The 144,179-nt window shown below is 38.3% G+C and overlaps 1 protein-coding gene and 1 pseudogene across 5 annotated transcripts; one reads left to right on the forward strand and one right to left on the reverse strand.

Annotated features, from left to right (window-relative positions):
* The first annotated feature begins 6,862 nt into the window (after nt 1-6,862).
* Nucleotides 6,863-119,112, forward strand: LOC148067008 (adhesion G protein-coupled receptor B1-like). Of its 5 annotated transcripts, none has more exons than XM_087805457.1 (32): nt 6,863-7,229; nt 28,046-28,882; nt 51,860-52,012; nt 54,547-54,654; nt 55,340-55,507; nt 55,759-55,923; nt 56,202-56,366; nt 58,510-58,674; nt 58,741-58,842; nt 58,926-59,032; nt 59,411-59,605; nt 60,782-60,850; nt 61,983-62,091; nt 65,800-65,940; nt 70,897-70,972; nt 73,176-73,278; nt 73,459-73,508; nt 80,754-80,880; nt 85,740-85,843; nt 88,507-88,609; nt 88,921-89,071; nt 90,713-90,782; nt 90,888-90,954; nt 95,572-95,657; nt 106,855-106,953; nt 109,480-109,651; nt 109,864-109,959; nt 110,036-110,075; nt 111,459-112,108; nt 113,716-113,751; nt 113,916-114,074; nt 118,013-119,112. In XM_087805457.1, exons 2-32 carry the CDS (start codon nt 28,162-28,164, stop codon nt 118,205-118,207), a joined length of 4,752 nt encoding a protein of 1,583 aa, XP_087661583.1. In that variant the 5' UTR covers nt 6,863-7,229; nt 28,046-28,161; the 3' UTR covers nt 118,208-119,112. The 5 variants fall into 5 exon arrangements, with proteins under 5 accessions (XP_087661583.1, XP_087661584.1, XP_087661585.1 ...); XM_087805458.1 differs by having other exon boundaries at nt 55,343-55,507; XM_087805459.1 differs by lacking the exon at nt 106,855-106,953.
* On the reverse strand, nt 47,886-48,572 carry LOC148067009 (uncharacterized; annotated as a pseudogene).
* Nucleotides 119,113-144,179: the final 25,067 nt, after the last annotated feature.

Below are 144,179 nucleotides of genomic sequence, written 5' to 3' on the forward strand. Positions count from 1 at the left end.
TGCATTCTTCAGGTTAAATAAATTGAAATGTCACGTAGATCGCTCATAATCGCAGCCATATGTCCATAAACACACTCTCAATGAAAGGGTATATTTTCATACTAAAGCGCACCGGATTATAAAGAGGATCAAGTGAAATAGCACATCCAGACTTTATTCAACTCATTCATAAAGAATTCTCAACATTGTCGAGTTGTAACACATACAAATATTCAATATAGTCTCTTTTACAGGACCATTTAAGGGTCAAATTAAGCATTTTTATCGTGTCGCCGTGTACCACCTAGAACAGGGGTCGGCAACCTTTTGCACTCAAAGAGCAATTTGGACCCATTTCAGTTAAGAATCAGAATCAGAATCCTCTATTTGTCCCGCGAGGGGAAATTCGGTTTAAACAGCAATATACAAAAAATAAAAACACCCAGAAATAAAAATAAAATGAAAAAAAATCTAAATAGAATAGAATAAAAATCTGCCCTATATTATATATATACACTAACATATTTACAAAAATAACAAGAAGAAAAGGTGCTGTTAAATATTATCTGGCTGTGTTCTTGTTGTGGAGTCTGATGGCAGCAGGGAGGAAGGACCTGCGGTACCTCTCCCTCACACACCTGGGATGGAGCATCCTATCACTGATGGAGCTCCTCAATGCCCTCAGTGTGTGCTGGAGAGGGTGAGATAAGTTCTTCCTCATGGAGGCCAGCTTGCTCTGTATCCTCCTCCCAGACACTTCCTCCACAGGATCCAGGGGGCGCCCTAGGACGTAACCGGCCTTCTTAATAAGGCTGTCCAGTTTAGCCCTATCCTTTGCTGTCATGCTGCTCCCCCAGCAGACCACATTGTTGAAGATGATGTTGATCTGGAGGTGGTTTCCCAGGCACCAGTCAACAAAGTCCTGGACAAGTCCCCGGTACGACCCATCATCCCCGTCCTTAATAAGGAAACAGTTTGAGCCGCTAAACTGTTTTGACTTCAAAAATAAAATATGATGCCATATAAGGATTACTTACTTTGTTTAGCTTTATGCTGCTACTATATAAACTATAAACAAACCTTAATTTTGTACTCAACCTCATGTCGACTCAGGGTTTGGATTATTTAGAGTAATCTGTTTCTTTTTAGAGTTATAGACACAAATGTAATTTCAAGTCAAGTTGTTTTTATTGTCAAATATACATCTATTAATACATACAGCATAAATGAAATTGTGGTCCTTACTGACCCACAATGCAAAACTTGAATACAGTTGAGAGGACATTAAGACATTCAAGAAAAAAAAAGAACCAACAAAATGAAATAAATTTCAACAAACCTAAATAATCAACTAATAAACAGAATATAAACAAAAAACAAAGTTAATGCAAAGGTATTGCAAGCAGAGGTGAGATTGATGGTAGGACAGGGAGGAAGTTGAGTCTCCTGACAGCCTGGTGGAAAAGCTGTCCTTTAATCTGCTAGTTCTGGCCTGAAGACTGTCTCCTCCCTGACGGCAGCAGCTGAAGGAGCTGTGGGATGGGTGAGTAGGGTCACCAGTGGTCCTGATGGTCTTGCTGGAGATGGGGTAGTTATAAATGTCCAGAAGGGGGGAGAGAGACACCAATGATCCTTTCAGCTACTCTCATGATGTGCTGCAGCGTCTTGCGGCAGGAAACTGTGCAGGCGCCGTACCACATGGTGACACAGAGGAACTTGATGCTGCTCACCCTCTCCACTGCAGCTCCGTCGATGGTTAGTTGAAGATGCTGGGTTTGCACTCTCCTGAAGTCTACAATGACCTCCTTAGAATATTGTTTTTGCACCACGTGGTCAGCCTGTTGACCTCACTCCTGTAGACCGTCTCATCGCTGTTGTTGATGAGACCCACCACAGTTGTGTCATCCGCAAATTTGATTAACCGGTTAGAGCTGGATGATGTGGTGCAGTCATGGGTCAGCAGAGTGAAGAAGAAGGGACTCAGCACACATGGGGGGGGGGGGGGGTGGTGTTTTAAGTGTGATGGTGCTGGAGGTGTTACTGCCGACCCTCACTGTCTGTGGTCTCCCTGTCAGGAAGTCCAACGGCCAGTTGAAGAGGATGATGTTGAGTCCAAACTGGTCCAGTTTGAGGATGAGCTGCTGGGGGATGGTGTTGAATGCTGAGCCGAAGTCGATTACACGATTCAGTATTCTGACATATAGTCACTGGTCTTTGGTCTCCAGGTGGGCGAGAGTGAGATCGGGCAGTAATCGTTGTGGCTGGAGGCGGACAACTTCTTCGGGAGTGGTATGATGGTGGTGGTTTGAGGCATGTGGGGACAACAGCTTGTCTCAGTGAGGAATTGAAGATATCGGCGACAACATCTGAGAGCTCCTCGGCACAGTCTCTCTGGACACGACCAGGAACGTTATCAGGACCCTGGGCTTACCATGGGTTTGTGCGTCTGTTGCATCGCCTCACACTCTCTGGGGATAGCTTGAGCACCTGGTCCTCAGGAGGTGGTGTTGTCTTCTGTGCCTGGTTGCTGTTGTTTGCCTCAAAGCGAGCAAAGAAGTCATTCAGCTGGTTCAGCAGAGAGGTGGAGCTGTCGCAGGTCTCAGGAGGGGGCTTATATTCTGTTATAGTCTGCATCCCTCGCCACAAGTTCCTTGTGTCTCTGATGTCGCTGAAGCGATCAGCAATTCTCTTGGAGTACTCCCTCTTGGCTATTCTGATGCCTCGTGACAGGTTAGCCCTGGCCGTCCTCAGAACCATCTTGTGGCCAGCTTTGAAGACTGCATTCCGAGTTCTCAAGAGTCTGTAGACTTCACTTGAAGCCATGGATTCTGGTTGGCCCGAATGGAGATGGTTCTGGTGACTGTGACATCGTCTATGCACTTCCAAATTAATGAACAGACTCTGTGTACTCTTGGAGGTCTGTTGTGTCGTTTTAGGTGGCTGCTTCTCTGAATATGCTCCAGTCTGTGGTGGAGAAGCAGTCCTCGAGTGCTTCTGTAGAACCCTCAGACCACACGCGAATTTGCCTTTTCTCTAGTTAGTTTACTTTAATCAGCGGCCTGTACGCATAACATAACATTGGTGTGGTCTGAGGCTCCAAGATGGGGGAGGTGACAAATTTGTAGGCACATTTGTGTGTGGAGTAAACATTGTCCATGATATTGTTACCTACTTGGGAAGTTCATGTGTTTGTGGAGTTGTGGAAACACGTTCTTTGGGTTGGCGTGGTTGAAATCCCTAGCCAGGATGAGGTAGGCATCTGTGTGGGCTGTCTGCTGCTCACTGATGTGCTAGTGGAGTTCATGTAGTGCCTCGCTCCTGTTGTTACTGCAACCAGGGGGATGTATATTGCCACCAGTAATAAGGCACTAAATTCCCTTGGCAGGTAGAAAGGCTGGCATTTAATAATCATAAACTCCACCAGAGATGGGCAGTGTTTTTAGACAATGACAGTGTTGCGTCACTGATGTAAACACAGAGTCCACCACCACGTGTCTCCCCCCCCTCGACAAGCTCTCTGTCCGCCCGATAACAGTTGTTCCCGATGATTTGATGGCACAGTCCGGGTCGCTGTCGTTAAGCCATGTTTCCACAAACACAGAAACACAACACTCACTCATTGTCTTTGAAGTAGTCCAGTTTATTTTCCAACAAACGGACTTTCGCCAGTATGATGGTGGGGAGAGCCGGCCGATGAGGGCCGTTAGCCTAGCCAGGATACCTCCGCACTTTCCCAGACCACAGCTGCGCAGCTCTTCCGAGATGTTTAAGTCCGTTGCTATGGTTCCACTGACGCCGAGCAGAAACTGACTGGAGTATGTGCGCCTCGCCTTCAAAGAACTTGACGAAGACGAACATATGCAAAAATGTGAGCATTAAGCCGTTAAACACGACTTGAACCAGGAAATCACAGAGCAACAAACATTTTATTGATCACATGCCTCGTTGTAGCTTAACTTTTAGAAAAAATTACAATATTTAACGGGATGCGGACAATCCAGCGCTGCGCTTCAACATTTATTCTTTCTCGTGGATAAGTTGTTTTATCAAGATACAACTGACATGCACCTATATATGTAGTTTTAATGATAGCTACGGCTTCACATTAATGTTGGCGATCTTAATGGCCGTGTTATTATGTGATTTCCGCAGAATATGTCCGTAATTCTTTCATTGTTACAGGTTATGTGGTTGAATATATACTTAAAATAGACATAAGCTAAAGAAAGGAACCCAATAACGGAGGCATTGCCCACAAGCAAGCTCCAAACGACTTTACATTTTGGCTTGTCAACTGTTCATATTACGAAGATACTCTATCCCAGTGAGCATTTGTTTTGTTTTCTGAACATATTATTCTACTTTCTGCTTTAAATTATTTCATATTTGTTATACAGGCAGTTTATCAAAGAGATTGACCAGGGAGAAAAAGCGGACACCAGGCTGACAAAAAGTGGAAAAATCTTAAAATAATGGTCAAGGTAAAATGAAATTCACTTATTATTATCCTGTGAAATTACATAATGTAAGTAAGTAAGTAATTTTTATTTGTATAGCGTTAATGTAATTAGCGTAACTAGTGTATAATGTTAATATTTGACATCTATTTAATGTGTTTCTTCATTCCTTCTACTGCAATATCTTTATTTTTCTACTCTACTTGACATCCAAAACTCTTCTCTGATAAACATTTCTGCGTCTGCCATTGTTTCAGGTCATATTGCGTTGACGATGTATGATGAAATATCTGCTTTTAAGGCGTGTTCTGTTTCTAAATGGGCAAATTAGCCTCATTCCTTAGTTATGAGGACCAGCTTTGAGTATTGACCTTGAGGAATAAGGAAAGCCGTTGAGAGAACTGGGATTGGGCCTTAATCTCACTATTTGGGTTCCACCTTTAATCACTTCTTGGCACAATCAGGAGATTGAATTATTAACACATTTCGATGAATAAAACATCATCACTAATCAGCCATTTATTAAGTTATTTTCTCAGTGTTTTCTCTGAATATACATAAGTTGGTGGTTTTTTGCCTCAGATAAAAGAACATAGAACAGAATATTAGTTCAGCTGAATATGAATATTGGCCAAACAAAACATTTAAAGAAAATAGATGGGTTTGTATTACAATATTTAACATGCAAAATTTCCTAAATAACTACACTTATGTACAATTACAAATGTAATCAAACTCTTCACAATCTTGATATCTTAAATCTCTGCTGCTAAAATGAAATCATTTGAGCAGCATCACACTGCAAAAAAACCAGGACATTACATTATAAATGCCAGAGCACATATACAGTACATATATATATATATATATATATATATATACACAAGCAATGGTATGTTGACAAGCTAATGAATTGGTTCCAATTAACTGTAGCTAACCACACATTACACTTTATATATTCTAGTTACACTGAAAAGTGTTACGTGTGGTTAGCTACAGTGAGTTGGAACCAAAATGTTTTGGCCTTCATTAATAACAGCCAATTTAAGTCGTGTTGCAAGGAAAGCTTTCAATTTAAAACATTAGTTGACTTTGATATAGTGCACATGAATAAAATAAACTTAATTAATTCAGGAAATTCTAAAAAAAATAAAAAATGTTTCAATAATAAAATAATAGAAATAATAATAATAATACATTTTATTTAAAGTAAGTAATTCTTATTTGTATAGGCCCCTTTCTTGGAACTCAAGGTCACCATACATGGGCTACATATGTAAAACATTTAAAACATAACAATAAAATATGTATAAATAAAAAGTAGCAGAAAGGAGTAGAGGAATAGCATCAAATGGAATAAGCAGTTTTAAACAGATGTGTTTTGAGTTGTTTATATATATATATATATATATATTATATTTAAATTCTGCTAATGGGGGCTCACACGAAAATGTTAAATCAAGAATAAAACGTTTTTTTTGTTGTTTTTTTTAAATAAAAAAAGAATGTAAACGTTGTTTTTTTATTTAATAAATTTTCTTTATAATGTTGTAACATATTATGGATCATCATCAGTACGACTTCAATAAATAAAAGACTTTAATATTTATAAAAATGGGTTGATTTATTTACTGAATGATCGGTTGAAAAATGAACTCGGCATCCACTGAAAACATGGAACACAATAAACATTTAAATATATATATATATATTTAAATTCTGCTAATGGGGGCTCACGCTAAAATGTTAAATGAAGAATACAATTTTTGTTGTTTTTTTTTAAATAAAAAAAAATGTAAACGCTGTTTTCTATTTAATACATTTTCTTTATTATGTTGTACCATATTATGGATAGGACATCAGTACTACTTCAATAAATAAAATACTTCAATATTTATAAAAATGGGTTGATTTATTTGAAAAATGAACTCGATATTGAAAACATGGAAGACAATAAACATTAGAAAGCGTCTGACTCCAGAAGAGGGGGCTCACGTCTTGATTTTAAAGTGGACACCTTTGCCTTCCAGAAACAGTCCGGCAGAAAACCTAGTAATTGGACTTCAAAGTAAATGATTTCCTGTGGGAATAACACGCAGTCAGTATAGACGGAGCACAGCAGTAAAGACAGACGCAATAACAAGTCATGTCGTGTTGTTATGATCATAAACGAGAAACACCAAAAACAACATGACCACACATGAAGATGGACTGTCATTGAACGCGTCTGTTCACCGGCAACAGATCCACTGCAGGCAGTTAAACGCGTAAAGACGCACGTTTGTCGATCCCTGGCGATTTATTTTGAAGGGTGTGTCAGGAAGTGCTGTGACAATGTTGCTGCTTTGACTGTCGCGTGACTCCCAGACCAAATAAGGAAGATTCTGTTGACGCGCGTGAACAGAGAGGACGCGTCCGTGCTCCACGCGCACGACCACTGGAAAGCGTCGGTGCTGGTCTGGGGTGAGATCTGGGATCCGAACCCGAGGACAACTGTGGAATAACTTGTACTTTTTATTTCCATCAACCTGCAGTTATCACAGAGGGACGTGATCCGGACTCATGCCGTGAAAGGACGTATTTACAACATTTATACCAGAGTATTTTTGGGGTGAAATTTAGGAAATGACCAAAAAAAAACTGAGTTACCAGAAGCATGAGACGTTGTTTCGTTTGATGGACTTATTGTGAGACAGTAACACGTGTTTTGAGGTGATTTCATCAAACCCGAGCTGCACGCGCCGAACTTTGGAATTTGACATATTTCATCAAGTGGACAATAACTCATGCCAGGTAAATTAATATTTATTTATTTATATTTGTATTGCACACCATTGGCGTGCACGGACACGCCGCTGCGGGTTGTTGTTGTGGGTATTTTTGAGTGACTTAACTTGAATTATAAAATGTGCGTCAACATGCGAGGGGAATAAAGGGCTTCGGTGTCTGGAGGTGCTGGTGGTGCTGATGGTGCTGAGCTCTGGAGGATGCTCGGTCAGGGTGTGGTGAGGCTCGGGAGGACCGCGCTCTGTGGACACTCTCCGTCTGCAAGGATCACCCTCAACGCAACACTTCCGTTCCCCCGGGAACCGAATCATTCTGGTAGTTTATTAAAGACAATTGTGCTTAAAATGTCTTATTGATAATCATAATAAAATCAAATAATAAATTAACAATAATGCTCACATCTTTACAGAGCGCAGACGGTCATTGACGCAATTGGGGCTTTGTATGTTGAAAGCCCTTAATTGTGTTCTTTTATTTATTTGATAATAATATTAATAATAAAATTAATATTAATAACAAAGTTTCAAATTGAGCAGAAGTAGGATAAAGCTGCTGTTGTGTACATGTATTTATATATAATATATATATATATATATATATATATATATATATACGCCATGAAATTATGTTCTTTAGTTCATAATTCAGCCAATCGTGTAAAAAATTAGTACAAGTATCACAAGTATTGTGAGCTCAGCATATATATTTTTAGTAAATATTTATTTTGTATTACATGTTCTCTCTATTCCCAGTCACGTAGTTAAAATCAAGCTAATTATGTAAAAAGAATATATACGTATATATATACATATACGTATATATATATATATATATATATATGTTGTCAGTGGCAGTGTCTTCATGTAGAAGCTTGTTCGCAGTATCAGGGCTAAGCCGAGCCAGGAGCACTATACATACCTTTTGAGAGTTATTCATGCATGTTTTTTTTAACCCAGATGCACCCTTTTGTTTATGCATCCTGTGTCCTGCTGCCTCCCAAAACAAAGATGTCACAGACGCACACCCACTGGTCATTCAATTTCCATACGACAGTTTGTGCCAACAAGGCCGTGGTTCACGCCGTCGTCGGGGATCTGAACGTGGGTTTGTGACATCAGACGCCGGAATCATCAGGCTGCACCGAGGAGGACGTTGAAGGAGAGAGAGATGAATGGATGGGAAATGAGACGGCAGTCAGCTGGGTGATGGGAGACGGATTAAAAGCTACGAGTCCGGGGCTGTTGACACACTGGTCCGGCTGCTGAGCTCACAACAATCAGTTCACACACCAGCTGAAGGTCACACACAGTCACTTTATGCAGTCCTGACATTCATACGGATGTTCATAATGTCAACTAAATGATACTCTGGGGAGAACATCTCTGCTTGGATTTACTTCCAGGTGTAATCAGAGTAGGAATTAGGTACTTTGGAAGGATGCGTGACGAGCTCATGTACAGGAAACGTAGCCGTCCTTAAATCCGACGCTGACTTTGCGATGATGTCTGACCTCTGCACTTTTTACCTCGGTGAAAAGTTTGGTCTTTCTAAATAATTAAACCTGATATCACTCTTCCGGGGCTTAATAAAGCTGTAGTTGGATGTCAAGTGGTATCGCAGCGAGAGAGGCATTTTGCATATTGATGGTGAGAAGCTTTCTTATGCCTATTGTGTGTGTGTGTGTGTGTGTGTGTGTGTGTGTGTGTGTGTGTGTGAGAAGTGCTTAATTCCAGTAGTAATTTTATGGCAAAATAATTTGTAATAATTTTCAAGGAAAAAAAAAAAAAAAAAAATTAAAAATATGTAATTGTACACAGATCACTAATGGAAAATGTTGCTTATTGTGTTATCAGTGTTATCTTGACCTTTAAAGTATATACTTTATTGAATATTGTTTTGATTGTTTAAGCGCTTTGTGACCCTGGTCTGGAAAAGCGCTATATAAATAAAAATGACTTACTTACTTACTTACTTACTTAATTGAACTTACCTGCAAAATGATTGCTTTTGATCAACACATCAGAACATCTATGTGGTCACTTGTGTAGGGAACTTTATATATATATGTTAAAAACATAACTAAGAGTGATATAATGCAAAGTGCACCATCTTCAAATTCTTTTAAGTAATAATTAAAAGGAAACAACCAAATGGACTCACACAATAATGATCTCAGAAACACTAGATCAGACCTTAGGGTTGAGATTTGCAGAAAAAGAAAGTGGACTTCTTAATTTTGTGTGGGACGTTGATGCTAGGAAACTCCCTGATGTCTGAGATAGATAAGACAGGTGGGAGAAGAGAGAAGTTCAGGTGGATCACTTGCTGATAGGACTTGAAGTTGTTGTAATATTTCTCCTTTATATGTATTAAATATGCTATGGATTTTCATTTCTTAGGGGGATTCCTCGCTCCCTTTGTGCCATTTTCAAGGTGAATTGATCACATACCACACTTTTTTTTTATATTGTGAAAGCATAATAGTGCACCTTTTTATAGTTATTAATGAGACTCTAGTATATTTTGTGTTTCATTAAAATAGTGCGCCTTGTTTATGCTGTTGGTCTCGGAGGACAGCAATGCCATGCGCATTAATGCTCCTAAAACTGAAGCTATAAACTTATTTTGCAGGAGGGACTTCGTTGGAATTCATTCCTGAGATTGATGGTTATTACAGATATTCATTGTCTCCGGTCAGAGAACATGAGTCAATTCAGAGGTTTAATCCAGTATTGCAGAAACAATAATACCATAATAGTGACGTTGTTTAAACGAACACAACATAATTTCTGTAATAAATAAGAAAAAACAAATAAATAGGTCTACTAATCAAACATATCAAACTAAGCACATAAACTTTAACATGGAAAGGAGCAGATAGACAGTGTCAGTGAAGCCACGTAACAACTGGTTCCCAACACTTCAATACACACATTTTCAACAGGCTCTCTTTGTCGGATTGCATCTATATCAATTTAAATAATTATTTCAGGCCTAACGTAAACACCAAAAATAACAAGTATAGATTGTACATACCAGCAAATGCGTTTTCGGTTATGATGTCTCAGTTTGCTAGTATTGAGACTCAGACTCGTTCAACAATAGTCTGATGTGTTTTCTCTTCAAATTTTGCTCCTTAAATTTTGTCCATCGCAGAAGTGCTGACATGATATGCAAAGTCTGCTTAATCCTTCTGTTTGACATCTTTGGAATGCTCCAAAATCTATGAACACCTTGCTGTGTCCATGACAAATGAACATCAAAAATGGTTTGTTCCTCCTCTTTAGCCTGACCGTCCTTTTGAATGGAAATTAAAATAATCCCATATATAGTTATCTAAATCACATGCTTGATAATCTCAGCAGGTTGTTACCTTCATGAGATTTTTTTTCTCAATCAGCAGTACAACCTTTGAAATAAAGTACATATGATTGTACATCTTCACTCCTGATAACTACATAAACAGCCCAAACCACTGCAACTAAACTGCATGAATTTCTGCGACCCGCTGTTTCGTAAGCAGACACTAATGCTGACGACCTAAGCCACCGCGAGAGTCGTCGTGAAACCAATGATCTCCTCGCGTAGAGCTACAAACACAAGCGTCTTGACTTCCTTCACCCTCCTCAGACAGCAGGCAAGTGCTCGTGTCGTAGAAGCAGGTAAAGAAGCGTCTGTGACCCCCCGGAGGTGACCACTTAAGCTAGGTACTAAAGGAAGAGGTAAGAACCTAGACCGGTATCTAGAAGTCGCGTGACTAGAGATTCCTCGACAACAAAATGAATCAGGATTGATGGAGAAAACACACACAGTTCTCTTGCTGGTCAGCTGACACCGAAACATGCCGCAGAGTCCAGACAGTCTGTCTACTCTAGGGATGATCTGACTCTAATGGTCACGATACCGATACCCGGGCTTTGAGTATCGGCCAATATGGACACGGATCCTATTCCAGTGTTCAAATGTGAACATCCCTGCCCTGCTGTGAAATAACATTGGTCATCCTTTTTAATCAATAGCAAAAATGACTACATATGTAATTTCAAAATTTGTATTTATTTAAGTAAAGTTTTTAAATTGGTACCAGCATTTTGAAAACTAAAATGTAGTTAATTCTTAATCTCTGTTTACCATATAACCAAAAAGAAAAGAGGCTTTTTGTACGAATAAACATGTAATTAGATGCACATTTAAGTCTTCCCTGCTTAAATATGAATTAGTTGTTAGGTGTGCAAATTAAGAGTAGTACTGGAGGAATGTTTTTAATTATTGTTGTTTTAAACACAATTTTAATACATCAAATGTTCAGACATGATGTCAGTCGGGACAGAAGCTGATTGTGTTGGTTTTATTTAATGCTGAGCATTTCTTTGTCACGATCCTTACGCTTTGATTACATCTCTATGCGATGGACACAATTTAAAGGTAGTTTGTAAAGTGTTAAGTGGTTATGCCTAAACTGAATGTTTGTCATGTATTTCGTGTAATATTCATCATTGATCGCCCTGAAGTCACTTCATTAAGCGTAAAGCCTGCTGAAATCACACCCATGGAACTGAGCTCTGTCGGCTTTTATCTCGAACAATTTTAAATACAAACTCATTATTTGTTGAATTGAGGCAGATTCCGATGATGAAGTCATTAACATTAACAAGGCTACCAAAAATCTTCTCTCGCCGCGGCAGAGCATCTAGCAAAGTTAACTGCAATGTTTCGTCGGTTTTGCAGTGTAAGCTCACGTTGTCAATGATCGTGTACAGCTGTGTCAGAAAAAGGAACAGGTTTTGTTGTTCACTCCAAAGAGTCAGTTGTTTCATTTATATATCGGTGTATGGCGTTATTATTTTATGCATGAGACAAAACACGTGTGCCGGCTGATCATGTAAAATGATCCAAATTTGACGGTCAAACTTATACTGATGGCGTTTTTTGGCAAAGTTGTTTATTTTTTTGGGTAGAAACCAGACTGAAGTTCTTAACAAGCAAATGTTTGATTCTGAAGGAAACTTAAATATATTTACCGTATTTTCCGGACTATAAGTGGCTCCGGAGTACAAGTCGCTCCAGCCATAAAATGCATAATAAAGAAGGAAAAAACATATATAAGTCGCACTGGAGTATAAGTCGCATTTTGGGGGAAATTTATTTGATAAAATCCAACACCAAGAACAGACATGTCATCTTGAAAGACAATTTAAAATAAAACTAGAGGCAACAACAGAATAATTGTACGCTACGTTACATGAACTGAGAACCTGGTATGTTAACATAACATATGAAGAGTTATTCAGAGAACTATAGCATAAATAACTAACAAGTTTACCAAACCATCCGTGTAACTCCAAATAACTCTTCATCCTCGTGTCACTTTTAAACAACTAACTAACTCCGGAGGTAGAAGATGCTTCCTCTTCTACGTGGAAATGATCAACACAGGCCTAGAGCGCCCTCTTGTGGTTTAGTGTGAAAATAACATGTGAAATGATATACCGCTAATAATGTGGTAATAATTTCACACATAAGTCGCTCCAGAGTATAAGTCGCACCCCCGGACAAACTATGAAAAATTCTGCGACTTATAGTCCGGAGGATTCGGTAAACACCCACTATCAACTTAACTAAAAATACCCCTTCATAAAAATGAGAAAGTTCTAAAGAAATCTACAGGAAGCAGCAATCAATGTTCGAATCACATAAATCCAAAAGAAAATAAACCCACATGGTAGAGGGACAGAGACGCTGGTCGCTCAGCAGTGAAGTCGCATCTTCAAGCATACAATCACGACATAAACGACGGACTAAGATAAAATAACTGTACATATCCTAGGTCCTGTGTACCCCATGTTCTTTGGAAATAAAGAACAATCCACACTTTTCAGGACCTCAGCCAGTTGCTCATCTCAATTGCCATTCTTTATGAATCTTCCAGGTGTCTCTCCCCCCAGGTATCCCCTCCCATCAACATATTTATAAAATTCCCGCCATAGTTTCCAACGATACAAAAGACACATAAACATATAAAGAATCCAACTGTTCCAGAGCATCAATATGAAAGTAAAAATATACTTCTTGATGCCATAAACCACATATGCTCATGTGACATTGTATGTTTTTGAAGTGTTTGTTAGGACTGTGTAAAGAAATCAGCCTTGATAAAATGATGAAAATACCAATTATTATAAATAGCTTGCTCCGAAAAATTTGGGGGTTTATTTTTTGAACATCCCACCATTTTCAATCTCTGTACCAGAGGTGGCTTCTGGGGCTGAGCTTTGGATGATTTCTTCAAAGCCCTGAATCTTTTGAAGTCACAAAAAGCTCAAAATTATAAAAGTTCCCCTCAGTCTGTGAGACTGCATCAAGACTTAAATGAATGGTGAAATACAAACTCAACACTGCCCATCTCACAGGTTCTGAACTGCTGTGCACAGAAAAAAGTGTCAGCATCAACTCTGACTGTTAGAGGGTAGAAGCAACAGTCGCTCCTGTGTGAGGACAGAAATATCGGATGTACAAACTTTCCGAGAAAAAATGGAAACCATGGTCAATGACATAAAGGACTAAATTATATTTTCCATGCCTACCTCTACTTACCAAACACACAGTTACAGTTTCAGTAAGCGTTCTAACTCGATATTCATGAACCGTGAGGTATTTTGCTCTACTCCTGTTTGTTTGTACTACTAATGCTTTGTTTTGTAATATTTTTATTGTTATCATTTTCTATTTGCAGCGTTTGTTTTGTATTAGTGTTATAAATATTGTAATTTGTCTTCTTTTTATTTCATTTTTTCTTTATATGTGCCCAGTATGTTTAACCTTTTCCTACTGTGAACCTACCTTTCTTACAACACACACTTCCCCTACTGTGGGATAAATTAAGAATTCATTTAACCTTAAATAGTGACTTTCTAGTTCTTAAATATAAATATATATATATATATATATATATATATATATATATACGGACGCCGCTCCTGAAGCAGCATCGCTAGGGCCCCACCGGCCCAGGATCCAAGTCCACTGGAGCCGTGGGCCTCGAGGGGGGGCACAGCAGCGCTCAAAACCGTATGAGCTACTGATCCCGCCGTCACGTCGAAGAGATAGGCTTTAGCAAGGTAGACGTGAACGCCCAAGAAGCAGCTGAGCAGATACCCTCTGCTGCCACATCCCGCAAAAGAGCCACTAGCGAAGCCGTTAGAGGGCGGAGCACCAATGACGTGGAACCCCTGAGTTATCTATCATAACCTCAGGTTCTACGAGTTGGTGCGAAGCCCTCTAACCTCGTCGCCCAGCGGCCGCCCTTCTCGCTGAGTTTCCAGTTGGAGAAAGTGCGGCGGGTGCTTCCCGCCTTTATAGGAAGTGGACTGCCCCCTGCTGGGTGGCGAGTTCATTAAGCTTTCTCAGAGACGAGGCGGTGCCTCATATATATATATATATGGTGAAGGCCAAGGGATGAAAGTTATTATCGTACTTTGAGTTTGAGGTATCTCAATAATCTTGACATTCTTGATAGGCCGGTCTGTTTGGGCCATTTCTAGACAGTACACAAACATGGTAAATGGCTGGTATTTTACTTTCATGAGGTTGAGACAGTGGTAGCATCTTGGTCAAATAGTTGCCTTCCTGCTCCTCTTTGGCAGCTTCTAAGGTAATATATATTATACTACAAAAGCAATTACTCACTCAGCCCAAAATGAGATTGGGGGTGGCAATATTGCCAAGGAGGATAGCTCTTACCAATTGTAAAAAAAACTATATTTTTTCAGGGATGAGGAACTATACATTAATAATGCAAAGGTGTTTGGAGTGAGCAGTGCTGACATTAACTTCAGGCAGGCTGTGATGATTCACAGGTATGTTATTTTATTCTTTAAGTTTTTCCTTTTTTTAATGTCTCTTCTTTAACAACAACTGACAACAACCACACACATTGGTAAGGTACATCTGAAGTGTCGTTATTTCATCTAAAAGGCTGTATGGATGGTGGGTCGACAAAAACAAACCAAACTTAGTCGCAAAAAACTGCGATAAATTTCCTATAAGGAATGAATGGGACGAGGTCAAAAAAGTGGCAAATCTGCGAGGTTTTTCAAACGTCTCCTGCTCTGGCATATCTTCACTTAGAAACAGCATTCAAACTATAAAATGTAGATAAAGGTCAATTTTAAAGCTTGTTTTTAGTGGAAGCTATGTACCAATCAGTGTTAATCTTGTCATATGTGCACTGACACATGCAATGTGTTTCAATTATGAAAGACCGCGAACAAAAACCAACCGTATACAGACTTATATACAGACCAGCTTGCTCTGTGGTCACAAAGCAAGAGTAACCTACTTTACCAATGAAAGTACTATTTCTTATACTATGAATAGAAAAAAAAGGCACAATGTCAAAGTTAACTTCCATAAAGTAATTTATATTAATAGAGCACTTTTCCAGACCAGATTCACAAAGCAATAAAACAATCAAAACAAAACACAGTTAAAATAAATACTTTAAAGATCAAGACAACACTGAGAACAACACAGCAGTTCCAGAAAATCAAGGAAAAGCCTGCAAGAATAAAAATGTCTTAAGATGTTCTTGGAGGAATCAGTAGATCATCAAACACAGAGAGAGAGAGAAGATCGTTCCAAAGCTTAGGAGCAACAGTCTGGAAGGATTTCTCTCCTCTGGTCTGGATCAGATCACTGATGGAAGGTCTGACCATGAATAGATCTGAAAGTAAGAACCAGAATTTGAAAATGATCCTGAAAGAAACTGGAAGCCAGTGAAGAGTTTTAAGGATCGGATAAATGTGAGTTCTTCTACTAGAGCGGGTCAGAATTCTGGCTGCAGAGTTCTGAATCAACTGCAGGCGAGACACATCCTTCTTGTTGAGACATGAAAACTAACTGTTACAATAGTCCAGACGAGAAGACACTAACACATGGATTACAAACTCAAGATTATCTTGTGACAACATTTTCCTAAGTTTAGAGATTTTTCTCAGTTAAAGGAAACAGTTTCTGGTCAGTTTTCTGGAGTGATATAATTACATTTTTGGCCCATCACGTAGTCATGTGACTGACTAGCGCCTCCGACCCGAGCTGAGCAGAACAAGTGGAGAGAGGTGTAAACATCCCGCTTTAACCTGTTAATCAATGGCGTTGTATGAAGGACACTAAATTACTTATGTAGAAATAAAGGTAGAAATGTATAAATAAATGTATAAATACGTAAAAAAAAAAGCATAAATGTATAAATAAATGTTTGGATTAATATCAATGTCAAAATTTCAACATAAATAAATGACTTCTGAATTAATTTTTGTAAAGAGCTGTTTCACGTATAAATACAAATTTTGTCATTTATACATTTTGACATTTATTTATACATTTATACAAGTGGCGGGCCGTGCATCTCAATAAATACTTTAAGGTTCTTTATACACCACAGGGATCTGACCGTGTACTGTTTTAGGTCAATAAGACGTTTATCATCAAATGAACATCGGTGCATTATATCAAAATATCACTCCCACTACAGTCTGTGTGGTTTCCATGGCCATGACACACACGCTCTGCATCGCCTCCCCCCAAAAAACACACACACACACTACGCACTTCAGCGACAAACACACACACACTAAAGCAACATACACACACCACACACACAAGCACCACTATTGATCTCGTAAAGCGCAACATTATTAAGAAAACAATGCATTTACTCATTTAGTTCATGGAGGAAATAAATCCTTTGAAGCTCGTAAAAGACTTGTCTTGGAGTTAGCATAACTTTCTTAAAAACGTCCAGCTTTTCTTAAAAGATCCTTCTAGAAAATGGCTTTGCAAGTACATCCGCGACCAGATCAAGCTCTTCAGCCATTGTGTTGAAAAACAAACAGTTCAATTAACTCAAATCATCGTTTCAGCTCCCTGTGACGAGTCTCAGTGCTGTCCAATCAGAGGACGTGATCGTGTCACGTGTTCAACGCGTTCAGCGTCACGGAAGCTGTGAGGAGGGTAGCTTCCAAAGCGCTGACGCTGTGTCTCCAACTCGAATCTGATTGGTTAACACAATCCTTCGGCTGCCGTTGATTTCAATGGACATGGGCCACCTCTGAAATGAGTGAAGGCCTCGGGTAACAAATGACCGGCTGCTCAAATATGATTGGATGAAAGCTCTAACATGAAGTACAATCCTAGAAGCAGTGCACAGTCTAAAGCAGTGATTGGTTACAGCTTTGGATCAGCTGCCTTGAGAGCATCACACGTTAGCTTCACGGCTAACTTTGGATAATCCTGGGAAGATTGACTGTGTCCATGCTAATGCTAATAATGTATGTGATCTGATAAAGATGTGAATGAGATAAGATCACAGTCCAGTGTGGAATGTATTTAGTTGTGCTGCGTTTATGTTCGTGAGTACGTTTTGTGTCCAGTTACCTGCGTCGTTCTCGTGATCAGAGAACCCGAGTTATTCATTTCCTGCACAGCTGGGTAAGAAGATCACAATGAAATATCTCTCAAGTCTAACAACTCGTTTAAATACTCAAGTGTCAAGTATGCTGGAGCTGTAACTGTTACATTCACAGACTTCATACATCAGGGTCATGGTTGTTGAAAAAAAAATCAGTCTCATGCATATGAACAACAGCGACAACTTATCAAGTTTGTTTGCTAAGTTTTCAGTGAAGATTCTTCCTCTCTTCGTGCAGCGTTGATGCTTTAGACCAGTCGCTGCAGGAGCGAAAGTTTTGAGATCGACATCGATGGCTTCAGTTTGTTTCACCTGTTTAACCAATCACTGCTGTAGACTGATGTTCGACCCGCCCACTTCATTTACATACAGACAACCAAATGTCAAAATGTATAAATGACAAAATGCGTATTTATACGTAACATAGCTCCATTCTTTAAATCAGAAGTCATTTATTTATTTTGACATTTTGATATTTATCCAAACATTTATTTATACATTTTGTTACGTATTTATACATTTATAAATGTATTTATACATTTATAAATTATACATTTATAAATGTATACATTTATAAATGTATTTATAAATGTATTTATACATTTATTTATACATTTATAAATGTATTTATAAATGTATTTATACATTTATTTATACATTTATTTATACATTTTGACATTTATTTATACATTAGTCATATATCGTCTTTCATAGCGTTGTGCCTCAATATCTGATCGGAACAGTAAACGACAGCTTTATTGCTAAAATGTAACCATTGCCTCAACTTCTTAAACGCAGAGTATTAACCAGCACAACTCTTGGAAACCTCTGTATGAGTGTAACTCGAGAAATCCCACTGAAATAGCGAAGAGAAGGTTCATTGCACACGAACAGTCACACAATCTTCTAATATGATGATGGCAAAGCAGATGAGTGAAATTTCAAATTGTATCAATTTCACAGTATTATCTTATTTTCATATTACAGGGGCTGCACTAAAAGGTGACACAATGACAAGGGGAACTGTGGGAAAAAAGTGGAAGCTGGAAAGAAAGAGAACCATGACTGACGCAGTAGTTGCTCTTATGTTTACTCTGCACTAAGGTTGTTTTTAAAAAAATAAATAGATTCTTTCACTTTTATTTACAACACAATTGAAGATTTTTAAGTTTTATGTTTTTTTATAACTGTAATTGTAGTAACCAAATAAAGCTTCTTCATTCTATTTCAATAAATGCCTTTTTCTTAATAATTGCTTTAACACTTATCTTAACATCTTAACAATCAATTGATAGCAATATCGAGGAAAATATTCACAATTAGATTAATATTATTAATTGTTCCTGTGACATTTTGACACGCCATGGGAGCAAATATCATTAAAATTGGACAGGATTAAAACATCTATTATTATTTAAGTAGTATCACCATCAGCCAACACAGAGAATAGGTTCATAAAAGGTTCCTAGCAGCAAATAATAAGTATGAAAGGAGGCATATGAAGTGGGTGTGTCAGGATGTCCATAATGTGTGTTTGTCATTGTGCACCGCAATGAATGACGAGGAAAGTAAGACACACACACACACACACACACACATACAAATTAGCTCATTTGGGACGAGAGAACAGTGCAGGTCTGTCTCCAAGTGCTTTGTATTCTCACAGCTATTGCCGCCTGAGCGAATCAATGTAGAAATATATAAAGTTAATTTTGTTTTAACATTTCAATTGTAAGGCTTCCGTACTCATTAAGAATTGTATTGTTTTTTCAAATGCTAAAAAGGCTGAATTAAACTCAATTTATAAGGTGCGTATCCCAACGGGGCGAATAAATAAATGAGTGGGACACACTAATAAATATGCCTCGTACACGTCTCAGTTTTAAAGATAGAGAACCCTCAGACACCGCTTATTTTGCTTCGCTTTTATAAAGTACTTCCAGCACGCAATTTTGTCAATGGTTTTTAATAATAAACAAATATAATATTTGCGATGCACAAATATTCAAACAGAGGAAGGCAAAGGTCCTAGTCATCCCACGACAATTGTGCATCAAAATGCTGAATTAAATAAGTAAGTATAGGTAAGTAATATTTATTTATATAGCGCTTTTCTAGACCAGGGTCACAAAGCGCTTAAACAATCAAAACAATACTCAAAAAAGTATATACTTTAAAGATCAAGATAATACTGAGAACAAATAGAAACGTCTTAAGATGTTTCTTAAAGGAGTCAGTAGACTCCATCAAATAAATAAATAAATGAACTGAAATGAAGATAATGTCAATAACAGACAATAAACTCAGCAAGAAGGGAGGGGCAGAAGGTGGGACTCATATTGGGACATATTGTGCAAATTAAGCACATATTGAAATAAAATGGTTAATAAAAGGTTTATTGAGTTACTTCAATTACAGTTCTTAACAAAACATTGAGCCTTAACAAACAGAAAACGTGCAAATTGTGGTGTAGAGAGTTTTTCTATCACTAATACAATCACACAAATCTTATGCCGGACTTTCTCTTTCAGCCTTCACCTTTTTGCACAGTTGCTCCGGTCATTTTGTCGTCTTTAAGTTTATTTCTTGTAATACAAAATAATAGATTGTAATTCATACAATTTGACTTGAGCACAAGCTGATACACATTGGAATACATACATGAATACAGCTTGCACTTTAATTTTGAACCTATTCAGCGTCCATTTGATTTACAGCAACATGTGCGGCTGATCACGTCACACGAGACAATCAGATGTGTACAGTTTGTTTGTTGTATTAAAAACAATAGCCTATACTTATGGCACTTTTTCAAAATTGTGTACAATAGCTGATAAAAAAATTCCGTCTTAGTCAACTTGTCATATGAAATCAACAAGAATCAATGGCCACAAGGCTCCTAGCAGCCAATCAGTACGTACAGTAGCTCGACCGGAAGCATCATTCTGATACATGTGAACTTTTTTGTGCAAACATAATCTTCACTTACATGAGGCTACGGGAGCCTCATTTAATAAGGGGTCGTACGTACAAAAAAACACAGACCTACTTTCCCACGTCCATATGTATCAATAAGGAAACGAGTGTTAGTTTAAGTCGGACTTCCCGACACGTTTGTAAGTGGCCTATGACCTCAGCCTCACTAGCCATGGTCAGATGTTCACAGCAGAGTTACATTAATGATCAATATTGATGAAAAATTGCCACACACACACACACACACACACACACACAAGTGGTTGTAGTTATGAGTGGATATTAAATTATTCACAAACTTATGATAAAAGTAAGAAATATACCTTAAAGTATGTTCTCATTCACCAAACTGATGATCTGTATTTATTGAATTAAATTTGTCAATCCAGTTAAAATTAATCTTTTCATTTGATTTTTTTCCTCGATCACAGAGAGAGAAATCACGCACTCTGGTTCATTTAAATATGATTTGAATATGTAAATTAGGGCATGGAACTGGACGAACAAGGCTGCGATTAATTATACGTTGATTGGGATGTACAAAGGAAGTGTTTTATTTGTGTGCACATGCAGATTCATACATCTGAATATTTTTTTACGTGCCCCATTTTCAGGATTTGAGTCTCCGACCGTACTTAGAAGATCCACAAACTTCTTTGTACATGAGGCCCCAGGTCTCTATCCTTCAGATGTTATGATTCAAACTTCATAACAAGCTTGGATACTGTGGGATTAGGTTATTTCCGATAAAGAGCTTTAAACTAAAAAGCGCTCCATCCACCACTGTGATGCTGAAAGACTTTATCGAGTTCATCCGTCAATCTGACATGGACCACCCTACATCATCATCCATCATTTTGTTGGGTCGCATGTGTCTTCATGTGGCTGTAGAGTCCAATTTGAGCGTTGAACCTCAGACCACAGTGTTCACATTGGATCAGGGTCGTTCTCCGTGATGCCATCTCGGCTGCATGTCGCCTCAGTAGTCAAGCGTTTGGAACTTCTTCCCAGGTGTCAGTTTTGATTGGATTGGCCAATTCTACACCAAAGGGGCCCGGCCAGGCACAGCCCGAACCGGAATAGTGTAAACCCCTTCCCATCGGCTCACCCCCTATGAGAGGGGCCAATGGGATTTGGTGCATTGACAGCTGGGTGGCAGCCTAAATGGGGACCTTGGCGAGCTGATCCTCAGCTAGAGAAACTAGCTCTAGGGAGATGCAATATCACCCATCGGGCAGAGAAGAAGCCTGAGCTTGTGCCTGAAGTCGAGAGGTTCCGGCTAGATTTGGGCCCAATCCCATTTATCAACACTGCGCTCCTGCGAAGAGCGAGTGTTCTCCCAACAGTATCGCATGGTCATTGGGGGTCCTACCTCTGGATGGGCAGACTGAGTAAAAAGGGAGATCGGAGGGTTAGGCTAGGTTAGGTAGAACATTATTGAAATAGTTTTTTTCCAATTATCCACAGCAAATACAGCAATGTTTCATAAAAAATCAATAAAAAATTAAATAAGAACAAGAACAAACAGAAATAAATAGAAAGAACAAGATGATACAATCTAAGTCTAAAGATAAAGATAAAGAACATAGATCAAAGAAAAATAACAAAGACAAAGGATACAAAGACTAACATAGAACAGAACATCCAGATACGTTTACTCCACTCCTGCCCCCGAACTCAGAATTGTACAATTTAATAGCCCGAGGAATGAATGAGTCCCTGAGTCTATTTGTTTTGCACCTGGGTAGGAGCATTCGTGCACTCATTCTGCTTCTCTGTTCACTGATGACAGTGTTCAGAGGATGACTGTCATCATCCATGATGGACAGTAGTTTGTTCAGTGATCGACAGTAGTCCTGCCCCCGAACTCAGAATTGTACAATTTAATATTTAAATTGGGTGTGTTCCAACTAGGGCTGAACGATAAATTGCATTTGTCATAAAATCAGGAATTTAAAAAATCCGATTTTTATATCGCAAAGGTTTTCATTTTACATTTGTTTGATTTGTGACTTATAACTTCTGAGCAGCGCCAAGCGCAGCCAAGCGGAGAGAGATGTTGTCGAGTGCTTTGGTTTTTTAGATGTGCAAATTTCCCCACTTGAAAGGACTGCTTGTTTCACAGGGTCTTCACTAAGATTCACTCAGTGAACACACTTTTTTTTCTCTTTTCTTTGTTCCTTTATTTAACTTGAATTTTGTGTTTCAACAGGTCAGGTTAAAACCTTTCAACACAAATATAATTGCTTTAGTACATGTAAAATACACATTTTCAGCTTAAAAAGCTAAATGGCAACAACATAAGCAAAATACCATCTCCGCTCTTGAAATCATGCAACTCTCACCAGCTGCTTTTTCCTTAGTTTGGATCTTCTGGCATTGCCATTTCTCAGTCATTTTGCTGCTCTGCAGCGAATGTGGCTGCGTGACTCTCAGACAAGGCGATTACCAAATCACCGTCAGCTGGTGGACTCAGCTCCATGCACTCAGGCTGGAAGTTTAACTCAACAGACGTAAAGGCTCCACTGAAGCTGCGAATGAGCAGTAGTGATGTGTTGATGAAGCTTCATGAAACAGTGTCATTATCTTCAAAGTCCACTAGATGGTAGTGATGTGTTGATGAAGCTTCATGAAACAGTGTCATTATCTTCAGAGTCCACTAGATGGTAGTGATGGTCTGATGAAGCTTCATGAAGCGGTGTCATTATTTTCAGAGTCCACTAGATGGTAGTGATGTGTTGATGAAGCTTCATGAAACAGTGTCATTATCTTCAGAGTCCACTAGATGGTAGTGATGTGTTGATGAAGCTTCATGAAACAGTGTCATTATTTTCAGAGTCCACTAGATGGTAGTGATGTGTTGATGAAGCTTCATGAAACAGTGTCATTATCTTCAGAGTCCACTAGATGGTAGTGATGTGTTGATGAAGCTTCATGAAACAGTGTCATTATCTTCAGAGTCCACTAGATGGTAGTGATGTGTTGATGAAGCTTCATGAAACAGTGTCATTATCTTCAGAGTCCACTAGATGGTAGTGATGTGTAAATGAAGCTTCATGAAACAGTTTCATTATTTTCAGAGTCCGCTAGATGGTAGTGATGTGTTGATGAAGCTTCATGAAACAGTGTCAATATTTTCAGAGTCCACTAGATGGCGTTCTCTGGCTTCCTTTGTTTTTAATAGCTTTTCAACTGAAACATCACATCATTTTAAACTGATTGCATCAACTACAACCTCTCAACAACATGACACTGCTTCATGAAGATTCATCAACCCATCTAAGCAGCAGCATGTGTGACAACTGTATAGCTAAATTGTGTCACTGCTTTTTGCCGATGATGTGCCGGGAGCCTTCCACAGGCTGGCGATGAGATCTGCCCAAAGTGGAGGAGTTTAAGTACCTTGGGGTCTTGTTCACAAGTGAGGGAAGTATGCATGACATTGACAGGATGATTGGCACGGCACCTGCATTTATGCAGATGGTGCACCAATCTAATCCATTATGCAAAGCTCTCTGTATACCAGTCGTTCTAGGTCCCTCGGAGTAGATGACGAGCATCAGATTACGATGCCTCCAGGGCGCCTTCTTGTGAGGCGTTGAGGGCAAGTGACCATGGGGTAGACCCAAGACATGCTGGAGAGACTATGTCTCTCAGCTGGTCTGTAAAGGCCCTGGAGTCCTCTTGTAAGTAAGTAAGTAAGTATTTTGTATTTATATAGCGCTTTTCTAGACCAGGGTCACAAAGCGCTTAAACAATCAAAACAATATTCAATAAAGTATATACTTTTAAGATCAAGATAATACTGAGAACAACACAGGAGTTCCAGAAAATCAAGGAAAAGCCTGAACAAAATTAAAGTGTCTTAAGATGTTTCTTAAAGGAGTCAGTAGCTCATCAAACACAGGTTTCTTTCTCTCCTCTGGTCCTGAACCGTGTGCGAGGAACCATCAGTAGATTCTGGACCTCAGAGCCTGAGCTGTGGTGTAAGTCTGGATCAGATCACTGATGTAAGGAGGAGCTTGACCATGAATAGATCTGAAAGTAAGAACCAGAATTTTAAAGTTGATCCTGACAGATTGAAGATTAATTACTAGAAGAATCCCTAGGAAGAGCTAGATGAAGTAAATGGGTCGAGGAAATTCTTTGCCTCCCTGCTGAAGGTGCTGCGTCCGCGATCTGAACTTGGATAAGCGGATATCGACGAGAGATGAGAAAAAACATACAAAAACAGAAAATGTTCCAGTTGACGAGATTTTTGTATCCGGGACCTTCAGCCATCAGACGTCCTGGATCTTGTGCACCTGGTGATTGTCAATGATGAGATGAGGAAGTGGGGGTTCCCCTTGGTGGTCATGAAGTGATGGAGAGATTATTGACCTTGCATGGACCATCAAACCTCAGCATTAGCTTGCGGGTCTCAACCTATAGAGGTAGATAACAGTTGGAAAAATTGGAGTTCAAATTTTCAAAACAGAATTAATTGCAAATAATTCATTTTAATCGAGTAATTTCTTATCGACGATTAATCAATTAGAGATTAATTGTTTGCCTCCCCAAGGCTTCTAACTGCAAGACAAATAACGGTAAGGAGTGCTGAATAGGGCAGCCCGAGTGTTGGATCAGACAGAGCAATAATGATAGATGTGGGCCCTGACAGAAGGCACAGCAGTCTCTCTTGAAAGAGATAAAGTGGAGGTTCGTAGCCAAAAGCCATTGCCGACTAAGGAGGGGGGTGCATGCGTTCAGTCTTCCCGTCTCAGTCGGACTCAATGGTCAATCTGATTGGTCGAGTGCTAGGTTTAGCTAGCGATACAGTGCAGGACAATGAAACGGAAGTGACAGTTGTAAACACTAGATAAGCAGCGGTGGCATGGATGAAACCCCATTTTAATCGAAAACTTCACACCAATATTATCATGTGAATGAAGCAGCTCAATGCAGTCTAGACATGGTAATCTGGTCCTTTCAAATGCATTTACCGCACATTATCATAACATTGGAACACATCTCATCACCTCCGGCTCCATGTACTCATTCATTTACATTAATGTATTTAATTTTTGTTCACATGCAACCGTTCATGTGAGTCACCTTCATCTCAACATTTGTACATTCCATTATCACCGTGTCTGATTCTAACCTGTTGTGGTAATAATGATACAGAAGGACAATATTATTGACGTGACTTTCCCTTTCACACAACATACTAATAAAAAGTATCACCACAATAATAAAACAAATACAATTACAAAGTTGGTATTAATTCAAATAAATAGTTTATTGTTTATTTGCATTTTGAAAAAAATATATATAAGAAAAAGATTGAAGGAAAATTGTAAACTTTGTTTGCCTATAACCTGAAAAATACGACGGTCTGTGAAGTTAACAAGTTGGTGAAATGAAATGCTAGGTGTGACAATGTGGAACAAAGGGAAACAACCCTGCAAGTGTCAAAATTATTAAGTGAGCAAAAAAAGTCCAGAACTAAATAATAACACTTGTAATAACAGAATAAACTAGTCAAATAAAAGTAGTCTTACAGTCGTCCCTGCTTTAAAAACAAGGTTTTGAGAATACATGTAAATAAAAGAAGCAAACTCAGTATAATCATATATTAGAACAACACAATTTATGTAAACAAATCCAATAAACTCGTCTGGATGACTTTTCTTCATGATCACGGTTTTAAATACAAATTTAATACAAGAAAAACTCAATAATCACATAAGTATTGAAAGACACTGCGTTGTGCAGGATTGAATAATTATGAGAGTTTTCTGTCGCAATCTTCAAACTTGGATCATCATTTGATCTGTGATCAACACGATTTAATGGTTAGTTATTAACGCGTTTAACAGTGTTATGACTAAACTAAACTAGTTAAACGTATTTGTCATCATTGATCGTCCTGAAGCTTGTGAAAAAAAAATTGAATGGACCATCTGCGTCGATGTCACAAACACAGAACTTTGTGGTGTCAGCCTTTATTCAACCATTAAACACAAATTCGCTGGAATGAGGAAGATTCAACATTAACACTCACAAGAACATTTGTTAGCGTTGACTGAAAGTTACTCTGGGCTGTACAGCACAGCGAAGTTAACTGCTTCGTTTTGTTTCGTCTTTCCTTTTTCTTTTTTTCTTTCTGTTCAGTTAGTGGTGTTGAATCTTCTGAAGCGATTTTTCCTCTCCAAAACATCCGCCGTCGTCTTCTCTGAGGCTCATTGTGACATCAGCACAAATATAGTTATTAAACCGCTTTTATCAGATGCGTGGATCGCAGATTTTTCACCGTAACCGATCCGAGTTTTAGCCGATTTCTTTTCAATCCGCAAAATTGCTGGTTGTTTAACTTTTCTTCTGAAATCTTGGAAATTGATCTGCAAATTGAAGACTGCGGATGGTTGTTACGAACACAGACCCTGGGAGTCCTCATTTCGGAATTGAAGTGTACAGGCGTTTTTACTAGGAAATCCACACGATTTTTAATAAATGAGGCCACAAAATGACACTTATTTCACTTTGTCCACCCTTTATCTACTTTATACAATGATCTCCAATGTGTAAGCCTGTAAAATACCCTTTGATCAATTGACTGGTCATCTCTTAAATACACATCTGTGTCACTGTTGGTTTACTTGAGTTATTGAGTTGTTTTTGATGACCAGGTTTCCTTTTAGATGTCACAGAGATGACAACACTGTGCTAATGATTGCTGGCTCTCTGCTAGTAATTCAAACATTTCAATCAATACAATTTAATTGTGTGCCTGGGTTAAGGGTTGACTTAAGGTCACGATGATGAAGTGAAGTGCATCATAGACAACAGGGAGCTTGGACGGGTGAGTGAAGGGATGTGTTGAGACGAGACAAATCCCGGATGAAACGTACAATAATATTTTCATAAACAACATATAAGTAATTAAGTAATGGTTATTAGTAAAGATGTTTCTACACCAGGGTCACAAAGTGCTTTAACAAACAAAAACAATACGCAGGTAAAATATATACTACAAAAGGCCAAGACACATAAGACAAACACAGGAGTCACAGAAAATCAGGGAAAAACCTGCACAAATAAAAATGTCTTAAGATGTTTCTTGAAGGATAAGGATAAGCAATCCATGTAGTGCGTATTTCGTTGGATTATTTAATAAGGGAATATCAATTAGAATAAATACATCCAGTGTTTTTTTCTTTGAAATTTGGAAACATCTTAATTGTTCTGTTGTTATAAGCAGAAAATAATATCATCTCAACTAAATCAGCAAATGTGATTTGGCATAAATGTTGCAATTTTGGAAATTATAAGTTATAAAAAATGAATACTTGAATAAGCATTAAATATATGTCTAATGAATCTTCTTTCTTTACAGGTTCCTGGGCTCCACGAAAGCAGCTATTTTACAACCGTGGCTTCTCTAAGAGTATTTTTTTTTCGTCTCCACATCCTCCGCTTCTTACCTAAGGCAGCTGACATTTTCCAAAAGCCATGAATACGAAGGTTTTTTTCCCCCATGAAAATAAAAGGTGGCCACTTAGAAGTCCACGTTTCTATTTCATCCTTCTGCTGCTCACGCTCTGGCCAAGCCTGGCAACCTCATCTGGCTCTGCGTCTGATTCCTGTTCTACTTTAATCCAAAACCGCTTCTTCGGCTTCTTCCTGTCATCATCAGTATTCCCCACTGTGCCTTGTTCCTGGACTTTGCAGAACCCTGATCCAAGGATTTACACAATTTTTATAAAAATAACGAAACTGAAAAAAATCTCTACACCGTCAGAGGTGCGTACCTTTCAGTATGAGTCGTTTCTAGAGAGCACACACACCTACCTTGGTATGGAGAGCTTTGATGAAGTCGTCAAACTGTGGGATACTACGACTCCAGTGACTTTTCTAGAGGCTGGAAAGCAATTTGTCCAGATGCGAAAAAGTCTTCCAACAGCTGCTACAGCTGCAGCCATGGATGGAGAATTCAAGTCTGAGTTCCTGGTTGTCAGAAAGCGTAACCCCAGCATGGCAGCCTGCCAGATGCTGTGCCAGTGGCTAGAGGACTGCTTGACCTTAAGCACATCCAACAGACCCTGTGGAATCATGCACACTCCGTGTATGTGTTGGCAGTCCTCACCCTTGCTCATGGAAGGCTGTTACCACAATGGAGCATATTTGGAAAATTGTTTACCAAACAAGAGCGAGAGCAGGACATATACAGATGGTAAGTTTATAATCTGTTTTTCTCCTGATACTGCTTCACTGCGTGTGTTTTGTGTTGGGTGTCCATGTTTGTGATGAACAGTATTGGCCTTTTAGTAGGGTCACAAACTAAAACAACATGTCATGAGTTCCAGTATCATCTGGACATTATGGATACTTAATACTATTTAAAAAGAAATGAAGCATTTATGGATTATGTAACTGTTACTAAAGCAACACACAAAATAAATAAAAATTCACACCTCTACACTACATCATATATAATCTAAATCAATATTTTTCTCATACCATGAGCTCAGGGGTAGAAGCAATGAAAACCACAGCAGTCCTGACATTGATTCCTAATTATTGTGAGATGATTTTCCTAATAACAGAACAGTTGTGTTCTTTGTAATTTTGAGATACGTATTCATCATTCGCTGTTATCCCCTGAAAGGGGTGTTCAGGAGACAACACATTTCTTTTTGGTGCATGACTGGAAACTAAGATTGCCTCAGTCAAGTCTGAAACACTCGAGAATGTCGAGCAAAATTCAGGTCAAGTCAAGACCAAGTATGACACCAAAAATGAACAGATGATAAAAACATAATGAGAATAATCATACTGGAGTACACCTGTGCTACAAAAATATAATTTTGTATTATTGAAAATACAGTAAAGAAAACATAGACAGTGTAAATGTTTTCAGTTACGTGAGACTTAAGTTGCTCGGAAAATACATGATGGCTAGAGCTTTATTAAGTGAAACTATATATATTTATATTCAAGTGAAACTAATTTCTACAGTAATGCTTGATTCCCATTTTGTGCTGTTTTGCAACTTGAAAGCCTTGTATCTCGAATGAAGATGTGGTGGAAAATTGAACGTCTTTCTACCTTTCTGATGAAAAGGTCTAGGTTAAGGTGGCCAAATACTCTAACGGATGGCAAGCTTACGTTGGATACTGTTAATGTTGACAATATCAAATCTATGATGTAATAATAATAACAAAAAAAACAATTCAGTGCTGTGCCTGATACTCCATTTTGTTTTAGTTTTAAATAGCCTTCTTGTTTTCAAATTTTGTCTAATGGCTGAAATTGTGACCTTCCAATATCCTCCTTCCTGAGTTCAGATCGAGATATTTGATCAGCTTCTGGGAATTGCTTGGTGTCTGACTGGTAGTCAAGCACTGATATTGGATAGCTTTGGGGGTTCTCAGAGTGAGAGAGGGATCGATGAGGTAGAGTTGCTACAATTCGTCAATGCAATGGGATGACTGCCTTTGATGTCCCTCAATTCCCTCCGTTTCTTTTAATATTAATTTTATTTAGCTTGAGTTTGCTATACTAATGTGCAAATAGTAATAAACATTGGTGTTGACTGGCTGCCTTATATAAAAAGTAAACCTCTCTCCTTTTTAAAGAGGATTTGGGCCGAGGGAGGAGATAGCAGATAACAGTGAACTGCTGCCCAGATAGCACAGAGGCCGTTCAGATCTTGGATGTACCCTGCTATCAAAGAGTGCCAACATGTACCATTGATCAATCAATCAACACAAGCTGATCGATAACATCCAGTGGCTAACTTTAGCATCAGCAAACACTTGCAACTCTAGCACTGTCATGTTCAGCAGCTCAATAGAACTTAAGTGTCACCGCTCCAGCAAAAATCTGCACATAAACCTCAACCTCCCTTTTCAGCCTTGTTACATCCACCACACGTCCAATCTCTCCTCGCCTGGCCACCACAGCACCATTAAGTCCGTATGGTCAGCTGAACTTCATCAAGGTGTACATCACAGAAGGTGTTGAGAGCCATACCACTGGCACACCTAGGCCAGTCTGATCACCTATCCACACACAACAGTATGCACCAGAAAAAAAGCTCAACCCACCACCAGGACTTCTAAAACTTGGCCTGTAGGAGCTTCCTTGCAGCTGCAGCTACACCTTTTTAACCCTTCTCTTATATTTTTTAATTGAAATATGTTTCGTAACTTGCACCGTCTGGATGATGCACTTTACATTTTGATGTACTAGGTGCTATAACAATAAAGAGATTCTGAGCCTGAGAAACATGGCAGCAGCCTGAGGTTTATTAAACTCTAAATGAACTTGCTCCCCTGGGTATAATTACCCAAGTAAATACTTTACAATCGCTTGTAGTACTGGACTGGACTGCCTCAACCTAAGTTAGAAAGTAATTAAGTAATAGTTATTTGTAAGCGCCTTTCTAGACACCAACCTAACCTATGTCAATGTCTCCGTCCACTATAAAGGCGATCACAGACACCTTCACAGTCACTGAGCTTCATGTATACGACATGTCTTAAATATCTGGCAGTCAACATGAATTTCACACTCCCATCTTCCAAATCGTACAATAACTTTTAGGGACTTAAACCATCATTTTCAGCCCACCTACATCCTACTCGGTCTTCAACCTTCTATCCTCTATCCTGGACTCATGCACCATTGAAAAAACAAACATCTCCTTATTGTACAGGAAGGAACTGAGGCAAATGAAAAGGTCAGGTTCTGTAATGGAGCTAGCTAGCATTACATCCAGCCTTAAGATGCATAAGTTGGCTTACCGTGTTTAGGTCAAAACAGTATTTTACAATAATCAACAATTACCTGGCTGTGTTGCTGCTCCTGACAGTAGCGATTGCAAGGAGCCCATAAGCCAAGGACTGAGGCAGGGTTCCTAAGGCTGGAAGTCAGAACCCAGTCGGAGAGCACTTACCCCATCACCAGACAAAAATCAAGTTAGAGACTCAGGAACACCGGAAGCCTTGAACCAATCACCCTTAAACTTAGCCTCAGCCTCCTAACAGGGGTGAGGAGGGAAGACAAGTAAGTAAGTTAGTTATTAGTTTGTAAAGGTTATTTGTAAAGAGCATCCATGTCCCTCAGGGGCTATTCTAAAGCCCTGATAAAGAACCAAATAGAAACTTTGAAATTATTGTCTCCCGTCATCGTCTTGGACAGGCCCCTGATCTGTCTGGCAGCAAGTCCATAGTACCATCGTAGAATTCTGACCTGCTCAAGTAGAAGAACTCGGATCCTTAAAACTCTTCACTGGCTTCCCCTCAGGTCAAGAGTCTGGGTGTCATCCTCAACAGTATACTTTCATTTCAATCCTGCATTAACAACATCCCCCGGTCTGCATATTTTCACCTCCAAAACATCAACAGACTTTGCCTCTTGCTCTTCCCCCACAACGCTGCTATCCTTGTCCACAGCCTCGTCACCTCCTGCCTCGACTATTGTAAGTCCTTTCTCTTCTGTCTCCCTCAAAAATCCCTCCACAAACTCCAACTGGTTAAAAGCTCTGCTGCCTGCATAATCACTAAAACCCCCACATCCCACCACAACGTCCAGCAGCTTCACTGGCTCCCCATTAACCAAATAGTAATTTACAAACTCCTCCTGTACACCTTCAAGTCCATCCACAACCTCACCTCTCCCTACCTGTCTGGCCTCATACCCATCAAAACCCTGCTACAGTCACTCTGTTCCCAAACTCTGGAACTCTCTAACCACATGATGCAACAGTGACCGTCTCCCCCTCTTCCAATCCCAACTCAAAACTCACCTGTTCCGCACTGCTAAGTCCTCATAACCCCTTTCATGTACAGCTAGCACTTCGTTCTATAATGTTGTTTTTATCCTTCACCATTTGGCTATTATTGTACTGTGTGCTTCTTATTGTGCAGCGACCCTGAGTCTCATGATAAGCGCTTTTAAATAAAATGTATTATTTTTATTATTATTATTATTTATGGTCAGGCTCCAACTTACATCAGTGATCTGATCCAACCTTACACCCCAGCTCAGGCTCTGAGGTCTGTGGATCAGAATCTACTGATGGTTCCTGAACACGGTTCAGGACCAGAGGAGATAAATCCTTCCAGACTGTTGCTCCTAAGCTTTGGAACGATCTTCTCTCTCTTTGTGTTTGATGATCTACTGACTCCTTCAAGAAACATCTGTGTTTGATGATCTACTGACTCCTTCAAGAAACATCTTAAGACATTTTTATTTGTTCAGGCTTTTTCCTTGATTTTCTGAAACTGCTGTGTTGTTCTCAGTGTTATCTTGATCTTTTAAGTATATATTTTATTGAGTTTTGTTTTTGATTGTTTAAGCGCTTTGTGACCCTGGTCTGGAAAAGCGCTCTATAAATATACTTACTTACTAACTTACCTCGTGCATGACAGTCTATAAAAAAACAGTATCGTGGCATTGAGCTTATTGCCTACTGACCCAGTCAATGGACAACTCGGCATAGACAACCACATAATCCAGTCAAAATGGCTGCCTGAGAAAAAATGGATAATCTGCAAAGGCTTAGATGGAATACACCCTTGGAAAATGTAAAAAACTATTTATATTACTAATTAATTGCCGGAAGGTGCCTATGACTTTGTCTTGCCATTAGTCTTTAAAGAGAACCATCTTATTCACAACCCAACACCATTTTCTGGTGAAATGCATTTGGAGTAAATCAATTTATCTATGGTTTCTATAAAAGTTGATATTTTTGTCTTTTCATAACTAGACAAGCTTGTTCATCTTCAGCCATGTCCGCCACTGGTCTGATTCCTGAGTGCCACTTAGTTGCATGACAACAACTGCTTCTTCAAACAGGCTTTGTGTGATAGTGACATGAGAACAGTTGAGTGAAGACGCAGCGAGAGCGCCAATTAAACTTTGCAAATATAAAGAGAAACTACACTGAACAAAAATATTACACAAAACGTTTGTTTTTGCTCCCAATTTTTTTTTAGAGATAATCTAAAACATTTTCTACATACACAAAATAACCATTTCTCTCAAATATTGTACAAAAATCTGTCTAAATCTGTGATGGTGAGCAATCCTCCTTTGCTGAAATAATCATGGCACCTTAGAGGTATCAATATTTCACAGGTGTGCCTTAGACTTCCCACAATAAAAGGCCTCTCTGAAACATGCAGTTTTGTTTTATTGGGGGGTTTGGGGCCTCCCGAGTTATTGGCTTCAGGTTCTATGATTGGTGCGAAGCCCTCAAACCGCTTCGCTATTTATCCTCGAGGCCCTGCCTCGTTTCTCAGAAAGCTAAATGAACTCGCCACAAAGTTAGGCGTAGCTCACTTCCTATAAGAGGTGAATCTCAGCTGAGAAAGAGGGAGCAGCTGGGCAACGTGGTTAGAGGGCTGAAGTTATGAAGTTCTACTTCTTGGTGCTCGTCCTTTAACCGCTTTGCTTTTGGTTTAAAAAGCGAATTTTGACGGGATCGATGTACCCTAGCTGGACGCCGCTCCTAACAGCAGAATCATAAGGGCCCTGCCGGCCCAGAATCCACTTCAACTGGAGCCTCAGGGGAAGGGGGAACAGCAGCACACAAAACGGTGTCACCTACTGACCCTGTCGCCACGTTGAGGAGATAAGATCTGGCAAATGTTGAGGTGGATGCCCAAGAAGCGGCTAAGAAGATGTCCTCTGCTGCACCACCCTATAAAAAAAACACTGGAGCTGCCACACCGTGGGTGGAATGTGCCCCAATCAGCTAGGAGCAGATCCACCTGCCTGGTAGATGAATAAGGCATCAGAGCGCCTGCGCCATGCGCAGCAAATAACAGGCCAACGCGTTTACAGGACACAGGTGAAAGCGTGCTTGACCCAGGTCCAAGTAAGGCTGCAGATGGAAGGCCCACAGCCTGAGATTCATCGGCCGGAAGGAGGAGTTGAGAACCTTCGGGCGGGAAGCTGGATTCGAACGCAGTGATACTGATGACTCCTCAACTCCAAAAGAAAAGACACTTAGGGCTAATGAAGAGAGCACGAAGCTCGCTCGCTATCTTCTCTCTGTCAGCGCCAGAAGGAGCGAGACCCTTAAATACAAGATATTCAGTGGGACTTGGTCAAGAGGGTCAAAGGTCGGCCCTGCGAGAGAATCCAGCACATGCTGGAGATCCCACTGAGGGCAGGAAGGCCTCACAGGAGGTCGAAGCCTGCAGGGCCCCCGCAAGAACCGCATCACCACAGGGTAAGTACGAGCCGAATATCCCTCGAAACCCGACGTGCCTCCTTGTTATGACTGATGCAAAAACTCTCAATTGCCACAGTCCGTTTGACTTACCCAAATAAATATGAATTTGATTTTGTCAATTTTTAAATTACAATCACTTTCACAAACATTTTTTATGTCAAAAAAGTAATAAAAAAAAAAAAGTATTGACATTTACTATTTCAAACATTTTATGAAAAAATAAGCACCATACAGACAAGGTACAAAAGAGAGAGATAATTAAAAAAAATAAACAGCTTTGACGTACACAACTAGTCAGAATGGATGGTGGAAAATTAATCTTTGGTTAGAGCAAACAAATTTAGTTTTTGTTACATACCAATTTAATCTAAATTTGTATTATATGTTTAATATCAGGGACCACTGAAAATTGTCAAATTAACTAGTTGATTCTCAACTGCTGAGCCAGGACCAAAAAAGTGCGAAGCAAGGTGGATTTTAGTTGGGCATTTTCCTAGTTATCATCATTATAGTTTCAACAATGCAGAACACTAAATAAAATGAAATGAAATTATACCTGCACATATATACAATTATTTATTATGTAAACATTTTTTTTTGCTGTTTATAAATTCATAAATCAATATAAATTTATAAAACTCAAACTAGGTTTCCATGCAAAGTCATTCACCAAGACGTCTCGTTCAGTCCTAGTAAGAAGTCAAGTAAGTAAAGGTTATTTGTAAAGCGCCTTTCTAGACCAGTCAAAAAGCGCTTTAACAACCAAAAACGATACACAGTTAAAGATATACTTTAAATGACACATGAGACAAACACAGGTGTCCCAGAAAATCAGGAAAAAGCCTGCACAAATAAAAACATCTTAAGATGTTTCTTGAAGGAGTCAGTAGATCCATCAATCGCAAAGAGCCTCAGAGCCCGAGCAGGGGTGTAATCTGGATCAGATCACTGATGGAAGGTGGAGCCTGACCATAAATAATAATAATAATAATAATAATAATAAATGTTATTTAAAAGCGCCTTTAAGAAGCACACAGTACACAGGCGGCAGAGTTTGTGGTGGGATTTTTGAGGGAGACCAAAGAGAAAGGAGTTACAATAGTCGAGTCAGGAGGTGACGAGGTTGTGGCTGTCAATATTGCTGAGGTCAAAATATGCTGATCGGGTGATGCTGTTAATGCAGGATTGAAATGAAAGTTTACTGTCGAGGATGACACCCAGACTCTTGACCTGAGGGGAGGGGGGAACTTAGGATCTGTCAACAGTCAGGGAGAAGTTGTCAACTTTGGAGAGGGTGGATTTGTGGCGATGAGGAGGATTTCTCTTTTGTCGGAATTTAATTTGAGGAAGTTTGAGGTGAACCATAATTTGATTTTATGTAGACAGGAAGTGGGGGGGTGGGGTGCGGAAGTGAGTTGGGTTTACATGAAAGGTAGAGGTGTCATCCACGAAGCAGTGGAAACTGATGTTGAATTGATGGAAGATGTGGCCAAGGGGGAGGAGGTAAGTGATGAAGATTTGAGCTGGAGGAACTGGGTGGTGAGGTGAGGTCAGTGAGGTAGGAGTGGAACCATTTGAGGGGAGTTGGGGAGATGCCGAGTGAGGAGAGTCTACTGAAAAGGATGGGGTGTGAGATGGTATCAAAGGAGGAGGATGAGGATGGAGAGTGAACCAGAGTGCAGTGAGGAGGTTGTCAGTAACTGTTTTGTTGTTTTGTGAGAGGTGGGAGCGAAGTTGGGAGGCGACAGTTTTTTCAGGTATTTTAGAGATAAATGGCAGGTTTGAGATGGAGCTGAGATTATTGTAAATGTTTGGGTCAAGACCAGGTTATTTCAAAATTGGGGGGACAGCTGAATTTTTGAAGGGTGAGGGGACAGAACCGGAGAAGGGAGAGGAGTGAATGATGGGGGTTATGAGGGAGGGCAGGCATGATTTGACCAGGTTTGTGGGCAGGTGGTGGGCTTGGATTTTTGGATCATGTTTGGATCAGGGCAGTGGATTACAGGTGGGAGGGAGGAGAATTTGGTGAATCGATTTTTTGGTTTAGGAGGGAGAAGAGAGGCTTGGAGATGCTGTTGTCAAAGAGGATGAGACCGGAGTAGTAGTCAGATTTAGTCTTTGTCTTTGAAAATTGTTGATGGCAGAGCATAGGGTGTCAATACTGACGTTTTTGATATTGCGGGATGTGATGAGGCGTGGGTGCTTGATAGAAGAGAGGCGGCGTACAGTGGTGAAAGTCAGAAGGAAATGGTCAGTTATGGGGAGTTCGTTGGCAGTGAGTTTAGAAGGGGTGAGACCAGAGCAGTAAGTCAAGAGTGTGTCCTTTAATGTGAGTCGGGAAGTCAATGAATTCCAAAACCGTCGAGGCAGGATGAAAAGTCTCTGGTGAGAAGGTTGTTATTGTCCATGTAAATATTAAAGTCGCCCAGTAGAATGATATTTGGAGAGAGGGATGAAAGATTGGTGAGGAAGGTGGAGAAGCTCATCATGAAATCACTTTGAGGCTTCGGGTGGGGGGGCAGTAGAATGAGGCTATGATAGTTGGGTCCGGGCAACTTTTAAACAAGGCTTTCGAAGGATTCATACAGTGTGTTTTAGACGGGCAGAACTTTCCACTCCTCGCTCCGATCATGTGATAACACGGCTTCAGGTGCTTTCATTCTGCATCTTCACTTTTATCAAACGTTGTTTCACAAAAATCATTATGTTCATCTTCACTTTTGTTTGACTTGAAGCATCATACGTGAATCATTTTCTTTGTTATATTATTATAACAAGCTCATAATTCCTTTTTTTTTTTGAATAGTGTAAAATAGCGGATTAAAATATTTATTATAAAAATGATCGATGTTGTCTAAATAAATACAGATAATCAATTTGGTGAATCGGAACATATAAACTTGTGTAACTACAACTACTGTGTGTTAATTTATGATCAATATTAATGGTTAATGTAACTCTGGTGTGAACATCTCAACATGACTAGTGAGGCTGACATGAATCTGCTGATCCGGACGTACGCCACCTGCAGACCTTACGGGAATTATGTACTTTTTACCGCTTTTCAGTATTAATACATATGGACTTTGACGTAAAAAGTGGCTAAGCACGTCTTTGTCAAATACAACACTCAGGTTTCTCAGGCTCAGTTTGACAGACTGATCTAAGTCACCCAAGTACTGACTCAACCCTGGAATCTTATCATCAGGAGCAATAACCAGAGTTTCAGTTTTGTCCACATTTAGCTGCAAAGTGTTTTCACTCATTGTTTGATTTCTAGCAAACAATTGACTAAGTTCAGCCTCTGGGGCTCAGTTGGATCAAAAGAGCAGTAGAGCTGGATGTCATCAGCAAAAATGTGAGAAGAAGAAACATCAGGAAATCTCCGAATGATTTTACCGAGGGGAATCAAGTACAGCAAAAACAATAAAGGACCCAAAACAGGACCTTGAAAGACTCCACACAACAGATCCGCTGATATTTAGACCTCATTTGATTGGCAGATACACTAAAACTGTGCCCAGAAATGTATGACAAGAACCACTGTAGCACAGACCCAGACAGTCCCACTTCATCCCTCAGTCTTCTCAGCAGGATCTGGTGATCAACTGTGTCAAAGACTGAGGACAGATCCAAGAGAACCAGAACAGTGAATTTACCAGAGTCAGCCGACATCATGATGTCACTGGACACTTTCAATAAAGCTGTCTCCGTAGAGTGATGTTTACGGAAGCCAGACTGAAAATTGTCATGGATGTCGCTCTGATCCAGGAACAAAGACAGCTGCTCAGACACCACCTTCTATAGGATCTTGGACAAGAAGGGAAGCTTAGAAATAGGCCTGAAATAGCTGAGGTTTGTCTGGCTTTTGGAGTAAAGGCTCAACAATGGCATGCTTAAATCCATCGGTAAAAACCCCTGTGGAAAGGGAGAGGTTTACCGTATTTGTCATTTTAAAGACTCGTTCAAATCTAATCGTTCATGAATGACAAGATCGTGAAATAGGAACTGATGTTCTTCTTATGGTCTTGTTTGTTGAAGTTAACTTCCATAGTAACTTTTTAGAACAAAAATGGCACATAAAAGCTGCTCGTTTTCATGCATCTTCGGAAAAACGATACATTTTAATTGAATATCCACATTTATGCCAATACTTGTTTTCAAAAACGTCAGTGAGTCGCACCAGGGCTAAAAGACCTGCTGACTCCAATATATGTTACGTAAACTTAAAACAAACAAACTATTATTTGAGCGAGAGTAACTGTAGATACAGTTATGTAACTTAACATTATGAGATGATTTCTGAGGGTTGCTAAAATCATGTTTTTTTTTAAAAAAAATCAATTTTACTTTAAAAAGTGGGATGACACTGACCAGAAGCAAGATAAACTACACCAAATAGTCATAAATATGAGTAAAGCAAAGGTAATTTGTTTTATTTTAATACTTTAAGGCTGATCATCATCACCGTTTGAATAAATAATAGTTGAAGGTTTTATTTACACAATTAAACAAAATAAAAATTCTCTTTAGCATCTCTTCTCATCACCACTGTTTGAATGTATACATTTTTTGATTTTCTTATTTATTTGCACATTCATAATACAAATGTTTCAGTTTTCATGCTTGAAGGCTGCTCAACTCTGTTTGAATGTAGAATAGTTGTTTTAAATACCATCATCGCTCGTTGAATGTAAAATGATTGATGGTTGCTTTTCTTTATATACAAACTATATAAACATGAAAAGATAAAAATGTCAAAATAAAGGTGGGGTTTTGTGTTTTGAATTGAGTTAGAGAATCTGTAAAATGTTAACTTATGTACCATGCACTAAGTGCTAAATGATTTGCCAGTAAATGACACATCAGATTCAGAAACTTTTATTGCCAGTGTTGTTAACACAACATGTTTTTTTATGTTCACAGTACAGTATAAAAGAATGAAAATAGATAACATACAAAATAAGCAATAGAAAAACAGAACCAAGCACCAAGGCAGCCATTCTGCATCCCACAATGCTTTATGTCACAATCTATATGAGGCGGAACCGAATTGCAGGTGAGAGTAACCAACAGACACAATATAAAGCAGAATAATACACAATTTATTATTATATTATAAGTCCAAATGAAGAAAACCAGGGTCCTATAGCTATAAAAGTCCACAAAGTGTTTCCCAAAAAACAGAAAAGAAAACACAGGTCAAAATAGTCAAGAATAAATGAGAAAGAACAAAAGCACTCAGGCGGACAGGGGAAGAAATACAATAAGTTCAACCAGGATAAGCCAAGGTCAAGAAAAAGGAGAAACGACTACAAACCAGCGCAGGTTATCATTTGATCTGGCACAGATCTGGATGTAGGTGAGGTTCTGGATTGCTGTGTCACAATAGTCACATTGGGAAAATTGGAAAGGACAGAAAAGGAAGTGAGAGTACAAATTAAACCTATAAAAGTGACAACATGAAACTTTCTGTGACAGAATACCGAATACAGAATAGAGCTAAAGTGCCACAAAACCCCAAACAATTAACTTCAGTAATTTCTTCTTCACAGATCGACCGGCCGAGATCAACTAGCACTCCCTGGGTTATAGGGGACGAAAACTGTGCTGGTGCCCGAGCAAATATAAAATCTGAACCCTCTACTTAAAATAATATAATATTTAGAGGCCTTTTCTTGGAACTCAAGATCCCAGATTAAAACATCAAAATGCAGTCTGTATTATACTCTATTCAAAAGTAACAAATTTAAATAATAATATGAAAACCTACATTTCAACATTTTGCTTTTATAATAAATATAAAGTCTTGAAATTTGTAAATGATAAATAGTGAATTTAAACATATTAAAAATGTATGATAAAGCACATCAACATACTTTATGTTTAACCCTTGTGTTATCTCAGGGTCAAGGTGACCCGAAAGTCTGAAAAACGACCTCCCTGGGTTCCATAAATACATATGCAGTAGTGGAGGACGCTCACCTTGACCCACAGGCAACACAAAGGATAAAACACTTACATTTGTTTCCTGGCCTTCGGGTCACCTTAGCCCTCAGATAACACAAGGGGTAATAAACCTTGCTTTTTCATTAACAGTATTTGTTGACAAAAATTAAATACAAATACATTTTAAATGTTAATTATTTAATTTTATTTATTTGTTTTTTCTTACAACAAAATGTATTAAGACATGCTAATTGACTTCTTGGTTGCCTATATACTGGACATGTAGTCTCGTTTTGACATGAAGTAAATGAAGTAAATGAAGTAAATGAAGCTAAAGATGCCGATGAAGTCTGCCTGTCAGTGAAAAGTCTGTCTCAGGTCCTAAAGCACGCCCACCCAGGCCATATTAAATATTCATTCTTTAATTAACCAATTTCTCTCGGCTACTTACCAGACAATGATAAAAGCACTGCTCCAAGATGGGCGAGACCTGAGAGATGACTGTGTGTGTGTGTGTGTGTGTGTGTGTGTGTGTGTGTGTGTGTGTGTGTGTGTGTGTGTGTGTGTGTGTGTGTGTGTGTGTGTGTGTGTGTGTGTGTGTGTGCCCGCATGTGCATGTTAATATATGAGCGGTCATTAATTCCACCGCTTAAAGAAAAGTGTTGATTGTTTTTTCCTCCTTCATCAGTCATGTTTGACTGCAGTAGAATGGCTGTCGAATGGTATTAAGCCACGATAAGTATGCCTTTGTTTTTCAGACACAAGGCTACGTTTCAACTACTCACCCCTATTTCTCCTTTCTTAAGATGTTTTAAAACTGTTTGTGTGTCTTTGTTTTGGACAGAGATACAGTATATAAATTGTATAAAAAAGGCAATGTTACAGTGGTTTTGGTGTCTCGTTTTACTTTTAATAACTAGCATTTCCTCATTTCTTTTTTCGCCTTATATCCATGTGAATAATACCATTGTTATGTATTACACATTACTGTGAAGGTTTGGCTGTAAACAATGAATCATTCAGTCATAACGCATTGGTTGGTTGAACATAACTATCATAAGAGCCCATGCAATTTTTTCATCCAAGGAGGTCCGTGAAACGGGGGTTCTCACATCTGACCATTCAAAGTATATGAAGAAAAAGAAACTTTAACCAGAAAGAACATTTACGTTTAGACTTTAGACTTTCTTTTAATGTCATTGCACAGAAAACACAGCAGTGAAACTGGCAACAAAATTTCGTTGCTTGGCAACCGTTAGAAAACACAGCAGAGAGACGTATATATAAAATGAATAAATATAAATATATATTTTAAATATATAGGCTTTTTTAAATGACTATGTCTGACTATGACTATGTCCTCTAAGACCGAGCATTACCTGGCGGTCATAAATGTTCCTTGTGATGTTTCGCTGAGCCGATGCTTTTAAAAATACTAATGTAGATGGAGAAATTAATAATAATGTCTATTTATAGCGCCTTTCTAGACCAGGGTCACAAAGCGCTTTGACAGTCATGCATTCCCCCCTTCATACATACTGATGGGAGTAGGCTGCAACACATGGCGCCCGCTCTGCCATCAGGAGCAATCAGGGTAAAGTGTCTTGCTCAGGGATACATCGAAACAAGCTTTTCTGGGATTTAACCTGCAACCTCTTGGACTGCAGGCGACCACTCTACCATCTGAGCTATGACGCTGTTGGCTGTGTTACAGGGAACCTAAGCAGTCGCTGCCGTACAGGGTGCCGCCATCTTGAAATTTACAAAGCTAGAAAGGTCAGGTTGTATTGCTGTTGGCAGAAAAAGTAATTATAGCTATTCCGTGGTGATCTTTTTGATCTGATACATCAGTAAAGTTCCTATTCATACCTGCACAGATAAAGCCATCTCATTGCTTCAGCCTTGACCCACCTAGAGGACAAAACTCCAATGTTTGCCGCTCTTTTTGGACTTTTTCTATTTGCTTTGAAATTGATGATCTCAAATACCATGGTGCAGAAACTACCCTTTGACTGGAGCTCCCTTTAATGAGTGCCCAACTTCCCAAATTAATATACCAGACTGTCTAGAGCCAACCAAATAACCTCCTTCATCACACCTAGTGCTGGTTCTCCTGAGGTGAGCCCCCTCCTGTTCACCCTGCTCACTGCCTTTCCAGGAACTCTAGCTGAAGTAGGTGGGGTGTATTAATAATAAATAAATAAATAAAACTAAGTACAGACAGATCAATGATGGATAGATAGATGGGTGGATGGATGGATGGATTGATGGATGGATGGATGGATGGATGGATGGATGGATGGATGGATGGATGGATGGATGGATGGATGGATGGATGGATGGATGGATGGATGGATGGATGGATGGATGGATGGATGGATGGATGGATGGATGGATGGATGGATGGATGGATGGATGGATGGATGGACAGGGAATTAGATTAGAAATTATATTCAACCCTATGTTACTGTATATCATCGTCACAGTTTTTGCACTACACACTAGCCATGAACCTTTTCTCTTGTAACAACATCAAATAAACTTGCTTTAAAACATTTTCCTCAGGATTTATTTGAATTAATTTAAAATCATTATCCAATAAAATCAAATACATTTTTAATTAAAAAAAAAAAAAAAAATCAAATAGTTTTTAAAGTAATGTAATTACAATTATCCTGCTTCCAGCATGCATCAGAGCAGGTGATTTACTTCATCACTAGAGGTGTAATGAGTTGTAACATGAGATCAAGGTAAGCCAATACTCTCTAAATTACCTGCACTTAAAAGTTATTTTACAGGCATTTTTATTGTTCTGTGTGCTTTTTTTGTAACTCACAGCTATGTCCCCTTTTGCTTCTCCTGTGGTTATTCTGTTTTTGTTACAGTTGTCTTCTTCACCATCTGCAGCCTACACCTAATTTCCCCTTATTTATGGGATAGTGGCCCCACAAACAAAACAGGAGAGATTAAGTACTGACGGTGACAACAGGGGGGTTAATATGTCAGTTGTAGTAATATATCGATATTGGCCCTCAGTGTATTGATTATTTATTGCAAGAGAGCTCAACAATATATTCCAATTGCGATGGAGAAAAGGGGAGCATGTGGGATACAGTGAAAGAAGAGGTGGGAGTGTAGAGTAGAGCAGCAGCGTCCAGAGAGAAGCATGAAGAGAAATCTTGTTGGCATGGTCATGGAGGAGATCCTTGATCCAGCGGCTTGCTTAAGAGGTTCTTTGAGAGGACGTGCAGGCCTCGTCTTTCTTGTTTCTTCGATCTGCTCATATTCTTTGTCGTGATGCGTCTCTATATACTTGATATATTCAGTGCTGTTAAATCTTATAGCTTGATTTATGCGAGCCGCTGATTCTCCGACACATGACGTCGGTGTAAATAGACAGTTCTATTGACTATCGATACAGTATTGTGAATAAAAATAATTGTGATACATCATTATATTGATATTTTCTTACACCCCTGAATGGAATTCAATTGTTTTCTTCATCCAAAATGACTCCTTGGTGCGCGTCTGTTACGCCCATCCTGTATTTAATCCTTGACTTTAGGAACTGAATCAAACAAGTATATATTTTAAACTTGTTTAGATAGACAAAAGTTTATTTATCCATGAAAGGTAATTAGGTAGACTCGTTTCTGTTAAAACATAGCTTATTATAATGAATCAATTTACTGCATGGGATTGGTGGCCAATTTTTTTCATTTATTCCATTGTACATGTTTAAAAGCAAAGCACTGCAAAAGATACTACAATAAAACCTAGCCTTGTGGGCTTAAGCGTCCACATCACCCACACCACTCATTAAGCCTGAGCCTTCATATTTATCTCTGTTTTTGTCTCTAACTCTGAGTCACACTGCAGCTATAGCCCACATTGCACGAAGAGACAGCAGCTTGTAATGTATATGTGGGAAGAGAACAGTGCATTGTTCTCTTCTGTGAGTGGATGTGTTGCTTTTTTGTATTCCTTTTGAGTTCATGACTGTATGTTACTGATCCCTGGATGGTCCTAAATATATTTCACAGACTGAACCATCATGAAATAATGGTCTTAAACTTAAACTAAGCTGTTAAATCTACTGCCAAAGTAACTTTGCCAAAGAAAATATATTACTCAGTTAGGTATTGAGGCAGTGAAGAGGCTGTCGAGAGTGATGCGCACACAAATGAAAAGCTGGCGTAGGCCAATTATGGTCCAATGAAAATACATGATGCCACGCTAATGTAGGCACTGAGCCAATACAACTGAAGTTAGAATGTATGTGGTCGTCTATAGCAAGAAAGGTGGATCGTCATATTACACATATGATTACAAGGCCAGAAGGCACAAAATGTTAAACATACTGGGGTCAAGGTCGACACCATCTATCAAAGCCTACTATTTATGTGTTGCTGTCTGTCAGGCTGGGGAAAAGTAAAAAGAAAACATCTAATCCCTTTAGTAGGAGACCTTTTGTGCCATTCCTTATCATTCCCACTGGAATGGGACATCCATCTTCAAAATTGAAACGTCTGGTTGGCTGACCTGCACCTGAATCCAAGGAAAAGCTGGCATGATATGCAATTATAGACAATATCTTTCAACAGAGAACACTGGAGGTGCTTGAACTTTGAATGGTTAAGTTTTCATCTCCATTGTGATTTATTCAAGTGAATCCCTCTGATCTTGTTTTGGTCTTTTAGGTGCCACTGTGTTACTATTGCAATACTTGCCTTTAGATTAGCCATTGTATTTACTCTTCAATGTTTAATTATGTTCCTGCCTGCTATGTCAGCTGTGATTGTATTACTTCCCTGCCTGGAGGCTTAGTGAAAGCCACATTAAGTGTGTTGCATTACTTTTCCCAGAAACATGCTTTAAAAAATATTATTATAACTATAGGCACATTTTCGAAAACAGTGCTATTACTGAGTTGAGATTAGGGAGACTCAACAAAGAAAGATTATATATACACTCACAAATACAATACAAAACTAAATATAAAGATCACAAGAATTACTCCAATGAAAACCAAGGACAAAAATATGAAAAAAAGTAAAAGCCAGAACAATAATGGAAAAAACATTTATGTAGAAAAACATAAATAAATATGCAAAGAAAAACTAAATAATAACTTAAATAACAAAAGACAAAGAAAAATATATATTTATGAGTAGAATGCATGCACTCTGGAAGCGCTGGCAATATTTACCTGGAGTACTTCCTGTGTCGGACGGTGTTCTTTAAACTTTTGCTACAAACATGCTTAAAACATAGACTTGTTTATGTTTTTCTGGAACAATTCCTCTTCTCAAGGCTTCTATACAAGACGGATACTGTCTGGGTTGGGTAAGTTACTCTGAAAAAGTAACTTGGTTACTTCTTTCAAAGGTAACTCAAGTAACTTGAGTAACTTATTACTTTCAAAGTAACTAGTTGATAGGAAAGTAACTTTTTTTGTAAGAGACAGATTACAGCAAATTTGCCAAGTCTACGGGTAGAGTAAGGTTGGACGCTGTGATTAATCAATTCAGACAAAAGTTACGAACAATATGTGAAATAACTTTTTTTTTTAATATGCTGCGACACTTTTATATTGAGTTTTTTTCAAAAAGCAAACATAACCTTTTAGAATTTAAATCAAATATTCAACAACAGGTGCCGGTGAACAAACCCCAGCTTTTTTCTATTATATAAATGGGCTAAATGTTTTTTTTTCTTTTGGAAGAATGCATTGGCTTAATCATGTGCAATGTAATTATTGTAAAGTGTATCATAGGAAAGGTATGTTGTAGTCTTAACTTATATGTTGGTCATCTGTGTGGTACTCACAGCTTTTCTCTTCACAATATTATAATTCATACTCAAATAATTTGCATTCAGGGCCAGGAGTCTTTTATTGTGTGCCCTTGTGTCCGACACATTGATTATGTGATCTTGTCAGGTTCACTTTTCTCCACCCATTCCACTCCAGCATGAACACAGTTCTTCATCTCTTTTTTCACAATCTCCACTCTGCTCTGGACTGTTGACCCTAAATACTTCCCTCCACCTTCTTTACTCCGTGTAGCCTCCTGGTTCAACTTGGGTTCCTCTCATTCACATGCATATTTTCAGTCTTGCTGCGTCTAACCTTCATTCCTTTCCTTTCTATAGAATATTTCCACCTCTCTATCTTTTCCTCCACCTGGTCTCTGCTCTCACCACAGATCACAATGTCATCTGAAAACATCATAACATCATAGTCCATAGAGATTCATGTCTAACCTAATCTGTCAGTCAATCTACAAACGCACAATGCAACTCCCTCTGACCTTCTCTGTATTTCCCTACCAACATTCTTAAAGCAAATATTGCATCATTAGTGCTCTTTCTAGGCATGACACCATACTGTTGCTCACAAATGCTGACTTCTGCTCTCAATCTAGTTTCCACTACTCTTTCCCATAACTGCATTGAATGGCTCATCAACTTTAGTCCTCTAGCTCCTCCTTACATCACTGATCTGATCCAGACTTACACCCCAGCTCTGGCTCTGAGGTCTGTGGATCAGAATCTACTGATGGTTCCTGAACACAGTTCATCACCAGGGGAGATAAATCCTTCCAGACTGTTGCTCCTAAGCTTTGGAATGATCTTCTTCTCTCTTTGTGTTTGGTGATCTACTGACTCCTTCAAGAAACATCTTAAGACGTTTTTATTTGTTCAGGCTTTTCCTTGATTTTCTGGAACTCCTGTTGTGTTATCAGTTTCATCTTGACCTTTAAAATATATACTTTATTGAATATTGTTTTGTTGTTTAAGCGCTTTGTGACCCTGGTCTGGAAACGCTATACAAATAAAAATTACTTACTTACTTACTCTATAGTTACTGCAATTCTGACCATCTTCCTTATTCTTTAAAAAAGGGGCACCGTCACACTTCTCTGTTCCTCAGGCATCTCCTCACGCTGTAAGATCTGGTTGAATAGTCTAACCAGAAACTCTACTGCCTCCTCTCCTAGACACTTCCATACCGCCACCGGTGTATCAACTCATCTCAATCATCTGCCTTTATATTCCTCATCCTCTTCAATGCCTCCGTCACTTCACCTTTACTAATCTCTGCTACTTCAAGGTTCACAGTAGTCCCTTGTCCTACCCTTTGCTCTCTTTCATTTCTCTCATTCATTAGCTCTTATTCTTTCCATCTTCCTATTACTTCTGTGGCACCTGCCAACACATGTCCCTCTCTATCCTTTATCACCGGCACCTTCTGGTCGCTTTCCTATCTCTATCTCTCTGTTTTGCCAACCTGCATAAATCGTTCTCTTCCTCTTTACTTCCTAACCTAGCATAAAAGTCATTATACGCCATTTCTTTGGCCTTTTCCAACTCTACCTTTACCTTGTGCTTGTACTTCCGTCTGCTCTCTTTAGTTTTCTCAGTGTCCAACTTTTTCTTAGCTAACCTCTTCCTTTTGATATAGTACTGCACTTCCCCATTCCACCACCAAGTCTCCTTATCTACTTTCCTTCCAGGCGACACACTAAGTACTCTCCTACCTGTCTCCCTGATTACATTATCTGTAGTTGTTTCAGTCATCTAGGAGCTCTCCGGAGAGATTCTTTCTCAACTCCTCACTGAAAACCATAGAACAATTCTGTCTTTTCGGCTTCCACCACTTTGTCCTTTGTTCTGCCTTTGTCCTCTTCGTCTTCCTTGTCACCAGATTCATCCTGCAAACCACAATCCTATGCTGACTTGCTACACTCTCACCCACCACTACTTTGCAGTCACTGATCTCCTTCATATTACATCGTCTATACAAGATGTAGTCTACCTGTGTGCTCTTACCTCCACTCTTATAAGTTACCCTATGCTCATGCCTCTTCTGGAAAAAAAAGTATTCACTATAGCCATTTCTATCCTTTTTGCAAAGTCTACCACCATCTGTCCCTCTGTGTTCCTGTCCTGGATACCAAACCTGCCCATCACTTCTTCATCACCTCTATTTCCTGCACCAACATGTCCATTGAAGTCTGCACCAATTACTGCTCCCTCACCTCTGGGGATATTCTGCATCACTTCATCTACCTCACTCCAGAATGTTTCCTTTTCCTCTAATTCACATCCCACCTGTGGGGCATAGCCACTTATAACATTTAACATCACTCCTTGAATTTCAAAATTCAGACTAATCAATCAATCTGACACTCTTTTCACTTCCAGGACATCCCTGGAAACACTTCTCTTTTAGGATGACCCTTAAATAGTCCTCTAGTGTAAAAACTGTAAAAACCTCATGCGTTGTGTAAGATTACCTCTAGTTCACCTAAATTCATTTTTGTGTGGTTAAGTAGCATGTTTACTCAACGATATATGATTGATAATCTGTGCTTTTGTATTGCTTTATTTCTATACAGTATCCCATCACATTGTGAATTGATCGATGAATTAGATCTTAAATTTAACTGTACATTTTTTTTCCGTTGCGGGTCTCATGTGTAAGATCTGATATAACAATGTCAGTTTCACTTGTGTGTTTTTGTTATTAATGAGCATTTTAATCAATGTACAAGTCTACCTCTGGTCAACCGAAAGAACATAATCACGTAAGGGTAGCTTAAGTCTCACTTAGATGTAAGATGAGGAGCACAGAGATTCAGAAGAATTGCTTCTCCTTTACAATAAGATAAACCAGTCAAGGTTGCTCCGTAGCTTTTTAGGATGCACACTGGACACCTCCCTATGGAAGTGTTCCAAGTATGTCCAACTGAAAGAACACCTATGGGCAGAGCAAGGCAACATTGTGAAGACAACCATTGAGGATGGAACGATTTTTTTTTAACATTCATAGTTTTTTGTTTTTTTCCTAGTATCAGACCAAGTATTAGACAAATGCAACAATAACGTGTCAAAATAACAGAAAAGTAGAATACACTTTTCCACAATTTACCTGTTTTTGAAATTAATGAATGGGTTACTAGCTAGTTATCTTTTTAACTTGTATTGTATGATAGCACTAGACAAAGGGATGCGTTTACAACAAGGACTATTGCCTCAAACTACATATAAACAATACAATTCTCCTCAGTATGATGAGCCTTTTCTCTTGTATCTAGAAACCCAATGCTAATAAGTATCCCTTCCCTCTTGTCTTATCTATCCAAACAATACCACCTCCTCCCCCTTCCTTTCATAATCTGTTATCGGCAGCTTGCAGTTGACTACATCTTTCCTCTGGGTGTCAGCACTGGCCTGATGCCTTATTCAGCCTAACAGCTCCTGCTTTATACTGCAGTTAAAATGATCACCCTCCTTCCTCTATTCTTCTAGTCTCATCTTTGCCTGTTTTTTTTTTAATAACAGAGTTTAAAAGGTCACCCCTTGTCTTTGGTGTTACAGGAAGGTGTCCCTTTTGCAAATGAGCAGCAGACTAGTGAGTACACACCCACATAATTACAGCGTTATTTTACGTCCATTTAAGTCCATTAAAAATATGTGTAAAGTAAATGCATCCAACTTACTATGCAAACATGATTTGCAATGTTGAAATTTTAAAAGGCAATGTCTAGTAAATGTTTTACTTGCCATTGCCTTCTGGTGAGGCCTAGAGGTACTTCTGAGAAGCTTCTGAAAGTCACCTAGGAATCAAGAGCATGGTCTTTGTCCTGGTTGTGGAATAACGGATCAGCAACTAATCCGCAGAAGGGCCCTTCATATGTGTTTTCGATCACTTTTTTTTAGAAGGATTCTCCCAGAATCTGGGGTACCGAACTTAATCTATTATACACAAGCTATTGAATAGATATAGGGCTGGGGTCAGAGTCAGGTCCACATTTCTGGTAACATGTTTTATCCAATTCAGTGAGGTTTGGAAACTGTACGCCCCTCATCACCAGGGTGGAGATGGTTTTCTCTCATTTGTCTCGCATCATATATAACTATTACCCTTGTAACCTGTGATGAAATGTACAAACGTTCATTCATAACCTGGAATTTGCATCCATTAAAATGACGTTTTTGTACTGTTGTTTGTTAACTTAGCAAGAATAATATAGAGAACATTAAGGAAGCTATGCATCGCGAGAAGTTGTTTTAACACCAAAGTAAAATTTGTCACAGATAAAGATTTCTGATCACTTGAATTGGTTTCTGTGATCAGAATATTCATGCTTCTGCTTAGATGTATGCTTGTTTAATAACCTGTATTTTAGAAAATGAAGGTGGGGGGTTTTTGTTCGTTTTTTTCAGTTTAACATCTTTATTTTCTGTATTAAAATTCCTACTTTGTGCGATAAATAATGTTTTTTATGATTGACCTTTTCACTGTATATGTTTAACTATTGACCGACTGAACCTGCTGTGATTCCATGAGTGAATATATTTGTTTCAATCCAATTCAAATACACAGAATCAACCAGTCATGCGGTAGTCATTGATTTGCTATCTGTCTACACGTTGGATACTTTGCCAGATATTATGCTACAGAAAATAATGAAATATAGCTTGATATAGACTATATGTTGCCTTGTGTGTTGAAGGTCACAATTGAGGTTGATTGGACATTGGCTGGTTGTAAGGACAAATAGTCTGATCATTATAAACTTTATATGCTCCAAATTGATTCTTTTATTGATTTTCTGAACCATTTTAAAATCAACTTCTGTTTTCATTTAATTGAAATCCTGTCTTTTTCAGTGCTTAAGCCTTTAATGTCTTTTTTATTCCAAGATAATTAAATACACAAAACATTACAACAAACGTCATACCTGTGACGTTCTGTGTTAATCTAATGTTGTTTATAGTAGTAGTTTTCTGTTCTACATAACATTGTAAATAACATTTATAGTGTAAACTAACGTAAACTGACTCATGTTCTCTATCTAACGTTTCAAAAACATGAGAATGTTTGTATTGTGAAGGAGGAAAATAAAAGAAAAAACCTGTTGAAAATGATCAAATATGTTTGCTAATTGTTGTAAGTATTAGTATCGAGTTGTACTATAGCAGTAATGATGTGTTTGTCAGTAGGTGGCTGGAGCACATGGGGAGAGTGGACACAGTGCAGCAACGACTGTGTTCAAACAAGGACTCGGACGTGCCAGTCAACCTCGGAGGAATCTTACCTGTGTGAAGGTGTACTGGAGGAGGGCAGACCATGTGCCTCTGAAGCCTGCTCCAGTGAGTTTATCATTGTAATGTTTCTAATGTGTTGAAATGTTGTTGTTTTTTAACTATATACAGTAAACTGTAAATGTAATATCTACCATTTTTATTACTCAATGTTTGCTATTTTCTAAATAATTGTTAATTGTTTTAAATAATCAATTTTGTTATCACTCTCTTCAATCAATATAAACTATGATTCATATGATAATATACTTAATTCAGTTCATTCATTTTTTTAATAAAGGGCTATCTTCTTTCATGGTGAATTAGTGGCTTAGTGAATGACACATAAAGGGTTAATCTTATAAAAACATAATAAACTATAAGCAGTGAAGAAAATATAACTAATAAGTAAGTAAGTAAGTAAGTAATTAGTATTTATTGAGCGCTTTTCTTGACCAGGGTCACAAAGCGCTTAAACAATCAAAAAATACCCAATACAATAATGTGGCCAAAATCTAAAGAAAAATATTATAAAGTGCAGTATTTCCTTTTCCACATTTTATGTTACAGCCTTATTCCATAATAAATTGAAAATAAATAATATCTCAAAATACTAGACAGAACACCCAAATAAAGTATGCACAGCCTCTACCTTGAAGCTCAAAGTTGAGTTCAGGTGCATTCTTTTTTCCACTGATCAACCTTGAGATATTTTTGCACCTTAGTCAAAGTATGGACCTTTGGTAAATTCAGATTGGAAAGACATACACCTGTCTTTATATCCCACAGTTGACACTAGGTGTTAAAGAATAAACTAAGTATTAAGCGAAGAGATTTATGTAGACCTCAGAGACCGGATTAATTGGAGGCAGAAGGCTCTTCCACAGCCTACAGAAAAAAATATACCGCTTTGAAGGTACAAAAGAGTTCAGTGGCCCCAATCTTTAGTAAGTGGAAAAACTTGGAACCACCAGTAGTCTTCCTAGAGCTGGCTGTCCATCTAAGCTAAGTGACCACTGCTTAGTAAAAGTCATCTAAAGGACTGTAGGGATAGTATTGGCCTGGTAACCTGAATCCAATTGGACTTTATCAGAGAGATCTGAAAATGGATTAACACCGACTAGGGATGCCCTATTCTATCCAGCCTCTTAAAAATGGATCGGGTAGGTCCGATCTATTGATCCAATCCATGTAGTGTAGATCTTTGTTTGCGCTGATGACATGCGATAGCACATGTCATGGTTCATCAACATTTGAGCAAATGTAAATAACTATGTTCTTGTTATTTTTCATTCATTTATTTGAACCAAACTAAATAAAAACGTATTTCACATTGTGACTATGGGATCTTAAGTTTTGAATTTTTTGTGGGGTGGGTGGATTGAATTCATTTTGGAAAATGTGGGTAAAGTTGTGTACACAAGGATGCACGCTCATGTATGGCTTCATGACAATGGCGAGTATAAAATCATTCTGGATTTCTTTGCCTTTAAATTAATTTCTAAAGTACAGTTAATAAGTAAAATAAATGTAGAAAATGAATAATAATAACGATAAAATAACAAATAAAATATCCCCAGAACAATTTCCAAAACCTTACCCTTTTTCACATATCATTGAAGCTCAATGCAGATGATCATATTAAGAGCTGTAGGTCAGGCTTTTCAACATATATACTATAGATAAATGTCATTAAGATGTACCCGTCGGTTAATGTGTGGGCAGCCAAAAAAGATAAATAATATAGGGATCATGAGATATTATCTTTTTTAATTCGTTTAAGAGATATTTTCGTGACAAAACATCCCTTAGTAGTCTTTTAAAAGCCAATTTCCTATTTATCTGTTCAAGTACATACTTTTTATTCAATTTTTCATGGCTGCTGTTGGCAAATCTTGTTCAGTGTCGGATTCTCACCGCAAGTGAAGCTAAGCATCCTCCAAAAAGTAAAAATAAACAAGAAGTAAAATATGTACCGTTGTGTGTTCATCTCATTGACTAAATATGTGAAAGAAGGTAAGGTAAGGTAAGGTAAGGCAAGGCATTCATCTTTGTTTAGAATCAGCTACTTATCACAGATAAAATTGCCACAATTTCCTTCAAATTCTTTTTCATCCTGCAGTGTCACAGTGGTTAGAGGGCACAGAATCTGAGCGTCAATTGACTTAAATGGGGAATCATAGTGGGTTGTTCCACTGCAGCAACACAAGACAGACATTGGATAAATGCTGGGCTTTAGACGCCCATTAGATGCTTAGTGTCCCTGGGGTTGTATAGAGCTGTGGGCTGACCTCGGCTTGCCCCCCGGATGTTTCGCTTTAGCGTGATGATTTATCGATCTGTCTCCGGCTGAATCTCTTTTTGATTGACGGGGAAATGATTGACTCAGCATTCAGCGGTCGCAACTAGTCCAGTGGCCATAATTTCCAAAATTTCCCTTTAAAGGAAAAGACTACTCATGTTATTAATTCTTAAGAGTTGTAAAAGTTTAGCTATGTTGGATATCAATAGAATTGCATTTGTTTACCCTGATATGAGCTACATTTTAAGAGCTATTGCCACTAACCCACACCTTCCAACTGGTGTTGCCTCTCCCTCTATAGGCAAAGGGCAACATCTTTCTCGCAGCCAATCTCTTCGCTCAGTAGACAGTCGAAAGCGTGATGATGTAGACAAGCAGAACCGGAGTGGACAACAGATCCCACAGACAGGTAGGACAACAGGATACCGAGGAATCCTATGAATTGTGGCAGGTTGAATGGATAGTTTATGCTCTTTTTTACATATTTTACACTTACTACATATCTTATACTTTTCAACATAGGATTCAATTATTAGGAGTCTTACACGAATGTACGAGGTAATACAAAATCCCATAAACAGTAACTAATATGAAACATCAATGAATTAATACATTTTTGCAATTAATTGGTTTTTTTTTTAGTATTATTTACTATAGCTCTCAAAACCGCTATAAAAAAAGAATGCAGTCTTTGTGCATTATCTCTGATAATTGTTGGCAAATGTTTCTGCTTGGAGGTGGATCCGCCTAGTGAGTTTACATACTTCAAATGATTGCCAAATACATAACAATAAATATTTACTTTTTTCAGAAGTCAATGCAAAACATTTGAATATATTTGTTGGCAACAAAGTGTTATTGCTTGAGGACATCAAGTCATGGCTGCATTAATCTGTTGCTGTTTTTTAAGCCACATTCATAGACTAGAAATGATTTGTAATGAGGCTGTTCTTGAATTGAGATCAGGCTAGATCAGGCTCCAGCCCTTACATCACAGCCTGGACCTCATCCTGCATGCTAATTAGTTATGGCCCTTTCCTTTTCCTTTTCTTTCTGCTGCCCCTTCTGTCCTTTCCCACCCCATCCCTCCTCAGTAGACTCAGCTTCAGGTGAGGAGTGGTCAGCGTGGAGTGTGTGTTCTGCCACATGTGGGGAGGGCTGGCAGAGCCGCACTCGTTTCTGTGTGTCCTCCTCCTACAGCACCCAGTGTAGTGGGCCACTGCGAGAGCAGAGACCTTGCAACAACTCTGCCATTTGTCCAGGTAAGTTCCCCTTGACGTGCCACCTCCCTGCGCTCACCCAGCCCTCACCTGGACCCTGCCTCACCCTGCTTCACCCTGCCCGCACCTTCTCTACTGGCACTTGGATATTCCATTGTTTGTTGTCTTTATGCATCGCTAAAGGGGTTTCATTGCTTTCACAATACAACAAAGTATAAACCTGGAATTATAAATGTGTATTCAATACTGACTCACTTTGTCCATAAATTATATTATTGCTGCTCTACTTGCAGTGCATGGTGCGTGGGATGAGTGGTCACCATGGAGTTTATGTTCGTCAACCTGTGGTCGAGGTTACAGATCTCGTACCCGGACCTGCACACCTCCCCAGTCTGGTGGTGATCCTTGTGATGGACCAGAAAAACAGACCAAATTTTGCAATATAGCTGTATGTCCAGGTGGGAACTTGTCTTGTTCATGGAACTAGTGTCAAGTCAAGTGTCAATGATAAAAGCTGATTGTATGCAATCTAACTTGCACAGAACATGTTTTAAGAATCATGAATTAAATTGCACATCAAATATTAAATTCTGCATATGAAAATAGTGTCTGTTAACATAAGTAGATCATGTTATTTAAGGTAACAGGAAGAGAATATTTATGTCCCCTCACTTACTATTCGTTGTACTGAAGCAAACAAATGATATTTTCATACATTTCCTATTCTCATTTACAGTTGATGGAGTGTGGAACGAGTGGTCTAGTTGGAGCTCGTGCTCAGCCTCCTGTGCAAACGGTACCATGCAGCGGACCAGAGAGTGTAACGGTCCATCATATGGGGGGTCGGAGTGCAGGGGGGATTGGATGGAGACGGTTGACTGCTTCCTAGGAGTGTGTCCAGGTATAAACTGATAGTACAGACTTGTTTTTTCTTCTTTAAATACTTATGTCCTGGAAAGTTTGTTAGGCTGTTTTAGGTCTGGTTGGACATTTATTGTTATATTATTGTGATATGAAGACGGAATTCCCAACAACAAAACTGGCCATTTTTATGTTACCAACGTTTCTATAAGTATCTTACTTCGTTCCTTTCATGTAAGTCTGATGCAAAGAAAATTGGGGTGTACTCTCAAAATAAAGGGTGACGTAAGGGGTAAGCGTAAGCTACTGGAAAAAAACAATCAATAAAGTTTTACCTTACCTTACCTTACCTTAATTATTATTAGTCATTGGCTCTTCCACATGATTGTCTTTATTGTTTAATAATAATAGCAACATCACATTTTAGTACTTAGTTACAGCCAAAGACAGGGGAACGTGGATGGATCAAGGCTTTTAAATATGGTGACCATTTTTCAAAATGGCTGTCAGTAATAACGTTTTTTAGAATTAATTCCACCTTAAAAATAGATATAATATGATAGAAGGATCACATTTGGCGAATATCACCCAGAGATACAGCACTAAAGGAAGACCAAGGGGAGGAGACAGGCTCAGAGACGACAGGGGGTCCACACAAAGGGGGATAGATTTTCTCTTCAACCCTGCCATCAATTTAAATTTGTTTTCGGATGAAATCAGATCTGGCAGTTTCCACCATCGCATTGTATGAAGACATCAGATCCCTGAGGTGAAGTATGTGCACCTCAAGTTTAGTGGACTTCCAGAGACGCTCAGATGATTTAACAGGTGCCACTTGATCCAGTATTTCGACACAACGAGTAGTGAAACAGTGAATCAAACTGTCCACGTACAGGCAGTGATCAAAGGAAAGAGGGTCAAACATAGCAGAAAAACTGTCTGCAGTATCGGCTGAGATAACATGCATCTGAGACCTAACTTTCAAAGGCTTAGGTTCAGGGATGAAGTCCAGGTTAAAAAAGACAAGAGGGGGCTTGTAGAATCAACCAAGATCATCTGAGACTCAAAAGAAGTGAATTCCTGTGTCTGAATCACTTTACAAGAACAGCTCTCCCTATAAATTGAGAGGCGATGCTTCCCCAAGACAGCGCTTCCTACTGGACAGAGTTCATTCAGATGAATAAACTCTTCCTCTCTCTGCCAAGTCTCAGACAGACATAATAAATCCAAATTTACTCTTGTAAAAAGATCATTAAGAGTAAAGGATTTATAAGTAATGGAGTGAACATTCAAAAGTCCCACGTTCACCACCGATGAGGTCAACTGGTCACTGACAGGCGCTCAGAGCGGGGTCTGGGCAGACGGCAGTGCTGACGTGTCGTCACACTCTTCTTTGTCTCATCCTGACCTGTACTCCGGTTCTCCTTCTCGGTTTCTTGTGAAAATCGCCTGGTACCCAAGAGATCAACAGATATACTCTAAGTCGATAAGAAGCGGAGGAGGAAACAAACTCACGGGACGTTGGTAACTGTCGCGAGTGAAGTCCTCCATCGACTCTCTGATGTTGAAAAGAGCATCACGATCCAAGATGCTTGAGACATATCTTTGGTGATATGAGCATAATATCCGGACAAGTATTTGTTAAAACGACTGTTTTTGGCAATTATTGCAGGGGCTCTAACAGCCGCTCAAAGGCTTACCGGAAGTGTAAGGAAAATAATAAAGGAAAAATAGAAAATAATAAAAAAGAATAAAGGAAAGAAAGAAATGAGAAATAAAAAAGGAAAATGTAACATTAGTAAGACTTTCAGGGTCAAGAAGTGGACACCATTACAACAAATGTGTATTGGGGTAGAGTTTGTAGAGGAGGTGGAGCTCTCTTAATACCTGGGTGTCATAATGGACAAATGGAAACTCTGTCCATATATATAACTGTTTGTGACTCTAACGTATTAGTGCCTTGGTTTGAGTTTTCATTTACTTATGTATTTTTTTGGTATGTTTTAACATTTCAAATACACTTGCCATGCAAGATATCCGTGCTAGCAAAAGTCCATTACGATAAAAAACATACATACACTTACTAATAAGTTCAAAACAAAATAAACAGTTATTAGAGGCACTAGTACTAGGATTTACTATACAAAGTATAATAAATTGCATTGTCTATATGTCTTCCTCAGTGGATGGAAGGTGGCAGTCCTGGTCTTTGTGGTCAGGGTGTTCGCAGACATGTGGTGGAGGAACGGAGAAGAGATCTAGGACTTGTTATGGGCCATTTTTTGGTGGGAGTCAGTGTCCTGGCGATCAAGAAGAGGCTCGCAGCTGTAATGAAAACAAATGCCCAGGTCAGTTACATTCCAATATATCAATAAATCTATATCTTTAGCCCACGTGATCCTTTCTTGGAGCAGAACCACATGAGATTTGTCGAGAAGACAACTATTCAAATGTTGCCTGGAAAACCACTCCGGCAGGGGATACTGCAGCGGTGCGATGCCCTCCTAATGCAATAGGTACATATCTATGGTTCTCAATCAACCGTTGATCACCTTTTCACCAGCTCTTTACTTACTAAGTTATTACTGGCTCCTTTCAGGTCTCATTCTTCGCCGCTGCGTCCTGAACGAGGAGGGTAATGCGTACTGGGAGAATCCCACTTATATGAAGTGTGTTTCCAATGATTATCGCAGCATACAGACATCGGTAGGTGCCAACTTTTCATTACTTTATTTGAGTTCATCCAAATTTTGTTGTCTTTATGTTATCTTACTGTCTTCACAGACCTCATTTGGTGAACATTAGAGCATGTTTATGTGTAATGGGAAGTCCTATTTTAGTAAGGATCTGACAGCCTGACGACAATATTAGAGCATTGTATGGGAAAATGGGAATTATATATAAACTAAAACATTATAGACCATTATGGAAATAAGTTATCTCGACACTGGTAGGGACAATGTATTTATGGAGTTGTTCTTAAATTGCTGCCTTTTCAAGCGCAAAGTCATTTGTATTTATTCTGGTCAACAAACATAAATGGTCGCTAAGAATGTTATAACATATTTTTTTTCTTTCCGATAGACACGAGAACATCTGTCTAAAGCACAACGTGGCCTTGTTGGAGATGGAGTTTCTGAAGTCATGGCAAAGTTGAAGGACACCTCAAGTGATGGGACCAGCTACAGCGGCGACTTAATTGCCAGCCTGGATGTACTGAAGAACATGACAGAGATCTTCCGAAGGGTCTACTACAGTCCAAGTGGGGTAGACATCAGGGTAAAAGACTATTTAATGTATCAGAAATCTACCCTTATTAGTCAGTTTTTTGCATTGTTATCTGGAAGTTTTTTGTTGTGCTTGTCACCAGGTAAGTCTCTACCTTCTGTGATTGATTGACTGTGTTAGTGTTTACCAAGCTTATCATTGGTTTAGTAATAACCTCATTAATAACCTTTAATACACCTCTGGCAGGTTGTCATGTTGAATGTGAATATGTTCAGAGCTAATGCACTAAGACACACAAAGCTTATACGTCTTTAAAATTATTTTCCATCAATGGCATAAGACATAAATTATCAAAAAGGGAAGGAGACAACATCAGTTGGTTGAAAAGCCCATGGACAAAAAAGCTTATCAACAATGTTGAAATGTGTTTGTAAATACCATTGTGACATTACGTACAATAAGTGAATATTAAATGTTTTATCTTCGTATGATTGGGAAAATGTTAAATGTGACATTTTTTTTTAATGCAATTATGTTTTGATTTTTAATATATAAAGACTAATCTGATACCTTTTTTTCAGTTGTTATTTTAACAATAATGTTTAAAACAGCAAATATGAATTCATTTTAAACAAAAATTATAATATTTATAGACCTTCTAAAAGTCCTGATGGCTACAATGTTCTCCACACAAAAATGAATGTAGTCATTGACCATGTTTCAATATCCTCTCCATGAGCATCACTTTATAATTATGTCCCATTACAGTCATTGGCTGGGATTAATTACAATTATGCCCAATATTAATATACTTATACACATATAAACACAAATACAGTTTTGAAATAAATACGTGCTCAATAAACAGAAACACTAAATGCATCAAATCTTTCTGCTATGTTTGTAAAACCCTCAGGGTTATTAAAAAACACCAAAGTGCTACAATTCAATGCCACAGAGAGGAATTGTAGCAAGGTTAGCACCTCCAGAATTGACGATAGTGTTTGTCACGACCATTTTAAAACCATTATGTATTATTGTTTACTCAACTTCAAAGAAAGTAAAAAATAAAAACTTTTTTCTTTTTTTAGTTGTATGTAATTTTTGTATGTATGTATATGAGACACATTTAAATGAAAATATGCTTTCATTTTTTGTCTTTTATTTGTAAAACACACGTTATTTTGGTTGTTTTTGGATAAACATTGTATTTTTTTTCTTCAACAGAACTTTGTCCAGTCAGTCAGTAATCTATTAATGGAGGAGAACAGGGTGAGATGGAAGGAGGCACAGCTGGTAAGTATCTGCTATTGGATAAAATATAATATAAATAACACATCATTGCTATTGTGTAATGTATGCAATGTATTGCTACGACAATCAATCACCATCTGTTGGAGTGGAATCAAATAATGAAGTTAGAAACTGCATTTCCAGCAGAAGAAGTGGGATTAACAGTGGTGTAGCGGTGTGGTTAGACCTAGTGCTTCACATCGTGACGGTTGCAGGATTACTTACTGCTTGACACAACCCACATCCTTTATGTGTAGAGTTTGTGTGTTTGTCCCATCCTTGTGTGGGTTTGCTGCAGGCGCTCCAATCTTCTCCCACAGTTAAAAAACATACAGAGGTTGATTGAGTAATCTAAATTGTCCTAAGGTCACTATGGAATGATGGTTTGTCTAAGTTTGCCTTGTAATATCCTACAAGTACAAACCTAAGAGAAGCCAAGCAACAGAAAAAGCGCATCATGGCACTGTTTGCAGGCGGCAAATAGAGGCTTTCAACAAAAAAAAACCAGTCTTTTCAATTAAATATGGGGGTGGGGTGATGTTGTTTGGCTGCATCTGGCACTTTATTGTTTGAATGTATCTATGGCATCATGCTATACGACTTGTAAAGGTTAAATATATAGTAAAACAACAGTTCTGAGATGGCATCCTTGAAATCTGAAAGCCCTGAAGCAGTTTTTGAAAGTACAAGTCTTATGTGTTCTGTGCTAAAATTGTAGTAGAGATTTCGAAGAAAAACATTTATGATTACCGGAAGCCATTTAATTAAATGATTGTTTTCAAAAGATGTGCTACCAGAAGCCACCAAATAGTTTTGTCGACTAAAAATTTTTAAATCATGTTGTATGTTTTGTATAAAGTTGAAATGTATGTCGCTCCAATGTAAAAGTAAATTGTGTTTTGGGTGATTTCTACCCAGAGTCCGAAGACATACAGAAGTTGATTAAAAACTTGGGGATATTTTCAGTAGATTAGTGCGTCAAGAAGAAGTCTTTCTGTGGTCTTTCTGCAGTTCCCATAGTGCAGAGAAAGACAAAGAGACGACAAACTGCTGGTTCAGCAGCACTCGATGTCTTTGTGTTGTGTATTCAGGTTAATCATTATTAACATTACTAATAATATCATTTCTTTCTTAGCTAGGGCCGAATGTCAAAGAGTTGTTTCGGCTGGTGGAAGAATTTGTTGACGTCATCGGACTACGGCTGAAGGACTTCCAGGACATGTACGAGGTCACGGATAACTTAAGTAAGTTAACACCTACAGTGCCTTGCGAAAGTATTCGGCCCCCTTGAACCTTTCAACATTTCGCCACATTTCAGGCTTCAAACATAAAGATATAAAATTTTAATTTTTTGTCATGAATCAACAACAAGTGGGACACAATCCAGAAGTGGAACGAAATTTATTGGATAATTTAAACTTTTTTAACAAATAAAAAACTGAAAAGTGGGGCGTGCAATATTATTCGGCCCCCTTGCGCTAATACTTTGTAGCGCCACCTTTTGCTGCAATTACAGCTGCAAGTCGCTTGGGGTATGTCTATCAGTTTTGCACATCGAGAGACTGGAATTCTTGCCCATTCTTCCTTGCAAAACAGCTGGAGCTCAGTGAGGTTGGATGGAGAGCGTTTGTGAACAGCAGTCTTCAGCTCTTTCCACAGATTCTCGATTGGATTCAGGTCTGGACTTTGACTTGGCCATTCTAACACCTGGATACGTCTATTTGTGAACCATTCCATTGTAGATTTGGCTTTATGTTTTGGATCATTGTCCTGTTGGAAGATAAATCTCCGTCCCAGTCTCAGGTCTTTTGCAGACTCCAACAGGTTTTCTTCCAGAATGGTCCTGTATTTGGCTCCATCCATCTTCCCATCAATTTTAGCCATCTTCCCTGTCCCTGCTGAAGAAAAGCAGGCCCAAACCATGATGCTGCCACCACCATGTTTGACAGTGGGGATGGTGTGTTCAGGGTGATGAGCTGTGTTGCTTTTACGCCAAACATATTGTTTTGCATTGTGGCCAAAAAGTTTGATTTTGGTTTCATCTGACCAGAGCACCTTCTTCCACATGTTTGGTGTGTCTCCCAGGTGGCTTGTGGCAAACTTTAAACAAGACTTTTTATGGATCTTTGAGAAAAGGCTTTCTTCTTGCCACTCTTCCATAAAGGCCAGATTTGTGCAGTGCACGACTGATTGTTGTCCTATGGACAGACTCTCCCACCTCAGCTGTAGTTATCTGCAGTTCATCCAGAGTGATCATGGGCCTCTTGGCTGCATCTCTGATCAGTCTTCTCCTTGTTTGAGATGAAAGTTTGGAGGGACGGCCGGGTCTTGGTAGATTTGCAGTGGTCTGATACTCCTTCCATTTCAATATAATTGCTTGCACAGTGCTCCTTGAGATGTTTAAAGCTTGGGAAATCTTTTTGTATCCAAATCCGGCTTTAAACTTCTCCACAACAGTATTTCGGACCTGCCTGGTGTGTTCCTTTGTCTTCATGGTTCTCTCTGCGCTTTAAACAGAACCCTGAGACTATCAAAGAGCAGGTGCATTTATACGGAGACTTGATTACACACAGGTGCATTCTATTTATCATCATCAGTCATTTAGGACAACATTGGATCATTCAAAGATCCTCACTGAACTTCTGGAGCGAGTTTGCTGCACTGAAAGTAAAGGGGCCGAATAATATAATATTGCACGCCCCACTTTCCAGTTTTTTATTTGTTAAAAAAGTTTAAATTATCCAATAAATTTCGTTCCACTTCACGATTGTGTCCCACTTGTTGTTGATTCATGACAAAAAATTAGTTTATTAAAAGTTTATATCTTTATGTTTGAAGCCTGAAATGTGGCAAAATGTTGAAAGGTTCAAGGGGGCCGAATACTTTCGCAAGGCACTGTAAGTGTAGATTGTCCTATTCTTAGCTGTCATCAACAGTGTTTTCACTCTCACAACAGGAATTACCAATTAGTTAAGTTTAAGTCAGTGAACTGATAAGTCAATTTTACTCAGTGTGAGAGAAAACACAGATAACACTAATTAACGAGGTGAACCTAAGTGCCTCTCTTTTGTGGAGACAGAAACAACCGAAAAAAAAAAAGTGGAATGTTTTGTCTTTTAATTGTTTGAGCAGACCTAATATGAACAAAACAAATGATACAGTGAGCATAGTCCAGTGACGTGCAGTGAGGTTCATGGTTAGTTTCAGTTTTACAAGTATATTAATCCAGAATGGTAACTTATTCAATCGGCTCCTGGTTATTTCATATCGCAACAGCATTCTTCACACACACATGCGCACAGGTTTAAAAATATATGATATAATTATTCAGTTCTCCAAAAGCTTTATTGTGGTGATATTTTGTGATATATTAGTCTACATCCCTAGTGTTCGATTGTGGATAAATATTGATTTATACCATTATAAACTTCATATTTGACATTGACATAAGAGTCATAGATGAAATATTATGTTTTAATTATCAATTTATTTAAAATTGTATATTAAAAATCTTTCACCTGCCATATTTAATGAACAGATTATATAGATATAGAAAAAATGAATGAACTGATTAATCATTTAAAATAAGGATCAGGAAACGTAGATTTTAAACGGTATAGAATACGACCGTGATATTAATTTGGTTAATATATCATGGTTCCTTTCATGATAGACCAGCCTTTGGTTGATATTGATTGGTTAATATGTCATGGGGCCTTCTGTGATTGGGATTGAGATTCAAGCAAAAAGGAATAGAGTTTATTATCATAAAAATATAAATATTGACTATTAAATGGGTCAATATAAGTGTGAGAAAAACAAAGAACATTTTATTTAGGGCCAAAATTTAGTTTTTAAATAAGTTCTATTGTACTTTTCTTAGTCTTATCTCTTTTTATACGATTGAAATCAAAATTGTTTCTGGTCTTACCTTTGTCAGTAGATAAAATCGAAGCTTCTGTCCTTAGCCACACAAACCTCCGTTACTTTGATGTAAAAGTACACCTTATTTACTTCAGTTTTAAAAGTCCCTCCGCCTAAGTGGAGATGTGACGTAGTTTGATGAGACGCAGTAGTGTTTGCCTCAAAGTAGCCTTTTCACTGCGGTTTTATTTCCGATCAGTGAAACTAAATAAGACCCTAACAAACAGTAAACTTTAATGGTTAAAAACATCAGCCACACTGTTGAAAATCAAGGCAAATAAATGTATCTGTGAGCATCATATTGGCGACATTCAGATATATGGCCACCGGTATGCGCCAAGTGCATGTATCAACACAGTTTGTGATGGATTGCACATTTAGAGGTGAGGCATTGCCTCCCCTGACCGCACGTCCCTGATGGAAAATAAAAATGTAGTCAAAACAGTAGGTATTGTATAAGGACAAGCAACAGTGATTTTGCTTAGCAAACAGTCAAAACAATATACATACAATCGTGAATTAAAATAGAATCAAATCCTTTAACACCAAAAGCTATCACACACTAGCTATTATATGAAGAGCTTTATATGAAAATATGTACAATATTTAGAATGTTGTCTATGTATTATGTATTTTTAACTACACATATTTTGTAACTATTTAAAAAATATTCTTAAACATTAAAATAACTCATTTTTCATTTAAATATTTTTTCCAAAGCCTTTGGAAAGAATATTTTCTACTGCAAAACTCATAAAAACAAACATACAACCACGAGAAAAACATTTCAGCAGGGTATGCAATCAGAATCGGGCATCAACGAGGTATTACGACGATGGATTGCCAGTTTAAAACCAATATAGGTATGCTAGTGAGAGAATACATTCACATATTGTTTTGATGGAAATGCCATGTTTGTGGGTGACTTCATCAATCACAACCCAAGCACACCCCGTCTTCAATGACGGGGGTGCAAATAAGAGCAACAATACATAAATTGTGTCTGTCTTTGTGTACGTGATCTGCAGTGCTGAGCATCCACAAGCGTCCAGTGGTGGGTCACACAGACATCAGCTTCCCCATGAAAGGATGGAGGGGTATGGCAGACTGGGCCAGGACCTCGAAGGACAGAGTTCATATTCCCAAAAACATTATGACAACAAAGACAGGTAAGAGTAGTGTTTCAAATGTATTATGTAAAAAAAAATGTTCTAGCTAATCAGATTTGCATGACTTGATAAGATGATGTGATACTGAAAATAAACTGAAGGGTTTCTTTCTACGACTACAAATAGGTTACCTCAGAACCAACTAAGGCTGATAACCAATGGAAAAAAGTATTTGACTCCTCTCCGGCAGCTAACAAATTAGGTTTTTAAAATCACTAAGATATGCCTCTATTCCTACAAAATTAAAATCAACACCCTTTTAAAAGGGTCAGTCTCTCTCTGCAAACACTGGTTCCCTTTGTCAACCAATTACTTAAATATATTAAAGACAAAAAAAGTAGTCTTGGGTTCATTCATGGGCAAATGAACACTCTAATAGCAACACAAATGAAATGTGGAAAAAGAATGACTGTATCGTTTGATGGGCAGTAATACTGAAATGAAGTTATAACCTCCTAGTTTGTGTCTGTAACATGAATACTGTGAACGTTATAATTGAACGGGTCATTACACAAACAAACTCACACACATACACACATTAACGAACCAATATTGACTATTAAATGGGTCAATATAAGTGTGAGAAAAACATTAAGGCTAAAATTTAGTTTTACAATAAATTCTATTGTATTTTTCTTAGTCTTATCTCTTTTTATCTCAGTAGATAACATCTAAGCTCCTGTCCTTAGCCACACAAACCTCCGTTACTTTGATGTAAAAGTACATGTTTTTAACATGAATACTGTGAACTGTAACATGAATGTCTGTAACATGAATACTGTGAACGTTATAATTGAATGGTATACGTCGGGTCATTACACAAACAAAGTCACACATACACACAATAACAAACCATTAGCTTCACTTCTTAAACGACGCAAGTGCATCACACTGCATGTTTGTTTTCACTCACTTGAAGTTAAAACTGTTTTTTAATGCATTATACTTTTTCTTGGAGGATTGAGGAGGCCTACCAGTGTTCCCAAATTATATTCACCCAGTACAGACTTGTTTTGGAATTTTATTGATTTAAAATGTGATGTTAGCAGTTAGCAACTTAAATGCCAGTAGGTAAGGTTAGGTAGAACTTTATTGATCACTCAGGAGGTCTCCTTCGGAAAATGGCTTTTTTTCTAATTAGCCAGAGCAATACAGAAATTTTTCATAAAAAATAAATAAAAATAAAATAAGAACAAGAACAAAGACAAATAAAGAGAAAGAACAAGATGATACAATCTAAGTCTAAGATAAAGAACATAGAATTAATGAGTTGACACTGGTGTTGGTAAGCTGCGGCTTCAAATATCATAACAAAGTAAACTCGAAGGTAATTTGAGGTTTAACCTACATTAAGTATAAGGTAGAGAAAAACCAGTCCCAGCGAATCATGAGAACAATAGTGGCCAGGAAAGAAAAATGTGTGAACATTCTTCTGCTGCGAGCGGCTGAGATGGAACGAGAGACGAGGGGAAGGAGAGCTAATGGTGCCGGTAAAATGAAGAAAGAGGGAGATAACAAAATTTGAGAACAATGGGAGCAGAGTATCTGTCTAGACAGTTTGAAGAGAGATCTTGGATCCGCTGACACCTTTGAGCGACTTGAAGGTGACTGCAGCGATGAGGATCAGGAGCTTCAACCCTAACTTGAGATGTATGGGGAGGAAGAGGGATGTGTGCATGCAGTAGATATAGATTTAAACTTGAAAGCGAGTGATGATTGGTTCACAGAGGAGATGTTATATTTGATTGGTCAGCTGTTTGAGAAGCGAGAAGAGTGGTGAAAGAGTATGAATGGAGAGAAAGTGAAAGTGATACTCCCTGCTGAGTGTGTTAGAGTTAAGAAGAAAAATGTCAACTGGATTGAACTTTGGCTAAGCTTTATATGTTTTTATTTTTACGTAGGACGGAGCTGTTATTGGCCAAGTATGTTTGATGATTTATATTTATACTTTTATATACATTTATTATATGCAATATTTAAAACATTATTTATTCAGTTTATATTATATTGCTCTATATAAGTTATTAATATTTATATTTATACAATCACCCTATGCTGTGTTTTTTAAACGGTTGCCAAGCAACGAAATTTAGTTTCCAGATTTTCACTGCTGTATTCTTTTGTGCAATGACAATAAAGAAAGTCTAAAGTCCATCAAGATTCAACATTCAAGACCAGCTTTATTCGCCAGAACATATTGGTTTACATACAATGATTTTTTTGTGGTTGTGGACCACTCCGGAATTTGTAACAAAAATTAGAATAGGTATAAACAATATGTACAAAATAAACAAGATATATAAGAGAAATAATTATAATACTAATAAACACAATGAATGAGTATAAATGGCATGGTGGGGGTTAACTGTTCATGAGTGAGATGGCGGAGGGGAAGTAAGTGTTCTTGTGGCGGGTGGTTCTTGTCCGCAGGGCTCTGTAGCACCTGCCCGAGGGTAGGTGGCAGAAAAGGGAGGATCCAGGGTGAGTCGGGTCTTTGATGATGTTCCCTGCTCCCTTTTTGGTCCTTCCTGGTCCTTGACTTGTACAGTTACTAGAAGTCTCCTCCTGTCCTGCTGTCTGGCCGCTGCGAACCACACAGTGATGGAGGAGAAAAGCACCGACTGGATGATTGCACTGTAGAAATGAATCAACAGATGCTTCAACATGCTGTTTCTCCTCAGCTGAGTCAGGAAGTACATCCTCTGCTGTGCCTTCTTCAGGATGCACGTTATGTTAGCCTTCCACTTCAGGTCCCGGTAGATTGTTGTTCCCAGGAACTTGAAGGAGTCCACGGCTGCCACAGGGCTGCTGTTGAAGGTGAGGGGGCATAGGGTTGAGGGGTGCCCCCTGAAGTCCACTGTCATCTCCACAGTCCTGAGCATGTTCAGCTATAGATTGTTCGTGCTGCACCAGGCAGATGACAGTTGTGTCGTCTGCAAACTTCAGGAGTTTGATGGCAAGGTGTTCAGAGGTGCAGACGTTGGGGTAGAGGGAGAAGAGCAGTGGAGAGAGGACGCATCCCTGTGCACCGGTGCTGATTGTCAGTGTGGTGGAGGAGACCTCTCATAGTCTCACCTGCTGGCTCCTGCCTGTCAGGAAGTTGGTGAGCCACTTACAGATGGAGTCGGTCACGTTCAATTGGGAAAGTTTGCGGGAGAGGGTGCCAGGTATGATGGTGTTGAATGCCGAGCCAAAGGATCCTGGCGTAGTTCCATGGGCTGTCTAGGTCATCCACTGACCTGCTCACACTATAGGCGAACTGCAGGGGGTCCAGCAGGGGTCCTTTTGCTGTCCTCGGATGGTTCAACACAAGTCTCTTGAAGGACTTCATGACCACAGACGTCAGGACCACTGGTCTGTAGTCATTAAGTTAAGTGATGAAGGGTTTATTGGGAACCGGGATGATGGCGGAGCGCTTGAAGATGGAGGGGACTTCACACTCCTCCAGGGAGCTGTTGAAAATCCTGGTGAAGACTCGAGCCAGCTCAGAAGCACAGGTTTTGAGGCAGGAGGGTGACACTCTGTCTGGGCCCGGTGCTTCTGGTCTTCTGTCTATGAGTCACCTCCTATACATTCACTGTCAGTCAACGTACTGGGCTGAGGTGGGGGGAAGCCTGAAGTGTGACGGGGGATGGTGGTGGGGTAGTGTGGGCTGTTTGAGGTGTGCTATTGTCCTTTCCAAAACAGCATCCGATCCATATCCAAACGTTTTCTGCACAACAAGAGTTATGCTTCACAGTTAAATGCTGACTAATCCAATCTGTAAACAATAGATATAAATTGCTAGGCGTACCCAGGACACCAAGACACCCTGTCTATGTCCAGAAATCGAACCCCTCACTGAAAACGAGTGTGACTAACTACTGGCTATGTAAGCCCTGCAACTGCTTGAATGGGGATCAGACGGCCCCAATCTCCTGATTCCGATTGCTTCTAGAGTTACCCCCACAGGTCAACAGGCCAATACCTCTTCCAGATCCACAAAACACATGTGAACAGGTTTGGTCAAACTACGATGTACCCTCAAGGATCTTGCCGAAAGTATAGAATATATATATTCCACGACCCAGAAGAAAAACCATTGCTCCTCCTGAATCTGGGATTAGTTTGGACTCTCGTTTCCACGACCCTGAATAGCCCTTCCTTATTAAATATAGCAAACACCATTATGGCCTTTCAATCCAAAGGCATTGCCACCAATGTCCATGCAATGCTGCAGTGGTGTGTCATTCACAAACCCACACCATCCACACCTGCCTCCAAGAGCTTTTAAACTGCCCTAAGCAACCTCATCCCTAAAGATGGAGAAGCAAAAATGAAAGTTCCCTGAACCAATCATAGTCATATTAATGTGAACACAAAAAGATTAGTAGAATGACATTAAAATGAAGAATGTAATTGTTGGTTGCTTTGGTTCAGAAAACAGTAATAGTTTAAATGGTTTAAAAATAAATAAATAAATAAACAAACATGAAAAAACAAGTTATCTTTCAAAATGTCAATAGTAAGAAGATAAAATAGATTAAATTGTGTCTCACCTCCATGCTAAACCTCTTCTCTGACTCCATTCCTGAAAGCGACCTCCTCCTCTCGCCTCACTTGTCTCCGCCTGGAAGGGAACCAGAGCTTGTCATTATTTTAACTCACCCTGGTGTGTGATGTGTTGCAGCTGTCCTCATAGAAGCTGGTGTATGACATCACCACGTCGCTGTTCTTGTCCAAATTGTTCGTCACGGCTCTAAACACACCCCAGCCTGTGCAATCCAAACAGGCTTGAAAGTTCACCACTGCGTCATTACTCCATACCTCAGATGTTTTCACTGCAGGCTTGCAAACCTGGAGCGAACTTACAGCAATGGACAAGAGGTGGCTGCATGGCTGACCTGTCTTCTATGTGTTCTACTGTGCTAACAAAATCTGCATTCAATTCCACACTCTGATTCTTTTCTATTTCAGACTCTGGTGATTCATCTACCTTTGTGACTGGGATTATTCTGTACAGAAATGTGGGCAGCATCATGACAATACAAAGGTAAGAGATCCCAACAATCAACTTAATTGTTGTTTCCACAATATTAACACTATTGCCCCAGAAATACTCCTGCTGATCATTTCCACTATAAAATGTATTTAGTTTATGTTATTGTACGTGTTATTGGAAGAGAGTTTAAAATAAAATGTATTTAAATGAAATAAAACAGGACAAAATATAGAAACTCTTGCTTTGTTAACATGGACCACCAAAATCTGAATCAATGCTAAGTCTGAATAAAGTGCTTTAAGCACAAGTTATTCTAAATAAAAATGACCTGATCCAGCACGTTTTAAATGAAATGGGAAGAAGGGGAATAATAAATGCTTCCTTGCAGAATGGGACACATCCTATGACCCTGGTGAGCAGGTAACATACAAAGCAAAGGGATGACAATCAAATGTGCGACTTTACTTAGCTTGCCGGAAGATTTAATAAAAGTATAATACCTTAAAAAAAATAGTATGCGGGTAGGAGTGTGTTGATGATGATGATGGATGTCATACATGTATTCATTTTTATATGTGCAATTATTTGAAGCAGTGCCTTACATAATTATCAAGGTAACAAGTATAATAAATAATTGTATTTGATAAGCAGAATAGTTTTAATCTATTTAATGCCTAATCTACGTTACATCCAGGGATGCCTGAAGTTTTTTTGTCTTTCTCTGACGCTCTTTGATTTTGTTCCATGTTTGATTCCATTCCAGCAATCAGATTTTTCTCCAAGAATATACCAATCATTCCCCTTAATAAAGATCAAAATGTCCATCGATCAATCTTGTAGCCAGGAACTGCCAAAGTACAAACAGATTGTAAAATGTCCACCAGAGTGCAGAACACGTCGGATCATTGTTACACGTCTGTAAACGATGCATACCGCCCCCCCTCCCCTGCGCAGCACCCGGCTTCTCAGATCATGTGATGGTCCATCTTATCCCCACTTAAAGACAGAGACTTCAGCTCTTCGAGCCTGTGGTGATGAAAACTAAGATCTTGTCTAATGGAGCTCAGGAGAAGCTTCGCACTTGTTTGGAGACCAAGGACGGGGAGGTTCACGGACACAGTGACATGTGAGGTCACCAGGGTGTGTTATCACAACGACAAACCCTGGTTCACACCTAAACTCAGCCGGGTTTTGACGTGAGATGGAAGGAGCTCACCGGAATTGAGACAAGATATCTTACGAGGAGCTGAATTACTGCTTTAGAAGGTAGTTGAAGGGACATTCACAAGCCTCAAGCAGCCCCAGCTCTGAACAAGCTCGCCCTTGCTCAGAGCTTCAATGTCGGTTTGACTGTCCATCTGCACTCAACACCTCCGAAACCTCTGTGAGCTGAACGCCCAGAAAACAGTTGAGATGATTGTCGACTTCAGGAAATTCACAGCCCCACCATCAGCCCTCACCCTGGCCGACTCCCCCACGCCCTTCTCCATCGTTGACTCCTTCCGCTTCCTGGGCACCACCGTCATGCTGGACCTCAAGTGGGAGCAGACCATCAGCTCCCTCACCAAGAAGACCCCGCAGAGGTTTTTTTCTTGTAGCAGCTCAGGAAACATCGTCTGCCCACTGAGATGCTGGTGCAGTTTTTACACTGCCATCATGGAGTCCATCTTGACCACTTCCATCTCCGTCTGGTAAGCCAGCGCCGCCACAAGGGTCAAGAACCGACTGCAGCGCCTTGTACACGAAGCTGAGAAGTGATTGGCTTGGAACTACCATCCCTTCAAGACCTGTATGTCTCCAGGTCCCGGGGACATGTAGGTCGGATCACAGCTTAACCTTTTCACCCTGGTCACGGTCTATTCACACCTGTGCCATCAGGCAGGAGACTGTGTTCCATCAGGATCAGAACCTCCAGCCGCAACAATTCTTTCTTCCCCTCAGCAATAAGACTTAGTAATACCAACATGTTTTAAACGTCCACTCTTCAAGAACTGCACTTTGTAAAGAGCCAAATTGTGAATGTTATTTAATGTATTTAAGTTTAATATTTTGTTCTGTAACATTTCATGTTTGTTGATGCATGTTGCACAGTTGACCAGAACAAATTAGTGGACCATCTCCACTAATAATGGCACAAATAAAGAATTCTGATGTCATTTATCAAACTTTTGTCATTTCACATCCATTAGCAAGTCCTTCACCTTAGCCTCCTAATATACTCAGTGATTGTATCCTTGTCATTTGTTTTGTACAGAAATGGTACTGTTCTCAACTCAAAAGTTGTATCAGTGACCATCAGGCCATCACCCGCTGTACTCACCGTGCCAGTGGTTGTGGAATTATCCCACTTGTACAATGTAAGTACAATGTATATCTTTAAATATAATATATACTGTGTGTATTATATATACTTTTTTTTTTTTTTTTTTTAGAATCCCTTATTAGTATATATATTAATATATTAATCCCTGTATTTTGTTCATTTTATATATATATATATATATACATTTATAATCCCTGTGTTGTGCTTTTTGTAGGGAACCACCAACCGAACATGTATATCCTTGGATGAAGGTGAAAGTGACAGGTGAGATATGTGTGAATTTCGTTGAAATAGTGATAATGCCTTTATTGTCACTGCATGCTGTATTTTTGGGACATCTGCTGGAACACTTTTGGTATCACAGGCCTGGCCCCGAGCCCGGGGAAGTAGATGCTTTATGTCGGACCGTGATCATCCACAATATTGTCGTCTGCAAACTTATTGCTATTCTTGTACATTGAATCAAAGTCATGGGTGTGTATCCTGTACTCAAAGCTCTTGTGGGTTAGCTCTCATTTAGTCCCTTAGATATGTGTATGCCCCTATGCAGCAAATAAAGGAACAACATATTTTTGTCAATTATAATGGAAAGAACATTGCTCGTAGTGGTAGCAGTAATGCAACATTTCAACTCGAGGAAGTCTGTAGTAAATGTATTCGACAAAAAGGGTTTTACAGTCACTTTTTCAAGTTGTAGCACCATTGCTAGCAAGTGTAACCCTGATTAAAGTATTCGATTATGTTTCATAGAAACGCTTTATTATATATTTTAAAATAATATAAACAGCAAGTATATTTTTAAATCAACATCAAGTATATTTTAATATCTGCTTTTGTTTTAACATCTACCACGTCACTCAGCTCGACCAATCGCTGAGCTTTAACACAAGCTCCACACAGAGCAGGAAGAAACGCAGATCGATCTTTAACGGCTGTTAAAGCCGTTAAATCCAAATCGCGAGTGATGGAGATGCAAACGGAACGGAAAAACTCACACCTGTAACGTCAGACCAAGATCCATCTCATCTTGTACCTGTTAATTGATAAGGGGATTGGCCAGGTTTTCCTTGTACCCTGGAAGACGAGCTAATCCCCCGGACTTGGAGCTGAAGAACCTCAACCACACTTGGTCTGGCTGTTGTGCCCTCCACCAACGGTGCACACCCACACACACACACACATCCAAACTCTTTAAATAAGTGTGTGTGTGCAAGCGATCCCTGGTTATCCCAAACGTGGGTTCTTGGTTCATTTTGTTTTGTTGTATTCTTATTTGTTTCTTGTTTGTTTCTTTCTGTAAATATATCAAGTGCACTTTAAAATCAGCAGATTTAGGTAAATATCAGGGTTTCTTTTGGTATATGGTTGACAATATAATATATTATACTGTATATGTGTTTTTGATCGCTGCACCCACACCTGAACACCTGAGAGCTGAACCTTCTATCTGAGTCTGGCCCAATAGTATAATTTTAATGTTGCCATACTAAAATAGGTTACGCAAGTAAAAGAGTTTTGTAGCATTTAACAAAACGATCCCATGATGATACAAAAGTAATACTACTAGATGATATTTGGGGTATATATTAGGGATGTCATATATATCCTTTTGCAATAATAAATAATTTAAATTATTATTTTGTGTTAAAGTAATTTATACTTTAACATTACAAATAACAGGGGATTTTAATTTCTTAAACAACCCTTATTGGAGTTCCAAGTGTTTCATTCAACTCACATACTGCTTGAAAATATTGTATGATATTGCAATAATGTGCTGTTAAAGGAGGCAGATGAGTCTGTGTAGAAAAGTGTGATGCTCCTTAATCGCCTGAAGAAGAAGAATCACTGTATATATTTCCTCAATAAGAATTAGATTAATCACACATGTCTCATTTGAAAAATAATTATAACACAGCTTATGAAAACAGTACAAAATAAACATTTCCTGCAGTTAAATTTACTTAAAAATAGAGTAATTAGCAACAATGAAATCTGTGTGTTTTGATAAACATGCCGTATCATTAAACTGTTATTCATTGATTTGTATATACTTTTATTATAGTCATTAGGCCAGCTCTATTTATCTAGCTGGCTCTGGTGTGACATCATAATCATGGCACTGGCAGTGCAGTTTGTGAACATTCTTGAATTCCTGTACAACTTCATTAATTATTGTTCCAGGCACAAACAATGGGAAATTAGGAATTTGTTTCAAGTATTTAATACACTTGGTTTAATCATAAATGCACATGTGTGAATTTTCATGGGGCTCCCTTGTAACCCCCTTTCTCTGATCGAATTGCCCTCCCTCCTAAAATATGAGAGGCCAGACATGTAAATGCAAGTTTTCAAACAATTTTGTCTTTAGTTTTGTTTTCAACCCTCTCAACCAAAGGATAAACTGTTGAAATCTCCCTTATTTAGGATCTAGTACACATTTATATGTACTAAAAATTGGAGTAATTTTAATTTTCCTATGGTTATTTTATCCAAGATTGTATGGAATGATAATGTCTTTATCATTCCTTTAAAACATATTCCATAAAACAAACCAATTTTTTGTTTCCCTTGCATTTATTCCATGTGAAAAACAAAACAGTTAAGAATATAATATTGTTTCCAGGTGCTAATGAAGTTAACCAAAAGTACAAGCTGTAACATGGATCATGCAACACAAAATGAAGAACTGGCCTCCGCTCTCTGCCAAAAAACCCTTAAAGTGCTAGTCAGCCTGCTCTCAGTTGACATCCTCTACTAAGACTCAAGGCTTGACTTTGCTCTTTTTTTTTTTTTTACATATTATATATCTGATTCTGTGCTCAGAAGTTTAGGGTTTCAGTAACTCTTTAAATTCACAACAAAGGGCCACTGATTCATGTAAATTCAACTGTCCTTAAAGCAAATATTTACATAAAATCTCTCAGGTTCAATTAAACTTCATTTATAATGTAAAGTCTTTTTTTCACCATATATGAACCTGAACCTGGGATCAAGTTCTTGGTTGGACAATAGGTGGATGGATGGATGGATGGATGGAAATAATCATCCATGATAGACAGTAGTTTGTCCAGTGATCTCCTCTCAGCAACTGTCACCAGTGAGTCCAGCTTCATGCAAACCACAGAGCCAGACTTTCTGATCAATCTGTCCAACCTGTTGACCTCCTCTTGGACACATTTTCCTCTTGCACACGACTCAGGACCAGAGGAGAGAAATCTTTTCAGGCTGTTGCTCCTAAGCTTTGGAACGATCTTCTCTCTCTTTGCGCTTGATGGAGTCTACTGAAGAAACATCTTAAGACGTTTCTATTTGTTCAGGCTTTTCCTTGAATTTCTCGAACTCCTGTGTTGTTCTCAGTATTATCTTGATCTTTAAAGTATGTACTTTTTTGAGTATTGTTTTGTTTGTTTAAGTGCTTTGTGACCCTGGTCTGGAAAAGCGCTATATAAATAAATATTACTTACTTACTTACTTACTTACATTCCCACCCCAACACACCACAGCATAGAACACTGGCCACCACAGACTGGTAGAACATGCAGAGGAGTTTCCTGCAGATGTTAAATGCCTGGAGCCTCCAAAACAATTACAATTTAAAGCAAGGAATCGTGTAAGCCATCTTTTTGACATACCCATTAATATGTTACTTTCCATTAGTTTTTTTAACTGTTATTAAATAGGTAACTCCTCCCACAGCCACAGTAGATGCATCTGTAATATACAACGCTATTTCCTTTTATCAAGGCCAAGGGAACTGGAGTGTAAAACCTCTGTGTATGCAGTTTTCCTAACTACCAAGCAGTGTTTCACTGTTTCTCCTTTTCTGGCAATTAGGGGGTCATACAAGCTGTTTTCTCTCGATAAAAAGGCTCCATCTGTTAAATGGCTTTTCCTCAAATGAGACCTGATATGTAAATATGTCCGATTAGAGAAGTTCAAGATTCTCTGTATGTAGAGAACTCCAAAATCAAGATCTTTCAATATATAAATAAATAAAAAATCATCTGCTATGAGAGCCTACATCACCTGGGTTAGGTTCCAGGATATTTTTGTCACAGGTTGGTCTGCCTCAAGCTCTCTCATTCTTCTGAGATCTATTCTAGTATCTACAGAGTCCAGAGGTCACCAATGTTTTCTGAGTTCGGGGGCAGGAGTGGAGTAAAAGTATCATAATGTTCTGTTCTATGTTAGTCTTTGTATCCTTTTTCTTTGTTATTTGTCTTTGATCTATGTTCTTTATCTTTATCTTTAGACTTAGATTGTATCATCTTGTTCTTTCTCTTTATTTCTCTTTGTTCTTGTTCTTATTTTATTTTGATTTATTTTTATGAAAAATTGCTGTATTTGCTGTGGATAATTGGAAAAAAAAAACAATTTCCAGATTGAGACCTCCTGAGGGATCAATAAAGTTCTACCTACCTACCATGTGGTGCCGTGGGCAGCAGGTAGCCATAGTCCTTTGGTCTGTTCAAAAACACAATTAATACATCTTATAATGTTCAATTTGTGTTTCCTTGCTTGGCTTTCCCATTGGCCTTCATTGAAGAGTGTATAAGAGGAATATAATTTATCATCCATGGTAATATAAATTAAGTTTCTAAGAAGTGACCAAGTACCAAACTATTGTTACAAAACTGCAATTTCCCATGATGCATCCCTATCATTGACCAACGTCCTGCCAGAACCATCGGAAATAAGTTCAGTCATGAAATCTATTGTCTATTACTGGACAAAATTAATTTAATAAATGGGGAAAACTTATAAGCAGTGATGGGTAAGTTGCTTTAAAATAGTAACTTAGTTACGTCACTAGTTTCTTTGAAAAGTTAGAGTATCCTGAAGTTACTAGTAACTATTACTGGATAAGGAAGTGTACAGGCTAGTGTAAGTTTGGATACTGTGATTAATAAATTCAGACAAAAGATTAGAACAATACATAAAATAGACAAAAACAAATACAACAAAATAAATGAGGGTTGCTTAGATGGTTCGTTTTTTGGCCGATACAGATTCTACTGTCTTTTATTGCTCCTAGGAACTTAAACATACAAAAGTAATTTCTATTTTACTATTCATCACACACACCTATTAACAATAAAAACAAAAAAATAAAACAAAAACACTGTAAACAACTACAACAAACAAAAACCTTTAAAGGAAAATAATAAATGCAATACAAAACCTTGAGTTTTAAATAAAATAAGTGTTGTTAAATAATTAAGTGCAGACAACATTTGACATTTACAAGAACAATAATATTTTGAGATGGTGTCTCATAAGGGATATATAGACACATTTATTGGACTGAACTGCAACTTCTTGAAAGCAATTACTGTATCTCTCTATCTACTGTTATTTGATGTTGTAATTTTGACTTTGAAATTGCCTTTTTCTCTTCAACAACAGTGGCCTGCAACACAATGCTTGTTTTATAACATATGGAGCAATCTTTCATTTAGCCATTTTCTCTAAAACGAGGCTCATGTTTGTTTTTACTGACCATCTCTAGGAGCGTCCAATCACAATAGAGGGACAATCAATGCAAAACATCTTCCACATAAGCAATGATAGATGAGTTAATATTTACGGGAGTAATTGGAATCAGAGGAGTAGTCCTTGCTATGTTGATAAGAGGAGCCACAGGCATCCTTCTCTTCTCAATCCTTCTCCTTTCCAATTCAATATCAACAACAGTGTCTGCCCACTGCATACATAGCAGCTGCACTGTAATTAACTTCCACTAAAATATACATAAAATACCCCCACCAAAAAGTTGTAAACAAAGTTATATAAAAGTACTGTAAATTAAAGACAAATGCATTACAGTAAATTGCTGGAAACGTTCTTTTAGTTTCTGGCTGTATTTAAATCACAGCAAGTCATATTTTTCCCTTAATTTACAACCCTTAGTAGCACTTTATTGGAAACTTTTTGGCCTATTATTTTCGGCAGATTCCACAGGAGATTAATTAAAGTGGGAGCTAATGCATAATAGAGTAACTAAACCACTAACATTGGTAACCATTGTAGTGCAGTGGAGTACATAACAATGTGTATATCACATAATAAAGATAAATAAAACAATGTGACACTAGGTATGTGTGTAAAAAAGATGAATCGATTACCATGATTACAGTTATTAAAGTATGATTGACGTGATAAATATTAAGAAAATTATGGATAAATAAAATCGATGAAAATGCAATTTCTGGTCAACCTCCTTAAATTAAATTAAATTAAGTTCAATTGATAGGGTTCAATATTTATGTCTCAACTTTTTGTTAATATTTATCCGATTTTAAAAAGGTTGGTATAATCGGAAAACTTGCTCAACAAAGAAACTGGAAAATTAGGTTTCGTTATGTGATAATGATGTTAATCATTTAATAACGTTAAATTATTAAAAATTGTCTCTCAAATATGCATAGAAAAATCAAGTTAATAGTTCAGCTTGAACATACCATAGGTTGTTTGAATATACAGATGAAAACAATGAAGCATATTTAATATTTTCTTTAATTAAATTCATGAAATTAGCCGAAGTGAAATTTCAGTTAACATGGATGACTTGAGTACAATTCCAAGCGAACAATTGAACGAGCAGTACAGTGGTCTCGCCACTATTCACTTAATCAAACGTAAAACTTGTGGATTGATCACGGCTGATATCCAGGAAGCGGCAAATACACTTACCTAGACACACACTAGAAAAGACACGTTACTCCTACCTAATGTTTTGCAGCTTTTGTCAGCAACACAAGACATTACTCATGTATTCTTTGACAAACATAGACAAACATGCTGTTTCTACCTGAGATTTCAGAATTGAATGTTTTCGGTAAATAACTCACATGCGCTTGACTCACCGGTGTTTATTTTACATTTATGTAATGAATGTAATTACATTGTTATTAGTATTATTATTATTATTATTAGTAGTAGTAGTAGTAGTTTTGCTAGTAGTTGTAGTACTATGTTAATGATATATATGTTAATGATATATATGTGGACAATTTGTACTATATATATATATTATAATACTATATATATGTATGTATATATATATAAATACTGTGGTAACAAGGATATATATATATGTATATATATATATATATATATATATATATATATATATATATATATATATATATATACTGTGGTAACAAGGATAGCTATTATAATATATATAAATATATATTGCAATACTATATATATCTATGTATATATATATATATATATATATATATATATATATATATATATATATATATATATATTGCCTGTATTATTATTATGATTCTAGGTGTAGATCGTGTAGAGCAGCAACACTAGAACAGTCACGGCTCCACAGCCTCTCCTCCTCCGTCAGCTCCGCTCCCGTCACTCGGTCCACGGAGGAGCTGCTGCTGCTGCTGCTGCGGACAAACGGGTTAAACGCCGCTTCTGTTGGATCTTAACCAGCGTGCGTGTGTGTGTGCGTGTGTGTGTGTGCGTGTGTGCGTGCAGCTCTTCTCTGCCCGGATCCTGGTCCGACAGCGGCTGCAGAGCCGTGCTCGTGGACGCGCACAGAACCAAGTGCGTGTGCGACAGACTCTCCACCTTCGCCATCTTAGCGCGTCTGAACCCCGACATGGTAAGAGCGTCTCTTTCTCTTATCTCACGTCTTATCTCACGTCTTATCTCACGTCTTATCTCACGAGGATGCTGCTCCTTCACGAGGACGTGTCTCCAAACACCCTGGTCTCAGACCAGCAGACATCTTTGTTGTAGCTGCGTGTATCCCGCTTATAAAACACCATATTATTGATAATAACTCGTGTATTACCTCGTTAAACCTCACACATAGAGGCGTGCGCGTGTCTGCATTCGCGTGCACGCAGCGATGACCGCACAGTGCAGCGTTACATCAAACGATCAGATAGATTGACGTTTCTTTGAATGACTAATAATGTGATATAATCATAAATACATGACCTTTTTCTTCCCTAACGAGTCAAACCGTTGAAACGTCGACAATCAAAGGCCTCGTGGTGAAGGAGCGTCGCTGCAACCTAGTGACCTACAAGGGAATATTTAATTAAAAACATGCAGTGAATGAAATAAAATGTCAAATAATAAGACATTTCATTGGTTATGTTTTATGTTTATATGATATAAACTCATGGTCTCTTTCCATTGACTTTATATAATCTGTGTAAAGGAATATTTATTACTATATTCCTCGACACCAGAGCAGGCCCGAGCTCATATTGGGGCCCGATGCAAAATTTAATTTGGGGGCCTTCAACCATAGCATCTCCACAGCACCAGATGTTTGTTTTTCTATTCCCGTGGCACCACTTGGTGTTGTTTGGGTGAAAGTGTTATAAATGTATGTTCACACAGGACACAGTGTGTGGCCCACTCTTATTTTGGGTTTATTTTTTTTATTTTTTTTACAACATAAAATAAAGTAAATACTGAAATAATAATAAATAATAATAAGGACATAAAAATGAACAACCTATATATATATTTTTTAAGTAAAAAATATCAACATCAGCTTTTCAGAACCTTCCCTGTTTTCCGAATTTAGTCAATTACAACAACCTTTTTTTGCACCACAGACCGGTCGCGAAGTCTTGACAGTACTCTGCGGACCAGTTGCGAAGTCTGTCAGCGGACTGGTTGCGAAGTCTTGACAGTACTCCGCGGACCGGTTGCGAAGTCTTGACAGTACTCCACGGACCGGTTGTGAAGTCTGACAGTACGCCGCGGACCGGTTGCGAAGTCTGACAGTTCTCCGCGGACTGGTTGCGAAGTCTTGACAGTACTCCTCGGACCGGTTGTGAAGTCTGACAGTACTCCGCGGACCGGTTGCGAAGTCTGACAGTACTCCGTGGACTGGTTGCGAAGTCTTGACAGTACTCCGCGGACCGGTTGCGAAGTCTGTCAGCGGACTGGTTGCGAAGTCTTGACAGTACTCCTCGGACCGGTTGTGAAGTCTGACAGTACTCCGCGGACCGGTTTCGAAGTCTGACAGTACTCCGCGGACCAGTTGCGAAGTCTGTCAGCGGACTGGTTGCGAAGTCTTGACAGTACTCCGCGGACCGGTCGCGAAGTCTTGACAGTACTCCGCGGACCGGTTGCGAAGTCTGACAGTACTCCGCGGACCGGTTGCGAAGTCTTGACAGTACTCCACGGACCGGTTGCGAAGTCTGACAGTACTCCGCGGACCGGTTGCGAAGTCTGACAGTACTCCGCGGACCTGTTGCGAAGTCTGACAGTACTCCGCGGACCGGTTGCGAAGTCTTGACAGTACTCCGCGGACCGGTTGCGAAGTCTGACAGTACTCCGCGGACCGGTTGCGAAGTCTTGACAGTACTCCACGGACCGGTTGCGAAGTCTGACAGTACTCCGCGGACCGGTTGCGAAGTCTGACAGTACTCCGCGGACCGGTTGCGAAGTCTTGACAGTACTCCGCGGACCGGTTGCGAAGTCTGTCAGTGGACTGGTTGCGAAGTCTTGACAGTACTCCGCGGAGCGGTTGTGAAGTCTGACAGTACTCCACGGACCGGTTTCGAAGTCTTGACAGTACTCCACGGACCGGTTGCGAAGTCTGACAGTACTCCGCGGACCGGTTGCGAAGTCTTGACAGTACTCCACGGACCGGTTGCGAAGTCTGACAGTACTCCGCGGATTGGTTGCGAAGTCTGACAGTACTCCGCAGACCGGTTGCGAAGTCTGACAGTACTCCGCAGACCGGTTGCGAAGTCTGACAGTACTCCGCGGACCGGTTGCAAAGTCTTGACAGTACTCCGCGGACCGGTTGCGAAGTCTGTCAGCGGACCGGTTGCAAAGTCTTGACAGTACTCCGCGGACCGGTTGCGAAGTCTGTCAGCGGACCGGTTGCGAAGTCTGACAGTACTCCGCGGACCGGTTGCGAAGTCTTGACAGTACTCCGTGGACTGGTTGCGAAGTCTGACAGTACTCCGCGGACCTTTTGCGAAGTCTGACAGTACTCCGCGGACCGGTTGCGAAGTCTTGACAGTACTCCGTGGACTGGTTGCGAAGTCTGACAGTACTCCGCGGACCGGTTGCGAAGTCTTGACAGTTCTCCGCGGACCGGTTGCGAAGTCTTGACAGTACTCTCCAGACCGGTTGTGAAGTCCAACAGTACGGACCGGTTGCGAAGTCTTGACAGTACTCCGCGGACCGGTTGCGAAGTCTTGACAGTACTCCGCGGACCGGTCTTTCGTTTCCGGACAGAGTCAGTACGTGTCTCGGCTCTAATAGAAGTTAAGCTTCGGTAAACACGAGCCGTCACCGCTGTAGTCAGCCTTCACCTGTACAATGGTTTCAAATTGACATTGTGAACAGAACATGGCGAGAAAGGCAATAATTATTCAACATAACTTATTAATGGTGCACACAAAACTGCAACCTCCCATGATGCATCACTGCCCGATAGCAAAAAATGATTGGTTGCTTTAAACATGCCAGTGATTCTCTTCTGCGGGATAAGAAAAACAAATGAAAACGGCAAATCCAGCTGAGTTGTGATGGTGATGATGAAAAAGATTGTCTGATGGTCTCCGTGCTTTATTAAAATATGAGGACAACATGTGCGTTTAATTGTTATATTGAAGTATTTTGTTAACAAATCATGTCATGAGATATTTCGGATCACATGATCACACAAGGCGAACCGGCTTTTGCTGAGCCTCGCTCGCTGCAGCTTCAGTTCGATGGAACTTACGTGATGTTGTTTCACAAGAACGTCACAAGACTCTCGTACACTTGAAGGGATCGAAAGCGAGTCATTTTGTTCGTCGTATTATAAAAACAGATCTTGTTCCTCATATACTTGTGTTTATGTTGAATCAATGTATTGACCAATCAGCTTTTGTCATGGGAAAAGGATGCATCATGGGAGGTTGCAGTTCTGTGTGCACCATATAATATAACCATATAAAAAAAACGTAATAAGTTACATTGGATAATTATCACCCTAAGTTCTGAGGGAAAGTTGAAATTGTTATAATAACGTATAGATAATTGTCTATCAAGTTCTCCTACAGCTGGTGACTGCTCGCGGCCCCGGGGTTGGGGACCCCTGATTTATAACATCATCATAACAAATGTCATCATGGTTGACAAAAATAGGTTTAATGTACTTGTGCAAAATATCATGTAGTTTGTATTGTTAAAAATATTTTAAACATGGAGGACAAAAGCTTATTGGCGCCCTAAGCAGTGGCTCTTAACATTGCCATGGAATTGTCTATATGTTGACAACGAGGGGTTTAGTGAAGGCCAGAGAGTCAGGGTTCTGCTCTTCCTAAAGCCTGCTCGCTCACTTCTCAGTTTCACTTTGACATGTTCACCAGTTGAAGCTCATACAAGTTGATGTATTTTGCAACAATAAGGTGAATTTCACGGTTCAACTTAATTGAAAGTTAACCATGTTTTACTGGTTATGAAAGTGAATTTAACATCAACTACAAGTTCTACACCCAGGTACTACATTTAAGTTACTCAGATTCTGAGACATTACACAATTGCAAGATCTAAAATCCACATTTTTATTGTTGATGGTGGTTGAGGGTGGTGCAGGTTTTTGTTCCAACCAGTCAAGCACACAGTTGACCAATCAGGTGTCGGCTTAAACAAGCAACACCTGACAATTAATTGATTATTGTCTTGAGACGCCTGATTGGTTCAACTATATGTGCTTGATTGGTTGGGACAAAAACCTGCACCGTCTCTGCCCCTTTCTGGGCCAGTTTGACACCACTGCTGACTAAATTAACGTATTTAGTCATACAAACATTGAGGTAAATTCAATGACTCATGCAATAATAAAAAAAAAAAACCCTCTGTGAATTGCCACAGTTTTGATGCCCCAAGATGGTTATGGTGTTGAATCCACTGGTCCAATAATGATGTCATCTTTATCAATGAGAAATCAGGGTGTATAGGCCTGTACAGAGTTGAACAAATTGCAGCTTCATTAGTATGTCATTTGACCTTGGCCCCTGGTTCGAAAGCACTCCTAAATACCAGAGTGGAGACATGTGAGTGGGTTTGAAAGTGCAGCACAAAACTATATATTTTAAATATTCAATCAGAGCACGTACAAAGTTTGGAAGACTTTCGATCGTGATTGCGGTTTTGAACATACTTTTAATACATGAATCGCTCAGTAACTACATTAGTAGTGACAGAGATTGAGTTGTGCTGGATTTTTTTGAATTCTGATGCGTTTTCGTTCCATGATTCTCAAACTTCATCAAACAACATCATATGATTTATGATCAACATTATTTAAAATCAGTAAGTAAAGCATTAAGCATTGTTATGTTTTTGTAAATGCTTCACAGGCACCTATATTATTTATTTATCTTTGGTGTTCTGCCAATCGTGTTCATTTTAGCCACAGTGTGTATATGTTAATCTGTTCTGTTGACTCGAAGAAGACGTGATTTAACGTGAATTTTCTTCCCCTCACAGAGCATGGATAAGAACCAGCTTCCATCAGTGACACTGATTGTTGGATGCGGTGTTTCTTCACTGACCTTGTTGCTGCTCATCATCATTTACGTGTCTGTCTGGAGGTGAGATTTTTTTGTGGTCCTCTGTGCACAAATCCAGACACAAACACAGAAAAGCATCACAGAAAAACAAATGGATTTTTAAAAAAAAATGGTTGAGTCAGTAAAGATTTATTTTAAATAGGGCCCTATGAGTCCCTTATGCAAAACTAAATGTATTCTCTGACACGGCTTTTGCAGACTTTGACATAATCCATCACATTGTACAAAACTCTTCCACTTCCATGCATTCTAGGTAAATTGTACTATTGTATTATAATATATATGTCTCTGGGACGCTTTACCAACTGTACTCAGAAACATGGACTCATTTAACCATTTTAAATCACGCTTTCAAAACCTATTTATCCAAATCTGATTTGATAACATACTATTTAATGCTATTTTAACAGCCAAGGGATCTAGTGTCAAAAGCTGCAAAGTGAGTCCCATCAAATATTCGACAGTCCAACATGTTTGATGGAAGGAACCATGTTGTTATTTGAATGCCTTATTCATTTCTAGGCCTCGGTTGCTGTGCTTTGGTCAAATATGTTTCACTAAACTTAATTCTGGCAGTTTTTTGCCGTCTTGTCAGAACTATATCAGATAATGTAACCTTTTACTAACCAGGTTTTTTTTTATCTACAATTTGGCTCTAATATGCACAAGCGCGTTTATAGGAGGTTTGCATCATGGAATGGTGTGTGTAGCGATAAGATGCCAACAGTATCCGGCTGTTATTACCAAATACCAGAGAAAACACTTAAAACAATGCTGTTCTCCACTCACTGTGAAGGAACAACATTTTTTAAATAAAAAAAAAGTCACGAGGATTTATGTCATAACTTTCCGTGCCAAAAAACATAAAACAGTAGTTGCCAGTTGTAGATGTTCAGAAAAAATAACCATTCCCTTGACAAGCGTTTTGGTGCTTTTCAGTAAGTTAATTTATGCTAGTAGGACATTTTAAAAACTGTTCTAAATAATAAAATATGACTAATTGTACCAGTACTAATACTACTACCAATACTTCACAAGCAAGTGGAATGACAGAGTTGCACTTGAATGAACCCAGGATCAGGTCTCAATCTGCTTACACATTTTTGATAGATTGATTGATTATGTATTTTGGTTTTTTTAATTATCATATATGAACCTACTCCCCCAGCACACAAACTCAACAGACAGATTATAACACGGACAATATCATCTGCATTGGAATTACTCAGTGAATATAAACCCAATGGAAACAAATATAATGGGCTCTGTTGTCATCCGTTGTGGTGGTGAGTTAGCCGAGCAAATCTCAAAGTTTAAATTGTTGATGTCAGTTTTAGGGCATACATTTGGTCAGCTGGGCAGTAAACTAAAAAAAACGTTTTCCACTCAAGATGTATAAGTAACTGAATATACATTCTTAAGTATGTAAATAAGTAAGTAAGTAATGGTTGTTCGTAAAGCGCCTTTCTAGACCAGGGTCATAAAGCGCTTTAACAATCAAAACAATACAGTTAAAATATATACTTTAAAAGGCCAAGACACATAAGACAAACACAGGAGTCCCAGAAAATCAAAGGAAAAGCCTGCACGAATAAAAGTGTCTTAAGATGTTTCTTGAAGGAGTCAGTAGATCATCAAACACAGATGTTTCTTTAAGGAGTCAGTAGATCATCAAACACAGATGTTTCTTGAAGGAGTCAGTAGATCATCAAACACAGATGTTTCTTGAAGGAGTCAATAGATCATCAAACACACAGATGTTTCTTGAAGGAGTCAGTAGATCATCAAACACAGATGTTTCTTGAAGGAGTCAGTAGATCATCAAACACAGATGTTTCTTGAAGGAGTCAGTAGATCATCAAACACAGATGTTTCTTGAAGGAGTCAGTAGATCATCAAACACACAGATGTTTCTTGAAGGAGTCAGTAGATCATCAAACACAGATGTTTCTTGAAGGAGTCAGTAGATCATCAAACACAGATGTTTCTTGAAGGAGTCAGTAGATCATCAAACACAGATGTTTCTTGAAGGAGTCAGTAGATCATCAAACACAGATGTTTCTTGAAGGAGTCAGTAGATCATCAAACACAGATGTTTCTTGAAGGAGTCAGTAGATCATCAAACACAGATGTTTCTTGAAGGAGTCAGTAGATCATCAAACAGATGTTTCTTGAAGGAGTCAGTAGATCATCAAACACAGAGATGTTTCTTGAAGGAGTCAGTAGATCATCAAACACAGAGATGTTTCTTGAAGGAGTCAGTAGATCATCAAACACAGAGATGATTCCAAAGCTTAGGAGAAACAGTCTGGAAGGATTTCTCTCCTCTGGTCCGGAAGTTCAGGAACCATCAGTAGATTCTGATCCACAGACCTCAGAGCCCGAGCTGGGGTGTAAGTCTGGATCAGATCACTGATGGAAGGTCTGACCATGAATAGATATGAAAGTAAGAACAAGAATTTTAAAATGATCCTGAAAGAAACTGGCAGCCAGTGAAGAGTTTGAAGGATCAGGGAAATGTGAGTTCTTCTACCAGAGCAGGTCAAAATTCTCGCTGCAGTTTTGTATTAACTTTAGGCGAGACGTCTCCTTCTTGTTTATACAAACAATTAATGACTGTGTACTGAACTGTAGAACCACTATTCTGTTGTTATACCAATGTTCTTTTTTTATCTCTATCACAGGTACATCCGCTCAGAGCGCTCTGTCATCCTCATTAACTTCTGCCTTTCAATCATCTCATCGAATGCTTTAATTCTAATCGGACAGACGCAGACAAGAAACAAAGTAGGTGGACACACACCTGGACATAAACCTATTAACAACCCTTACCTATCTTTTTGATGATACTTTCAATGTTTAATAGTTAATACAATGACAAGCTAACACATTTGTTTAAAATGTAGAAACAACAATCACTGCTGTTGTTGCAATGAATCGCAGTTTCTTGTGTCAGTTCACAAGATTCATGATTCAGAAGTTTTTATTGTCACTATACAGCAAGTGAAAATGAAATATAAATATTTCAATGTGTTCTTGCTCAAAGGGTAAACATTGTGTTCATTTTCTTCACCTTATATTTCTCTTTTTTCCCCCAGATTTTATGCACTACGATTGCTGCATTTCTACATTTCTTTTTCCTCTCCTCGTTCTGTTGGGTGCTAACTGAGGCCTGGCAGTCGTACATGGCTGTCACAGGCCGCCTGAGGAACAGAATAATCCGGAAGCGCTTTCTGTGCCTAGGTTGGGGTGAGTGTCTAAATCTCAAATGAACTAAGCATTTACAGTGGTAGACATTTTTTTCAGGGTTCTGCAAAATTGCAGAATGTCAAAAACGTGTTTGAAAATAATATCTGCAAATACATAAACCTCCATACTACGACCTCCTTTTCAACCGAATGATGCTTACATTTACATTATATATAGCTTTGTAACCCATAACATTACAGTCACTCTTTATTCTCTCACTTTACTTTTAATTCACATTCATAGATCCTCCTCTGCATCAAAGTTATCATTCCCTGATAAGTAACTGGTCTTTCATCCCCCTCTCCCTTGTGTTACTACAACAGTCAGTAGACTCCATCAAACAGCGAGTATACTTATGTATTTTCATGTTACAGCTTGAGCAAAAATGAAAACATTGTATACAATCATACATATACAATTAAAGATCTAGAACTAGTACTAGGTCTGAATGATTATTGAATTATTTTCCCAAATATTGTAATGGTGATTAAATATGCAATAATTTTATGTCCTTTAATGCATTTTTTCTAATACAATAAATGTATATATTTTTATATTTCTTTGTGATTGTTAAGATAAAGTTATGAAGCCATTTTTAAGATGAAGGCAAATTAAGCATACATTGAAATACATGGAGGTTTATTTAGTTACCTTAATTAAACTTGTAAACAAACATAATATATTTACTGCAAATACTTTGGAAAGTGTGGTGTAAACATTAATATATATATAAGTCAATAATAAATCACACAAACTTCAGTGCAGAGTAAAGAATAGTTAAAATACTGGTCAGTCATTCTACCCTTTTCTTCGAGCTCATTTTTAATGATCATATTAAAATAAATCTACAGTGATACAAAATAACATGAAAATAAATAATTAAAATATGTGTGATTGTACGAGGTGATAAACGTTGTAGTGTGAACACACACAGACACACACTCACAGACACACCAGCAGCAACACATCTCAATTCAAATATGCGAACCAATGTCAGGATGTAAAAGTGTTGAAAACAAGAGCCGCCATCAATATAATAGACACGTTTTTCTTGTGTTATCAAATCACTACACTGTGTGTTGTTTCAAGTTCTGGTCATACGGAGGTTTGAAGAGTTCGGATTATGACGCTGATACTACATGTTATTTCATCTTGTTGAGACACTGGTCCAAAAATCCAATTAAAATTAAATACAATAAAATCGGACCCGATCGCATTTTTTAAAATCAAGTTCAAATAATGATCATTCTGCAAAATTGCAGATTTTTCTTTCTGAGCCTTGAAATTCGATCTTCAAACAGACGTAGGTATGAGTGCGTGTGTGAATGGTTGTATTTCTCTGTGTGCCTGGGACAGACTGGCAACCTGTTAGTTGAGGGGGTTCCCCTGCCTCTTGCCCAAGGGAACTGGGATAGGCTCCAGCACCCCCACAACCCTTAAAACGGAATACACTGCAGGAAAAAAAAAATTGTTTCCTTCATCTTGCCCTCCAGGCCATAAGATAATCGACTGTGATTATTTTTCCGCTTCCTTTTTATAGGCATAGTGAACACTCTCGAGAATATAATTATCTTGATTTGGTCCATCTTGACACTTGCTGAGGTGGTCTTGAGTAAAGTCTAATTTCCCATCTCTTTGTAGGTCTCCCAGCTCTGGTGGTGGCTATCTCGGTTGGTTTCACCAAAGCAAAGGGATACGGGACGCCCAGCTAGTAAGTGTGCTCTGTTACCATCTTACTGACCGTTTGAGTCAATCTTAAAATTGCCATCAAATTAAATTTCCTTTCCTCAATCTCCCCTACTTTCCTCTAAACCAGCTGCTGGCTCTCACTGGAAGGAGGGCTTTTATATGCCTTTGTTGGACCTGCTGCCACTGTTGTGCTGGTATTTCTCTTTCTCGTCTCTCCACTCCTTTACACTTTTGGATGATTCAAGGGCTGGGAAACAAAATATCTTATAATTATGACAAAGAAGAAACAATATTTATAGGAATGTTATCATTAATACATTTAATTTACTTTAGTGAAAATGTTATCATCACAAAAAATGCTTCACACACTCGTCAAATGACTTGAAAAATTGTCTATACATACAATTAAGTTTTCGAATAATGACACTTCTCATGCCTGCTTGTTTACTGTTTAGTTACAGCCACATATTTTTTAGATAATCTTTCCACTCAAAAACCTCTGCAAAAATCTCACCCAATTTTAAATGAATACAACATTATCCTAAAGCTCCTAATTTAACTGCAGGTGAAGCAGTAAATATACAGTAACCTGCCAAGGACCACGTTTAGCTCCAATCTCAGCAGAGTGAGCTGGTTATTCATTCTTTCACTGGACAGTATAAGAATATGGACATCGGGTGATACTTAAAAGAGACTCATCACACCTGGAAGGTGTTTTCAATCCTTTTAGTTTCAGGGAAGCTCCACTGTATTATATTAGAAGTCAGAGAAGCTGTAAGTATTATGTTTGCTTCTATGAAGTCTGTCTATCCATCCATCCATCCATCCATCCATCCATCCATCCATCCATCCATCCATCCATCCATCCATCCATCCATCCATCCATCCATCCATCCATCCATCCATCCATCCATCCATCCATCCATCCATCAATCCTTCCATTCATCCATCCATCCAACCATCCATCCATCCATCCATCCATCCATCCATCCATCCATCCATCCATCCATCCATCCATCCATCCATCCATCCATCCATCCATCCATCCATCCATCCATCCATCCATCCATCCATCCATCCATCCATCCATCCATCCATCCATCCATCCATCCATCCATCCATCCATCCATCCATCCATGCATCCATCCATCCATCCATACATCCATCCATCCATCCATGCATCATCCATCCATCCATCATCCATCCATCATCCATCCATGCATCCATGCATCCATCCATCCATCCATCCATCCATCCATCCATCCATCCATCCATCCATCCATCCATCCATCCATCCATCCATCCATCCATCCATCCATCCATCCATCCATCCATCCATCCATCCATCCATCCATCCATCCATCCATCCATCCATACAACCATCCATCCATCCATCCATCCATCCATCCATCCATCCATCCATCCATCCACCCATCCATCCATCCATCCATCCATCCATCCATCCATCCATCCATCCATCCATCCATCCATCCATCCATCCATCCATCCATCCATCCATCCATCCATCCATCCATCCATCCATCCATCCATCCATCCATCCATCCATCCATCCATCCACCCACCCATCCATCCACCCACCCACCCATCCATCCATCCAACCATCCATCCATCATCCATCCATCCATCCATCCATCCATCCATCCATCCATCCATCCATCCATCCATCCATCCATCCATCCATCCATCCATCCATCCATCCATCCATCCATCCATCATCCATCCATCCATCCATCCATCCATCCATCCATCCATCCACCATCCACCATCCACCATCCATCCATCCATCCATCCATCCATCCATCCATCCATCCAAATGGCAAATGTGTAAATGTGCAAAACGAATGATTATTAGAGCTTTAGACTTCCACTTCTCTTTCAATTTAAACATGTTTTCATAGAGTGTCATGTATTTGTTAAGTTTAGATCTATAAAACAATAATTTACATGTAAATCATACATTGGTATGGTTTACATGTAAATTATGTTATTATATGTTATTTACATGTAAATATTATTATGTGCCTTATTAAAATAGCTGGAGCTAGGGCTGCACATTATTGGAAATATGTGCGATATTTGATATTGGTGTCTTGAATTGCGATATCGATATTTTTACTTCACCCGCACGCAGGAGCAAGTAGTGTAGGGGCAGTGTTTTTAAACCTTTTTCGAGCCAAGGTACACTTTTTCCATTGAAAAAAATCATGAGGCACACCACCACCAAAAATGTTAAAAAATATGTAGATCTATTTTTAAGACTGCACATCAACCAATCGGTCCAATAACCATTTGATTGACATACAGAGCAGCAAATCTCAGCTCTCTTCTCTTTTATTTGCAGATAAATAATGTTTTTGACTAATTAAGTAAAATTTGATATTTTCCCACGAACACCTGACGATCTTTCAAGGCACACTAGTGTGCCACAGCACAGTAGTGAAGGTCCGGGGGTTTAGAGAAGGAAAACGATGCAATATTCCCCATTTGTTTATTTCCGAGCTTTGGTGCCGACATGTATAACACTCAGTTTTGTGATACTTGTACACGCACACATAACACTTTATAAATGATGCTAACAACTTAGCTCGTTAGCATACGGCGAAGACGGACAGGTTTACACTTGGTTGGAAGTTCCGCGATTAAAAATAAGAACCCTGAATACAACTGAGACGAGATGAAAAGTACTTAAAATATGTAGCTTTAACAAAGGTGGCTGATAGGGATGAGTGACTGGATCACTAGTGTTTGAGTAGCGCTCATAAGTTAGTCCTACTTCCGCTTATATATTGAGACGTGCCAAGTCAGCGCACCAGGAAGAACCGTCGTTATAACAACCGAGCCTAGCAAGCTGCGCCGCTCAGTTCACAGACAGACGGAGACGTAAACAACAACGAGACATAGAAGTACAAATTGACAACTTTACAGAACGTGACACTGATTGATCGAAGTGCGCATTTAATAAAAGCTTGATGTGACTGATTGATTGATCAATGAAAAATTATAATTTATCGCACATGTTTTCGATATGCATATCGCACGTGCCAATATCGCGATATTGATATTTTCTATCGATAACGTCCAGCCCTAGCTGGAACATAAAAAGAAACAACAATTTTTACTAATTTTTACTATTAAACTTTACTAAGTAACTGTATTTGTCCATAAAACACCCAAGACTATATGAACTGTTTTTTCTGAACCAACTAACAATTTCAAAAGTAGGTTTAAAAAAAGAAATCAACCAAACTTTAATTTGATTACATTTGGGACGATCTTATTCATGCATTAATTTTTTCTATGAACAATTAAATGGTTAATCACAAATGCGTCCCGGCATCAGAATCTTTTTTGAGGTCTCAGTGCTTCAGTATGATACCAATACCAGTTGTTTTTTCAAATACTTTTCATTACGATGTTCAAAAAAAGAAGCCTTTACTTTGAATTACACAACTCTATTAAATAAAGAAATCAATCAATCATTCTACGTACACATTTTTTTCCATATAGATGCAAAAAACAACTTATATAATCCCTTAAACAGTGTTGAGCAGCTCTAAAGTGTAATAACAACACATTTGTCTTATAAATGTGCAAATAAATAATAGAATGAAAAAATATTTTACATCTAAACAGGGTGATGAGCAGAGATAAAAAAGATAACATTGTTGTCTTAGGAGTGTGTAAATAAATACATAAGCTTTATCTATTATTCATCCAAACAGTGCTTATGAGCAGCCTTAAGGTATAATAAAAACAAACCACTTCATATTTTTATATTGACTCTTGGCTACAGTCATCCGCCTTTAATCCAGATTTAAATGTAAATCCGATTGGCAGGTTTATTTATAATAATAATCATAATGGTGTATATACCAAATACATTGGTCTGCCCTACTATTTCGGTCCGGACACTTCCTACATGATGATGTCACACTCTGCAATCGCAAACGTCTTTTTAAAAGCTTGTTTTATGAATAACAGAACGTCAACTGAGCTATTGAGGAACACTTTCTACAACACATTAAATATTTATATTCATAATTTTTTGGTTGTCAATCAGACAATTTTCCAAGCATCCGTCCATCTGTCACTTCCTGGTCTGAAGAGAAACGTGACTTTCCCTCCAACAGGATGTATCCGGGCTTCATCTGACGGCTCCGCCGGCCAATCAGCAGCGCCGTTACATGCACCCCCAGACAGATTCTGTTGGGGTTAAAGTCACTTGCATCCTTTTGTTAATATAAGATAGCAAAAAGCCAATGTTTTTGCGTGGTTTAAGCTTTTAACAAGATCTTAGTGTTTGCGACGTGTGACATCGTTGACATCATCAACGAAATTATAGGCCAGGGGGAAATGGTATCTAAAAAAGGTACCAAAAAAAGCTGATATTGTTGTATTTCGTGTGCTGGTACCTAATTGACCGTTTCTTGTGACAACCCTAGCATAGAAACTCTTTGAAAAAAAATAATATTTAAATTGTCTTCTGAGCCTATATATGTTTCCTATCCACAGTATTCATTATTTGACTAAAATTAGCCTAACTACACAGCACATTAAAAAAAAAGAAGGTCTTATACATTTTAAATAGCTGATAAATAAGTATATGGTTATATTATTATTGTTTTTATTCATTCAGCATTATCTGAATTAAATTCAGACCCTTTAGTAAAGTTTTTAACCTTAAAAAGTGGGTAGTAAGTGCCTGTCTTTTGGCTCTTTACAATGTACTGTAGACAAATGTATGATTGATGTCTCGGATTTAACATTTCTTCTCTTCTCTCTTTCTGCAGGTTAACATGGTTATTGGGATTCTCGTATTTAACAAACTGGTGTCCAAAGATGGCATTACTGATATGAAACTAAAGGAAAGGGCGGGGTATGCCTCATACCACACTTCCATTTTAACTGTGACCCATAACCAGCCTGAAGCTAAGATCTCCATCAAGGGTTGAGGGACAATCCTAATAGGCCTGGATACAATCTGGAAAACGGTCGGCTATAGTGACAGTTGACACATTTAAATGGCACAATCCCTCCAGGTGAACCCAAATTTAAATTATTAAATTAGCAGTTTTAAGTCTATGGCAATAAAAATTGAAGAGGTGGGAAAAGCAATCAAAGTCTGGTTATTGGTCCTGCTCGCTTGGAGCAAGATGGTGACTCATTTCATTATTTAGTTTTCAATGTGTTTTCCTCCAGCTGGCCTTTGTTTTGAAGTGTTGCTTTTCATTTCTGTGGCTTAAATGTAACTATAACTGTCTTTATATATGTGTTTATTCAAGTAAACGGGAGCAGATATTGTTCGGAATCCGCAGAAAAGATTGTCAGCACAAGTCCGCAGTAGTCATCAGTATATTCCTATGACTTAATTGCATTTCATTTGTTGGCGAATAATTAACAGTCTAAAATAATTTGATGTACACTCTGACAACCGTGATGTAAATGTAAAACAACAGTATTTGAAAAAATTGCCAACAAGAACCCATGCAAAATTGAAAATTCAAAACAGTATCTAGTATCATTTGAAAAAAAGTGCAAGGGAATCCTTTCAATACACTGATCTCTGATTCATAAAATAGAATAGAAAAGCATGCACTTTCATATTTGGATTTGTGTTACTTAAATGTGCAAAAATGTGTCGACAGAAGCTCATTCAGAGTCAGCTACTGATTGGTCAGTTGCCACTATTTTCTTTTTGTAAATTTTACACTTTGGAGATACGCAAACATTTGTGGGCAGAAAATCATTTATTTGTTGTTTGTTATCCACTGCAGTGAAACCAGAAAAAACAGTTGGATAAATGCTGCAGCATCATTCCATCTCTTGACACTTATCGTCTGTGGTTGTCAGTGGAGTAGAGCGGGACCAGGATGTTGATTACACTTTGATTTACTGATAATTGAAAACAGTGTATCAGTGTATGTGGCTGATACATTTGTAATTGAGTATTAATAATTATATATAGTGAACACAGTATAAATAGTTTGAGCTTCCAATTTGAATTTGTTACATTTCCCACAAAACTTTTATTATACCTCATAAAGGGAAACACATTCTTTCAAATCTCCTGACTTGCGCACAAGTTTTAAATGTTTAAGTCTTCAAGATGCAGTCATTTTCTCATCATGAAAATGCTCCGTTTTTAAGTTATTGCCTTATGAAGTTCTCCACAGCCTGAAATCTTGGCGAATGAGAGGTTATGAGAGTGAAGCCCATTAAGACGTAATAATGGGTTTCACTCTTCCATCAGCAGCTGTAATCATCTGCTTTGTTTGTAAGACGAGTCCCTTGGAAGTGGAGGCTTCCGGGATCAAACCTTGACACTCGACTGGAAAAACAAAGGGTTTTCAGCACAGTGTCTAATGTAACTATTTCAATTTTTAAAAAAGTAACCTGCAAACAGACACATACTGATGAGTACACTGTGAGTCAAAGACCACTTTAGAAGCGAGTCTATCAACACATTAGTTGCCCTTGAGAGTCAATCAGTGGAGACGCCTTCTTCAGATTCATAGATGTCAAACTTGATTTAGGTTTGCTATGGGCCAATGAATGTCGGTCACAGCATTGTCTTAGACATTCGTTTGATATCTTGACTGTGCTTAAGGTTATTGTCCAACTAAAAGACAATCATTTTAGTCACAAGCCTGGAGGAGCAGGTTACCATCCTAGGCGGTCTCTGTTGATTGTCACATTCATTTTTTTCATCCATCTTAACGAGTCTCCAAGCTCCTATAAGTAAGTAAGTGAGTCATTATTATTTGTAAAGTAAGTAAGTAAGTAAGTAAGTCATTATTATTTGTAAAGGCGCTTTTCTCAGACCAGGCTCACAAAGTGCTTAAATAAAACAATAAACAGATATAATACATGCTTTAAAAGGGCAAAATAACATGGAGTCAAACACAGCAGCCCCAAAGTTAAGTAAAAGCCTGTAAAAATAAAAGTAATGAAGTAAGTAAATTATAGTTGCAGAGCGCGTTTCCAGACCAGGGACACAAAGCGCTTAAACAATCAAAACAATACTCAATAAAATAAATACTTAAAAGGTCAAGATAACACTGAGATAAACACAGGAGTCTCAGAGAATCAGGGAAAAGCCTGAACAAATAAAAATGTCTTAAGATGTTTCTTGAAGGAGTCAGTAGATCATCAAACACAGATGTTTCTTGAAGGAGTCAGTAGATCATCAAACACAGATGTTTCTTGAAGGAGTCAGTAGATCATCAAACACAGATGTTTCTTGAAGGAGTCAGTAGATCATCAAACACAGATGTTTCTTGAAGGAGTCAGTAGATCATCAAACACAGATGTTTCTTGAAGGAGTCAGTAGATCATCAAACACAGATGTTTCTTGAAGGAGTCAGTAGATCATCAAACACAGATGTTTCTTGAAGGAGTCAGTAGATCATCAAACACAGATGTTTCTTGAAGGAGTCAGTAGATCATCAAACACAGATGTTTCTTGAAGGAGTCAGTAGATCATCAAACACAGATGTTTCTCGAAGGAGTCAGTAGATCATCAAACACAGATGTTTCTCGAAGGAGTCAGTAGATCATCAAACACAGATGTTTCTTGAAGGAGTCAGTAGATCATCAAACACAGATGTTTCTTGAAGGAGTCAGTAGATCATCAAACACAGATGTTTCTTGAAGGAGTCAGTAGATCATCAAACACAGATGTTTCTTGAAGGAGTCAGTAGATCATCAAACACAGATGTTTCTTGAAGGAGTCAGTAGATCATCAAACACAGATGTTTCTTGAAGGAGTCAGTAGATCATCAAACACAGATGTTTCTTGAAGGAGTCAGTAGATCATCAAACACAGATGTTTCTTGAAGGAGTCAGTAGATCATCAAACACAGATGTTTCTTGAAGGAGTCAGTAGATCATCAAACACAGAGATGGTTCCAAAGCTTAGGAGCAACAGTCTGGAAGGATTTCTCTTCTCTGGTCCGGAAGTTAAATTAACGATCACTTTTGATGTACAAACTTATAAAATATATATATATATTATATTATATATATATAATATAATATATTTGTTCTCATTCATCAAACAGATGATTTGTATTTATTAAGACAACATAGATCGTTTTATACAGAATATTTTAATCCGCTATTTCACGCTATTCAGAAAAAATGTGGAATCAAGAAATGATGAGCTTGTTTTATAATACAACGAACAAAATGATGAGCGTCTGATGCTTCAAGACTTTCTCTACAAGAGTCACGGACGTTCTTGTGAAACAACATCATGTGAGATTGATCAAAGTGAAGCTGCAGAAAGAAAGCTGCTAAAGAGATCACATGATCGGAGCGATCTCCTTAAAAACACACTAGTATAAATACACCGTTGCATGATTTGTTCATTTCAATCAATACTCAATGCTTAAAGTTAATGATTTACAGTTTTATTCTTATTAAACTGTCATGTCAGAAATGTTTAAATGAACGATTATAAACTGTTAATCCAGTTTAAATTCATTTGTTTCTGATTGCGGAGAGAAAAACCAGTCTGGTTCATTGAAATTATTTAAATGTATTTGAGGGCGTGGAAAGGGACGAACAAGGCTGCGATTCATTCTTCTTTAATTTAGATGTACAAAAACATTTCTGTGTACGTTCAGATTCATACATCTGAATATTTTTGTAAATGCCCGATTTTTTTGATTTGAGTGTCCGACCCTATTTAGTAGAAGTTGAGCGAACTTCTGTACCTGAGGCCCCAGCATTTTAAAATTGATCCTGAAAGATCATATGCAGAGATCGGGTAAATGTGTGTCCTCTTACTAGAGCGGGTTAGAATTCTTGCTGCAGAGTTTAGTTTTAACTGCAGGCGAGACACATCCTTCTTGTTTAGACACAAAATAAACCGTTAAAATAGTCCAAACGAGAAGACACAAACACAAGAGATTTTTCTCAGTTGAGAAAAACTGTTTTTTGTTAATTTTTTCAGTGTTGCTGCATTAGTTCTTCACAGTCATCAGAACTCTGACTCCTCGCTCCCCCTCCCTCACCTGTCTCAGTCTTATCAAATCATTTAGTTTTTAATTACCCTTTATTTTGTATTCTGCATTGTTGAAATGATGGTCATAATAGTAATATAATAATGATGATGATTATGATGATACAGTTATGATGTATATTAATGTATATATAAATAACCCTTCAGATTCACATACTCCTTTATATAAGAAAGGAAAAAACAACCATGACTCAGTTTGCAACTGCAGTAAATATAGAGTACAAAACATTGTTATGGTAATTTTTAATGCTTAAAGTTTTCAAATTTCACATATTCTCTACTCATGTCAACTAAAGGTTGGGATTATTTTTAGAGTAATCAGTTCTTTTTAGAGTTATGGACAAAAATGTTTGTTCATTTTAATGTAGCAAATGAAGCTCAGTTTTCTTCTTCTTCATCCAAAAAGACACTTAAAAACATTCAAATGCTTCCATACCCCTTTTTTATTCAAGCCTTTATAAGAGATTTAAGCTGATGGCCTCGTATTATCCACTCAAAACAAGCCTAAAATATAGACTTGTTTATAATTTGTCTGATCAATTTTTTTCTAGTCGAGGCTTTAATACGAGAGGGACGTTACAGACGAGCACCAAAGAGGGATTTGGATGTTTTTAAGTGTCCTTTTTGACGAAGATGAAGACAACTGAGCTACAGTCGCTACATTAAAATGAACTTACATTTTTGTCCATAACTCTCAAAAAAATTACTCGGAAAATAATCCCAACCTTTAGTCGACATGAGAGTAGAAAATGGGACTAATTTGAATCTTGAGTGAACGATCACTAACTAACGTTTTATTTATAGTTTATTTATATATAGCATAAAGAGAAACGGAGAAAGTGAACATTATGGAATGACATTTAATTTTAAAGTCAAAGGGGTTTTGCGGCTCTCAGGGTTTTCTCAAGTCACCAACGTACTGAATTTTATTATCAGGCGCAATAACCAGAGTTTCATTTTTTCCACATTTAACTGAAAAGTCTTTTCACTCAGCAGTAGAGCTGGATGTCATCAGCAAACATGTGATAAGAAACATCAGGGAATCTCTGAATGATTTTACCGAGGGGAATCAAGTACAGCAAAAATAATAAAGGACCCAAAACAGATCCTTGAGGGACTCCACACAACAGATCCGCTAATTCAGACCTCATTTGATTGGCAGATACACTGAAACTGCGCCCAGAAAGGTATGATGAGAACCATTCTAACACAGACCCAGACAGTCCCACTTCATCCCTCAGTCTTCTCAGCAGGATCTGGTGATCAACTGTGTCAAAGGCTGAGGACAGATCCAAGAGAACCAGAACAGTGTATTTACCCAAATCAGTCGACATCATGATGTCATTGGATACTTTCAGTAAAGCTGTCTCCATAGAGGAATGTTTGCAGAAGCCAGACTGAAACTTCTCATGGATGTGGCTCTGATCCAGGAACAATGATAGCTGCTCGGAGAGCACCTTCTCTTAGATCTTGGACAAGAATGGAAGCTTAGAAATAGGCCTGAAATAACTGAGGTCAGTCAGGTCTATGCCTGGCTTTTTTCAGTAAAGGCTCCACAATAGCATGCTTAAATGCATTGGGAAAAATGCCTGTAGTAAGGGAGAGGATTACCATTTGGTAACCAAATAAACATCCTCACAGCACGGAGCTGCCTGGTGGCTGACAAACAAGAAACCCGGCATTTAAACCTAAAAGTACATTATTTCAGAGCAAATCTGTGGCTTTCTGAGGTCTGAGCCCTTTATGTGTCTAGTGCCAAACCTTAGACAGGATGTCACATTTCTTATACAATTTCATTCATACCTGGTTGGTGGACTGTTTTCTGACTGTGTTCTGTCTTCATAGAAGAGCTCTGCAACTATTGCAGAGTGAGTTTTGTTCTACATCACCTACCAAACACTACATTTTCTCTGCAACTAGCTCATCATATGACTGCCGATACCGGAGAAGAGACAATGAGGGTATACTGAACTTCATCTTGAGTGAGCTATGCTGCTAATGATTACATTTAATTACAGCCAGTTACATTTATACATTTAGCTCTATTCAAATTGCATTGGTCCTCTTGTGCCTGAGTCGTCAGAATGAAAACAATGGTCGGTCAGTCACACCCTGAAGTAGACGTTGATTCATCTCGGGAATTACATGATACTAGTTTTTGATGTGTTGATTTAGGGATTTAAAAAAAATATATTTTATGTTTGATTTGATTTATATTTTGTTTTGAGTTAAACAAAAGAACGTTTAATTATCTTCTTGTCCAGGGTGTCCCCCGCCTCTCACCCAATGAAATGTAGACTCTTTAGGCTCCAGTCCCCCTGTGACCCTCATAAGGGATTTAGCATCACAGATGGAATGAATGAACATTTCATTTTCAACCCTTGCTGGTGGAAAATAAAGGTTTCAGGCACCTCCGGGACTAGTCGTAAATACAGCAGAATTTAAATGAATAAGTAATGAAAAAATTGAAGTTTAGGGCGTCAACTTTTTTAGGTGAAATTAATGTGTTTGAGATTATAAATAAACTACAGATCAAAGTTAATTGATTTTCAGCTTTGTTCTGACAGCAATAGTAATAATAATAAATAAAAATGTATTCTCCGTTTTTGCTGTCTGAGAGCCGTGACCAAGGTTTTTTAAGGTTTTATGTTCTCCCAATTCTCTATATCCCCCATTCTGTAAACCACTCTATTTTGAATAGATGTGTCTACAAATGTGTCTCTTTCTGTTTTGAATTTTATAGTATGCTTTTGCCAGTGTTTTCTGGTGGCTTAGACCAACCTCTCAATTTTCTTTGTGCAATTATCTGCAAAATCTCATATGTCGTTAAAAACTGGAATATAAATATTAGCTAAATGACCCCAATGTGTTCACAGATGGAGCGTTATATAAGCAACATTGTACACAGGTGCAATTGCTAAAAAGTAGCAGCTACAGTATCTCCCACGCTATTGTTCGGATGTACTAGAAGAACATGCACTTGGTTTGTATGTACTCAGACTCATGAACACCTTTACAGACAGCTTGGTTGACAGATTCTGGCTGGAATAAAATGTATTTATACCCTGTTGTTGCTATGCTCTTAGGCATTAAGGATCTTTTTGTGGGATCAGCTGTTCCCACAATAAACACTCACTGGTGACAGGCTTCCTATCCAACTCGTCTGTCCCCAAATATTTTTTTTAACAATCTGACCATAGTGATTTTATGTAAAGATGCAGTGTAAAATTAGAAAACATGTTGAAACTTTGATCCGTCGGTTGGTTACATGGCACATTATTATTAGAGAATAAGATTCATCCCTTTCCCTACCATGTCTTACACGGTAAACCAGTATGTTTCTGCTGAAACCCAAATGTTTTTTAGGTTAGGAGGTGGTCTGAGAAATCCTTATCATTTTCTTTTAGTTGGTTTGGCATTATACTACTGTTTGTACCATATCTGGTCCTACATGATATATTATTTTTTCTCCGATCAGATTAACTAGATGCTTAACTAACAAAGCACCCGAGAATAAATCAGGGCAGTGAGATGGACTCCTGACTACACCTGCTCCCGTCTACTTGGCCGCCCGTTTTGTCTCCATTGACGGTCATGTTATATTGAATTTTTTCTTTTTTCGTTTGTTTATTTTATTTTTGTTTAAAAAAATGTTTATTGTCTTCAATGCTATCTGCACCCATTCTTTTTGAGATGTACAGTTTGAGTATGGACAACCTCCCCCTCTCTCTCACTCAGGGCTCCTAAATCAGGAAAACATCAGAAGTCGTAAGGCCCTACCAATACAATCTGCTATTCAATGAAAAAAACCCAACCACAACCGTTTCCTTCTCGATTAAAACCGCCTGCCTCTTTTGTATCTGAAATCGTTATTATTATTTCAATCCTTTGTTGTCTTGGTGCCTTATTTCCAGAGGGACCATGGTGCTTAAACAGTAGAAGGAATAATGCTAAAGCAGGAAAGTGTTTTGAATAAACTACGTTACATACTTCCGTCCTGTATATAAAAAGATATCAAACGAAACCCTGTATCACTTTAGGCATTCAATGTGAATGTAATAAATAAAAAATATATATATATATAAATAACTTCTTAATAAAATAAAGAAACTGAATTGTCTCAAAGAAATGATGAAATATTCAACAACAAACCCATGATTGAAGAGAAAAAGGAAATCAAAAAGGCATTTAGTATTTAACATAAACTGGAAAAACTGTTCTAAAAAAAGTGTACAAACAGGATTGTAAGGAGCAGAACATTAGAATCGATGTGTCATGAAAGGGGGAAAGGAGAGTGTACATTAAAGGATTAAACCTGAGATTGAACAAAATAATATTTGCGAAACATTGACTAACACATCTGTTTTGTCATTAAAAACAGCGAGCTTTGCTAACAGAAGGGAGGTTAAAACTGTTTCACAATCCTTTTAAGTGTTAAGATAATGGTTACAATAATAATTAATAGTTCTGTAGAATGCAGAAGCTGTAATAAAACACAAATCATGTGATTTTGGATTTTACAAATGCATTTGACATGATAAACATAGCATTCTGAAATCTACACAAATAAGAGGGGAAAATGTTTTGGAGAAGTAGAAGTTTTTATTGTAGTTATTATACTATCTTATTAGTCATTTAAGGTGTTTGTTTTCATGTGCACTGTTGGAACAGATTCCCTGAGCAATGAGATTCTCAATATGTTACCCATAGTGAATGCCATTTTAAAATATGATTTTAAATTAAAAACTTACAGCTAAATACAATATATAAACTTCAACAAAAGCAAACAGAAGTGCCAGCCCTACAGTGTAGTGTAATTTATAAAAGGGCTTCAAGAGTATTACGTAAGGTAGAAAGCACGAAAAAAAAAAAGTTTTTTGTATAGGAACTATTGTAATAAGTAGTGACACAAACTACGTTGCTAATGTACAGAGCCGGAAATATAATTTTACAGTTATATATATAATGTTATTCAAGAGGTTCAAAAGCGAGACAACTGGACTGTGTAGAGTTTCTAGGAAGACGTCCAGCTGACTCGCTTTTGAACCTCTTGGGTAACCATGACCTGGATGAATAAGAACCTTCACGGACATATTTAAATGTTTTTCAGATATACACCTTATGAAGAGCAAACCAGACAGAGAAGGAACATCAAGTAACCATATAACAATGTTCAGGCAGATTAATGAGTGTAGATGTGGAACTCAGTATCAATTGAATGAAAACATGTAACTGTTCTTATATTTCATGTATGTATTTATCGCTAAAGAAGTTAATGTAAGACAATCATTTGAATGAATCCTTATCAGTTATTTCATTACGAAGGAAATAAAATCTTACTGCATTAACAATTTTAACACATTTTTGGGCGCCACAGATGTAGTGAAAGCTTCAAAGGAGACCATTTAATCTTTCCACCAAAAATCTGTTAATTACCAAGGAAAACCTGTTACAAATGTTCTTGCATTTTTGTCTCTTTGCCATGACTGTACCAGTCCATAACTGTGATCAACTTTATTTTTGAAAAAAAAGTTTTCTTTTATTGAAATGGTTGTGGATGTCTCTAGGTAAGGCAGTAGGTGTATGTTTCGATGTATTGGTTTTAAGATGGGAAGGAAAGGCCCCTCCAACATGCTTTAAATGCATTGATAACATCCTCTGTCATTTACTCATCCACATGTAGCAGCATCCTTGGACAGTTTTGGTTTGTTTAGTTGTCTAGCTGCTGTGGTTCTGCCATCGCATGATGATGAAATAGTTGAACAGAATTGGATCTGTGTTTCATGTGCTGTGACTAAGTATAAAAAGTGAAGCCAGAGTTTTTTAAGTTTCCATTGAAGCTGGCTGCAGAAAGATCACAATAACACATGTCCTTAACACCTGGATCAAATCTCCTGTGGTCTATAACACAAGTGTCACTATTGGCACACAGGTCACCTTTTTTGGCTTGAAAAGGGCATGGCTGACATGGTTAGTAACCGACGAGTGACATCACAGATAGAATTAAGTGTAGGAACATGCTCTGCTACATCAGTTACAACAATTCTCTTGCTTTTACTGAACTTCTGATGCTCTGTTGTTCCTTTGAGCCTTCATGGTCCGGCTCCTCACATACTATTTTAATGGTTAAGAACCCCTGTCATAATCAGCCCCAAGTTGTAGCCTTTTCTATTATGAAACCGTACTGTCGCCCACTAGACCTAACTTACCACGTTTTCATTGTGTGACTTACAATCAACCTACTCCATCTTTAAAAGAGTGTCCCCTTTGTTCTTTAAAATACCAGAATGCTCCACTTGTCGTCGGTGCATGAGTATGACTTGAAGTTGGATTTATAAAGGAGAAGAAAGAAGTTTAATGTATTCGCCATTTCAACAGCACTTCTCATCTCTTTCCAAAGTCCAAAGATACATGACTTAAAATATGTCTATTGCTTACTTTGTAGTTTAGCATGCACTTATTTCCTATTAAAAAGGTCATTAATTTCTGCTCCATAAATGTGTTGTTTTTATATTAAGTGGCCAAGATGAGAAATCACCCAAGAGGTAATCAAAATAAATCAATAAGCAACCCAGTGATGAAGGGTCCAATGCAAAACATTCTTGCATTCTTCAGCTGACTAAATTGTATATATACTGTATATATATATATATATATACATATATATATATGTATACACACAACTGGCTAATATCAAGAAATACATTGCTGCATTAGCTAATTGTGAAAAGACACATCTCCCCTTTTCTTTAGCTGGTTTAGGCAGACAGGCTGAAATCACACTAAAATTAAATGTTTTCCCTTCAGCACTGGAATACTAATGGATACGTGGAAAATAATGGCAAAACCATCATCTGAAAGGAATGACCAAAAATAAACAGTAAACAGACAGTGGCATCACATTTTAAGGGCAGCTCCCTTCCACAGACCCTGAGAGAGAGAGATTGTGTGAGAACCCCCACTTTTGGTGTGACTTGTGTACAAGTCTCTGTGCAGGTGCATTTGTATCTGTATGTTTTTGTTACAGCGTGTTAATTTGACTTTGCAGTCAGATGACAGTGCCGCTGTACAATATGACGCTCAAATGTGCCAAGTGCGGAGTAATCTCTTCGGCTGACGTTTCCACCACAGCTACCAGTAACGCCATGTTAGTCCCGCTAATTGTTTTTCCTCAAATCCTCTTACTTCTGGTCTTTTTCTCTACTGCACTACCCTCCCTTCCCCCTATTTGTTTTCTCCTGATGTCATATACATTTTTTTTTCTAATTATCTCCATGAGGGAGAATGTTCTTGAGAATATATGTCTAAATATATTGCAGAGATATGCATTTTTACAATTATAAATATAAGATTCCGGACATGTTAATGTTTCTTTTCAACATTATTATTACATTTACCAAAATAAGCCGGTTGTGAAAACCTCTCGCAGCACCATAACAATTAATGTGACATTTAACGTGAACTTACCTAAGGAGTCAGAAGGGAATTGAAATCTTAAATAATTGTTATATGTACTATAAATAAGGGTGGTAAAAACAAATTATTTAATCATGATTATGTTCATGAAATTGTCGGATTGATTATCATGTGTTTAACAATCAATAATTTGTAAAAATATGTTTTATATAATATAAATAAATAAACGGACGTGGACGTCATGCTTATGTGCCTAATGTATGCAGTGGTAAAAGGAAAATATATATAAAAAATATAAAATGGCACTGCAATGATTGTTGAGTTTATGAAAATGAAGATGTGTCTTTAGTTAAAAAATATAATTGATAACAATACAAAAACCCTCTGAAAGAGTCACAGATAAGTTGAGAAGCTCACTCAATGCAGCTTCCAATAAGAAAAGGATACTTATAGCAAAGTCTTACTTTCAAATAATTTTAGAAACAGACTTGAAATCAAATGTAAACGAATATTTAAAGGTGCCTAGGCTCTGGTAGCTCCTAACCATTTTAGATCTTTCTTCTAACTATGGCAAAGTTGCTGCGATATCGACACGGAACTGATAAATTGTTTGCACTCACAAGGGCACATAATTAAAGTGGTTTGCATTTTATATGCAAAATTTTGTAATGAGAGCAACAAACTGTCATAAGCGTTACATTCAGGCCATGAATGTTTTGTTGCAGTGTAGTGCTGGACCTCTTTTAGAGACCTCTTTTATTCAAACCTTCATGATAGCAACTGCTGAAAGGAATGGCACCAGCATCAGGCTGAAGCTTTCAAAATGTTTGGTTCATTTGAATTCTTCACTGCTCACTTTTGTTGTGCCTACTTCCCTTCATGGGCCTGCTGTACACATGCGTCGTTTTGGAATCTTATGGAATCCATTTAAAATGCTCGACCCTTCCCATCTCCTTATTTGTTCAGATATTCTTGCATACTGTTGGCAAACAGTTAGAGTAGTTGGTAAGTTCTGCTAGTTATGCAGTTTTTTTCCTGCTATTAATGGCCTTGTTTAGCTTTTGCTGAATGGCAGGATTAATGACGTCATATCCACGCATAAAACTTACTTTTTAAGTGATTGTTGAAATTTTTCAAAGTTTGAACAAATACATTACAGCTACACTACTTAAAATGAGAACAATTAAACATATATTTTTTAAGCAATTCAGCATTTGATTTGTATATTGTTGTGTAATTATGTATATTGGTTTATTATGGGTAACCTTTGTCAAAATGTTCAGACGGAGAGAAAAAACACTCAACATGTCTATTCATTTTTCAAAATACTGGCAGTGAAGTTGAAAAAAAAACTTATTACATCCAGTTGTTATAAAGCACTTCCATTGGTAGACACAAAACACATGGACACAAAAACTGGACAGATCAGGGAGCTGTGTTTTTTTATTTAACTTTTTTTTCATATACTGTAGACGATTAGTCTGTTACTTGTAATCTAAAGAATGAATACTCAAATATTAGACGATTAGGGAAGACATTGTTACCTATTATGTGAAGTATGATGAATTATAAACCAAACAGCATGGTGATCGGTTCTCTTTTGTTCATTTCATTTTGGTGATTTTTCCCTCTCACTGATGATCTTGTTTGCGACAGTGAAACAGCTTGTTATATAATGATACTCCCACATATGTAACCTGCCATCATCTGCATCACTTATACATTCCTTGTACGCACTGTTAGGCCCTGATTATCCTCACAAGAGGATGAATATAGTCTTATCCTAACAAAGTTGACCTTGCTTTTAACTTGATTATAATACAACATATCAATTGTTAATAACTAACAAAAATAAACATATATATTTGATTAACAGAAGTACATACTTATTTCCCAGTAGATGGTCTACTGTAAAAACAATCCTAGGACTTCTCCATCTATGTCAACTGTCCTCTTCCGCTCTACATCAACTGTTTGTTTCAGTCTGTTTCAGCCACATTCTCCTGCTAACTGAGTCCCTGCTTCGTTGTTTGAGTGAACCATCTCTTTCAAAACACATGCATGTGATCGAATGAACGTGATTCACAGACACATTTAGAACACTAACTCTAAATGCAGCTTTAGATTCCACATTTTGCTGGAGGCTTCGTAGATGATCCATAAGTGGAAGATGTAAATATAGAGCATACATTATAAGGTGATCAGACCTGTTTTCATCTTTGTAATTCTGTACAAGACTCGTGCTCTTCTCCTGCAGGGCATCATTGTGGAGCTCCTGTGTGGTCTTGCCGCTCCTTGCACTAACGTGGATGTCAGCTGTGCTCGCCATCACCGACCGGCGTTCAGCTCTCTTCCAGATCCTCTTTGCAGTCTTTGACTCTTTGGAAGGATTTGTCATTGTCATGGTGCACTGCATCCTGCGACGCGAGGTAACCATACATGAGCGCACACACGCACAAACACAAGCGCACACCCACACACATGCATATGAGAGAGTGGTCGTCCACTGCTGTAGTGTCAGATGTTGTTTACTCCCTAAATGTTATTTCAGTTACTGTTGCCTGTCGATCATCTAAAGGCATTTACTTAACTAATGCTTGCTGGATATTTTCCAGTGTTGTTAACGTTAAATTATTTGCAGGTTCAGGAAGCAGTTAAATGTCGAGTCGTGGAGCGTCAGGAGGATACAAACGGTGATTCTGGAGGATCATTTCAAAACGGCCACGCTCAACTCATGGTTTGTTTCTCTATATCAAGTACAAACGTTGTATTATGAAGCAGGTGCACAGAGGTTCTTCCTTTTTGGTTTACAGACGGATTTTGAAAAGGATGTGGATATGGCGTGCCGATCAGGTGAGCACACCGAACAGATTCATGGGGGTTTTGTTAAGGTTACATGCAGTGAGATAACATCGTTGTGAAGTTAATCTCATATGTAAGTAAGTAAGTAATATTTATTTATATAGCGCTTTTCCAGACCAGGGTCACAAAGCGCTTTAACAATCAAAACAATACTAAAAAAAGTACATACTTTAAAGATCAAGATAATACTGAGAACAACACAGGAGTTCCAGAAAATCAAGGAAAAGCCTGAACAAATAGAAACGTCTTAAGATGTTTCTTAAAGGAGTCAGTAGACTCCATCAAGCGCAAAGAGAGAGGAAGATTGTTCCAAAGCTTAGGAGCAACAGCCAAATCAAACAAAAATGTAGTAGTTAATGCGGCGACAAATGCAGGAAATATAATGTATGTTAAGTTATTTTCTTAAAAGTCAATTTGATGAATTCTTGCAACAGCCTCTGTGCGCAATAGCTCCACGATGGTCAATTATTCACAGCGTCAAAATGGTGGGTGCGTCTGAAAAAACCGGACGACTGACTGTGGGAATAAACTGTTCTCTCACATACAGAGTAACTGCTGCTAAAAAAGCAGGTGTTGCCCATTGTAGAATGTTAGCAGGGAAAGGCTTATAAACATCCGTCGCCATCAAAAACGTAGCATGTGGCTCCTACTCAGACCCCCTTGTTACACAAAGTTGTAAAAGAATCGGCACCAATCAAATTAAGGTTTTTTACAGCCATTATTAACCCATTAGCACATAGTAAGGTTGCATCAACAAAATAAAGTGTAATAGAACCAACTACAAAATCAGACCAATTGAGCATAATATTGAAATAAACCAAAGCAACCTTTAAGTGAAAACATAATCAAATTGAACATTATTTGATTCCATTATTTATCATCCAGACACCTCAGTGGGCTTCGCTCTGCTCTGTTATTTGACGAAAAGTAGTGATGGTCTGATGAAGCTTCATGAAGCAGTGTCATTTCTTTCAGAGCCCACTAGTCGTATGCACTGTTTTCCTTTGTTTTGAACAACGGTTCTAATGAAACATCACATTCTTTTAAACTGATGGCGCCACCTACTGACTCTTAACAACTTGACACTGCTTCATGAAGCTTCATCAACCCATCACTAATGAAAAGCATTTTTCCACCAAAACTCATGCAGTGTGTTCGATGGACATGATTGTTTGGTATTTATTCTTAATTGTGTGTCTTTCAGTTTGGCTTTTGTGTGCGTAGTACGTAAAAGCTGCTGTATATTGTAGGTACAGTGAGATGAAAAACTGCTCACTTCACAGAGTAGGGTACTTACCATAAGGAACCTCATTGCAAAAGATAAATGTTTTCTAAAGTCTACATTTTTCTTAATCTCGTTGTTGATTCTCGTAGGAACAGGGAAGCGGTCCTCACTCCAAGTTGCAGAGATGCCATCTTCAGCTGCTCTCACTCTTCAAAAGGGATCAAATTTCAACACGCTGCCAGCAAGCATGGCCAAGGTCCACCTCCAGAATATAGATGACCACACAAGCCACACTATGACCTTGCGCAGGGAAAAGGGTGCAACCAAAGGAATAAGCACTGAGCTGCCAGGAGCCAAATCCATTTACATATGTGATGGTGAGCTCTTCAAGCAGCTGGACCGAGAGATCCCGAGGGGAAATGGAGAGGGTAGCAGCTCCGAAGGGACGAGCAAAGGTTTAGGGTATTTGGTTCTCCCTGCTAACAGCGCCGGCACACAGAAGCTCGCTGACAGCAAGGAGGAGCAAACGGCGAAGTACAACCCTTCCATGGAGCAGGTTCCTCAGACAAGACTCATCCACCTGGCCAACCCTGCCAACGTTGAACCCTTGCCCAGCTTCGGCCTGAAGAGTCTGCTCGCCGAACAGGTCAGTGTGTCCTGCTCCGAGAGAGATTCACCTTCACACAACCTCCAGAATGTGCCCAGAGACTCGCAGGTGGCCACCATGGGCGAGGTGGCCGACCGGAACGGGACGTCGAAGAGTGAGATGATTTCCACTCTTTCTATGAGCTCGCTGGAGGTGAGAACTTCACTCAGTTACCGCTGCATTCCCATTGCCTTATCTCAATAACCCATTCTTAAGTTCAAACTTGCATGGAACAACAGCCTACTAGACATAGAACCGGAACATCACCCTGGTGAGTTGAAGAATGCTGTTATTATTATTATTATTATTAAGACTTGAATAAAACTTGGTGTGCTAAATTATAACATAAGAGAATAATATAACAATAACAATATAATAATGCAACTTTTACTTTAATTGCGACTTACTCACAAAGCCTAACCAAGGTATTGCTGATCTGCTCTTTTTTTATTAAAAAAAAAAACACACACAAAAAAATGATTCAATGCTGACTCATCACCAAATCATCCCTGAGTCATCACACGTCCCCTCGAGTCAATTCTGTTTGCACCATCTCAACTTTTTTTCTGTCACAACATCATGGTTATATTTTATTCATTTGTAACACCCTAAAAATCTCGTGATTGGCCAGTTTTCAAAGTCATGGTAGCTTATCCTTTATGAGAAGGTGTCACCTGGATAACGGTTTATAAGAAAATATTACTGAGCTGTGACTGAAGCTTTATCACTGGTATTTGTTGCCCACACACATAATCTAAGAGTACAGTATCATATGTTTGATGTATTTCAAATTAAGTAAACATAACAAATAATTACTCAAACAAGACATGTCATTTTAATGTTTCCTTGAAGCATAATGTTCTCTCTAATGAGGCAATTGGTTTATTCTGTTCAAAGGTGTATTCTGAAAGAAAAAGATTAATAGACAATCTAGATCCTTATGAGCCAAAAATCCAATTTATGCAGAGCTGAGAAGAAAAGATGACCCTATTGCGTTACAATAATTTGATGAAACTGATCAAATATTTTCTATTATTGGTCAGCAAATGTTTTTATTATGGCAGTATAGCCTCAGACTTACACCATAATTAAGATACCAAAGTTGTCATATTGTCCACTGAGGTCCAGTAGCATTTAATGAGCAGCCTCCCTTAAGACTTGTTGAGAATTTGCATTTCTGTGTGATTGACAAAAACCTTAAAACGTGTAGTCGTCTTTTTTCAGTACATTATAAATTAAATTTAGATTGCTTTTCACTATGAAGAGTTTACGCACCAATGAAGTGCTTCACTCCAGAAATGTATCCGCAAACAATATCAACATAAATCTCCATGCACCTCTCAAATATGTAATAGGTGAATGTATTACCCCTTTAATTTGTATGACTAGCTTCCTTTAAGACACTCTGCAACATTATCTTGATAAGCTGATGTGGCAGCAGGGATGTGTTCCAGCTGGCATTTACCCACTATGAGGCAAAACATGCCTAATTCATGGTTCATTATGTGACAGCTGCCATGGCAACAGGACAGCCTGAAGGTCATATTCAGGCCCTAGGTGACAAACCGCAGAAAGGTCTTTCGGTCACAATCTGTTAACAGCAAACTTGAGCCAACAGGGGGAGCAGCAAGAGAGGAAACACACACAAACACAAACCACTCACACACCTTGGTCACTGTTAACACCTCCAGCATCTGTCTGCTCATCCCACACAGTATCAAGGCACGACTTTACTCTCTCTCTTTTTCATCCTCCCTCAGAGAAGAAAATCACGATATGCAGAGCTTGACTTTGAGGTAATTTTAGTCTCTTGATGCTTAAGGAGCTCCTCGGCTCTGTTCTCTAGCTCTTGCCATTATTCTCTGATTGAAAGATTGGCCTAAGATTAGAGAGGAGCCGGTGAAACTGATCGTGGACTTTGCTGTTTACTTTGTCCATTATGTGCCACGTCCCTGTATAGAAGATAATGCACACCCGGAAACGTCACCAGGACATGTTTCAGGACCTGAGCAAGAAGATTCAAAGTGCTGACAAAGGTAGCGAGGCTCCACCTGTTGACACCAAAACACCCAAACGATGGAGCAGTTCGTCCACCTGCAGCGACAAGACCAACCTCTGTGTAAAGACCTTTACTGCTTTCCCCCTCCTACTCCCCAATAGAAGTTGATGCATAAATAGACAACCTTCCTAATAAAGCATGACTCATAAGTTATTTAATGAATAAATATCATGTAAAATTAAAAATATATATATATATACTAATGCACCTATTAGAATCTCATGCCCAAAGGATGAAAAGTCCAAATTATGAAATCATATAAACTATCCTATTTCTAAAACCTCACCTAAACATGTCGACCACTATGTTTACTCTTGTGTGGAAGACATACATCTTCTCTTCCTACATATTCCCATCTCAATATATTTGCAAGATGACTCTTCATCTTTGTTTTTCCCTGTTATACTTTGCATGATCATTATTTACACATCCTTAATAAAATTCATAATCATTATATAATTCTTCTTTCTCCATAACTTCCCCCCTTATTTCATCTTACCCATCCATGTGTCTTTGTTTCTTTCCCTTTTTTGTTCACCTTAGGTCATCTGTTCACTAATCATTTGATATAATTTTATAATTTTGTAATTTTTTATCCCTCCGTTTTTTTCTTTGTCCCATCTGGTGTCTACAGACTGTTTGGTTTCTGTTCATATTCCTCTGATCTGTGCTCTCCAGACTTCAGACTTCATCAAATCTTTCTATTATTCTGAACTTTCTTCATCTCTTGTCTTACAATATTTTTTTTATTGTCAAATGTTTATTTTATCCTACTCACCTTATCCTATTTTATCCAACTATTAAACCCATTTTCTCTTTCTTCCTCACACTATACCTCACTATCTTCTGTTTATCCCTGACAACTTTACTCTACTTAACCCCCTCTCTGTTTCTATGACAACATTTATTTTTAATTATGCCCGTCCGAAGACTATTTTCCATACCCAACCCTAATCTCACAAGTAATTTTCTTTTCTACCTTCATTCTTTGTCCCCCTTCAGAAGTCATATTCATATACATCTGGGCTCATCTCTTCAAGTTTCAACTATATTTTCTCTATTCAGCACTGCTTTCGAGATAATTCCATACAGTAAAGTTAATGCAACATAGACTCGCTACCATCACCTCATTCATTTCGACTCTTTGCAAATGGACTTCGCCTTCGTATGCTGACGCTAAAAATGACCTTTCGCGTTGCCTAATGACGCACTGACGGGCAGACCGTCAGCCTGGCCAACACGGTCGAGATGTGAGTGAAATCTTGTTGAACATGACTCCCAAAAATATTGTAGATAACAATACATTGAACCCCTTTAATTATTGTGTGGTTTCCTATTTGATTGGCTTTTATTAAGAGGGCGCTTTGTGACAGTTGTCAACACTGAACATTAAAGCTGAACGTTATGGCGTCATACAAGCCGGTAGGAAGTAGTTTAGAGATATCATTACTCTATATTGACACATAATATCTGGGCTCTACACGACACATGGACCAGTCTTTCAAAGAAGGAAGTGAAAGGCAGTCACAATAAAGACAACATATACAGGTTAGGTTAGGTAGAACTTCATTTATTAATAATTGTTTTTTTTCCAATTAGACACAGCAATACAGCAATTATTCATAAAAATATAAATAAAAATAAGAACAAAAACAGGAGCATTTGTTCTTCAAACACATACACACAAACACAGAGCATCGGATCAAAACAGCTGATTCCCTTGTCATTACATGAATTAATGAATGAAGCCAACAGTTGGATTACACAAAATTACATTAGATATTAGATGAGAAATTAGATTTGATGTCCGGTCTGTCAGAGTCCGTCACTGTCTTTTCCGCACTATTTAAAGGCAGCTTGTTCTCACAAAGATTTTTCGATAGGATTCCTAACACACAATCAAGTCTTAAGCATGTAAATATGATATCAACATAACAAAGTGAGTAACTTATTACTTAAGTAATTAACATTATTCCACCCCACAACAAATCACAAGATTAACATCGTCGCTGAAGATGTTTAATGGGTCCTGAGATCAGTAGCCATCTACTCTCGAAAATTAAATGCAAAAAAGTGATTTTACAGGCATTTTCTTGCTATTTGTACTTTTTTTCTAACCATAAGGAGGCTTACATAAGGATAGGGGTTTGCAAATGTTACCGTGGGGATTAACCTTTGGAGATCAGAGGCCACGGATATGATGCAGGCTTGTTGTGGACACGTACATGTTAGTTATCAATGTAACAACCAATAACACCGACATGAAAACATTGACTGAAACATCCTTTAACACATAAGTAGCACAAATACGATTGGGGTGTTTTTTATTTTCTAATCTTTTTTATATTTCATTTCATTTATTATTACTTATTCTTTTTTAGTTTGAAAATAATCGTCAACAGTGATGATTCTGTATGTTCTTTAGAATTCTTCACATTGATTGATTGGTTTGTGCCGTCATTAGTCATATCCTGTCTATCTGGGATTTGTTGGGTGGTCGTGTTAAGATTAGCCCATCGGTAACATCACGTCTATGTCACTCAGCCAATCACACATCGCCTAAAAAGTGAGGGAGAAGTGCCATCTCTAAGTATGATTTTAGGCGCTGGAAAAAGTGACCACTATGGTAACAATACATTACAGTAAATGTTCACACTCGACATGTTACACCCGATTGATCAGCTCACTTCATCTAATATACCTAAGGACACAGGTTCGATCCACGCTAATGACAAGATCTTCTTTTCCTTTTTATTTATTTTAAAATGTTTTGCAGTGTCTTTGTGTGTGATAATGATAAGTTGGTAGAGATTATATCTTATGTCCTGGTGCATAGAAAGGTTATAAATAATTTTCCTATAGCACTGAATGGACAGCAGCAGCTCACTTGGTTTGGAATATCAGGTGTTTTATTATCATGTTTATGTTAAGGAGGTAAGAGCCCCACCTAAAAGAAATGTCACCATGTGAGGACTTTTCTTGCACTGAAGTTTTGTAGCCACCACTGCTGCATATAATCACGTCTCCAATGAAGATGTAAATCACTTGGTTTGTTGCATGCTGGGAGCATAAAAAAATGTGACGAACTGAAAGAACTGTATTAAATTTTTTTTTTTATTATTTCCAATGAATCCTAGAGAAAATGCTTCGAGCCAAAGTTTTACCAGTAGTTGTGCGGAAAGAAAGATTGTGACAGACCTGTGGTCAAATCTTATGCCTCATGATGCGACACAAAATGTTTGCGTAGGCGTATGATGCTGAAGTCCTCTTGCAAACACTCAAAATTAGATTCAAGTGAAACCGTGTTGCTAATCAGCTGCTTACAACCGATTGTTTCTTGGTTTCCCAGGGAAATAGTTTGAATGATTTAATACACTGAGTGCGATACCTGGAACAGAGTAGAGAACTCATCATCACTTTTTCATTGCTGCTTTTGGATTCATGCTAATTGTGCTATAATACATGCTATTGTTATTATAACATTTACAAAACATTTAAAAAGGGACAGTCAGTCAATGCATCATTATAATATAATTTAAGACTACATACCATTATTCAATCTCATGTTTTCATCATCAGTTTTTAATTCTCTAGGAATGTATTTTTGGATCAATGTTTTTTGTATACGTTTAAGTTTGCGGCATTGTAGAAGTTACAGCGTCACTACCCTAAAATAACTATTAATTCAGTCAGAAAAATAAGTCTCTCAAAAATGATTAAATACATCACCAAGTGAACACTTAACACTACAACACCAAAAAAACACCAAATAAAACAAACAGCAAAGCCATTGTTGTTGAAGCTCCGACATTGTCTTCCAACAATGAAATATTTTTTGTATTTCATTTATTGGCTGATCTGTTTTGAGAGTTTCTGCACTAAATTATTTGCATGTCTAATCTAAATATCTAGCAATGACATTGCATGAAATGATAAAACATTACAACAATCATGTGATAAGGCGACAACTTACAACTCAAGCCATCTCTTCTCCGCAGGAAAAACAACAGACTCCCAGTAGGAGAGTGTGGGAAGGCATTAAGAAGACAAACTCTCCCCCATCTTGGGTGAGAAAGGACCCAGAGACTGTGGGGGCGTCACCACTGGAGATGCAAACTGTGGAGTGGGAGAAAAGTGGCGCCACAATTCCTCTGGTTGGCCAAGAGATCATGGACCTCCAGACAGAGGTGTAAGCAGGGCGGGCTACTGTTTAGTCCCAACGCTTCTCAAACATACAGCAGGACACACGACTAGCACGGATCATTGATCAGAGAATAATCTTTGACTGCATTTTTGTCCAACACCCTTGGCCCCGATGGCTGGGAATTACAAATGGCTAACAGTGTAGCTGAATGTGAAGTTTCTGCAGCACTGGGAATCTGGGGAACAAGATAAAGACAAAAGCCAATTGTTAAAGTGTCTCCGTGCCTCATCACTGTTTCGCTCTATTTTCCTAATCTCTGAATCTTTGCCTGACCTGCCTCTGCGTCGTTTGTGGAAGGAATGATACACGAAGGACTGAAAATATCATAGGAAAAAAAACCCTCATTTACATTTCAGAGACCCTTAGAATTATGTGTATGGGACTAATGTAGATCATACATGGACTATGAACTGTGTGCCAATGCCAATAGTTCTGTTAGTGTGTGTTGTTGTGTGTGTAAAGAATAATAATAGTGACTGACCAATGGACAGTGAAGTTTCCGATCCTGTGAGATGACTACACAGAAGCACAAGGCTTGTCTGAAGTCCTGATGTACAGCAATGTAATTATTCAACAGAGTTCTACAGAATAAAATTTAGCCTATAAATATCTTTCCTACTCCGCTTCAAATAAGAGTATGAATAATATTAATATTCTGATAATGACTCTTGTTCAACAATGTTATCAGTGTGTTTTTTTATATCATTGCTCGTCACTGATCCCATCTGTACTTGTTTAAAATCCATCATTGTGATCTGTCAATCCCTGAATTTAAATCCTGTTAAGCCAATCCAGTGTGCTTGATATTCGACCGCATCTTTCTGTTTCTTGTACAGTCAGAGCACAACATGAATGTGTCTTATTTATAATAAAATCATGTCTACCTAATGACCACTTATTTGTTAACCGGTTTCTTGGTTCAAAATTCAAAAGCCATGCCCTCAAGTTTCTTTTGTGAATGTTTGTCTAGTAATAGACTTGTCCAGTCAAAGGATATCCCAGCTGGGATTGGCCCCGGTGACTGTGGCCCATCATGTGTCATGGAAAGTCCTTAAATCATTTGATTAAATAATTCATTTAGATGAATCCTCAACAAACTATTTGTTTTCCAAATTTTCAATTTGGTGTTTGGACAGTACAATGAAATGCTCTAGGGGAGTGATGTGCACATGCTAAGGCACACATTTTCCCATACCTTGCTTTATTTCCTGTAAAACAAAAACAGATATTGAACCAGCTTTACAATCATGTTTGTATATATTGCATATTTCATTGTCCATTCCAAAAACAGAAGAGGTTATTTTAGCTATACCCTACAGTGATCCTGCTAAAATGAGACTTGTGATAACAATCACATATTGGAACATATTGTGGTCCATTTTAGGTGCTCTATATATTTTAGTTTCCTTGAGTCAGTGAAATTCAGACTAATACTAAATATATGAGATTTGATGTTCACTAAAAGGATCATGACGTTTTTTTTTGTTTTTTTTTACAAAGAACGCCCATATAGCTAGACCTTTCAGACTAAAGTTACCTCTGCCAAGGAGTTTAAAATCGCTTATAATATTTTCGGTGTGTATCGATCGGTCAGTGTGTATCTGTCTATTTGTCAGCAAAATACAATTCTGGACATCATTTAGGGACTTTGATGCAAATGTTGCTATAAAACGTGATAGATTATTCAATTTTGGTGGTTTCCTAAGTGCCATCAGGATTTAGAGATGTTAAAAAGGAATCATCATTCTCTTGTTTGACTTCTAACTGTGGCTGTTCATGCTCCCTCCTCAGTTCAGAACTTTTTTAAGAAGTAAAAAAAATGTTTTTAATAAAATAACAACACACCAATGATTGGATTCACAGTCCTGCTGGGCCTCCATTTTACATTAAGCCTTCACAATTATCAAATGGTTGTTGTTTTGTTAATTTGATTGTATAGTGTTTTTATGAAGTCGTGTAAAGTTCCTTGGCGGATGTATGCACTGTCATAGTTGTTTTCTATTTTTGTACTGTATGTAATATTAATTAGATCCTGAATACATTTTTTATCAGTGTGGAGCTGGACAAATGAGGCTGCAGACAAACAGAGATTCCGTGTGAACTTTTAGTTCATTGTTACTTTTCTCTTTGTCGACACTTTTGTGTTGTAATTGGTTGAAACGCTAGACTAAATAAATAAAATAGCAAAATTATTTCATGGCATCACATATTTTCTTTGTTTTCTCACCGAATAACAAAATACAGATGCTTTCTCGATGAGCTTTATATCCTTAATAATTTTAACCTGGAGACATTGTAAGAGGTCTCAACCAATTCCCTTTAAGAGGGTCATCAAAACAACAAAACCTCTCCAGAGAACAAAAATGGTGGTTTACCTATTGAGCCTCTTGGTCCCGCTTGAAAATTGAAACCGCAAACGTTTTTAGGATTTAATGTAATAAAGGGGTAGATTAAGGATCAGTTCACACCTCAGCTCAGCTCATTTCCCTTATTTGATTTTTGTAGTTGCCAGTCATATTGTGATATTTTCAGATGTTTTAGAACCAAGACACAAAATCTGGAGGTAAGGTTTTATGAATATATGTGACATATATATGGTCTCTTTATGGTCTCTGCTTCTTTTTCAGTACAATACCTTTTTGCAATGCAGGCAGAACCATCGAAAAACTGCCTTTGCATTCTCAGCATTAGTCTGAAGGGGTTTGGACAGGTTGGATAGCATCGGCTTGTACACCCTGTTGCCAACTCAAGAATAATCTCAGTTGCATTAGGTTAAAAAAGGGGAATTGACTCTGAGGGAAAGGATTGTATGCAGGATGCAGGCAAACCATCGTAGGCACTGAAAATGTTCTATTCTTGCAAACAGATTTAATCCAAAGGGAAAAATCTTGTTGTCCCTGCGATGGATCTTCCTACTTCTCCTGGTGCATGCAGAGAGTTGAATCCGGTTTCAGTACTGTAAATGTTTTTTGTCGTTGTGGTTTTATTTGTTAATTTAATCAGATCACACAGAGTCAGTCAGAAGGACATAATAATGGATAAATGAAGTGATCCATTATTATCCTAATCCTAGATTAGATGAGTGATCTCAGGTTCTCACCTGTGATATTTATTTGATCAATCAATAAATGAGTGTGTATTAAGAACCTCAGCACAGCAGACCTTCACATCCACTGCTACTTGACCTCTGCCAAAGATTAAAACTAAGACCAAAGCGTTGATTATTAAAATGCTAAAGAACAGAGCCACTGCGAAAGTGGCCGACACCCGTTCCTTCCAACTGAGGAAAATCTCTAAACTCTGTAAAAAGATGTCACAACACAAGTTGGATCTTATAATCCATGTGTTTGTGTCGTTCGAACTATTGTAACAGTTTATTTTCGTGTCTAAACAAGAAGTCTCGCTTACAGTTAATACAAAACTAGTGAGAATTCTGACCCGCTCTAGTAGGAGGACTCAGATTCCCCCAAACCTTAAAACTCTGGATTGGCTGCCAGTTTCATTCAGAATTAATTTAAAAATTCTGGTTCTTACTTTCAGATCTATTCATTGTCAGGCTTATCCTTACATCAGTGATCTGATCCAGCCTTAAACTCCAGCTCAGGCTCTTAGATCTGTGGATCAGAATATGCATACGCAAATATTGCAGGAGACCTTGATACATGAATATCAAAAGTATTAGCTATCTTTTAAATTCCCAACCATAAAAGGGCTCAACTTCTGTAGCAGGATGGTGGTCCATTGTCATGTTATTCATCCCACTACTACAGAGATACTAGCATCTGATAGGGGAGTAACTACCTTGATGATCCCCCAATAGGTCAGCTTCTGCTGTCAAGCACTATGAATGAGAAGGAAGACTTGTTAATTTTACTTGTTATAATTATCTGATTCTTTACAAATATGTGTTCTAAGTGTTCTATGTATTTATTCAATGAAATGTACACATAACAGTATGTACTTGACCACTTATTTTTTGCTGATTTTTGCTGATTGATCTAAAGTCTAAGTAAAATGTTATTAGTAAGGCTGGAACATTAGACACAATCTTAGTTTAGAATGATCCAAGAGTCGTGACCACAATTCCTGCCGGATACAACTAGACAATAAAGAGCTCCCTAAATAGCCCAGAGATGCTGCAAATCTCCTTTTATTAGACCTATAGTAAAGGACGAAGAGACAGGTTTTTGTGACTAAATCTTTCACACAGTCCTTGTAAAAGTAGAACCAAACAACAATGGAATGATGATCTCCCGGCTTCGGTCTGGCCTGGTAGATACACTGAGAGTGGTCAAGTGTGGCTCCTTTCTCAAGGTTTAATGCCACCTTTGGCAGAGCAGCAAATAGCTAAAGTTTCAGCATTTCAACAACAATAGGATGATTTCAAGCACAAGTATCCGGCTCAGCGTGAGGCAGCGGTGTCAGCAGACAGTGCAGGCGTTAACTGTTGCTAAATTGTGTTGCGGTTCCTGCTGCCCTTTCTTGATATCACAAGGCAGCAGATGGGTCAATAAAGTGTCAAAGAGCGAATAAAGCAGAGTGATGGTCCGTTTGTTGAAAGAATGTGCCGATTAAGGAAAAAAAGGGACAGACAGGAGCCCTGTGACATGTGCGACTTTTCTATCAATAGCTTGACGACACTAGTGTACCTTTTCACAACGAAGATGAATACTGAGTTATATCTCGCATTAAATTAAAGACATTTGAAAAAGACAGGATGTTAATCATATATATGGATGCATATTGTCTTACGTAAATCTAAATGGTTGGTGTATAGTTTAGTATTCTTAGCATAAGAGTCATGACCATTAATCCACACACAATGATGTAAATGGTGAGTATAGCTTTAACATAGATTAGAGTAATGGTTCAAAGTTGACATTATGTTGATGTGCAGAGGCGGTTGAATTAGTTATCAGTGAAAGATAATTTTTAGATAATTCTTGTACAAAGCAGTACTGTAGGGATTGATTGTTGACACGGGCATACATTGGAGTAATTGCCTCAAATAAATACAAATCAGTTTAATAACCTTGCAACAATTACACAAAATTGTACAAAGGAACACATCAAGAATGAAATGAGATGATGGATTTAGTTTGCTGCCGTTGATGAAAATGATTAAATGTTCATTTTAAATAACTTGAATTCATAATGGGCATGAATATTGAATAATAAATCATGTGGCAGCTTTATTACTAGCACATTTGTTAAAAACATTGAAAAACTAAACAGCCAATGCCTGGAAACCTCTCTTTTAGCAAGATAAGGTGAACATATAGGCAGCGACTCATGAAAGAAAGAGTGTCTGAGACAGTTGTGGATAGAAACCAACTTAGCTCCTAAGACAATAAACATGGTGTGGTTTGGAAACACAGAACACACTAAAACATTTTCAGTCTGGACAGTGATGATCCTAGACACATCATCGGGTTATTCACAAAAAATGTGTTGTACTTTGACTTTAGCATTTCACATTAAAGGATGAATCTGTCGGTACATGCTCGTGGTTGTAAAGTAAAGTCTATTTTATCCTACTGTGCAGAGGCAGTAGAACGTCAGCAAAAGGGTAATTTTTTTCAATTGCTCGGATGTACTTATCTTATATCAACGATAGCATGAACTGAAGTAATGTGCTATTGAGGGTCGGACAAACTGTCTGACGGATTATTTAAATTTCTATTTAGACAATGGGGGACCTGCCAAGACTGCACACCAGAACAACAAGCTGAAGGTGACTCAATAATTTTAAAATGTCCTTAACAGGAAGAAGGAGGCTTTCAGGTGCAAGGACGTAGACGCAATGAGAATAAACACAACAGGACGTGAAACAATGTCGGAAAGAGGCAAATTAAATGTGCAAGAGGAAGGTGGAACTGACTCTGGTAATGTATAACTCAAGGTCATGAACAGAATTGAAATCAATTAACATAACTTCCGGTTATGTGCAGAGCTGAGCAAACGTGTGGTAGAGCTGCTGCACCAAAACATCTAGAATATTACCAAAATCCTTGAACATAGCATCTGGGCGGATTTTCAGCTAAGCGGCACCAACAAGGCTGCCTTGACTCTCAAAGTGGATGAATTGAAGAAATGGCTTCAAGAAATTCTCTAAGCTGAGTTTTTCCCCTGAAACATGATAATCGAGAGAGCCCACAGAATCGGAGGAGTCGCCTATGTGGACTGGACCGGAGCACAAGCCACGAGTCTGAGGGGTCCCATATTATTGGAGAACCGGAGAATTGACTTCTTCCGTAACCTTTTGGCGGAGTTGATTAAGGAGAGGTAGGTTTTCTATTTTGTCTCTTTGCCTCTTAAACCCGGATCCGCGCTATGGGATAATAATAATAATATAATAATAATATTTCTTCACATTAAATCGTTATATGGATGCTTTGTATATGAAAAACATCGGTATTTGGACTCGTAGGCATGCGCCTCACATTCTGCGCAACAGCGTGCACACCAGCAGAAACAGTTTTGGTGGTTTTGTAAATTTTATCGTGGCAGGAGTCGGCCCGGAGGAAAGATTAATCACAGGCTCGAGGGGATGAGCAGGTGTCATTATTGAAGAGATCAGCAGTCTCAAGTAACAGAGCCGTCGTTTATCAAGCAATGTACCAGAATCATCATCGATCTCTTGGTTTCAAGACATTTTATAGATCTTGCAAGGAGGGCAGTTCTCCTGACTAGAAGTAACATGATTTCCCGGTAATCACCAAATGTCTCCATCTAGGTCACCAGTCCTGATGTTTTGGCTCATAATGTCCCAAACAATTTCCAGATAAGGAAGTCTTGGTTCACTCGGACCATTGTGCGGCTTTTCTTTGAGGCAGAAACATCTCCTCCTGACTCCAGATCATCTCAACCCATCTCTTCTGGTGGTCAGGTTATCGCGACCCAGTGGTATTTTGGTCCGAGTGGCCTAGCCATGAACTTGGAAAACCTTAGGTTCACTTCATGTCTTCTTCTTGGGTGTTAAACCAGCTGAATTCCTGTGCAATGTTCTAACATTGTAAACCAACGTACAGTTTTAACTTTGGTGTAGTTGGGTTCTCGGTATGTTCAGTTTACTGTCCTTAAGTGTAGATGGCGAAAGAAGAAGGTTACTTTTTGGGTTGTGGGAATGGGAATTTGTTTCTATGAGGTTCCATTAAGGTTTGAATATTTGTCTTTGAGTTTGTTAGTTATTCTTTCTTTTTTTGCCTTTTTTTTTGCCAGACAGCTCTCAAATCCCAACTATGGTCACTTAACTAAAATATTAACACTTAAATATGACCTTTGAATTAGTCTTTTATCCTTGGAATATGCGGGGCTTAAATAAACTTCAAGTTTGTCAAGAATTATTAATAACTCTAATGTAAAGGTGATTTTTCTTCAAGAGACACATATAACTCAAGATGATGTACAAAGGGTGAGAACAAGATGTTTTCTCTGCTTCTTTTAGCTCGCCTGTGAGAGGAGTCATCACATTGGTTCAATCAATATAACTCATTATTAAAAATGACTTATTTTTTTAAAGATTTAATCTGGTTAATGTTTATGGGATTGATAATGATAAATTGGCATATTCATCGTATAGACAACTAAAATACAGAGTCCTTTTGGCAGCCTCGGATCTTAATTTTTAGAATTTCTTTTCTGTCACTGGCGAATATGACTGGACATTTTTATTGTTGGGGTGCCTTAGTTGTAAGTAAGTAAGTAAGTAAGTAATATTTATTTATATAGCGCTTTTCGAGACCAGGGTCACAAAGCGCTTAAACAATCAAAACAATACTCAAAAAAGTACATACTTTAAAGATCAAGATAATACTGAGAACAACACAGGAGTTCGAGAAATTCAAGGAAAAGCCTGAACAAATAGAAACGTCTTAAGATGTTTCTTAAAGGAGTCAGTAGACTCCATCAAGCGCAAAAAGAGAGGAAGATCGTTCCAAAGCTTAGGAGCAACAGCATGAAAAGATTTCTCTCCTCTGGTTCTGAGCCGTGTGCGTGGAACCATAAGTAGATTTTGATCCACAGACCTCAGAGCCCGAGCTGGGGTGTAAGGCTGGATCAGATCAGTGACGTAAGGAGGAGCCTGACCATGAATAGATCTGAAAGTAAGAACCAGAATTTTAAAGTTGATCCTGAAAGAAACTGGAAGCCAGTGAAGAGTTTTAAGGATCGGAGAGATGTGAGTTCTTCTACTTGAGCGGGTCAGAATTCTCGCTGCAGAGTTCTGAATCAACTGCAGACGAGACAGATCCTTCTAGTTAAGACATGAAAACAAACTGTTACAATAGTCCAGACGAGAAGAAACAAACGCATGGATTACAAGATCCAGATCATGTTCCGACAACATTTTCCTAAGTTTAGAGATTTTTCTCAGTTGAAGGAAACAGTTTCTGGTCAGTTTTTTGCAGTGTTGAACAAGAGACATGTCTTTATCAAATACAACACCCAGGTTTCTCAGGCTCAGTTTGACAGACTGACCTAAGTCACTCAAGTACTGACTCAACCCTGGAATCTTATCATCAGGAGCAATCACCAGTGTTTCAGTTTTGTCCACATTTAGCTGTAGAGTGTTTTCACTCAGCCATTGTTTGATTTCTAGCAAACAATTGACTAAGTTCAGCCTCTGGGGCTCAGTTGGATCAAAAGAGCAGTAGAGCTGGATGTCATCAGCAAATATTGGATAAGAAACATCTGGAAATCTCTGAATGATTTTACCGAGGGGAATCAAGTACAGCAAAAACAATAAAGGACCCAGAACAGAACCTTGAGGGACTCCACACAACAGATCTGCCGATTCAGACCTCATTTGATTGGCAGATACACTAAAACTGCGCCCAGAAAGGTAAGATGAGAACCACTGTAGCACAGACCCAGACAGTCCCACTTCATCCCTCAGTCTTCTCAGCAGGATCTGGTGATCAACTGTGTCAAAGGCTGAGGACAGATCCAAGAGCACCAGAACAGTGGATTTACCCGAGTCAGCCGACATCATGATGTCACTGGACACTTTCAATAAAGCTGTCTCCGTAGAGTGATTCCCATCATCAATTTCAACTGTGGTACAGTGGCCTCTGGCGTCACTTAGGTCACAATTGGCCCCTAGCAATGCATCATGAGGTTGTGAATACATAAGAAATGCCAAACACCATCCAGTTCTTTGTTAAAAGTTCAATTGACTGATCTTAATGAATGTGTTCTTCTACGTTTTCACTAACATAAAAGAACAAATACAGTGAAGTTACATATAGACATCTCATGTCACCTGCATTAGCGTTTCCATGCACTCTTAACAGTGGGCCAGACTTTTATCCAACTTCATGTTCTTTCCTTTAGATTTAAGATTCAGGGGTGCATTTTATATTATGTTATTATATAACAAAAACTTTACACTTGTGTAACCTAGAAAGTCCGTTGTGATTTTAATTTTTAAATATATTAATAGTCATTAAAAAGGAAATGTATCCTCTTTTCTTATTTTATTCTTTTTTTTAGCAACAAGGAGCACATGAATTCAAAATTACTCGGAGGGTGTGAATCCACACAACTGATCTCAGAAGATTAAAGTCCAACATGCTGGCAAGTAGACAGGATATTGTTTTGCTCTTTTATCGGACATAGTGATGGACAAGAGAATACAGGGCAATGGAACTGCAGTATTTAATATAATTCTCACTGAACATCTGTTGAAGAGATAAAACCTGACAGACAGAACAAAACAAAAAGCAGGCATTATTTTATTGTTGTAGGAATAAATTCTGTACGAAAAAAAACGTTGTTAGTTTTAGTTTAAATAAAAACAAAAAATGCTCCCCCATCACCAATATCTTTTCCCCTGTGGAGAGTAGCTTTTTCAGTTTGAAGCTTCGTGAAGCAGTGACCTGTTTTATGAGCTCAATAGGTTGCGCCTTCCATTAAAAAAAAACCCCCAAAAAAAACTTAATAGCTGTTCAAAGCAAAACATCATGAAGCAAAGGGTGACTCTAAATGTCTAAAGTACACCAATAAGCCACATAACCCTTCTTTTTAATAATATCCATTAACCTTGCATTTATAGTTGTCAGTTCCTTAAAAAGGGGACAAACAACATCACATATTTCCAGACACAGTTCAAAGAACTGAACTGCTCTATTTCACTGTAGTGTTTGTTTTAAAAAAGTTCACATAAGTTCTCAAAATTGTCATTAAAATTTAATCAGAACTGGGACTTCCGGTTAGGCTAGCATGTGAGTGCAGGTGGATCTCGGCAGCTCTCGTCCAGATCCTTTAAAAACTTTATTTTTAAACCCTGCAAAATTAAGAAGCACTTGTGAACAAACTATTTTTTATATATTCAATAAAAAAAACAAGTGCCAAGAAACTAGCGCTAACTTTCAAGACGATCGAATCAACGCACTGGAAGAAAAGTGTGCAGCGCTAGCGGATAGCAACACAAAGCTCCTGATGGAGGCCTTGGACCTCGAGAGCCACAATCGCCGGAACAACGTCAGACTTGTCGGGCTTCCAGAGTCGGTGGAGGGACAACAGCCGACACAAATAACGACACACATGCCTCTATCGCATTAATACTTAAAAATTTCCTCTTACCGCCCTGTTTCTTTACTACAAGTTGATGCAAAAATGTTATCCAAAATAATCGCACGTCGAATGGAAGTGGTCTTGCCCAGTATCATTTCAGAAGACCAAAGCGGCTTTATTAGGGGGAGGTACTCCTTCACAAATATCCGAAAGGCTCCTCAGCGTCATCCACACTCATTCTTCGACAGATTCAGAAGCTATTATTTCTCTTGATGCTGAGAAAGCCTTTGACACGGTTGAATGGAGCTACCTTTTCTCTACTCTTCAACATTTTGGTTTTGGCCCTGGAATAATCTCATGGATATAACTTTTATATTCCTCACCATTCGCATCAGTATGTACTAATTCGCATCGCTCCAAACCTTTTCAGTTGTCCAGAGGCACACATAAAGAATGCTCTATTTCCCCACTTCCATTTGCAATTGCTATTGAGCCTTAGTTAATCAAACTCAAGTGAGACGATAGGTTTAAGGGTATACAGTTATCAACACTATATCCCAACAGTGTTAGTGAAAATTGTGACAGGTGCTCTTTAACTCTATGTAACCTAACACACATGTTCTGGGATTGTTCCAAATTAAATACCTATTGACAAATGTTTTCTGAAAGCCTTTCAACAATAATCGGTGCAAAGATTCAACCATCACCACACATGGCTATATTATAACACCATCAGGTTTACACAGTTTTACTAAAGTACAATGTTGTTGCTTTTGCATCTCTAATTGTCTGAAGGAGGATATTATTGATGTGGAAATCATCCGCCAACTCATAAAGCTTGGATGAATGACACTATGTCATTCCTTGAACTTGAAAAGATCAAATTTGCGATTAGGGGATCTGCTGATCAATTTTATGTGCACTGGAAGTCATTTATTACACTTTTAGAAAGTCAAGATTTTGTTAAGGAACAGAAGATACTAATTCTCTCTCACCCTGCCTGCCTGCAACCCTAGCCCCCATTTGACAAAGATTCATGTTGACTGTTGACGCTCAATCATGGCTGGATCTTGAAATGTTTTCCCAAAATATGTGTAACTAATAGATGTTTGTTTACTCACACCGACAGGAGTGTTCCAACATTAAGTGTTTATTTGTGTAGAAAAGGATGAGAAGAAATGGTTAAGGGGAAGGGGTTTGAATTTGTATTCGAAGGTAAAAATAAAAATATAGCCACATTGATATGACTTTGTAATATAACTGATGCATTATCAGAACTGGATTTAAAGTGCCTATGTCAATGTGGTACACACACTATTGTTAAAATCAGTGCAAACACGGGCTGTCAATCGACAATTTAAAAAAATTGACATCTAACTCATGGCTTTATTTACACAAGTACTTTACTATCAGTGGCTTGTCAGACGGATCAGAAGATAACGTTTGTATAGAAAATAAGTCAGGGGTTTAAATTGAAAACCTTTTATTGTCAAATAGTGAAAGTTATTTTCTCAAACAATCAATTAGAGCATCGTCAAGCCATTAAAAAATTGGAATCTAATGACTGTTTTCTGGGAAGTGCTAGTGTTCTCAGCCAGGATTCATATGTAATTTTGGAAAGAGAACTTATGTCTAAATGACACTGGGAATTTACTCACCAGTCTAATTGTATGTTGATTTTGAATATATTTGTGATAGTCTTAGTTTAGAAATATTAATCCAGTTAACTTACTAAAAATAGGTGAAAGAAAGTCGAGCATGTTGTTGCAATTTAGTGCAGACATACACGAAGGGTTAGATTTACTCTTCATACACATGGTTATTAACAAAAGAATGTTGCTTATAGACATAGTCAGGGACTCGCTAGAAACATCTAATAATGAAGTTAAATCAGAACAAAATATGCAAATCAGTATCTTTTAGCACATACATCAAGCAAACCTTTGTGTGAAAAAAGAAATATAGCAATATTTTGTACGTACATACTCTTAGAAGATGAGGCCCAACGCTCTGGGTAGAGTGTTGTATAATGTGTCAGAAAAATATATGAGAGGTCCCAAACAAACACATGATAGTAGGTGGATCTGCAGTGGCCATCTTCATGATATAGTATTATTGTTTTTATTAATAATTAATTTAGTTTTTTTTTTAATTCTATTGCTCGTGGTTCAACTCATATTGAATGGAATGAAAATCAAAAAGAGTTATAAAACCTTAGAAACCCTGGATCCCGGCAATGACAAAAGCACCGTCTGTTCTGTGATTTGCATCTCATTTTCTTCTTTTCTTTGCTCTGGGGCTCTTCCAGGATTTTAAGGTGAATTGCATGTGTTCACTGTTGACAGGATCATTAATCATCAACAGGGCAGACGCAGATCAATGTGTAAAGGTCCACATCCAGCTCTCGCTAGTAACATTTCTCAGTGAAAGTGCTGGAATAACTGGCTGTAAATCAGGTTTGTTTGTCACATCAGTGGTAACTTTTGGCAGTTCTTGGTCACAGACCAGGCCTGATATACTTGAAGGATTTCTGGAATTTTTGACTAAAAGAGAGACACATTTCAAATCAGAATTCAACTATGTTGTTGGTGGTTTTGCTTGTGAGGAGTAGAAGTTATTGGCTCTTTTTAAAAAATCTTGAAATAAAATGCAAACCGTTTAAATGGATCTAGAGTCATGCATGAGAAAAACATCAGTTTACACACCAGAAATAAAGTTACTACATAAACGTCACCTAAAGTAATAAAATGCAACTTCTATGTTAAACTAGATAAATATCAGATAAGAATAACAATAATTATGAATCAAACAATAAATATAAAAAGAGAATTAAAAAACATTATATGGAGCAACACAATTTACAATAGACATGAAGATGTGAAGTTTACTGGCTAAGTGAGCTACAAACATGAGGAACTAAGGGTTGAGATTAAATAATCCCAAACCTTAGTCGACATGAGAGTGAGTAGAAAATAATTTAAGTTTGAATTTTGGGTGAACTATCACTTTAACACACACTGAGAAGGTGAAGAGACATTTGGATCTGTCTTAATACCATAGAATGAATGAGTTGTTTTTAGGTGTTGCTCAACATTTTTAATTGCTCTAACACTATTTGACACATAGAGGACTATTGTATAAATATATGTTTATATATATTATTAATATAAATTGGCATACAGCTGTCATTCTTTGTGTCATTAATAAATACGTAAGATAAGAACAAATAAACATCTCTGCTAAAACAACCATCTAACATGTCTACATATGTAAATAACACCTGGTGCAGTGATCAGAGAAGGTTTTAATGAACTTTAGGGTGATATTAAAGTGGAGATTTAGCAGCAATTTTATCTGACTTTATATATAGCAGAACTGCTAAAGTAACAGAACAGTCATACAGACAAAAACATGAAAAAGCAGATGGAATATGAACTAATGATGTTGAATTCGTCATATTTCTGTTCTCCTTTTCTTATTTGTTGTCTTATTTTGAGTGTTATTTCCAGGACTTGTTTCTGTTGACAGAGGAGGGGTTGCAGCAGCTGCGGACAATCTGGCAACCGTGGAGCGGTGCTGGAAAAACCGAGGGTTCCCTGAAGGCATCGCCTGTGGATCGTGTGAAAATTACCTGGTAAGGGCCCCCACGCTTTTCCATCATGTTGGAATACTCTATAGTGCTATCTGGACTATTTTCCTGACATTGTCAGCTCTTTCTGTTGGTAATTCTAGTTTTTGATTTAGATTTTTCTCACGCCCGTCTCCAGTGCCAGTGACTGTCTGCAGCCTCCTCGTTTCCTGTTTGTTTCTTTTTGTTGCCTCACGTTTGGATCGTCGGATCATCTAGTACGTTCTGGAGTGAAACCTGTTTACAAACTTTTACTGTGGATATACTTGATTATTTGTTAAAGACTTGGACTTTCCAGGAAAAAATTCACAAAATCAATCGTCACAGAATTAAACCTACATCGTCGCAGGCTTCTTATATTATGACCAGTTTTGAAAGTAATACGTAGTTAACGATTGCTGTAACTTATTACTTTGTCGAAAACTGTCCATCATTAATTTGATTGACTTGTTACTTGTTACTTAACCCAAGATTCCACACAAGATTCAGTTAAATTAGCTTATTTGTCAGATCAACAGATTGTCATATGAAAGGTTGACGCTTCAAGGCCTGTGTTGGCTGATTAAAAAAAAAAAAACAAGAGCCTATTTATATTATTACTATAAATGATAATGAATAGATATTGGTTTGTGTTATTAATCTGATATTACTGTTAATACTATAAAATTGCAAACAAATGTGTGGATGAGTTGGACTAGAAGGAACACATCTGTTAACTTTCTAAGCACTTCTTTGACAACATTGAAAGAATAGTTTTGCAACTGTGCATTGGACATCAAATGACATTTTAAAAATGAAGGTGAAACACTATAACGGAACACTGTATCAATTAAATAAACACCGGAGAAAATACATTGAATGTTTGTCTGTAATTGCATAGGACAATTGCAGATAATTTTCATGAAGTTTACAATGTGGTTTTGATAAGCTAATTGTTGTTTCAAAATATTTTTTTATTTTAATTCGTTTTTTTATTGTTTGTTATTTTTCTTTAGGTTGTTGTGTTTTCATAATACAGTGTTGTTGATGTGTGATTATTAATAAATAAAAGAAGAGTAACCTCTGTCTGTGTTGAAGTTTCTAGAAGAAACAAAATGGAAATAAAAACATCTCGATCTTTTTCTTTAAAGCGGACTAGGTGCATGACGTAGTTTGTTTCCATTGAGTTCGCCTCCTGCGATGACCTGAATAATCTTCATCAACAAATGTTCAATTATGTTTGACATTTAGAGGGCATTTCATATACGTATATATCTGTCAGGTTTCTTTTCACAATCATGATAACATTAAAAAGATGTCGGATCCAGCAGTGTGAAGTCATGAAAGTCTGTTGAACTTGTTATTGTTAACGTCCAAAAAGTGATATTTCTGGTCTGCATATTTTTAAAAAGTATGTGGCAACACACAGCTGTGCTTAGTTGCTGAGTCTTCATTAGTTTGAGTAACTTTAAGCTGAAGCCTGAGAGGTGCGGTTAAGAACATTTGAAGATCAGCGTTTTGTGAATTATTCCTAAAGATTGAGAATGATTGCGATTAAAAGAAACACACCACACAACAGGAAATATTCCACAGAATTGTTAGATTTTAAGTTTTAGTTACCAATTCACCCAAATTGTAAGTCTATTAAGCCATTATTAAGGTCACTAGAATACAATAAATAAATGGTAATCATGTGACTTTTTTTTTAAAGGAGGTCTTCTGTTAATGCGAAAGAAAAACACTGTTTTCTTCTGGACTGAATGAAAATGAATGAATGAATGAATGCTTGTGATAAACCTTTGTGACTGTTATGTCTTTAAAATCTCTCTCTCTTTTATTTAATTTTCAAGACATTTGTTCCGTCATCACTGCCTTTACAAATACCTATTACTTACTAAGTGACTCAACCCAAATTTCCACTGGATCCGTCTCCGCTCCGTTCTGACTCCGTTGCGATCGCCAGAGCAATTCGGACTGAGTTAAGTCAATTAAAGTTATTCCGCTGCGTACATTGCATCATGTCTAGGTCTCTTCATAGCTCCGGCGTCTGGCAGAAATACACAAGAGGTCTATTTTGCCGGATGACGAAGCCGTCATGCATCAATAGACAGCTATTAGATCGCACCACAAAGGAAGTGAAACGTACGAAGCATCCGGTACGTTTCAAAATAAAACACAATAATCAAACTCTCGATTGCTTAACACCACTTTGTTAACATTATGACACACCCGATGTCAGATGCCACAGCTCCCGAGCGGATGGACGAAGAGACATTGATTATCCAGGTGCAGAAACAAAACATTCGATGTGACCTGCAGATCAACCTCAGAGCGGGTGATGTTTACATCTGGAGATGCCCATTACTACGCAAATTTGATAATCCTAAAACGGTCAAAACACGGAGTTCGTCCCGTCGCTCCAACACGACGACACGTTCCGGTTCTTATACTTCGCTTCGTGGAGAAAGATGATCAATCAAGAGTGTGTCACAGGTCGTTTATTCGGCGTTTATAAGTCAAACAAAATACAAGCTTTACGATCGCGACCGGACACACTTTCTTCCAGCGACTGTACAGGTCAATAGTCCTGGGAGAAAAGGTCCCGATCTGTAGAAACATCGCTATATTTAAGGCAATTTTCCCGTCCAGGGGGTTGTCCTTTCCGGCCAAATGGTTCTTTCAAGTTCCCTGTGTCCCGATCCCCCGTAGAGAGACATCCTGATTTGTTTTCTTGTAATCTAATCATTCAAATGTTCTCGGGTGGGGTTTTCCGTCTTTTAGCCCCCCTTTCCCGGGTGTGTCTTGCTTCGTTCTTTGATCTATGATTTAAGGTGTGATTTGCAGATAAACAGATGTTTCAAATAATCGGTGTCGTATCTCTAATTCTGATCAGAGCTTGCCTCGAACCAGTGTGAACCAGTCTGGAGTGAAATGTTGATTGTGAATGTGTAGTCAAATGTTTAAGCTCTTAGATCAAGCGAGTAATTTATACTTCATATTTTGATGATCTTTTTAGCATTAATTTAAGTATGGCGTATACGTATAGTGTATAAAAATTTTAATATAACAACTCGCGCGACCTTTAGTTATCCCCCGTCTTAAATCTTGTCAAACAAAGCGGTTGCGAGAGTCAAATTGAGGTCCAAGAGACAGTTAAATCAGCAAATGAGTTTTATCTATTGATGACTTAAAGCAGATCGAGCTGTAAGGACTATTGAGCAATGAACTACTTAAAGACTGAGTGAGCCAGAAGAACTATTGATTGATGAACAGTGAACTTGAATGACTTGAAGACTGAAGTCACCAGATGAACTGTTGAGCGATGTTGGCCGAGAAGTTGGCCGAGACCAAAAGACCAGGAAATGTCAAAGGAGCAGTGAGACGTATGTCAGACACGATATGTTTGAGATGAGAGTCAACCCAAATTTCCACTGGATCTGTCTCTACTCCGTTCTGAAACCAGGAGCGTTTTAGCTCCGACCGACGCAGCAAACCCTCAGCCACTGCATCGTTACTGGTCCATCTCCGATCCGTTGCAGCGTTTCGTGGAGACCAGAGGAGCTTGAGTCGCGAGATCACAAGATCACGGGAGAACTTCATAAAGTATTAACTTCCAAACATCATCATGATGAGGGACTTACTGGATCTTCAAGATGAAAACTTTTATGTTTGGAAAATGTCAGTAAATCCAGAGTTGAGTTTTACATTAGTATCCCTTTAAATGATATTAGAAAATCACATAACTACTACTATAACTAATACTAACTATCAGGAATCTAGTCTTTTATCATATTAAAGTTACTATTGCGTTGTATATAATGTACTGTGTAATTTAAAAATAGTTCGGATTTTGTGTAAAGTGCAGGATATATATATATATATATATAAATATATTCACTGTTGTGCCAAAATATAAATAAATGCTTTTTTTGCAATTATAATAATAACAACAACAATAATAATATAGGGAGCAGGTACTTTGGTTAGGCTGGGCTGGTGACTTTGTGTCTTCTATTGACTAGCCTTCACTGCAGACGACATGTTTCTCTTCGGACCACTAGGCAATCCTGGTGCAATGATGTTGGAATGGCCACCAAATTAAAAACTGTGATGTCAGTGTGTAGCAGATGACTGTACTATTGATTATGTGTCCCATTCTCTAACCTGCAAGAAGATCTGGCCCTGTGTGTGAGACGATCAATGACGGCCTAGGAGGAAATCTCCCTTGGGACTCTACAGAGGTCAGCCCTGTGGGTGGCTGGTGGAGGAGATAATCTCTTTTCCCTCCACAGGGTGTGTGTGTGTTTGTGTTTGGTGTGTGTCTTTGTAATGACCCTCACTATCTGAGTATCTTTACAGCCTCTATTATTGACTTTCTTTGCTTTTTTCATTAGTTTGTTGCTGAACCTGAAAGTGAAGATGATTAGCTATTAAATCATATGTCTTGCACTATCAGATTATTTTTTTAATAACGTATTAACAGAGAAACAAGGGAATAAATATATATATATATATATATATATATATATATATATATATATATATACATATTAATGTGTTTAAGGAACAGGTAAGGTTTAAAAAACATATTTTGCAAAACAAAACAATAGGGGGATCAGACTACTCAGCCTCCCTAGCCAGGTCTAATTATTGGTCCTGGAAAGGCTGCTCGGGTCCAGGCACTGTGGATCAGCTACCTATCTTGGAAAGGATCCGTGAGGAAGCATGGGAGTTTACCTACTTATGTCATTTGTGGATCTGGAGAAGACATTCGACTGTAATTCTTCGGCTGTCATGTTGTGGGTGATCTTGGAATATGAGGTTTCAGATACCCTGATAATAAGTAAGTAAGTAAGTAATTTATATTTATAGAGCGCTTTTCTAGACCAGGGTCACAAAGCACTTAAACAATTTAAAAATATATATACTAAAAAGATCAAGATAACACCAAGAAAAACACAATTGCCCCAGAAAATCAGGAAAAAGCCTGCACGAATAAAAATGTCTTAAAATGTTTCTTGAAGGAGTCAGTAGATCCATCAAGCGAAAAGAGAGAGTAAGATCGTTCCAAAGCTTAGGAGCAACAGTCTGGAAGGATTTCATTCCTCTGGTCCTGAACCATGTGCGAGGATCCATAAGTAGGTTCTGATCCACAGACCTCAGAGCCCGAGCTGGGGTGTAAGTCTGGATCAGATCAGTGATGTAAGGAGGAGCCTGACCATGAATAGATCTGAAAGTAAGAACCAGAATTTTAAAGTTGATCCTGAAAGATAATGTCTTAACCAACTTACTCCCGTCAAACCAAATGCAATGTCTTCTTTTCTCCCTCTGCCCCATGATTTACTCCAGATCTCCACCAACTCTAACGTAAATGCAAACAACAAAAACACACTGACTGTCCACACTGATGCAGACAAATTCTTTACTTCCCCCTGCATCACAGCTTTAAATAACACCTGGTCAAACTTCTCCAAAATAAAAGACTCATCAAACCCACATACACTGTTTACCACCTTCGTGTAGCTCACAATATCTAAGGACAATGAAGCCCCACATCCAACACAGACAAATCATACACTTTAAAAAAAAACCTGGTTTGGCCCTGACTACATAACTTTCTGTTTTTATTAATCATTTTTAGTATAATTTTTTAAATGGATACTTTTGACCATGGAGAAAATCGTCTTGTTTACTCTAGAGAGGATCTGCTGTCACTGAAGTCAACCAGTGAATCTACCGAGAAAGCAGCTTGTTGATCTTCACAGAGAAGTGGCTCACTCAGCTGACTCCGGACACTTACGTGGACCTGCAGGGTTTCAGCACTGTGAGAGCCGACAGAGACGCAGACGCTTGCATGGCAAGGTCTCATCAAATATGTGAATAAACGCTGGTGTAGCCCGGTACTGTGAAGCAAGTCTTGTGTTGTCAGGATTAAGCTGTCAGCTTGCGTCCATATTATCTACCGCGCGAGTGCAGTCACATGATCGCTCTGTGTGTCTACATTCCTCCGAGTGCTGCGTCTCCATCTGCCCTTTGAGAAGGTTCTTATTCACACAATGACAACTAGACTTCAGAATCAGCATGGAGGAGGTTGGAGGAGAAGATGAGTGGTGAACAAATAAGAGAGGTCTTGGATAGTGTTAAGGTGTCTGCTCAACTGCTAAGGACCTGCGCTGCTAAACTAGCTGAGCCGCGCCAGCATGTCTTCAACCTCATTCTACAGCTGGGGAAAGTACCAACCCTGTGGAAAACTTCCTGTATCGTTCCAGTCCCGAAAAAGATTCGGTGGCACTGACTTCACAACTGATGAAGACACTGGAGCGGCTGGTCCTCAAACATCTCAGGCCACAAGTCCATCAAGCGCAGGTCCCCTGCAGTTTGCCTACCGGCCAGCAATTAGTGTAGAAGATGCCATCCTTTACCTCCTGAATTGGACCTACCCCTACCTGGATAAAGGAAGTGGCTCAGGGAGGATCCTGTTCCTGGACTTTTCTAGTGCCTTTAACACGATCCAGCCCACTCTGCTGCAGGACAAATTGACACAGATGCATGTGGACCCTAGTCTGGTCTCTTGGATTTCGGACTATCTTACTGATCGACCACAGTATGTCAGGCTGAAGGACTTCACGTCCGATACTGTGGTGTGCAGTACAGGAGCACCTCAGGGGACAGTACTGGCTGGACAGTAAACTGATCCTGCAACACAGACCATGTATATAAGAAGGTTCAGAGTAGACTGTACTTTCTGAGGAGGCTTCGATCATATAACATTTGCAAGAAGCTCCTCTGCATGTTCTACCAGTCTTTGGTGGCCAGTGTCCTGTTTTATGCTGTGGTGTGTTGGGAATGTGTCCAAGAGGAGGTCAACAGGTTGGACAGGCTGATCAGGAGGGCTGGCTCTGTGGTTGAAGCTGGACTCACTGGTGACAGTTGCTGAGAGGAGATCATTGAACAAACTACTGTCCATCATGGATGATGACAGTCATCCTCTGAACACTGTCATCAGTGAGCAGAGAAGCAGAAATGACAAATGCTCCTTCCCAGATGCAACACTAATAGACTCAAGGACTCATTCGTTCCTTGGGCTATTAGATTGTATAATTCTGAGTTTGGGGGCAGGAGTGGAGCGAAAGTATCTTGACATTCTATTCTATGTTAATCTTTGTATCCTTTGTCTTTGATCTATGTTTTTTATCTTAAGACTTAGATTGTGTCATCTTGTCCTTTCTTTTTATTTTTCTTTGTTCTTGTTCTTATTTTTATTTTAATGAATAGTCATCTGTATTGCTGTGTGCTAATTGGAAAAACAATCAATAAAGTTCCATCTAATCGAATCATTCACAGCTCCAGCAATACCTCTTCAAATCCCAAATGTTGTAAACATTCCAATCCAATTTTTGGCCGCATCACAGTACAGAAACAGCCCTCCTAAAAGTCATCAACAATCTCTTCTTTTCCACCAACTCACGTTCACTCTCCATCCTCCTCCTCCTCTACCTCATATCAGCATTTGACAACATCGGTCACAGATTCCTCCTCCTACAAACAAGGTTTCATATTTCCCATATTACCCATATTTGGATACTAGCGCTTTTCGAGACCAGGGTCACAAAGCGCTTAAACAATCAAAACAATACTCAAAAAAGTACATACTTCAATAAATATTACTTACTTACTTACTTACTGTTCCTCTGTGAGTAACTTCCAAAATTGACCATGACTCCTGGCCTTAAGCTCAATGTCAATAACTAGGTGACTTGACAGTGAAACCTAGATGAGAGGAGAGCTTGGATCGGCTGCTCTGCATATCAATCAAATGTTTATTATCACAAATTCACATCAACCAAACAGCATAACCACTTAATTAATATGCAGAGCAGCCAATCTGAGCTACCTACACTATTTCTAGCATATTCTATTATGTCACACAATTTTCTCTCGACAGCTTTGCGATCTTACGGTTGATGACAAAGCTGTTGCGATTTGATCACGTCTTGGGCAACCCCGAGGTCACACCATGCCTAAGCAGTGGGATAAATGTACTCCCAGAGGACCACGCTTTAACTGACGCAGCCATCAGCAGACCGAGCCTCACCTGTGCAAGTGCATGATGCGATCACAAGGTATGAAGAGCAAAGTGCTCTACGCAGGAACCACTTCACAAGAGAAGAGAAGGGATCAAAACCTCAGTGAAAACAGTCGCAATAGCCAAAGCAAAAACTTGCAGCATGGATGTTGAATTTCCTATAAATCCAGATCTGCAGAAAAAGGAAAACCTCTACTACAGAGCAAGACTCAGGGTGAACCTGCAGAGACTCACACTTGCAAGAAAACTTGCTTCATCTTGAAGTATGACGTTTTCTGCTAGACTGTGCTCATGTGCTCTTCAATGTCCTGATCAGGGAGCTGTCAAACACTGTGACCAGTTAGGGTCCTGAAACGCTGTTCACAGAGCGGTCCAGCGCTGTTGACAACAAGAAACTCTTGAAGGCAACTACTTTATGTCCTCCATCTGGAACAGATCCAAACAGTGCGGTGAAAGAGTTTGATTCCACGTTAACTCACATTACTGGAGAGAGGAACTCTTGCCTCTGCTGACTTACACCTTCCTGCTTCAAGCCAGGTATCTTCCTCTATTAAGGTTTTAAGGTCTACCTCCCATGCTGTTCTAACACAATATGTGTGACGATGCAGAGACGGAGGACTCAGTAGCAGATCAGACTAGAGTGAATAATAAAGTAATTTAAATAAAGTGGTCAAATGTCTTTAGATGGGTCAGGGTTCGAGTGACGCGGATGTGAAAAAACAAATGCAAATTAAATTTGTTTTCAGGCCTTCGGGTCACCTTGACCCTGAGATAACAAAAGGGTTAGAAACAGTGTTTACTAATTGATCAATGGTTGAAAACAGAATTTACTGATTTTGTAAATGCTCTAGTCTCACTTGTTTTACAGTCAATTTGTAGATAATCATTTGTTCCCTAATTATCTGAAAAATACCTGTTGGTTTAGGGGTCTCCAAACCGGTCCTCAAAGGGCCAGGGTGGTGCATCTTTTTGTTCCCTCAAATAAAGAGCACCACTTTTAGGAGTCTTAGGACTGTAATCAGTTGACTTCCAGTCCTGTGTTACTTGTTTCAGCTGACAGCTAATTTGTTAAACTGCACATGCTTGATCGGTTGGAACAAAAACCTGCACCACCCTGGCCCATCGAGGACCGGTTTGGAGAAAGGAGACCAACCCACAAATTATTTCGGAAATTCTACAATTTCTCTTTAATCTGAGAATATGATCTGTTCTAAAATAATTTTTATGTTCATTTTAATCTTTTTCTTTTTTAATGGAAAACAATACTAATGGCTGACTTGAGTTTCTGGTAGGAAATGAGCAACAATAAAATCCCATAGAGGGAGTAAAACCACTTTTGGTCCATCACCCAGGAGTCCTGACGGGAGACAAAATAGCACTGACTGTTTGTCATTATACCTGCTGTGTTGTGGCAAGATGTTTATGTCTGTGATGCACCATGAACAGATTAAAATGATAATAAAATAATAAAACAACACTGGAACATCCTTACTGTGGAGAAGAGGCAATGCAGAGACATGAAGGTAGCCAGCTCCTATAGTGATGCCAAACCGATAGTAGCAAATCAAAAATAGAACGTCAGTTTCGACCGAGTTCAGTAAAAAGAAGTGTCTATAATACAGGATCTTAGTTGTGCTAGATGGTCCTTTCATCTGGCATTATTGACAAATCAGCATAACAATAAAAATGTATTCTGATCAAATTGCAGAGTGGAAGCGTATCGATTGTGAACACAACCTTGTGGAAGTTTCTGTAGCTGACCTTAGTGTGCATTGATGAGAGGTGGTTGTCAAGAACATCATGCATTCTGTCTGATAGGTAACATTTAAAGCAGTTCCATTTATACCTTTTCGATTTTTAAGTCTCTGTTAATGAATTTGTTGGTTGACAGTGTCCAATGTAGCACTGCGGTCTCTATGGTGTTACTTAAAATCTGAAACATTTATCATTTTGTGTTATCACGGAGGCATTAACTCGGCTGACTGGAAATTACTTTATTCAGAATCTTAGAAATTAAGACAAGATTGGAAAAAAAGACTTAAAAATAAAATTAAAAAAATACTGCTTTAAGAGGTCGTACACAAAAAAACACGCGGACATACTTTTCCACGTCAAAGTTCATATGTATCAATAGTTACGACTTCCCGACAAGTTCAAAGGTCGCGTACGTCCTTATTTACTACTCTATTGCCTAACTAGTCATGTTGAGATATTCACATCAGAGTTAAATTAACGATCACTATTGATAAAACATTAACACACACCAAAAAAGCGTTTGTAGTTACAAGAGCTGATATTAAAACTATTCACAAACTTATAAATAAGTTCTCATTAACCAAGCTGATGATCTGTATCTATTAAGACAACATTGTTCGTTTCTAAACTGAATATTTTAATACAGCGTCGGATTGGTTCAAGTCTTCTCTACGAGAGTCAAATACGTTGTTGTGAAACAAGATCACGTCCGATTTATTAAACTGAAGCTGCAGAATGACAGCAGCTAAAGCTGTGATCATGTGATCAGAGCGATCTAATTGAAAAGAAAAAACGAATAAAAGAAATAAAAATAATTTGCACCTGTTGCGAAGGTGTGACACACATTATCATTATCATTATCATTATCATTAACAAGAAGGATGTGTCTCGCCTGCAGTTAATACAAAACTCTGCAGCGAGAATTCTGACCCGCTCTAGTAGAAGAACTCACATTTCTCCGATCCTTAAAACTCTTCACTGGCTGCCAGTTTCTTTCAGGATCATTTTTAAATTTCTGTTTCTTACTTTCAGATCTATTCATGGTCAGGCTCCTCCTTACATCACTGATCTGATCCAGACTTACACCCCAGCTCGGGCTCTGAGGTCTGTGGATCAGAATCTACTTACGGTTCCACGCACACGGCTCAGGACCAGAGGAGAGAAATCCTTCCAGGCTGTTGCTCCTAAGCTTTAGAACGATCTTCTCTCTCTTTGCGCTTGATGGAGTCTACTGACTCCTTTAAGAAACATCTTAAGAAACTTTTATTTGTTCAGGCTTTTCCTGGAACTCCTTTTGTGTTATCAGTTTTATCTTGACCTTTAAAGTATATACTTTATTGAATATTGTTTGATTGTTTAAGCGCTTTGTGACCCTGGTCTGGAAAAGCGCTATATAAATAAAAATTACTTACTTACTTACTTACTTCCTTGTCTGTTCTGCTGCTGGAGCCACTGTCAACCACCGGAACCATGGGCCCCACCCATATTTTAAATTTTCGTGAATTCTACTTTAACTTGCTTGTTTCTCGATTATACCATGGAGCAACTTCTTCTATTTAGAGTATTTTGAGTTAATGGTGCAATTAAGTTGAGCTTGTTATGTAGTGAGTCTGTAATGCAACAACATTATCAATGTCATGGTAACTATGGGTATCCCAAAGAATCCCCTGAAACACTTCGACTAGGAATTTTACATATTCTAGGAGTGCTTCTGCTCCGTAGTTGTGGTTTAGCTTAGACAAAGAAACATATTATTAATTGATGGTCAGACAAAACTGAATTCTAAAGTGAGACAATGTCAAGCCTGTGTGATGCTACAAGATCTAAGGTGTGGTTGAAACATTGAGTGGGTTTATATACATAGAGAAGATCATTGATTATACTGTGGAATTGAATGTATAAACATATGGATGTTCAATTCAACAAAAAATATAACTGTATCTTATTCAAGCATCAGGCTGGTCAACCATTATAATATGGACTTGGAGCTTGGAAGGC

This window comes from Callionymus lyra, chromosome 13 (genome assembly GCF_982586985.1).
Source record: "Callionymus lyra chromosome 13, fCalLyr1.hap1.1, whole genome shotgun sequence".
Classification (NCBI taxonomy): domain Eukaryota; kingdom Metazoa; phylum Chordata; class Actinopteri; order Syngnathiformes; family Callionymidae; genus Callionymus; species Callionymus lyra.

What these genes read in the sequence shown, in the direction of transcription:
- LOC148067008 (XM_087805457.1), top strand. Translation starts at nt 28,162, where the DNA reads ATGAATACGAAGGTTTTTTTCCCCCATGAAAATAAAAGGTGGCCACTT. An exon ending in TAATGAAAACAAATGCCCAG is followed by an intron (nt 58,675 to 58,740) that starts GTCAGTTACATT and finishes TTCTTGGAGCAG; the next exon opens with AACCACATGAGATTTGTCGA. An exon ending in CAAGTGGGGTAGACATCAGG is followed by an intron (nt 59,606 to 60,781) that starts GTAAAAGACTAT and finishes TTTCTTCAACAG; the next exon opens with AACTTTGTCCAGTCAGTCAG.